The 143,252-nt window shown below is 48.2% G+C and overlaps 1 protein-coding gene across 7 annotated transcripts; it reads right to left on the bottom strand.

Annotated features, from left to right (window-relative positions):
- Positions 1-26,323: 26,323 nt before the first annotated feature.
- On the bottom strand, positions 26,324-84,717 carry LMCD1 (LIM and cysteine rich domains 1). Of its 7 annotated transcripts, none has more exons than XM_089919579.1 (7): positions 84,348-84,708; positions 55,451-55,539; positions 49,032-51,978; positions 48,599-48,854; positions 41,914-42,243; positions 28,639-28,854; positions 26,324-26,990 (listed from the first exon to the last, which is right to left on the bottom strand). In XM_089919579.1, exons 3-7 carry the CDS (start codon positions 49,091-49,093, stop codon positions 26,832-26,834), a joined length of 1,023 nt encoding a protein of 340 aa, XP_089775705.1. In that variant the 5' UTR covers positions 49,094-51,978; positions 55,451-55,539; positions 84,348-84,708; the 3' UTR covers positions 26,324-26,831. The 7 variants fall into 7 exon arrangements, with proteins under 7 accessions (XP_089775705.1, XP_089775706.1, XP_022420348.1 ...); XM_089919580.1 differs by having other exon boundaries at positions 49,032-49,198; XM_022564640.3 differs by lacking the exon at positions 49,032-51,978.
- Between the last annotated feature and the right edge of the window lie 58,535 nt (positions 84,718-143,252).

The following is a 143,252-nucleotide window of genomic DNA, read 5'->3' as shown; positions in this document are numbered from 1 at the left end:
AGTACAGGGCTCCCGAGCATCTGTCCCATTAAAGTTTCGCCTTGTTGGATTCATTCTCTTCAGGCTGTCTGGATATTTTTGGACCCTAATTCTTTTGAGGTTGGCAGCCCCTCTCAGCTCTGTGCTGTCCACACCATGGATGAGCACGCGGCTGTGCTCGCCTCGTGGCTGAGAAACACGATCTGTGGGGCTGGGCACGTGCGTCCCTGTCAGGCTCTGGTGAAGCCATCATTCAGCACCCTTTTGCTGGGTGGTCATTCAGCACCTTACAGGCCGGACATCAAGTAGCTCCCGTTTCTTCACCCACCCACGGGTGCTTGGGGAAGCCGGGCTGTGAACCAGGTAGTCTGTGTGTATGCATAACCCCCACCAAAGTGACTTGTCGTTGTGTTAAAGCAGGGAGGGGGTCGTCCTGTGCACGGTTAGCTGTGCTATTCCTGGTAGCCCTCGCCATCTGTCTGGAGGACCAGGTCTTCAGGTGGCCCTGGAACCCAGAGGGAGGCAAGCCCGACACAGCCGCCGCCTGTGTGGGTCCTGGGGCCTGAGGTCACCAGGAAGGGCTGGGTCGGGGGGTGACAGATGCAGGGAAAAGGGAGCCTCCTGCCTACAGGTCTGTTCACGTGTGGAACCTTTTCCAGGGGTTGGACTCAGTGGTTTTATAACTAGAGTGACTGTAGGTCTCACATTTCTCGGGTTTATTTTTTCTTGCTCCTTCCCTCCTTTTCCGCTTTCCCTGACTTCCTTTCCTTTTTCTCCTTTCTTTCAGTGCCCCCATCCCCAGCGCCCCCAGCACAGTTTGTCTCTGTACTCGCCATCACCCAAGATGCCTCTGTCCTCCAGGTTGCAGGCCATTGGGTGAGGCACATGTCAGTCACCAGCATCCATGCCCCGGTGAGAGGCGGGCCCAAGGTGTCACAGAATGCTACGGGAACGTGGGGTTTCTGGGTAATCCCAGTGTCTGAAGTTCTGTCCCGTGGTCTTCGTAAACCGTTGAACTCTCCCTGGAAGCATCACACTTTGGTGTCCAAATGACACCTTCCTAGATTGACTTCACACTTGAAGGAGAACAAAATTCATCTGTTAGACTCTGAGCTTGTTTTTTGGTTTGGAAAATGTGTCCCTGTAATAGGTGACCTTAAAGTCAGCCCAGGTCATTTTGGGATTCAGAATGCTGCTGAATTTGGGAACAAAGCCTGATAAACTATAGGTCACTATGATAAATTGGAACCAGGACCTCCTGGGTCGCTGGGAGCCTGGGAGAGCCAGGAACTCTTAGGACCTTCTGGAAAGAAAACAGATTCTCACATCAGTCTTGAGTTTGTATCATGGCTCTTCCTTTCACTGTCTGTGTGACCTTGAGTCTCTTAACCTCTCTGAGCCTCAGTATTCCACATCTGTAAAATGGGGGTAGTACTTTGCAGTATTAATTGTGAGGATTAATTGAGTTAGTGCAGTTTCTGGTATATAGCAGACATTGTATTTATAACTTCACTCTTATGCCTCTAATAATACTGTGAGCTCTTTCAGAAAATCTGACTCTTCTAAAAAGAAAAAAAAATGTTGGAGAACATGAATAATATAGATCCCATAGGGTGCTTGAATTACGGTTTCAAAGTGATTTCTGATTTGTGTTTTTTATGCAGGTAACTGTAAATTGGCCTTTCTTTGCTCTTAGGTTTTGTTAGAGTCTTTACAGAGGGGAAAGTACAACTGCCTCTCAAAAGAAAAATGCAGGCCTTGCCTTTGTTTGGGACAGCTGGACACCACGGAGCAGAGGTCTGGGAGTTTGTCCTGATGACAGCGACAGGTGGGCCAGGGCCTGCCCTGACCTGTGCTATGAGATTGGGGGAAATCAGGGCGCCCCCGGGGTGCTGAGCTAGAAGAGCTTTTGCATGGCTAGGACAAGAGGACAGATCAGTGCTGTGGAGTGCCACACAGGAGGGACTTGGGGTTTCGCCACTGACTTCTCCTGGGCTCCTCCTGTCTAGGGTTTGGGGTGGAGGAGTATCAAAGTGGGGACTTCCTCGTGCTCCTCTGACCTTCACCTCCCTCCCCCATTTTCAAGGCCAAGATCTGAGTTCCATGTTCTCCATCCCAGCCACTATCCCCACTTATCTCCTCCCAGGACTCAGCGCAGCCTGGCTGCCAGTTCGCTGGAGGTCAAACGGACCCTTGTCTGAGGGTCATTACTCTCCTGGAGTCACCTCCTTCCTTCCCCTTGCTCCTGGGTCCCGGCCGTGCACCATTTTATTAGCATTTCCCAACTCCGAATTCCATGACACGGTCAGCCCATGCCATTCCTCACTGGGCCAAGGCAGCAGATTTCATCCTATTTATAGGATGAGGCACTTCAGACCTGGCAGCCACAATGGACTTTGTTTTCTTTCCTCTTTTTTCTTTATTCTCTGAGGTTTTAAAAGTAACTATTCTCACAAGTGATATGCAAATATATTCTCACCAGAAAAGATTTTAAAGATAGAGAGATGTAGAAAGAAAACAGAGTGAAATATTCAGGTTACACTTCCTTCTATTCTGACTGTGCACAGTCTGTAAGTTTCCTTCCAGTCTTTCTTCTAGGCATTTATATACGTATCTGTGTAAGTACAAGCAAATATATGTGTGTATATGTAGTAAAGAGTTTCGCCTTGCCCCAGAGGAGGTCTGACCTTTACCCTCGGCTCCTGGGAGGCGACCTTTGCTTGCCTGGGTCAGCCAGACAGTAACAGTGTGATTTAGGGTGGGGCTGGCCATTCCAGAAAGACCAACAAGGTGAGTTAGGGTGGGTAGGTCAGTCTACCAGTTGACCTGAAGATTAGACCAACCATGGGGCAATCAATCAATTAATCAATCAGGTGTGCCTGTCTAATAGCACCACAATGAACATCCTTAACTCTGAGGCTAGGGTGAGCTTCCCTTGCTGGTGACACTCTGCATGTCGTCCCATGTCAACGTCGGGCGAATAAACTGTCCATGACCCTGTGCAAAGGGGGCAGTGGAAGCTCCACGTTTGGCATTTCTCATGGACTCTGCCTTACGCACTTCTTCTCTTGGCTGATTTCAGTCTGTATCTTTTCCTTGTAGTAAACCATACCTGTGAGTCTAAGAGCTTTCATGAGTTCTGTGGGTTCTAGCAAAGTATTGAACCTGAGGGTTTCGGGAACCACTCTGAGTTTGCAGCTGGTGTCAGAAGTGAAGGTGGTCTTGGGGACAGTGCCCTCTAACTTTATATTTGACTTACACTCATCGCAGTGTGTGAATTTACATGTATGTGTGTGTGTTGAAAATTGCATAATTGGGAATTCTCTTCATAGTTCTGGGACGTGAATCCTTTCATCTTTCATATGCTAGGAGACCTTCCTTAAGGCTCCTGTGTCTTACTTAGTGTGTAAAATGGGGTTAATAGCAGCACAGGCATCCATAGGGCTGCTCTGATGAGTAGATGAACATTTGTAAAGCTCTCAGGACAGTGACTGCCGTGGAGTTAGAGCTACATAAGTGACGATGATGATTTCCACATCAGATCATTGAAATCTAGCTTATTGCTTTTATCAACTGATGCAAGGATATCACTTCTGTTAGTTCCCTCTGGGCTTCCCACAAAGAGAGTAGTAGGTTGGGGGCTGGGCTGCTTTATGGGAAAGTAGTCTTTTTGCATGACAAGGTCCGGTGAATTAGCCAGCTGGTCTCGAACAAGTATTGATCAAACACCGATCATCTATTGAGCAAACATTAATTTGCCCACTCTATGTGCAGAGGCCCTGCCCTGATAACTGTGAGGTCCTAAGGACAGTGTATTAGGGGAAGAACGAGGAGAAGAGAATGACCCTCCATGGGAACTTTTACTAAGCGTCACACACTGTCAATCTCTGATTCCATTTTATCCTCATGACACCCTAGGAGGAAAATGTTATGACCCCCATTATCCAGTGAGAGTTTCAGATTAAGAAATGGGCCCATGTTGACACAGCCAGAATATGGCAGGGATAGAACTGAAGCCCAGGTATGTCTTGTGTCAAAGCCTGTTCACTTTGAGCTGTGTTTTGCTGCTAGATAAGCCATGGACCTGGCCCTGAAAGAGCTCATTGTTTCTTTGGAGGAGGGGTGGGAGAGGGGGGAGACATGAGACAGTTAAAGAATGCCCAAAGTTGGGGAAGCAAGGTCCCACTTCTAAAGTTGCCTTGTCACTCAGCATGTCATTGGACTGCTTCCCATTTACAGATGAGAAGACTGAGGCCCAAAGGGCTAAGCACCTTGCAGCTGAAACATTTCACAAGAACTTGCAGTTGAGTGTGCCCGCTGTGTCGTGTGGGGGTAATAATATTGTGAATGACCGTCTCTGTGACCGGGAAGGTCGTGCTCCTTCAGGCAGGAGGCTCTTGTTCAGCCCCAGGACCTCTCCCGCTGTCCCTGGAAGGCGGTCCGCATCTTGTTTGACTCCCAGCTCCTTTCTCCTCTGGTCTAGCTGCTCAAGCCCTCAGGACCCTGAAAGTAGATTCCTCTGGGCTCTTGGTAATGGAGCATTCCAAAATTGAACCAAAATTAAAAATAAAAGCCTTAATTAGGTTCCTTTGCAGCTTTATCTGCAGACAAATGAATGGCTGCCTTTGGAGGGTTTCCTTCATTTTTTCCAGGCATGATTCATTGTCAGATATACACATCCTCAAGATACAGTAGAAAACGAATGAGAATTTAACCTCTGCTGAGCAGAGTAGGAAAAACCCAAGTTGAAAGCAAGGATGGCCACAGGGCAGCCAGTGAGTGAGTTGGAACGCTTCTCTACATGACCTGAGTGTGGGCTTCGAAACAGGGGCTGAGCTCTGAACTGTTAAAATAAGGTCCTGAGTGAAATTGGCGTTTAGTTTTCTATGTTAACTTCAGTTCATGAGACACCCCATAGACTCTCCCCGCCCTGTGGAGGGGGCCTCCGTGGGCAGGCGGGGTACAAGCGCCATGGCCTTTGCAAGGATACCAACTGTTCCTCCCTCTGGCACAGCTGCTGCCGGCGGAGAGGTGTCCTGATCTCTCCTGGATTCTTCCTCTTTGGAATCACAGCTAGACCTGGGACAGATATTGTGATCACCCTCTCAGGCTCTTGTCCTGAGAACCACAGGATTGTTGGGATTTGGGGAATTATTCAGGAAACTCCCGCTCGGAGCAAAACAAATAATTTGCCCGTTCATCAAGCTTCTTTAAATTGGGTACCTGCTACATCCCCGTCCAAAGTGCTAGCAACTGGGAGCACAGCCAGGAACACAACAGATGCAGACCTCCCAGGCAGCTTGCGTTCTCTTTCATCATGACAAAGGGTTGCACAGCTACAGTCTCAGCAAGGATGCTGAGGCTGCAGGGATCGGTTACTCCTAGCTTCCAGATGAGGAAACAGGCTGGGGAGAAAGCAGAGTGACTTGCTGACAATCACAAACCAGTGTCGGAACCAGGTCCTCCAAGTCACAGCTTTTTCTAAACCCTGAACTTCTCAGCCAATAAACTGTGCAAGCTTCGGGGAAGTTTATTTAATGTTTCAAAACCTGAGTTTTCCCTCCGATAAGGGGGATGAGAGAATATGTTCTGCAGAGTTGCTGAGACGGGTTTAATGAGGTAGCTGGATATTAATAGATAGACGTGTATCTGTAGAAAGAGAGAAAATAGACAACGATATGCTTAAAGCCCTTGACATACTGCTGAGAACGTAAGAATAACCACCAATGGGCTTCCCTGGTGGCGCAGTGGTTGAGAGTCCGCCTGCCAATGCAGGGGACATGGGTTCGTGCCCCAGTCCGGGAAGATCCCACATGCCGCGGAGCGGCTGGGCCCGTGAGCCATGGCTGCTGAGCCTGCGCGTCCGGAGCCTGTGCTCTGCAATGGGAGAGGCCACAACAGTGAGAGGCCCGCGTACCGCAAAAAAAAAAAAAAAAAAAAAGAATAACCACCATTACAGTAATAATAGTTATTAAGTGCTTCCTATGTTTCAGTCAAGTTCCACTAGTATCTCCGTTTTACAGCTGAGAAAAACTAAGTGTAAGGAAATGGGGTCACTTGCCTAAAGTTAAACGGTTTATAAGGTGATAGAGCAAGAATTTAAGGTCTATAGTACAGGTATATTATATATGTATCTCCATCACCTCCTTCCCCTCTTATTTGTCCAGTGGAAAGAAAAGGCAGGGCTTCCCTGGTGGCGCAGTGGTGGAGAGTCCACCTGCCGATGCAGGGGACGTGGGTTCGTGCCCCAGTCCAGGAAGATCCCACATGCCGCGGAGCGGCTGGGCCTGTGAGCCATGGCCGCTGAGCCTGCGCATCCGGAGCCTGTGCTCCGCAACGGGAGCAACGGGAGAGGCCACAACAGTGAGAGGCCCGCGTACCGTAAAAAAAGAAAAAGAAAAGAAAAGGCAGTTATTTTGGAACCACCTGAGGAAAGGATACAAATTTTCCTCAAATAATTTTTAATACACATAGACTTTCCAGGGCTCGTGTAGGCTCCCGAAGGAAGACTGAGGCCTGTTTTCTTATCTGTTCCATGGGGACTATTGTAATTCTCTCAAGGTGGTTTTGAATATGAAGTGAAAATGCCTTGCCCCGGAAGTGCTGTCCACGCTTTGTATGTCTTTGCATGTCCAAATCCCAGGACCACGACGTTTTGTGTTCTAAGTGGGTAACGATGCCATTTGACACAGACAGAAATCATTCTTCTGAGTCTACAGCCCAAAAGATGATACCTTACTGGGGCAAAAGGACACCCAGCTGGCCACCCTGGGAAAGTTCAAGTAAACTATTTAAATTAAATAAAGTAGATCACCCGAGGTTATTGATGCCCCCGCTAGTCAAACGGAAGACCTGGCTTTTTTTTTTTTTTTTTTTTTTTTTTCGGTACGCGGGCCTCTCACTGTTGTAGCCTCTCCCGTTGCTGAGCACAGGCTCCAGACACGCAGGCTCAGCGGCCATGGCTCACGGGCCCAGCCGCTCCGCGGCACATGGGATCTTCCCGGACCGAGGCACGAACCCGTGTCCCCAGCATTGGCAGGCGGACTCTCAACCACTGCACCACCAGGAAGCCCATTTTAACCATTTTTAAGTGTACAATTCAGTGACATCTGTAAATGTACAACATTTACAGTGTTGTACAACTATCATGACTATCCATTTCCAGAACTTTTTCATCGTCTCAAACAAAATCCCTGTAACTGTTCCATACTAACTCCCTATTCCCCCTCCCCTCAGCCCCCGTTAACCTCTATTCTACTTTCTGTCTCTGTGAATTTGACTATTTTGGGTACCTCATATAAGTGAAGTCACATAATATTTGTCCTTCTGTGTCTGGCTTATTAGTGTAACGTTTTCAAGGTTCATCCATTCTGTTGCATGTTAGAGCAGGATTTGGTGTCTCTCCTCCCTGCACCTGCTAAAATTCATAAGCTGAAGTCCTGACCCTCAGTACCTCAGAATATAACGACATTTGGAGAGTGGGTCTTTACAGAGGTACTTAAGTTGAAATGAGGTCATGTGGATGGGCCCTGATCCAGTATGACTGGTGTCCTTACCAGAAGAAGGAATTTGGACACAGACGTGTACAGACGGAAGACCATATAAAGACACAGGGAGAAGAGGACCACCAAAAAGCCAAGGAGACCCTTTCCTCACAGCCCTCAGCAAGAACGGACTCTACCAGCACCTTGATCTTGGACTTCTAGCCTCTAGCACCGAAGAAAATAAATTTCTGTTGTTTAAGCCACCCAGTCTGTGGTACTTCGTTACGACAGCTCTAGCAAACAGCATGTAATAGAAAGTCCTTCCCTTTTATGACTGAAAAATACTCCATTTGTATGTAGACCACGTTTTGTTTATCCATGTATCTGTTGATAGACACTGGGTTATTTCCATCCATTGGCTGTTGTGAATAATGCCACTTTCAATATTGGTGTACAGGTGTCTCCTTGAGTCTCAGCGTTTGATTCTTTTGGGTATATGCCCAGGAGGAGAATAGCTGGATTGCATGGTAATTCTATGCTTAGCTGTTTGAGAAACTGGCAAACTCTTTTTCTGCAGTGGCTGTGCCATTATACATTCCTGCCAGCAAAGCACAAGTTTTCTAATTTCTCCGCATCCTTGCCAACACTTGTTATTTTCCTTTTTTTTTTTTAAGATATGTTTCTTTTAAAATTCTTTGTTCCATCAGAGATGTTAAAATCAACAAGGACTTCCACTCTGGGATGGCAGAGTAGGCTCCTAACAGGCTGATCCTCCCTCAGAGAACAACAATAAACTCTGAATAAAATACTTAACCATGGGCCTACCCGGTGGCGCAGTGGTTAAGAATCTGCCTGCCAATGCAGGGGACACAGGTTTGAACCCTGGTCCGGGAAGATCCCACATGCCACGGAGCAACTAAGCGCATGTGCCACAACTACTGAACCTGTGCTCTAGAGCCCTCAAGCCACAACTACTGAGGCCCACGTGCCTAGAGCCTGTGCTCCGCAACAAGAGAAGCCACCGCAATGAGAGGCCCGCGCAGTGCAACGAGGAGTGGACCCTCTTTGTGCAGCAACAAAGACCCAACGCAGCCAAAAATAAAATAAATAAAATAAATTTATTAAAAAAAAAAAAGAAGAAAGGTCAGCCAGAGGAAAGCTGACTGTTTAAAAACAAAACAAAACAAAACATAACCAGGACCTCAAGCCTCTGGAAAGTGCACAAAGTAAGTAGATTTTGGAGAAAATTTGAAAGAAGGGACCCAACATTGAGTAGTTTCCAGTTTTTATGGCTTTAGCTTGAAGGTAGGGTGCAGTCATGGTGAAATAAACAGTAGCTAAAACTCCAGTAGAAATCCTGCCATATCTCTGGGCTGGGAATCAGAGCTTGGTTCTGTGGGGCTACTGTGGCCACTGGAGAGTGACAGAGTCCTGGGCAGGAGAGAGCTGGAGGGGAGAACCCCTAAATTCTCCATATTCTCCAAAATGTCTCTGGCTGAACACTAAAAATACATGTGCAGGGCAGATGTAGGCAGCTTCCAGCTAAGGCTAAACAAGATCAACTGTGTTTTTATGTATTGGCAGTAAACAATTAGAAAATGAAATTTTTAGAAATTACAGTATCACCAACAATTTAGGAATAAATTTAACAAAAGATAGCCAAGACTTTTGTAATGGAAGACATCTGCAATAAGAGAATGAAGGAAGACCTGAATAGATGGAGTGGTATACCATATTCATGGATTGGGGTACTCAGTGTTGTTGAGATAATTTTTCCCAAATTGAGCAACACAGTCCCAATCAAAATCGCAGCAGGTACTTTGGTAGGAATTGATGAGCTGATTCTAAAGTTTATATGGAAATGCAAATGACCTAGAATCAACCAAAACAATTTTGGAAAAGAACAAAGTTGGGAAACTTCCTTTACCTGGTCTGAAGACTTACTGTATCAGAACAATCAAGACAGTGGTGTAGTATTGGTAAAGGGTAGACACATAGATCAGTGGAACAGAAGAGAGTCCAAAATAGACCTACATACATGTGATAACTGATTTTCAACAAAGGTGCCTAAGCATTTGGATTGGGAAAGAATGGTCTTTGCATTCTGTTGGCCAAAGCAGGTCCCAAGGCTAGTCCAGATTCAAGGAATAGGGAAATAGACTATATCTCTTGGTGGGAGGGCAGCACATTTGCATTGCAAGGAGTGTGGAGACAGGGAGACACAAAGGACTGGAATCCTTCATGATGAAGGATGGATGAAGATCCATCTTTAAGATTCATTGGGAGCACTCAGGAGATAACTCTGCCCATGCGAGTTTCAGGTCAAAGGCCACCTCCTCTGAGAAGCCTTCCCAGATGGCTCTACCTCAAGGTGACCCACAATTACCATTTATCACACTGCCCTGTTCAGCTCTTTCATATCTCTTTTATAATCTTGTTCATTTGTTTCTTTGTTTGTTCATTGTGTGTCTTCCACATTAGGGTATGATTATAGTTTAAGATGGCTTTGAAGAAAGTCAGAAGAATTGAGGCTGGAAAAGTAGCCAGAGGCTGGGCCATAGTGGGTTAGAATGCCCCAGTAAGGAGTTTAGATATGAAGTTGTAGAGAAACAGAGAATCAGAAGTTCACAGCAAGGGCATGACCTGATAAAATTGATATTTTCTAAAAGATTCTTGTGACAAGGGCAATGGTATAAAATTCTTCTTTGGGAGATGTCTGAAGGGAGGATTAGAGGGGGTGAAAACAGGGGCATCTGAGGCTGTGACAGTCTGAGTGAGGGTGGACAAAGGGTCAGTGGGAATGGGGAGGCGGGTCTCTGAACTCTGATAAGACCAGACCTTCTGATTTTTCAACAGAATGTGGACATTTAGATGTTTTCTGTGGAATCTCACAATTTTTCATTGTTGGCAGCTAAAAAATGCTTAAACTCTGTTGGTGGGGAGTGGGGCTGGGCTATGGCCTGAGTCCCATTGGACAGCCTCTCTGCCAAGCATAATATAGTCATGATTTCACAGGCGTAATTGTAGTTTAACTTGAACACCCGGAATCCAGGTCATTGCTCCGAACGGCTTGTGTGTGCAGCCCAAGATACGGCACTCAGGAGAGCAGGTCAGGAGGTGGGCGGGCGAGGAGCCAGAGGGGGCTGGGGGCCCTCAGGGGGGTGGAGGCCCAGCTCTTGGCCCTGACTGGAGGAACCTTGGATTCTAATACACGATGAATAGTCAAGGTACAGCTCTGCCACTTCTTCGCTTCAGTGTCTTTTTCTGCAAAATGGGAATAGTAATCTGTCCTCAGAGCTGGTTGGTGGAGAAAACAAGGACATGTAATTACATATGTGGTGATGCCCACGTGCCACACGCAGCTCTGTACCCCCTGCCTAAACAAATTCACTTAACAGTCACAGCGACTCTCTGAGGGCATTATTACCTATCCCTTTTCCCTATGAGGACGCACAGAGAAGCTAAGTAACTTGTCCAAGTCTACACAGCTAGAACGTGGCAGAACAGGGTTCAACCCAGGCTTCGAGACCCGTGCTCCCACCCACTGTGCTATCCTCCCAGATGGGGATGTTCCTGGCACTTAGTCCGCCCTTATTATTCATTTATTCAACTGGTATTTCTCATGCGCCCGCTGTGGGGTGGGCAGTGCGCTAGGCTCTGGAGGTAGAGCGGTGGGCTGGGTGGGCATGGCTTCTGCCCTCGTGTGACCTTTGTGGCATGTTTGCTGCGTGCCAGGCTCTGTGTTTGGGGGTAGGAGACTGCATGAAAATGTAGGTTTCATTACTATTTATGTAGGATGAGGCCAACAGATCAGGAGAGGATGGCCATTGAAAAGAGAGTTGGGGGACATCCCTGGTGGTCCAGTGATAAAGAATCCGCCTTCCAATGCAGGGGACGCGGGTTCAATCCCTGGTCGGGGAACTAAGATCCCACACCCCGCGGGGCAACTAAGCCTGCGTGCCACAGCTACTGAGCTTGCACACCTTAACTGTAGAGCCTGCGCGCCGCAAACTAACAGAGCCCACGCACCGTGGAAACCTGCGCGCCACAACTAGAGAGAAGCCTGCGCACTGCAACGAAAGATCCCACATGCCTCAACGAAGATCCCATGTGCCACAACTAAGACCCGATGCAGCCAAAAATAAATAAATAAGTAAGTAAACAGATAATAAATCTTAAAAAAAAAAATAGAAAATAGAGTTTGTTACTCATTCCCAAGAGGAGGGGGCACACCACGCCATGGGGGGCTAGGCAGGGAAGCGCCACATTCATGAGGAGGCGAAAGGAGAGAGGAGAAGGCGTGGGCAGGGTCCTTTACTGTGGTTTTCATGGGAAGGCACGGGAGGCAGGGTGAGTAAGCTCAGCTGCCGAGGGCTGGGTAGTTTGAATAATTTGGGAGGGCTCTGGGCTACAGGAGGGTTTTGTGAATAGCCAGCATCCTGAGTTGGACAAACAGGGTTTTCCTTTAGTTGGTGTAGAGGACTTTTTCCGTCCCAGGGAGGGATGTGGCGCAGAATGACCAGGGACGGGACTTCCCTGGTGGTCCAGTGGGTAAGACTCTGTGCTCCCGGGGCCTGGATTTGATCCCTGGCCAGGGAACTAGACCCTGAATGCATGCCGCAACTAAGAGTTCACATGCCGCAACTAAGAGTCTGCATGCCGCAACTAAGAAGTCTGCATGTTGCAACTAAAAGATCCCGCATGCTACAATGAAGATCCTGTGTGCCACAACTCAGACACGGAGCAGCCAAAATAAATTAAGAAAAAAAAAAAAAAAAGAATGACTGGGGATGGCCTCTCTGAAGAGCTGGCATCTGAGTCGATGCCCAGTGGCAAGATGTGTGTGACGATCTGGGGAAGAAGGAGCATCCCCTTACACAGCAAGTGCAAAGGTCCTGAGGCTGTTACATCTCAATGCCATGGAGAGGCCTGTGTGGCTGGAGCGTAGTGAGTAAGGGAGGGAGGGGTGGGAGATGAGATTGGGGAGGTTGGCGGGCACCAGATCATCCAGGCCATGACACGGGGACTGGACTTGATTCTATGGGAGACACCACAGGGCTGTGAGTAAGGAGGGACTTAGGCGTGTCAATCACCAGCTGTGGAGAATGGGTCATGGGGGGACAAGGGTACAGACCAGTTGGGAGGCAACCAAAGTCACCAGGTGAGAGGTGACAAGTGCCAGGTGCTACGCCGACGATGAGGGTGCCCCAGGACAGGCCCTCCGGACTGAGTGGAGAACAGAGCACCAGGGAGCAGACCCGTACAAACCGGGGACAGAGACATCCCCCCACCCCGTGCTGGCTTGGTGAGCTCGTCTTTCTCACTGGGCCATGGGGTTCCCAAAGTGCTCAACTTTCTCTTCAACATTGCTCCCCTGCCGAGAAACCAACAATGCTTCTTATAAAGTGGCCCCTTGCGGAGCCTTCTTGAGGCCTGGCAAAGCTGGGCTCTTCCCTGAGTGCCAGGGAAGAGCCCATGATGGAACGTCCTGGGCCCCGAGCTTCCCTCTCCACTGCCCTTGGAGTGAACTGTGAACAGAGTCCAGGAACCTGGGCTCGTGCCTTGATCTGGGCGGCTCAGCCGGGGTCGTGAGCCGTTTTTCTTGCCTCCTGTTAACACGTCCTCATTGGAGTACGAGGCTCAGAAGTGTTTGCCGGGCCAGCCGATATTTTAATGTGGATTCTGTGAGAATGGAGGTCATATTTGCCTCTCGGTTCATTGAACTGCAGTGAAACTGGCTAACACAGGGTTTCTGTGAGCCCCCGGGGACCGGGCCAATGTGGATGAAACTAATTGGGGTGGTGGGATTTTGTTTACTTTTAAATTGAGAGCAGAGGACCAAATTGAACTGCAGGCAGAATATATGGGCAGAATTACAATAAAACAAGAAAAATGAGTGTGTGTTTAGGATCAATTCCTCCTTTGCTTGCCAACCTCAATTAAATTCTCTGACCTTTGGTCAAAAAATTACAAGGAAGACAACAAAAATAGTGATAAACACATCCTTAATAATTGCTACTTGCTTCACCGGTTATTAGCACTGCTTTTACAGAGGAGGTGAAAAATCTCAGGACCAGGGACCAGGAAAACGGGCGTCCAGTCCCAGCTCTGCTATGTCCCAGTCGTGTGGTCCTGAGCAAGTCACAGTTGTCTTGGGGCTTCAGTTTCCTCATGTATAAAATCCCTACCACACAAGTTACCACCTCTCCTGCTTTGCCAGCTCTCCACCAAGTGACCCTCGGCTTGTTCCATAACCTGTCTGAGCCGGAGTTTTATCATTTGCAAAAAGGAGATGAGTCACCCCTACTGCGGTGTAGGTGGAACACGTGTGAGGGTCCCAGAAACAGTGTTTCTAGGCTGCGTTACAGCACAGTAACGCCCGCCTACTTGAACTGTCCTTACATTTTCCCCGGTGTAATCTTCCTCGGCTCCACGCTGGATATCTGGCAATGTTCAGTGACACAATCAAGGAAATAAACACAGTTGTTTTGAGCTTGCTTTTGCAAGAGCCACAGGGTGTGTCGGTTTGGGGGAAAACTGGGACTGAGCTAGCCCTTGCTAATTATGTGAGGCCAGGAGCTGTGATCGTGTTTCACGTTTAGGATCTGTTGTCTCCTGATTGAGTCCGAGGTCCGTCAGACAGAAGGGGCGACCCCCAGGGTAGCTCCAGGTCCTTTTTGAGGCTAGCTCGCCTCCTGACATCAGCATCGTGGGTGGGATGGGGCCCCAGTCCTCTACCTGCAAGACCCTGAAACTGGCCTGGGAACCGGCTGCTCCAGGGCCAAAATGCTTCTCCACCTGGTTGGCTGGCTAAGAAAATCGAACACGTGGAAAGTTCCCTCAGTTCCCCTCTCATCCATCACCACGTGGGTTGTCTGGACAGGGCTTGGGTGGTAGTTTTCGCTTGCAGCGTGTGACGAAAGGCTGAGCTTGACAGGACTTGAAGGGGAGTCATGAACCTGACCTTTACAACCTGGGCCCAAGTTGCCAGCCTCGTTTCAGGCCATTGGACGTTTCGGAGTCCTCTCCCCCAATGACACCCCTTTCCGCCCGTCTGATTTGAACCATGTGGTCAAATAAATGGTCTGTTTTGCCTTCTCTTCCCTCCCAACGTCCTTCCTTAAGGAACTTCCAGAAGGAGATGGGTCTGGCTTCTGTTCCTGTCTCTCAAGGATGAGCCTTAGGGCACGATCTGGTCTAGAGCTTCCCCCCCCCCCCACCGGTTCCTGGGAGCCCTGGGGTCTGAGGGGAGGCCTCAGCTGTTGCCGTCAGTTTGGTGCATAAGTGGATTGGGTGGGTCTCTGGCTGCCTGCCTGTAGCTCATGCTACAGCCCTGCTTTAATTTATTTCATATACGAGGAAGCTGTATAAATATCATTGACATGAAGAGTTCGAAAAATGTTTGCATGTGCCTGAGTTAGCCCATTAGGGGCTGCTGAAAGGATGTTCATCTCAAACCGGCTCAGGAGAAAGCCAGTATTTCTTCTGCGAATATCAGATAAGCAGGCTGTGCATGAACAGGGCTCTTTACGATTTACACACATCCTTCCTATCCGATCTCCCATTTGGTCCACAGCAATGCTGGGGCGTGGGCGTGATGGATGCTCAGCCCCATTTTGCAGGTGATACTGAGGTGAGAGAGCTCCTGTGACTTGCCGGGGAGCACGAAAGCCCAGGGCTGAGCCCAGGCTTTCTGCTTTCTGGGCCGGTTCCCTGTTGTCCCCTATCTAAGAACCCCCAAGAAAGAGGGCCCTGGCTAGAAAAGGTCTAGGTTAATGATGCTTGTGGGAATGCACCACCCCCAAATGAGCTGAAGGCCATGAAGAAGCAGCAGATGCAGGAAAAGCTGTGAAAACAGGGCGCAGAAGGACATTTGGATTCACAAAGTAAATTTCTATTTGTAAAGGTAGCTCCCTGTCTCATCATTTGAAGAGGAGGACTCTTAATAACTGTTATTAATGGAGAAAGCTTGGCCTTAAACCTGCCTAACAAACCCTCCTAAACAGCTCTAGTTCATTGGACTTGTCCCGGTTACCTTCCTGTAACTGCCCTGCCCCCATCCCCCAAAGCCCAAACCCCTTTGTTTTTTGTTTTTGCGGTTCGCGGGCCTCTCACCGCTGTGGCCTCTCCCGCTGCGGAGCACAGGCTCCGGACGCGCAGGCTCAGCGGCCATGGCTCACGGGCCCAGCCGCTCCGCGGCATGTGGGATCGTCCCGGACCGGGGCACGAACACGTGTCCCCTGCCTCGGCAGGCGGACTCCCAACCACTGCGTCACCAGGGAAGGCCCAAACCCCTTTGTTTTGTCTAAGATGCTCCATAAGCCTCATTCATCTGGCTGCCTTCTTGAGCCACAGTTTTATTTGTGAACTCTTGGGCACAGGTATGAAATTAAAAGATTTTGTCCTCCTATTAATCTTTCTTTCATCAGTTTGATTGGTGGGCCCCAGCCAGTGAACCTAAGATGGGTAGAGGGGAAACGAATTCTTCCCTGCCCTACCCTAGTCTGCCAGCAGGGCCCAGATACCAGGCCAGCAGAGAGATGGGTGCAGAGTGGTGTCCTCGTCATCAGGAACCTCAGAAAGTTCCTCTCTGTATGTAGCAGCTGGGATTCACTCCTCCAGTGGGTCATTTGGGGCTGGGGTAATAGTGTGAGTTGTGTTTCCTCTTCCTAAACCTTTTCCTGCAACACTGTAGCTAGAGTGTTTGCAGAAGGGAAGGAGAACCCAGATGTCTGGCCTCCAGATGTTACCGAATGCAAGTTCGTGTGCCTGACACACGTCGAGACCAAACCAACTGAAATGTCGGAGTTTGGAGCAGAGAAAGGTTTATTGCAGGGCCACGCAAGGGGTGGGGGGTGGCTCGTGCCCAGAAAAGCCCAAATCCCTGAAGGGTTTCAGCAAAGCACTTTTAAAGGCAAGGTAAGGGAGGAGCGTGGTTGGTTGTTGCAGACTTCTTGGTGTTGGAATCCTTTGTTCTTGCAGCTGTCTACCTAGGTCGTAGGTCAGGTCGTGATGTTCCTGTAAATTTCCAATAAGACAAATGTTATCCTCTGTTCTGCAACTTTTTACCTCTATATGAATGGAAAAGTGTAATAACCTTAAAGGTCAGAGCCTTGAGCATGGGTTATCCTATATATTTCAGGCCATTTTTTAAATATATATATATATAAAGGTTTTTCTATATATTTTATATATTTATATATATATATTTCTATATATTTCAACATTCTTAACTGAAGCAAAAGCAATAGAGCACAAAGGTTAAAGTAAAAGAAACAGATCTAATAGGGAGTCAAATTTGTTCTTCCCTATTACAAAGTTACCTGGGAGGGGGGATGACAACCCGTCTTCTACACCGCCGATAGGAAGTCCAGCGCTGCATGCATTTCTAATAGGGTCCCTGGAATAATCATTCAGGTCACTGCACGGTTGCCCGCAGACGACTTAGCCTTTTGAATAAAAGCCATCTAATTTTAAAGAATTAGAGAAAATATCTGTAGTTCTTCATTATAAATGGAACAGATAAGGTTCACCGTTGCTCTCTTTCTAAAGGCTATTCCTTTCCTCTTGGAAAGTTTCCTAGCATGGAGGATGTCATGTGGTGTCATAAAACCTTTGGAAGCGGGTTTGCCTTTGGGATAGAAAGAAGTTTCCTACAGTGAGCAGTGTCCCAACACCAGCGTGAGCTTCATCCCCAAGTCACTCTCCGTATGAAGCCGATGGCCGATTTTTAGGGCCATGTGTGCATTCTCCTGCAGGATTCTCTTGCCAGACGTTAGAAGGCAGTCACAATTTGGGCAGAATCTGGAAGATCTCACCCTAACTGGCAGATGGACAGCGTCTCAACCACCGAACCGAAACAGACACGTTTACCCATCAGAAGGCAGTTGACACTCTGAATATGGAAGAAGCAATAAGAGTTAGAAGAAAAGCCGGCCTCCAAGGCCATGGCGGGCTGCCAGGTGTTTTCTGACTTCACACCAGTTCAGTGGACGCGTCTCTGGAGCCACGAAAACTGCTGTTCGTCCTTCCAACATGAGGTGTTTTCGCTTTAGGATGTGGGTGTTTCATCTAGAACGTTTGGCATTTTCTTCCAGGTCCTTATTTTAACAATCTTTTGATTCTAAAAAATGCTTTCTTTAAAAAAATGTAAATATGTAGGTGCAATCATGGCCCATTTCCTCAGGCCCACATGCTCATTCGGAGCTTGTGAATTCAGCCTGTACTGAACTGATTCCTTTTAGAGAAGTTACACCGGTCATATATGGTGGGAAAACCACTTTGGCGGAAGTAGGGCGTTGTGGTGGGTGGTGGCGGGGAGACGTGCAACTTCTGAAAGTCGACGACAATTTTCAGTCTCTGGTTCCACGTGAATCCCGTCCGGTTAGCAAAGCCAGCCACGCGGTTTCTCCTAGATGGAAAAGCGCTGGTTGCCCTGACCTAGAACTCCGGCTTGTCACACTCTTGTCGCGCTGTGACAGAAGCCAAAGAACACCATGTCTTAGAGCAGTGCCCTTGGAGGAAGATTTCCTTACGTGAGTTGTTTCCAGTTGATGTGGTGTCACCTCATCTGTGGATTTCAGCTCACTGCACGTACCATTCACTCAAGTGACAACTTTGTAGGGGGCTGGAGGGCGAAACTCAACCACGGTGAACGTGCATCGTCCCTCCGAGATGAGTCCCCATTCTAGGAATGCCGTGTTTTCATTTCATGTGTACCTTGGAACCAAGGAAACAAGATAGTTAACCTCTACAGATTCACAGAGGACAACACTTTACATTCAAAACTCTGTGTGTGTGTGTATGTAGGGCAGGATGCTGAAATGTCTCTCTCCGCGGGTAGCTTGGTCATATTTGGGCATTCGCCAGGTCTCAGAGATGAGAAATAAGAAAAGGAAGTTTGCTGATGAACTTAAAATAAAAATACAAAATTGAAAACAACAGCAGAGAAAGCAAACCACTGTTTCCAAGAGTAGAGGAGATTCCAATTAAGCCATCTTCTTCCAAGGTCCGCTGTTGGGTAATAGAAGCCACAGCGATGATGAAAGCCAGTACTTACTGAGCACTTACTGTGTGCCAGGGGCTGTTCTAGGTCTTTTAACATGCATATGCCCACTTAATCCTCAGAACAGCCCTGTAAAGGAAATGATATTACTATCCCCATTTTATAAAGGAGAAACTTGGGAACAAAGCGAAATGACTTATCTAAGTGACACAGTGGAGTTGGGTTTAGACTTGAGGTACCTAGCTCCCAAGCCCGTGCCGTCAGTGGCTGTGCTTGCACTACCAGACGGGTAGGATCTATTTGGTGAGCAAGGGAGAAAGACCAGGCCCCCTACTGACCTATTTGCGAGGAGGCTGGGGAAACTTTGGGAAGGAACGGAAGCTGGGATTCTGCTGGGCTGCAGGCGTGTCTGAGTAGATGATGGTCTGTTACTGGTTGCTCTCCTCTGATAGATGTTGATGCCATGAGTGCAGAAACCATGTCTCCTTTGTTCACTATTGTATTTCCCAGGCCTAGCACAGTGCCTGGGGCATAGGAGGCCCTGGGTGAAAGCATGGTGCATGAGTGAATCAAAGAATGAACCAGTGAATGAGTTGCCTGTTGTTTGGAAGACAAACGTGGAGTCTGACATAAGTACAGTCTGGTCAAGGGCCACATCAGGTGCACGGTTGGTTGAGACTCTGAACATCTGGAGGAATCAGGAAGGGCTTCCTGGAAGAGGGAGCATTCCTGCTGAGCCTCGAAGTGGAGGCAGCTGAAGGGTGGCTTTTTGGGTGGGAACAAGCGCTGAAAGCTCAGTGTTTACAAGCTCTGGCCTAAGATGTCACAGACACCTCCCCTGCAGAGGGGACCGCACAGGCCACATATTGAACAAACACCTTCCTCCTTGGTCGGGGGCTCTGGCTGGAGCATATTCTTGTGTCCAGCTTTGGCACAGATGGTCTCTTTGCATTGGCCAAAGATGCCCGCCCACCCGCTGGCTGCTGCTTCCTCTCCCCTTATCAGCTGAAGATGAACTCCACAGAGCTCTCCTGTCAGACGATGCACAAACCATTCCCTTGTAGGGCAAAGGCTTGCAATTCCTTGCAACAATCTTGCATAATTTATATATTTGATTAAAACCCAGAACCTGTGCCAGCAGTCTGCGTAATCTAGCGTATTGGGATCATTAGCTGCTGTGTCACTCTTCTATTTTAAAACTTGCCGTATTTGAACTCATGGAAGTACATCCTTCACATTTATTAAACTTTTCCCATAAAGACCGTTTAGTCAGTCTCCATCAGCTTTCATGTCATTAAAAAAAAAGGTCCCAATAAAATCCTTTAGGGAATACCATTTTATGCAGACCTTTAAAAACATGTCTTTTCTTGCCCGTAATTAAAAAAAAATCAAGACAAATGAGAGTTTTAGTAGCATGATAATTAGTTCAAGATGAGCGTTGTGACTTGGCTTCTACCCTTGCTGTTTGCTGTGCTCCCCCGGGAGCCTGCATTCCCCAATCCCGGGATGGTCTTATACTTAGATTCCTTGGCTTGGCTCTCTTCCAACTTCTCGAACTGCTCCTTCTCTGTGCTTTGCTCCTGTAGTTTTATCCATCCTGCCTCTCTTTGCCCAGAAGGATTTCCTTTGCCACCTGCAGTTCTAACAGGGACTCTCTTTTCTACAAGGGGCCTGATTTACGTGATTTGGGGGTGGCTGTCTTTTCTTTTCTTTTTTTAATTACTTTAATTAATTTTTGGCTGCACTGGGTCTTCATTGCTGCACGTGGGCTTTTCTCTAGTTGCAGTGTGCGGGCTTTTCCTTGCGGTGGCTTCTCTTGTTTAGGAGCACGGGCTCTAGGTGCGTGGGCTTCAATAGTTGTGGCACATGGGCTCAGTAGTTGTGGCTCGCGGGCTCTAGAGTGCAGGCTCAGTAGCTGTGGTGCACGGGCTTAGCTGCTCCATGGCATGTGGGATCTTCCCGGACCAGGGCTCGAACCTGTGTCCCCTGCAATGGCAGGTGGATTCTTAACCACTGCACCACCAGGGAAGCCCCAAGGGGTGGCTGTCTTTTCAAATCCCTTCTCCTCCCCTCAGGGGTTGGCTGGTTGGCACGTGATCAAGGCACTGCCAATCAGGGTACCCCGGCTGTCTGGGCACAATCATTGGTCGAGGGATCGGCACATGACCCATGTTGGGCCAATCAAAGTCGTTCCCAGAAAGCCCCAGAAAGAGACACTCCCCTTTCTTTGGGCTCGCTGGCTCCGAGGGTGAATGTGACCTTTATTGGGTTCTGGGGGCCGCCATCTGCTACCATCTGGGCTGGTCTGCCTGAGGACGAAGCTGACATGGAGGAAAACAGAGGCGAGAGATGGAGAAAGGAAGCAGATTCTCAACGAGAACGTAGATTCTAGAATGTGGATTCCCTCCAGGTTTTTCTTTTCATTGTTGTTTAAACTGGTTTGCATTGGACTTCCTTCCCTTGCAACAAGAGAGACCTGGATAATATTTCTTCTGTCTGCAAGTCCAAATCCTTTCTGCTGTTTAAGAACCAAAGTTGTGGGACTTCCCTGGTGGTCCAGTGGTTGAGACTTCACCTTCCAATGCAGGGGGTGTGGGTTCGGGGAGCTAAGAACCCACATGCCTCGTGGCCGAAAAACCAAAACATAAAACAGAAGCAACATTGTAACACATTCAATAACGACTTTAAAAATGGTTCACAAAAAAAAATCTTAAAAAAAGCACCAAAGTTGTCCCAAACTAAGACCAAAGAAACACGATATGCTGACGCGTGCGGATTCTATTATCATAGGGCCGAGGGAGTCGGTCCAGGAGATCATTTTGCTTCAAACAAGTAGCGTCTGCATGAACACAGATCATGGTTGAGAAGGAGCAAGCACACTCCTCCCTTCAACATCATCATTGCCAGGCTCAGCTCGTCAAAGGCATGGGTGGTCGGCACACACGCCGTGGCGCCCTCTCCGCTTCCATGGAACTGCCTCATATTTGAAGCCAAACTTTTGGAGCCAAAGTCTGATAACCCAGTGAGTCAAGCCCTCATGTCACTATCGCCTGCGTCCTCCCCAGACAGATTTGTTGAAACATCCAGATGAAGCAGAGGGTGTAATGGCTTCAGAAATGTTTAATTCACTCGAGCTAAAATGTGAAACATCTTGGGTATTAGTCCCATCGTTTCTGGCTACAGTGAATAAAACCTCACTAAAGAGAAACTATATGGTGAAGAAATGTATTACACAAGTAATAAATGTATATCTAACGCAGCATAAAGAAGAAGGAAATTGTCTCATGTAACAAGAAAGCCAGAACTAAGTTCACGGGCTTGATGATGTACCCAAGGATCTAGACTCTGTTTAAGTCTCAGCTCCGTCACGCTCAGCTTATTAGCTTGGTTCACTTGTGTCTTCAAGGTTCTAAGATGTTCCAGCCTGACAGCACCCAGCTTAAGAAGACGAGGCTCCTTGAGAAATGGCTGAATCCAAAACTGGGGCAGGAGAAGTATAAGATGAACTGAGAGTTCCTTGTGGTGCCACAATGTAAAATTATGTTCAAAGGATGATGGGGACCTGTTAAAAGGACATAGCAGCCAGCTTGTAAAAGCTTTTCATTGGCCAAATTTGGGACCGTTTGAACATCAAAATAAATAATGATAATAACAGATTATAAATAATTTAATAAAATAGAAATCCATTACTCCAAACTGATATAAAATATGAATAAATACATAAATAGGGAGAAAACAGAGCTTTTCCTTATAGTAGAATGCTAAGTAATAAACATGGAAGGAATGATTGAATTAGAAAAAGCATCAACATTTGGCAACTGTCATAGTAATAATTCAGTCAAGAAACCTCAGTGGATTCTGATAACCTATGGGTGGAATTTTGATGAGGAACCAGGATGTTAACATAGTCTCAAAGCACCTTCCCACAAAATGCTCATTAAACACAAAGGGAAAAGGAGTAACTTGACAATGGAAAAATTCAGTATCATCAAGTGTTGAAAATTAATAGCAACACTAATGGAACAAATAAAAATCTTGTATTATCTGATAGGATGCATGAAAAGAAAGCAGCATCACTTCCATGGCCTTCCTGCCAAAAAAAGCATAACCTGAATCTAATTATAAGAGGATATCAAACAAAGCCAGTTTGAGGGACATTCTACTCATTATGTGGCTTTTAATCTTTTCAGATGAGATCATAACTGTCAAGGAAAGAACTAGAAACACTTCCCAATTGAAGAAAACTAAAGAGACAAGTGAACTAAATGCAGTGCATAATCCTGGAGTGGATCTTTTGTTTTTTATAAAAGACATTATTGGGACAACTGGTGAAATTGTTATAAAAGACCTCATTGGGACAACTGGTGACGGGGATCTGAGGGTTAGACTGGTAGAATGTTAATCCCTAATTTTGATGGTGGTTTCATGGTTAGGTAGGAGAATGTCCTTGTTTGTAGGAATTACACACTGAAATATTGGTGGGGTGATGGGGCATAGTGTCAGCAACACCCTCAAATGGTTCAAGAAGACAAGTTCTTTGTTGTGGCTTTTTTTCTAAGTTTGAAATAATATCAAAAGAAAAAGAAAGTAGGGCTGTTCCCTCCAGAGCAGCTCTTTTCATCCAGGAAGAGAATATTTCTAAGCAGCTCCCCAAAGGTGAAGCCCCGTTGGCCAGCCTTGAGTCACATGCTGTTCCTCCAGCTGCAGAAGAAGCTGGGAAAGTGAGTTTGTATCGCGGGAAGTGGGCTCTCCCCACAAAGAAGAAGGAAATGGGGCGGAGAATGGCCGCACATAGGCAGCCAACGGTGTCTGCCTCATTCTGAAGTTTTCATAGTTGATTTAGGCCCTTTTGGAATCCAGTGCCATTAGCAACAGTGAATCATCGAAGGGCCCTCGGCTGTTTATTCTTTGATTTTGTTGCTAGGCATTATTCTAAGGATTGGAGACTAAAGATGAGAGTATTTTCTCAAGAAGTGCACGGGGGAGCATTTCTCAAACTAACATTTATAGCACAGTAGAATCAGTGCAATTATCGCCGTAAGCCTGGGGTATTTTGAGAGCACAGATGAAGGGCAAGGGCACCTATAATACCCTTGTGGGGAGGGTGAGGCTGGAGAATGGGAGTGATGAGAATGGCAGCTGTGCTTCCTGCTGACATGGGGGATAAACCATGCAAGAATTAACGCTGTTACATTGTAGAGCATACGTCTTTCCAATTTTGGTGCAGCATCCCTCTCAGTTATGGCAGCCCCATGGAAGAGGCAGTAATAGGGCACCGTGTGGGGAACTCCAGGCAAAGGGAACAGCTGGGGCAGCGGGCAGAGGTGGGGAAGGCTGGGTCACATAGAGGAACCTGCGCGCTATGCATTTGGCTTCTGAAAAGGGAGCAGTAAGCGAGGTGGGTTGGGGCCAGGAAAATTAAGAAACTTGATTGCAAAGCTAAGAAGCTTTGACTTTCTCCCATGTGCGAACAGGGAGCCCCTGTTCTTTAGAGGAGAGTGCCCGGCGAGGATGTGTTTCTGAAGGGCCCACCTGAGTAGTGTGTGGACAGGGTGAGTTCGTGGCAGGGAGACTCACCAGGAGATCGTTGTCAGTCTGGGCCGAAAATGTTCAAGGTGAAATACAACGTTGGGGATGGAAGGAAGAGGTGATGGGAGAGAGGACTGCACTGAGTGACCATCAGAGGGGAAGGGGGGTGTCAGAGAGGATTCGGTGTTCCAAGTGCAAGGTTGGTGTCATTAGTAGACACCAGGGAGGCAGGAGCACGTTCTGGGTGGCATCCACTGGGGTCTGTGGGGAGACATTACTCCTGTCCACAGTGGTGTGGACAGAGGCACCAGGACAAAATCGATCAGGCATCACGCTGGGGTTTCAACAGAGGAGAGATCATGTATCCCGTAATCTCTCTGTCCCGCCATTACCAACCCCTGCTGAAAACTCTCGGAAGGCTCCCCGTTGCTCGTAGGACAGAAACAGGTCTTTTCTGTTGCCCACAAAGCTGGTGACCCTCTCGTGCCTCAGCATCCATCCTCCGTCTGTGGACCTGCCACACCCATCTTCTTTCAGTCCCATTCATGGTCACCACTGTATCTCCAACAGCAATAAGTAGATAGTGAATAAACTGGTGCTGCTTCAGCCACAGGGTCTTTGCACATGCCATCCATGCATCCATCTTTAACCATCTTCCTTTCCCTCTTTGGCTACTCGGCATCTACTGCCCTTTAGATCTCAGTTCAAGTGTCACTTTCCCAGGAGCACCTTTCCTGACATCCCTGATTAGGTCCCATCTCTTTCATTTGCTTTATAGAGACCTGATTCCCCACCCCACTACCTTCATACCATCCATAGAAGCAGTAATTTTACATCAACTTGTGGGAATATTTGCCCGAGGCCCATCTCCTGCACAGACTGTGAAGTCCAGGGGTATTGTTCTTTCTGTGAGCACTGTACCCCCTGTACTCAGCATGCAAATTGGAATTCTGTAGCGCTCAGTGAACACTTGTGAATGAATGAATGAGGGCATGAACAAGTGCCTATTCCATTGGCGCTTCAGGGAGGGCTGCTGAGAAGCAGGTTATGTTTCAGAAGCTCCTTCTAGGGCAGGTAGAATTTCTGTAGAAGGAATTGGTCTTCAAGGACCCAGCACAGACCAGGGCGGTGGTGGCAGGGGAGAGGGTCTTGATCAAAAGGAGTTTCTGAATGTTTAAGTGAAATAGGGAAATTGAAATCTAGAGAAAGAAAGGGTTTTAAGACCAGAAGGACAGTTAAGCCAAGTGTTGGAAAGACTCACATGTCAGGATGAGGACTTGGTTGTTAAGTTGAGGGGCAACAGGGATCCTGGAAGGATGGGTCCGAAAGCTCCTCTCTGAGAAGGTGGACATGGCAGAGAAACACGGGGGCTGGAGAGATGAGCTGGAAGCAGAAAAACACCTGCGAAGGATAGGGCAATAGCTTTCGTCCAGCTTGCAAACCACATGAATGGAGGTATTGTAGACGAGGTAGTGCGAGCAAAATTTGGGTGGTGAAATGAAAGAAACTGGGCAATAGATGGGCAGTTTAAGAAAGAGAGGCCAGGACTTCCCTGGCGGTCCAGCGGTTAGGACTCCGCACTTCCAATGCAGAGGGCGCGGGTTTGATCCCTGGTCGGGGAACTCACGGCGTGACTAAAAAAAAAAAAAAAAGGAAAGAGAGGCCATGGTAATGAGGCTGTGAGCTCCTAAGCCTCAGGTCTTTTTCACCTTTATATCCGCAGTAGAAAAAGAAAGGTCTTTCTTCTGAAATTGTGGGGAGGAAACGAATTTGGAGACTGTAAGTGCACAGAGAGGCCATAAAAGAGAGACAGTCTCACCCGAAGAGCTATTCTGTTCGGCTCATTCAGTGTTCCGTTGGCAACGTTTAAAAAAGGGAGCGATTTCTCTTAAAAGCCATATTTCTTCAGGTTGGCCTGCACTGGCCACCGTGTCCCATGTGGCGCCCATTGGTTGAGCTTAGGTGGCCCTGTTTGGTTGCTTTGAGTCCCCTGCCTGGTCTTACACCCAGAGGGGCTCACTCATCACCTGCCGGGACTTGGAGAACACCTGAGTTGCTGCTCCCCGGTTTTCAAGAGGCTGCTTTCAGGTGTCCCATGAAACACGACACGCTCGTTTCCATCAGTGCTCTGGGGGTACCCAGAACTGGGGGGATGGGAGTTCTGCCCCGAGGACCTTCAGTCCCCAAAGGAGTCTGATGAAACACAATTGATGAAGAGGCACACCTGCATTTCCATTGCCTTCTGCTAGCACCGGCACTCAGGATCTTGGCGCAAAACAGATGCTGTGAAATGACTGCCAGGTGTAAATAACGAGATCAGGGCATGTGCGAACTTCGTAAAACTTTTATTGATATATTTATCATGCCAACGTTTTTTTATTTAAGATTCAAATTCCATTTGAAAGGGAGGCAACAAACGAGCATCGGGATCCCAGGCTGCTCCTAGAGGAGCCCCCAGCTTCACGAGAAAGCACGCACATCCTCCAGCTGTGTGATTTGATCACTCAGAGTTGCATTCTGGGAAACTCCTCCTAGAGAGCCCGGGCAGGATGTGTTTCGTTGGTAGCTGGGAAACAACAACAGCAGCAAAAACAAAATAACTGCGTCCTAAGACTTCTCAGAACATCTCCGGCTTTGAAACTATTGACCCTCAAGGATCCCTCCCCACCCGATCTAGAATATGTGTGTGTATATATATATATATATCCACTGAAGAAAGATCACTGTTTTTGTTGCTTGCTGGCTGTCTCGCCAGACCCTTAGGATGGCCTTGGCACACTTGGCTGTGCTTCTCGGTGGGATCCCGTGGATTCCAGCCGTGGGTGCACAGCCCTTCAGGAGCGTTTGGACTTGCTGCACGCTGGGCACAGAAGCTGAGCCCTGGAGATGATGTACGCCCGGCCGCCCAGCTGCTGCTCGCAGCCCTCGCAGACAAAGTGCTCTCGGTGCCAGGCCAGGTCTTCCACGCACTGGTAGTCCTCTGAGAATATTATCTGGGGAGGGGAGCAGAAGAATCGTTCAGCTCAGGTTTTGTCCCTAGTAGACAGGGTGTGGGAGACAAGCCGTCAGATGGTGGTCCCTCGTCCCCCATGCTTGTTTTGACCTTTCAATGCCTCAGTGGAGAAATCTGACATAAATCTAAGACAGTAAGTACAGTATTTGGCGAAGGTCATGGTTGCATCTTAGCTTCCGGGATCAAAAAAAAAAAAAAATCCTCCGCTATTGACAGGTTTTACGTATCTGACATCTATGATGCTGTCTGGGCCAAATCCAAAGCCCAGTTGCTTGGGCTTGGAATAAAGTAACACTTCGGAACATCTGTACAATCTGGCGAGGAACCAGAGAGCAGAACAGCATACTGGTTAAATGTGCTTTCTGATTTGGGGGTCAAACAGGGACCAGGTACGTGTTTTCACTTAAATACCAGCTGCATGACTTTGGGCAAATTACTCAACCTCCCTGTGCCTCAGTTTCCACATCTGTAGGATGGGGATATAAATACTGCCCATCCCATGGGGTTTTATGAGGGCCGCGTGTGTTGCTACAGATGGAGTACTCGGAGTGGTAACAGAGACAAAGTCAATGCTTTGTGATTATCACTGACCTCTCTGAGCTGCACTTTTCTCGAATGTCAAATGGAGATAATGATCCTCTGGCCCTGAAAGACTGTTGTGAGATGTAACGGCACACCACACACAACGTCTGTAGCACGTTAGGATGAGGTGTTGTTACCGCGAGCACACTGTTGATCTCACAGAAATGAGGTGGGTGGGACCAGGCCTGCTGACAGCCCTTTTCCTTCTGTAACATCCTTGCCCACACAGTTATGAGGTAGGAGGATTACAGGGTCTTAACTTCACACGGAGACCAACACGTGAAAGGTGGGAGGAGGCAGGTATTGGCTTAAAGTGAGGAAGACATTTCTAACCCTCGTATGTGCCAAAGGTGAAGGTAGTGAGTTTCTCGTCACCAAAGGCATGCAGGCGGTAGTTATTATTGTAATAGCCATTATTGTCACTGTTCATACACCTTAGAGTTTCTCTAGTCTAAACCCATGTTGGAGAGCTGAACCCCTTTCACAGCATCTCCTAACTGTCCGATTGTGTTACGTTAACGCTACATGATTTTATTGTATCATCTTGTACTACATTACCCTAAGACTCACAGCAGCTTCCACTTCTTAGTTACTCGGGCCCCGTGCCAAGCATTTTCAGGCATGATCTCATTTATCCTCACAGCAATTCCATGGGATGGGCACTGTTACCCTCCCATTTGGTAAGTTATAAAACGGAAGCACAGGGGTTAGGGACGCACATGCCTCACAGATGCAGAGCCCAGTTTGAATGTGGGTCATCTACCTCCTGGCGGCAGCCCATAATGTTCTTCTGAGCCCTTAGTGCCAAGCCTTGTGCCAAGGATGAGACTTGACAGGTCCTCTGTGTCTGACCCATCCCAACAGGCCCGGGGGTGGGAACTAATTTCTGCCCCACTCTGCAGATGGGAAAACAGAGGCTGAGAGTGTGAAGGGGGATCTGAGCCTCAGTTTTCCTATCTGTGGATCACATCATCAAGAAGCTACACTCCCCTGGGCCTCTGGGTCCCCTCCTGCAGTCTGGGGGTGCCCATCCCACTGGTCCTCACCTCGTCGCAGCCGGAGCACCGGGGCCGCAGGCTCTCGCAGTAATGACGGCCACACCAGGGCGCCCCGTCCTTCCAGAAGTAGATGAGGTCCACCAGCGGCTCGGAGCACTTGTTGCACACGAAGCAGGCAGGATGCCACTGCTTGCTGTAGCCTGCCCTGTCCGAGTAGATCACAGGGCTGTCGGCGGGGGCCACCCCCTTGCAGAGCTCACAGACCTGGAAGGGTGGGGGAGGAGCCCCAGGACACAAGGTAGTCAGGAGTGCATGGTGACCTGGGTTCGAGTTTCAACTCCAGTCTCTTTACTTCCTGGGTGACCTTGAGCAGTTACTGTACCTCTCTGTTCCTCAGTTTTCTCATCTGCAAAGTGGGATAATAATAATACTGCCTACCTAGTAGGTAGCTGTGAGGACTCAATAAAGTATCGGTTTGGCCATGAAGTTCATTTGGCTTTTTCTGTAAGACCTTATGGACAAACCTGAATGAACTTTTTGGCCAACCCAATATTTGTTTAGCACGGTCATTCTCACGCTTTTTGTTCTCAAGACCCTTTAGACACTTAAAAATTTTTGAGAAGCCCAAGGAGTTTTTGTTCATGTGGGTAATAGCTATTGATATTTACCATACAAGAAATTAGAACTGAGGAAAAAAATTAAATAACTATTAACTCATTAAAAAATAGTAAACCAACAGCATGTTAACATAAATATTTGTAATTAAAAATAACTGTATTTTCCAAAACAGAAAAATTGAGTCAGAGTGTGGCATTGTTTACATTTTTGCAAATCTCTAATGACTGGCTCAGTAGAGGATTTCTCGAGTCTTACAACTGTTTTAGCTTTTTATCTTTTGCATCATGTGGTTTTCTTTGAAATATATGAAAACAATCTGACCTTACACTGATTAGAAATTGAAAAAGGGAGGCAGGCATTTTCAATAGCCTTTCTAGATAACTGTGGAGTATTTTTCTTTGCTATTACATCAAAATTAGACAAGTGTTAGTTTCTCAAAAGTTAGTTAATGTAGAGTATCAACCAACCTTTCATCCCGGTTACATTAAAACCCACCGGTCCACCTTGTACTTTGAATGGATCTTTTACCTATGGAGGATTAATTTTTAATAAACTTAAAATTTGAGAACAGTTTTCGACTTACAGAAAAATTGTCATCATAGCACAGAGAATTCTGTATACCCCGCACCTGCTTTCCTCTGTTCTTAGCACCTTACGTTAATATGGTGTACTTGTCACAATCAATTAACCAGTATTGATATGTTGTTATTAACCGAAGTCCAAACTTTATCCAGATGTGCTTAGAGTCTACCTACTGTCCTTTTCCTCTTGTAGGATTGGATCCAGGATCCCACATTACAGGTAGCGATCATGTCTCCTTAGGCTCCTCTGGGCTGTGACAGTTTCTCAGACTTGCCTTGTTTTTCATAACCGTGGAGGAGTACCAGTCAGATATTTGGTAGACTGTCCCTCAGTTGGGATTTGCCTGATGTTATTATCATGACTGCACTGGGAGGAAGACCACAGAGCTAAACGGCCGTTCTCATCACGTCCTATCCAGACGACATCCTCGATCTGTAAAATCCAATCATTTTGGAGTTCTCACCTCCTCAGAACTCTGATGACGAGGATGGTGCTGGCTGGCATCTCCCTGGGGCAGTTGTGCATCCAGCTCAGGTGTTTTCCCTCCCGACTGACACCCTTACGGAAACCCGAGAGAGTTACTTTCCCTTCTAGACTTATCTCCCTTTTAAGGAGACCTATATTTCCCCCCAGACATGGCCAAGCCCAGGTTCACAGAGATTCAGTGATTGCTGAGTAGCAATAGCTGACAAAAGGCAAAGCTGGGATTTGAACACAGGCCAAGCCTGACCCCAAAGCCAAGGTTCTTTCTGCTCCACCGTGCGGCCTTTACATCAGAGTCAGCAAACTACCTGCCTCTGCCTGTTCTTGTAGGAACCATCAGCGTCGAATGGGTTTTACATCTGAACTCTAATTTAGTGAAATGTTTTCTCCCAAAAGAGAATTCCATTTTTCTCATAGTAGAACGGGGTTTTGGACTGAATGGTGCCCCTCCCCCAGTTAACATGTTGAAGCCCTGGCCCCCAATGTGACTGTATTTGGAGATGGGGCCTTTAAGGAGTTAACTGAGGCTAAATGAGGTCATTAGGGTGGGGCCCTAATCAAATAGGACTGGTGTCCTTATAAGAAGAGAGACCAGAGATGGATGGCTGTCTCTTTCTCTTTCTGGGTGTACACAGAGGGGAAGCCATGTGAGGATACAGTGAGAAGGTGGCCCTCTGCAAGCTAGAAAGAGGGGTCTCACCAGAACCCAACCCTGCCAGCACCTTGATCTTGGACTTCTAGTCTCCAGAACTGGGAAAAAAATACATTTCTGTTGTTTAAGCCACCTGGCCTGCGATATTCTGTTATGGCAGCCTGAGCTAGCTAATACGGCCTGTATTGCAAAAACCTGTCTTAATTATACTACTGTATTTTGAATTTCAAAAGAAATTTGTGGATATTTATTTTCTCTCTTGTTACATAAAGTACCTACGTGATATCCTCAACTCCAGCTCTTGGTCCACAACACCTGAGAGATAGATCACCTGGCCCTCTACAGAAAATATTTACTGATCCCTGGCTTGAGACGAACACTCTGTCTTACTAAGCACAAATTTTGTGTCAGCCCAAATAGAGATATTTATTGTTTTGCTGTGTAAAGATGAACAGACATATATTCAGAGCCTAAACACTTAGAATTCTTTTTTTTTTTTTTGCGGTACGCGGGCCTCTCACAGTTGCGGCCTCTCCCGTTGCGGGGCACAGGCTCTGGACGCACAGGCTCAGCGGCCATGGCTCACGGGCCCAGCTGCTCTGCGGTACGTGGGATCTTCCCAGACCAGGGCACGAACCCGCGCCCCCTGCATCGGCAGGCGGACTCTCAACCACTGCGCCACCAGGGAAGCCAACACTTAGAATTCTTTACATACTTTAACTGCATACTTGATATACTCTTGTGTATGAAGAGGAAATAAAAATTAAAATGGTGGTAACTGGGGAAAGAAAACCAAATGACAGAATATGTCCACGTACTGAGTGTGGTCCCTAAGCACGGTCGTGGCTGAGCTCGTGTTCAGGTGAGGGGTGTGTTTGGCTAACTGCTCCTGGCTGCGTGATGATGATGTTCCTTAGAATGTGCTGGATTTTTGGTTTCAGTTATGCCCACAAGAATGACGGGTGTGAGTCCTTCACCAAAGTGAACCCTGTCCTTCTGTATGTGACTGAGCCCCAGCTCACCTGGAACTCATCAGAGGGTCTGAACCAAAAATAGGTGATGGGGAATTCCCTGGTGGTCCAGTGGTTAGGACTCCACGCTTCCACACCAGGGGGCACGGGTTCGATCCCTGGTGGGGGAACCAAGATACCGCAAGCCTCACAGTGTGGCAAAAAATTAAAAACAAACAAACGAAACAAACCAAAAATAGGTGATGGATCCGCGTTCATTGACTGTCACATCTCCAGAAGTGTAAACTGTCTGGTGAGGGCTGTTTGAGAAGCAAGTGAATTTTCTGTCTGTTGGTCTTTCTAAATTTCACAGAATGAAATTTCCGGCCCCTTTCCTCCCACACAGAAGGGGCTTACTGTCCATCCACCACACCTGGTCGAGTATCACCAGGATACATCAGCGGGGCGCCTGACTCCAAGTTTCCAGATGTGCCTAACACAGAAGTGGGGAAAGGGAGGGATATAAATGCACCTGATGTGTCTGGTGGGTACCAGCAGGCGCCCGCGACCCACAGAAGGAAATAGAGGGATGTGAGGTCAGGAAGCAGTTTGGGGGTGATCACGGGTGACTCTGAACTGTGGGTTGGGACTTCGCTTTGGAGATAATGGGAAGCCATTGCTGGTTCTGGAGTGCTGGGGTGTGGTTTGCACTGTGAGGGGATAACTCTGGGAGCACTGTCTGAATGGGCTTTGTCAGGAGCCTCTCTGAGGAGTGTCTCTTCCCTCCTTGTCCCCCAGCATCCCTGGCTGTGCACCCTGTTACCACCAGTAGCCAGTCCTTTTCTAAGCAAACAATGTCATTGACATTTTATGGAAACATGCTGCCAGAGTAATGAGTCCTGTCAACATGCATCAGGAAGCAATTTCTTCTTCTGGCCTCTGAGCTATTTTCCATGCCCCCTTCCCTGTGGTCTCAAAGGACAAGAGATCTGACAGTGTCTCGGCTCTGTCAGCTGGTGGCCCCTCAGCCACTAGGGACAGCCTGACAACCAAGAGTCCGACTGCCCAGCCTGCCTGGGGTCCTGTGATCCCGGTCCTGCCCTTCTCTGCACAAACTTGTTCTCCTGCCATCCTTGGAAGGGAGGTTTACAGTTTCTAAATTGCAGTGGGTGGTTGAGAGGGGGGCTAGCTGTGTGACCTTGGGCAGGTTACCCAACCTCTCTGCACCTTAGTTTTTTCACCTGCCAAATAATACTCGGAACATCACAGGTCTGTTGCATGGATTAAATGAGATAATAGAATGAATGAACTTGACAAGGGTTCAGTAATAATTAGCGAAAATCTCCTGTTATCCCTACGAAGCCCTCCTTATAGAAAGCTGAGGAGCTAAATCCATTTCCTAAGATGACAAAGACGTCGAAGGCAGCACCTGCTTCTGGTTTGGAGGCCTGGGTTCCTTTCAGTAGCACGATGAGCACGTAGATTGGCAAGAGGTCATTCCTCCCACCCATGAGCTCTGTGTTTTTCCATCTCTGTTCTTTCCCTCTGTGCAAGGCCAGAGAATCACATCATGTGAGTTTCATCTTCTGTCACTACCCCAGACTCAGCTACAATCAGTGCCCGCCTTGGTGGGCCTGCTTTTCTCCCTCTCCCATCCCACCCCCTCCAAGACAGCGTTCTCAGCCTCGAGTCTGCCCCAGCATCCCTAGAGGGCCGCTCAGAGTGCTGCATCTCCCCACCCCGAGTGTCTGATTAGCAGGTCTGGGAGGGGGCAGGGGAATTTTCAGACTCCCAGGGGATGCTGGTATGGTCAGGGGACCGCACTTCGAGACCCACCGTCATAGAGCGTTTGAACATGACCTTATATAAAAACTCAGCAAAAATGACATGAACCAATTAGGTTCCATGACAGCAAAAGCCAATGTGAATTCCTGGTATGCTTAAATTCTAGACCATTTTGAAGAAAGCCCAATGTGGTCATTCCCAGGTGACTCCCCCTCTAGAGGAGCCACTTTTGGTCGAGTAGAAGTCCTTTGGAACTAGGCTAAAAGGCACAGAGAAGACCATTGATCGTTAGCATGTCAGTGGGTTCTCATTCAGACTCCCGACTGTCTAAAACTAGAGCCTTCTCATGGGAATCTGTCCAGCCTTTGCCACGTAACCTAGTTTGCAGACTGTGGTCCCTCCGGGGGAAGGAGCTGTAGCACAGTCCTTTCGTAGGTAGAACACATGTGACGTTTCTCCTGGTGCCACTGAAGTTTGGTCTTGCCCTGTTCAAATGGTGAGAGATTCTTCATCACGAGCGTCTAAATGAAAGAGTTTGTATATTCTGTACTTTGGGCTTTTGTAAACACTTGCACTGAGAAAGCTGAGGAGCATTCTAGATTCAGCTGCCTGCAAAGCTCAGACCCTGCAGGGCTGGGGTTCCCTCCGCCGTGAGGTGTGGAAATGATGCCGGCAACTTCTTGGACCCTCCTCCAACCAATACCCGTATTCCCTTTCTTTGCATATGTAACTCGCTTCTGTAGAACAGAATGTGGTGGAAGGGATGCTGTAGATCCCTGAGGTAGGTCATAAAGGCAACACAGCTTCCACTGGCTCTTTCTTGGGAGTCCTGAGACCCGCATCCTAGGGCAGCCACACGGAGAAAACACAGAGATAGAGGGAGACGCCGGGGCCCCTGCTGGTCCAGCCCTAGCCGTATCTGTCTTCCAAGCATCAAGGCCAGATGTCAGGGACAGAGACAAGCTCTCCCGCTGAGCCCTGCCCAGGTTGCTGATCTGCGAGAAAACAGACGTCTTGGAACAGGAGTTCTAAGCCGCTGCATCGCAGGGTGGTTTGCTGTGCGGCCCCAGGTGACAGGAGCAGCACACGTGGGCACGCAGAGTTATTCAGGCTCCTGAAATGGAAGCAACCAAGACACAAAGTGTTTCAGGAAGCAGCAGATTCAGGACAGTGGCCCCGGGTTCCACGGCCAAAGAGCTGTCTCCAGGGATGAGCCGAGCTGGCCTTCAGGGACAGATCCGCAGGTACTGAGAGCCCTGTAAACCAGCCGTAATCCGTCTGCCGCGGTTGCCAGCAGTTCTGTTCCAATCATGCGGTTCTTTTCTGGAAGGCCTTTATCCAAAGGCCTCCCCAGTCTAAGCCCAGATTGCCTTGTGAAAAGCTCACCATTACAATACAGTAAATATTGACTCAGGGGCCTTGAATTCAGGCACTGGGTTCTTTCCAACACAAATGCTCAACAATTTATTTATAAACAGCATCTCTCCATTTCCTCTTATGGCGATTATTCACCATCTTTGCTTTGCAGCCTCGTCTATCGGCAGTTTTTTGTTTTTTTTTTTTCCTCTCTTCTGGCCCAGTGTCACGGCTGGCATCTTTAGCCTCTTGCGTTCTCTTGCCCCATACGGGCACCTTCCCGAGGTTCCTTACGGTGCAGAATAGGTGGGTGGCCGCAGGCGCTGTGGTTAGGGTCCCGGCCTTTGCACGAGGTCCCGCCGTAGCTTCATCTGGGGGGATCTCCGAGCCTCAGTTTCCGCATCTGTGACACAAGGTGGGCCCTGATCTTGGGAATTGCTCTGCACGTGGGGTCAGAGCTGTGGGCCCACCAGTGCTTTGTCTCCCGCATCTTCTAGGGGCAGGTCCTTGAGGAGGGGGCTCTCTCCCAAGCAAGGCAGAATGCAGGCGTTTCTAACCGCATCTCCCTCACTGGTTATCTGGTGAAGGGGGAGGATGGGGCCAGGAAGGCTTCCCAAGTGCGACACTTGGAAGAGAGATGTCAGCCTGGGGTGTTCCCGAATCCGGCTTTGACAAGTGCGTCCCTACAGCGGGATGTTGCTGAGTAGGGGCAGGGCTTATGTGTGGTCACCTCTGTTGCAGAGGCCTCGCAAGGTGTCTGGGCCACACGGGGGCTCTGGAAGCGGGAGCTGCCGTCCTTTGGAGTCTGTGCGGGGTTTGAGGTGAGGCAGGCCTGAGTTCCAGTTCTGGCTTCACGGCTCACCAGCTAGACAACTAGAGAGGGGGATGATATATCTTGCCGGGTAGTTCTTGGGATTGAATGAAACAACCGTGTGAAGCCTCTGGCGTGCTACGTGGCACAGTGTAGGTCGTCAACGAATGGCAGGTGACACCATCCTCAGAATTATCAGCGTCACCAAGTAACCTCCAGTAGCAAAATAAAATGGAACAAAGCCCAGGTCATTCATAAACGGTGAAAACCATTTTTTATGGTTCTTCTAGTTCCAGGGTCAGCAAAGTACATCCCTGGGGCCAGATCCAGCCTGCTGCCTGGTTTTGCAAATAAAGTTTTATTGGGACACAGCCCTGGTCATCTGTTGAGGTATTGTCTTTGGCTGCGTCAGTGCCACAAGGACAGAGGCCAGTGGTTATGACTGAGACCTCGTGGCTCGTAAAGCCTGAAATATTCACGATCTGCCCTTTACAGGAAAAGTTTGCCAACCCCTGTTTTAGTCAATGGACTCTTACGTAGCCCACTTTGCCGGGGCGGGGGGAGATAGTTGTGAAGGCTTATGAGGCAACACGGCAAAGTATTTATAGTATGAAAAGCAGGATAAGAGGAATTTTCTGTGGCAAATAAAATCTCCTTTAATGTCACTGAAATATCTCCCCTGTGAACAAGGTGGCAGGTAGATGCTGAGAAGCCTGGTAACCATGGCAATTTGGGGGGGGGCTTCCTTTGATCCTCTGTCCTCCAGCTCAGGCATGGCTTGCAGGCCTGGGGGCGCACGGTGGTTTCGAATTCGCAGAGGGGGGCTGGCAGGAAGGCCAGCCTGCCGGCCCACAAGCCAAACATCTGCTCGGACCAAGCTCTTGAAGTCCCTTGCCCACAGGTATGTCCCTTGTCGGGGCTGGAGTCGGGCTGAGCCGCCAGCGGCTGTTAAGTTTCCATCTGAGAGGCCCACCTCGTGGGAGGGAGGGGACCCACACCTCCGGTCCCTCCTTTGTGCATTCTTGTGGGGAAAGGGGGCAGGGGCGTTACGCTGTAATTTGGGACCAAATTAACACATCTTTACGACTTCCAGCAACGTCTTCACTTCTTTCAGTCTGTTCTCCTTTTAATCACTTTCTCTGGGGCCACGGCTTGGCCCATGAGGCAGGAGCTGGGGTCTCCCGGCAGGGATGAAAACTACGAAAGGGCGGAGATGACATTAAATGCTGTGTCCTGGCTTTCTTTCGTCTTTCTTCGGTTACAAGTTTGGGGTGTAGGGAAGGGCGGAAATTCCTGGGCAGGATGACCATGCCCAGGAAATTGGTATATTTAATTTCGGAGAAAATATCCAGTAAACTTTCTAAACGCAGGGAAATGGTCTGGTAGAGCTGTTCACCGTCCGAGCATTGAGGTCCAGTGTCCGTAGGATCCATCCAGGTGGGAGAGGTCGTGAGTGGGGGCCTGGAAAGCAGATATGGGGCCCCGCCGTGCTGCTGTGGAATGGTCTGGGCTGCTGGGGTGGGCAGCTCCACGGCCACGGAACACTTCGAAGCCCCCAAGACCCCTGAGAACCCATGGTGGGTGGGACTGGGGCGGGGCAGGCACGTCCTTCCCTTGTTCTTGGCTCGCAGACAAGAGGCCCTCAAGTTCTTCACCAGGCTGGGCTGGGAGTAACTCTGCACACTGCCACCCACCCCAGCAAACATAAATGCACGTGCCCTTGCTTTGTCCCCACCCTGCTGGGACCCCGCGGAAAGACCTGGGCTGGAACCTCACTGGCAAACCAGTTAACCTCTCTGTGCCTCAGGCTCCACGTCTGTGAAATGGGCATAACGACCCCAAGCTGTCTTGCCGGTCGTTCGGAGGATTCAAAGAGATGAACGAGCCTGCTGTGAGGTAACAATTCCCCACCACCCTCGCCGCTCCACGCACACACAGAGGGCCAAATCAGGGAAAGAGGCTAAATATTGGGGTGTTTTTACTTGGCCTCACTGATTTAAAGGGCCTGCTTTGGGAGTGACAGCGGTTGGTTAGTATCTGGGATTTTTGTGCCGTGGCGTTTCCTCATGAAGAGGGATGACTCTCAGGGCACTTGCCATGCCACTGCCTCTCCTGAGCTCAGGGTCAGGATGACACTTGCAGGGACCTGCCCTGAGGTCGGCATGGGCGGCCGCAGCTTTGGGGTTCATTCCCAGACGTGCCACGGCTGATTTCAGGTTGCCCGTCCTGTCACGGGGCCCGTGGGAAGGCCTGGCGGAGGGCCTTACTCAGATCCGAGTAAGTGAAGAGTCCCGGCCATGAGGATGGGTCGGCTCAGAGGGCGCTGCTCCCGTCACCCAGCTGGCCCACCGCCCTCCGGCTTCACCCAGCGCTCAGCCCGTGGGTGGGGATTCCACACAGGCGACTTGGAAAAGCCTTTTGGCGATAATGCTCCTCTGGTCTGGACAGTCTGGTGGAGGGGCCTGGGGTTGGGGGGAGGACTTGGCAGCCAGGGTCTCCGAGGAAGGGCCACGACTGTAACAGGCCGCCCAGCAGCAGGACAGAGCCGAGCGAGCTCCTGGGAGAACCGCCGTGGGGTGTAGGCTACCGGCAGCTCAGAGAAAGCAGGGCTCGTGGCCTCCGGCTGCCAAGTGTAGAGTGTAGTACGCTCTAGGAGGGGCATTCGGGGCGGGTATAGAGCAGGGGGCTACGCTCTGTGCCTGTGCTTCCACCACTCCTCGTGGAGAGTTCAAGGAATTCAGGAGTGCTGTGCAGTGTTCTCAAAGCCGGACACCCTAAGCCAGGGGGCCACATAAATCTAGAAAATGCCCCCGTTAGCATCTCTTGGACCCTCCCTGTATACCAGATCGGCAGTATCATTTTGGCTGAGCTTAAATGTAAGGTCATTTTTAACCCTCTTTAGCAGTGGATCTCAAAGTGTGGCCCCCAGCGTTGGCATCAACCTGGAGACTCGTTAGGAATTCAGATTCTCAGCCTCCACCTGCACCAACAAGTCTGGGGTGGGACCCAGGCCTCTGGATTTTAGCCGGCTTCCAGCTGACTCTAGTCTGAGAACCACTGCTGTGGCCTCCTAAAGGCTCTGAGAAGTCCAGCCCTAAAGAAACCCATTTTGTTTTGTTTAGTCTGATGTCCCCTTTACATGGCCACATGGCCCGTTTATAGCTTCATGGCCATGAGCTTTCTAGGAATAAGCTTTGGGAAACAGGAAAGAGGGGTTTGGGGGCTGAGTTGGTTCGAATCCTATAGCCTCCCTTGGGCGGTTGGGAGCTTTACATCAGATACCCTCCTGCTTAGCTCTGTCCTCGGTCCAGAGAAAGCCCGCTAAATGGTAGCCGCTAACAACAGTAATAACGTCACCATTAGGATGATAAAGTGTGATATGTTACCATCGTAGCTCCAGTGTGATACATTTCACATGTCCTTCTTTTTGCCGCCTTTTCTTTCATAAATCACTGTTTGATTTGGGGTGTCAGTCCTATGCTTCCTCCCTGTACCTGGGTTCTCAAGTTGAATGCCCTGACTGCTTCTAGCAAAGTTTGTGGCCCTCGTCAGGGGAGCAAAAGTCAGGCTTCGTGCCTGATGCTTGTCTGTGGTAACTGTCCTACCTGCCCTTTTATGAGAACAAGAGGAGCCCAGCACACAGGACAGCCAGCGCCCATGTCCCTTTGATATGCCGCCCCCTGGGGTAGAGCAGAGCAGTTCAGGCAGCGAGCCCACAGTCAGGCCCAATGGCAGGGCTGCCGGGGACAAGCCATCTATGGCCTGGCAGGCTACTTAGCTACCTTAATAGAATCTGCTCCCCGGCTTCAAGGAGATAAACAGGGAGTTAAATACAGATAACAAGTAGGGTTTTATAACTCAGCATCACGCAGTAGAAAGAGTATGATGATCCAGCTTCTGCCCTTTAGAAACGATGGAGCCTCTGACAAGCCACCATTCTTCTGTGAATCTCTGACTGCTCACCTGTAAAATGGGGCTGGTGAAATCCACCTACCAGGTAACAGTTCGAATTAATCCAAGACCTGGAAGTACTGAGCATAGCACGTGGCACACAGCAGGTGCTTAAGGCATGTGAACTTGAAATCTCATCGTCCTTTCAGGCAAAATGGCCACCCAAGTGGTCCCCATCTTTTGAGGATCAGTTTAGTTCGAACATGGGACTTCCCTGGTGGTCCAGTGGTTGAGAATCCGTCTTGCAATGCAGGGGACGCCGGTTTGATCCCTGGTTGGGGAACTAAAAGCCCACATGCTGCGGGGTAACTAAGCCTGTGCGCCACAACTACTGAGCCTGCGCACCACAACTAGAAAGCCCGCGTGCCGCAACTACAGAGCCCACGCGCCACAACTAAAGAGAAGCCTGCACGCCACAACGAAGGATCCTGCGTGCTGCAACTGAGACCGGACGCAGACAAAAACGAAAACAAAATTTAGCTTGAACATTCATTCATTCATTCTCTTGTTCAGTCATTCATGGATCGCATATTTATCAAGCACCTATTCTCTATATTATATTGATGACTGCTGCTGCAGATACAGAGATGGACAAGACAGGACCTCAGCACTTAGAGGGGGTGATGGACGTGAGTCTACTAATGACATAATTTGTTACCTAATTAAGATTGGGGTTAGGGTCAGGAAGGAAAAGTCTGTCTTCCCAGCCAGCCCGACCCACCAATATCGGCTTCCTTCGCATTCCCTATTTACTGCCTGGTCTTGTTTAAATGCTTCCGAAGTGTCACAGCCATTTCCTAAAGTTGACTGTTGCCAAGGCCCTGGGATCTCAGGCCGCGTCTGCCCCACTTCCACACTGTCCAAACCCGTGGGCTGAGTCCAGGATAAAATACGTTCTCAGATCAGCATTTCTCTCTTGGGAATGGCAACTGGGAAACGTCACAGACTTAAAGACGTTGCGTTCCAGCCTGGAATTACGCAGTACTAATGTGTTAAAGATCGATGGCTGCTGGAGGGTGGATAGAAGGCAGGGCTGGGGACGAGGCTAGTTTATGAAACATGGTAACTGGATCTAATGTTTTCAGAAGTTCCTGGCATGTGAATTCTTCCTGAGAAATGGGTCTTTTCAAGACCATCACCAATTTGTGCTAGTGAAAATCAATTTCATTCTTTTGTCTTTTTGTCTCCTTGTTCTTTGCGTTGGATGGCAATCCCAAATGAATGGGCCCGGGGGCGGGGGTGGGAGATGCAGGACGCAGGTTTTGAATAACAAGTGTGAGTCACTACAGAGAAGAAAGACCCGGCCCCTTCTGGACGTACTGACAGCATCGTTCGGGCTGGCATTTCCCTCGGGTGTCTGGCTCTCGTGGGTGACGGCTAGCCTGTTCCCAGCAAGGCAGGTGGTTTGCTTGAGGACCCTATATATTGGGACTTTTATCTCCAAATGTCACATAGAAGCATGAAGCCTCTTGGCTGATAGGGGTTGGGGGCCCATGAAAGTTAGCAAACAGCCCCACGTGGCCCGAATCTCAAGCCCGCCACCTCTCCCTACGGCCCTTGGAGTAAAGTCCTAAATCTATAGCATCCCAATACGGGGACAGTGTCCTCTGCTTGTTAGATTTCCTGGGGCTCGGCGGACAGTACAGGCCAATCAATGCTTGAGTGATGGATGGACGGAGGGCGTGCCCTTCCGGAAGCGTGCCCCTGCCGACCTCGCCAGCCTTGGGCCCCCCTGCACCCTGGTACCACACTTCCAGCCACCTGGGACTTCATTCAGTCCTCTGTGCTGTGCTGTCTGAGACTTTCACCTTTTTTTGCACATGATCACCTCTTTAAGGCAACACAGGTCTTCCCCGAAGAGCCCGAAGGCCTGGGGCACTCTTAATTATTCTTCCAAGGCCAGCGTGGGCCTCACCTCTCCCCCAAGCCTACCCTCACCCCCAAGCAAGGACAGATGCCCTTTCTCCGCACTGCAACGGTTTGCTTGTCTGTGACCTCTCCTGGACCATGACCACGAATGAAGGCAGGAATGAGGGAACAGAGCCTGGGGCTGGGGACCTGACCCTGCAGCCCTGGCCTGGGCGGTTTCAGCCAGACCCGATGGATGGATGGATGGATGGATGGGAGAGACTTACGTGTTCCTTGGACGGGTCGCTGATGCTGCCGTTGGTAGTTGGGGCGGCCGTCTCTGCGCCCTCGGGCTTCTCCTGCTGCTTCCCCTCCTCCTTGGGCAAGCCGCCCTGCCCGGGAAGGGCCACTTCGCCCACACCCAGGGCCTCGCTCTTATACTGCTTCACAAACTCCTCCATCACCTTCACCTCGTTCTCCAAAAGTCCGCGGCAGCGAGAGGGGTCCTGGTCGTAGATAGGGAGCTGACGCAAGAGCTGACGCCGGCGGTAGTAGGCGCCCTCGGTGCCCGTCACTGGCTGCTTCTCCTTGGGGATGAGCTCCATGTACTGCAGGCCCTGGGGAAGAGGAGACCCAGCACCGTGATTCCCAAGCACCGGGCAGAGATCTGAGCCCTGGCAAGACCTGGGCTGCTTCAGGTCTCTGCAGAACCCAAGGATTATTCTCAAGGAAGAAACGGGGTGAATTTGGGGAACACTGGAAAGAGACCTAAATAAGCTTCCACTCTCCCCTGAGTCACATTCACAGATTCACATTCTTGATGAGAATCGGGTAATTTCAGTAGACGTTCCTTTTAGATTTGCTAGCTTTGCAACAAGGATTTTTGTTTCCTTCAAAACTGAATATTTTTACCTCATTTACCTCATGGCAATGCTTCTCATAAAAAAAAAAAAGTCGATCTAGTTTAAAATCGCTTTTCTTGGCAAAGTATAATTAAATCACTATAGGCAGAAGGTATTTCATAGTTTATTAATTTAAAAATATGCAAAGGCACCTTCTAATAGTAGAATCGACAAGGTCTCAGGTCAATCACATTTCCACACCAACAGGGCTGGCACAGATGGTAGACCATCTGAATATTAATATGTCCATGGATGACTGTCCAATGGCCTTCTGTTGGCTTGCTTGCTTGCTTTTTTGAAATGAGCAGAAATCTTACACTTGGGTGGGTCCCAGGGACGGGGAGATTAGGGGAAGGTAAAGGTCGAGGCCACACAGCATGAGGAGGTGTGAAGGGCCAGTTGTTTGTCCTGGACTATGGTTCTCCTCCACTGTGCCTGACCCTAACCCTGACCCGTACCTGACTCGCCCACCAGACGGCCTCATTCCCACGCCCCCATGGTTGCTGCCGTATTTACCGTCTTAGAATCTGCCTGCCCCATATCTCATCTTTGAGGCTGGACTCACCCTGGAGTTGTGTTAACCAACATGGAAAATGCGATTCATAATGGACAGTCCCAGCTGCGGCCTGTCTGTAGGGAACAGGGTATGAGAACCTGGGGGTGGGGGGTGCTACTCCAGAGCCTGGTTTGCTGAATTTCATAATAAATGAATTCCGGATAAGAGCTTTTTTAGAACAGGGAGAGGCAGGTGTGGGAATGCAGTTGAGGGGGGCTGTGAGGGCCCCACCCTCGGCGGCTCAGCCCTGGATCCCGGGGGACCCGGCTGAGACCTCCCGGCCCTGCGGGCTCACGCATACCCTCTCCGTCCCTGTTCCTCTGCACAGCCCCTCATACTCTCAGGGCACCTTCTAGACACAGGAAATGGCCTGGGTGGTGCACAGAATTCTGGGGTGCCGGGAAATTTGGGTTTCTAGCTCCGGCCCTGCTGCTGCTCTCTGTGTAAGATCAAGAAAGCACCCAGCCTCTCTGGGCCTCTGTTTCCTGATCTGCAAAGTTCAGGGTAGAAAGCATGATCGTTAGGGTCTGGGCCATTGTGAGAAGTCAGTGGCCACCTCACTTGATCTTCCTCACAAGTAAGAGGAGAGCAGTGTCACTCAGCCGAGTCCGCAGCCCCGAAAAGGGTCCAAAGTAGGCTGGCTGGCCAAAGAGTCCCAGGCCCTTCACCCAACACTCAGAAGAACCAGAAGCCCCGGGGGGTCCCCCAGCTGACGACACGTCTGGCAGGGGCTGATTCCTGCTGTGTCTTGGGAAGACCGTGGCTTTTCTCTTGATCAGTGTGAAACTGCAGGTGGCCTCCGACGAGAACAGGCCAGACGGGTAGATCTGAAGACCCTTGTCTCAAACTTTGCGGTGCATAGGACTCACTTGGCGACCTTGTGGGAGAGCTTCCCAGGCCCGCTCTGTTTTAGGAGCCTGCAGGGGCCTGGAAGTGAGTGCTTGTATAGGTCCTCCTGGGGGAGTCTGAAGTAGGACATCCGAGGGCAGTGGGTGGGGGAAGGGATGGGACCAACAGAGGACGGGAAGCAGCAGCCCAACAGCCAAGAGGCTGGGGTGGGGCACAGGGCCCTGAGGAGATGGATGAGGGTACGGTAGGGCACAGGACCCTGGGGAGATGCAGCAGGGGCGGGGCAGGGGAAATACCCCCGCCAGCCCTTCCTATTCCTTGCCTGGGGCCTGCCCGGCTCCTAGAATCTCAGGAAGGATTTTGCAGCAGTGGAAACAAGAGCTTTGCTCATGCTGGCAGAATGGGCATCCAGACCTGGCCAGTATCTCACTTACTCCGAGTGCTGAAGCAGCCCCGGTCGCATGGAGGATTCGGCTGATGGGAGAGCAGCCTCTTCTAGGAAGGCTGCTTTCTTCCCCCAGTGGAGTGGTACGAGGAACGGTAGGGACAGCTAACACCTACGTGCTGCTCGCTGCGTTCCAGACCTTCTTCTAAGTGTCTGAACTATGTTAACCCATTTAATTCTCACAACACCCCTAGGAGAAAGGTACTAATATTATCCCTTGGGAAACTGAGGCACAGAGAAGTTAAGTAACCTCCCGAAGGTCACACAGCTAGTATGCGGTAGAGACAGCTTTGAACTCAGCAGCTTGGGTCTTGACTTCTTCTATACCGACTATCTACAAGTTGGATGATTTGCAAAGAGAAAAGAAATGTCCCCCAATCTCTGGGGGAGTTTCCTTTTGTCATCATTTCAGGGTGAGGGGGCTGTGGAAGCATTGCCTGGTGCCAGGAGGCTGTAGTCCCTGGATCTGTGTGTGGCTCTGGTCTTCGAGGGCCTAAACCCCTCCCTGCCCGACTTTATAAGCCAGCCCTGTGGTCGAGGTTGCGCCTGCACTCACACTGTCCTCAAAGCCCCAGCTGGGTACCGGCTCTCTGCCTTTGCTCTGGCAAGGCCCCAGCATCTGGCTACCACGGGCATGTGTTTCGTGATGGCTGGCCTTGCCTGGCTGGCCTGAGGCCCCTCCCACACTCCCGAGCCACACGCTGATGGCAGACATTGCTAATCAACCTCGATGAGGGTCTCAGAACCCACCTCAAGGCAGCCCTCAGGCAATCACGATCAGTTGGCATGGACTCGGGAAGGGGAAGATGGGGAGGGAGGCCGGGTCAGAGTGAGCTGCCGGTGGTGCTCAGAGCCTGCAAGAGAAGCTCTCAGGTGTTTCTCCACGAAGCCGACTACGGTCATGTTCCCAAAACCTTTAGCAAGATGCCTTTTCTAGGATCAGTTGGAAAGATTGATTGGTTTAGGTTTTAAGTTTTTCGTGAGAAACGCTCTGAATCATTTGGTGCTTTGCTGTCTGGCACAGCCATACTGGGTGAAGAGGTTCCTGGAACCAGGCTTTTTCAGGAGAGAAATCAAAAGAGCAGAGAGAAAAGTGGAGGAGAAGGATGCTTTTTTTCCCAGGGTTGGGCAGTGGGACACACACAGACTCTGGAATCAGAAAACCCAGTCCTGATTCTGCGCTTCCTGATTCTTCTCCAGCTGTCAGACAAAGAGAGCAAATGGGCTTCACGTTACGCGTTAATCCTGGTCAATCATGGCAGCCTGGAGTGCTGTGTTGAGTAGGATTCTGAGGCCCAATGAGGGCTCAGTGGGAGACAGTGCGCTGACTGCCACGGGTAAGGGAGCAGAGGATGGGGTACGAGTGAATGCCAGCCCTGCATGTGCTCCTCAACAGCTTCTGTTTGCCCTCCTGTAGAATGGGGGCAGTAATGCATCCAGTGCACAGGGAGTGGTGAGGTGTTGATATCCTTCATATACAAATACTCCATGGATGCTGGTTCCCTTCATCTTCTCCGTCTTGCCTCCCCACAAATTCCCGGCTAGCTTTCAAAGACCCATTCACCTCCCTGAGCCTCGGTTTCTTCTTCTGTAGATGAGGGTAATAATAGTACAACCCTAACAGTGTTGGAAAATCAGATGCGATCGTGCATGTGTGGCTCTTAGCGTAGTGCCTGGCTCATAGTAAGTACTGAATACGTACTAGCAATTAGGTTTATTGTGACTTTAGTCTTTGAAGACTTTAGTCTTTGAAGCATTTCTCTGGCTTTTATTCTGGTTGGGAAGGGTGACAGCAAGATTCAGTTCCATTTCCAAAATATAATCAGTCCCGATCACTTGGTAATTAAAAAAAAAGTCGGAAGGGTGAGTGGGAAGAAAGTCGTCCAATCTCAGAAATGTGATTTGCTCGGGCAGGCCAGACGCAGGGCAGACAGAGCGGCCTTTATCCCATGTGGTTTTATGAGCCGGCATTAATCACGGCCCGACGATGCCTTCCTCTGATTAGACTGGGGCTGAAGCGTTTGGGGTTTTCACCAGTCAGTTCCTGACGCCCACAGCTGGCTCTTTTATGAGCTGCTTGCTTTAGTTTCCACTCACATCTTGGAGACCCACTGATGGCTCACCCAGGCCCGGGTGCTGGAGGGCAGACCTGCGTTCGGAACCGCCTGGCACTGCTGCTATTCCGTGCCGCCCTCCGTGGCCCCCGACCTGCCCCTGCCTACCCACTGGAGCTGTCAAAGTCCAGTTCAGCATTCTGTGTTTCCTCACATGTAAACTAACCCTCACCTCACAGGGTGGCTGAGCTCATGCAGGCTGAAGTGTTCTTTTAAAATATGCTTCTCAAAAAGCAAAGCTTTAAAAAAATACACAAAAAAACTTTGCCTCTCTTCGCTTTATCTAGAAGGGATTTTTTTCCCCCTCTTAAGCTCCAGCTTAGCACTGTGCTGCTCGAACCTTCTATGGTGAAGGATCAAGATTTGTTTGGTGTTTTTTCCACGGATTGCAGGATGATTTGTGGGCTCAGTGCATGTGATGAGAATGTAGCTCAGGCCACATGAGATTTCCACGTGAGGCTGACCACGCAGGAGCTCTGCTCAGCCATCACGCACTTGGATGTCAAGTGCCACAAAAATTTCCCAACATTTATTCTCAATCTCTGTGCTTCCGATTGGGGACCAGTCACAAGGATTTTGTGTAGCAGTGCCAGTCCCCAGACCACACGTGGAATGTCCTTGGCTGGGAGGCGACGTGGCACAAATACGCCTCAAGCCTGCTGCTTGCCCTGTGCAGTGTAAGGCGAGGAATGAGATGGTACACAGGACAGGCATGCGCGTGCTCTCGTGGGCCTTGCTTCACTCCAGTGTAGGGGAGAGGTGATGACGAAGCACAGACACGCATGAGACAATGACAGCTCGAAATAAGAGCTTCTAAAGAAACCATGGAGAACTGGGAGAGAGAAGAAATGTAGTAGAGGGATGGGTGACATCTTCCACAGATTGGGTAGTGAGGGACGGCCTGTCTGAGATAGGACTGGCAGAAGTAGCCAGCCATGAAGAGAACCGGGAAAGGATGTTTCAAGGAGAGGGAACACCATGTGCAAAGTCCCCGAGGAGGGCAAGAGCCTAGGGAGCCCAGGCCTGCCGTAGAGTGGTCCAGGGCAGGAAGGTGGAAGGTCATTGCCATGCAAGGTACTCAGTGAGGGGGCGTAGCAGGAGCTGTGGGGGGAGCCCGCAGGGACAGGGACACACGGGTCTCAAAAGGCTCTCCTTTTCTCCCAGGAGAGATGGAATTCAACGTCAGGCTTGCATCTCTAACACTGTAGGGTTTTTTTAATCTCACTAACCTGTAGAAATCATCTGGGTCCTTGCTACTCCAGGTGTGCTCTGGGAGCTTGGCGGGACTGCAGATCCTCAGAACGGCCCTAAGCCTACTCGTTGTGTTTCTGCATGCTCTCCAGATGGCTTTTATGCTTGTGGAAATTTGAGGGGCACTGGTCCACTGCTCTGGGTCTTGAAGGGGGCCCACATGGGGTATTACCTGGGGCTTCGTTTAAATACTCGTGACTGATAATTCTGATCCTGCAATCTGGAGCTTCCGATTTAATGGTCTGGGTTGAGGCCTGTGCATGGGGACTTTTCTTGGGTCCTTTTAGTGGGCAGCCACGGGGTGACCTTGTGCAAGTCACCTGCTCTCTCTGGGCCTTGTCCTTCTCTGGGTGCCTCTTCCCTAGGGTTGTGTAAAGCCAATTTACTTCTCTCTTTTAAGCCCAGGAGTTAGGGAGAAGAGACAAGTGTTCCTGTGCTCTCCCCGAGACTTGCAAAGGGCACATCCCAGGCCACTTTGAGGGAAAATGAGGAACTTACGGATGAACATGAGCACTCTGAGAGTTCTGAACAATGAACCATCCTCTGTTCAGAAGTGGGGAACCTAAAGGGAACCATGAGCAGCCCTGTACTAGAGCTGAAAGGGCCCCTTAGAATTCACGTGAACACCTCTACCCATTTCATGGATGAGGAAAACTGAGGCCCAGACAGTTTTCACTTCAAGATCACGGAGTGGGGCAGGAGCAGGTTCGAAACCAAAGCTATTTTCCTACCATTTTTGCAAACTGGCCCACTTCTTACCTTTGAATGTCTTTGACATTCAGGAACCTATGGCATGGCTCCTATTTACAAGGAAGGGTAGGGAAACAACCACTTGGTTGCAGGAAGCTCTCTTACCAGTTTCTGGGTGACTCCAGGGGGAGCCCACTCATAGGTGATGGTGTCAAAAGTGGGATCTTTCCCGGTGGCAATGGGGTTGGTCATGATCATTCGGTTCCTCTTGTAAATCCGGATGCCGTCCCCGCCTTTCACTCGGGCCGTGAGGGTGGAATACTTGGAGTCCATCAGCAAGCGGCCAATTTTCCGATCGTCTTCCAGGTCCGAGCTCAGGCAGTGGTCCTCCTGACTGCATTTGCATGACTTGCACATTTTCCTGGGGGGTGGGATGGGGACAAGTGAGATCAACCTCCAGAAAAGAGAGGCAGAATCTCCCGCTGGAGCACCTACGCTTTGGAAAGCAAGCTCAAAGTTTAACTTTAGTAACTTGAAAAGGTTAGCAGCAGACAAATGGTAACCGGAGCCCAAAAGGCCTTTGACGTCAGAAACTCACGTCTTCCTATCTATCTGTGGGGAATGTGGGTATGACTTTTGTGGGTAAAAAGAGCAGCACATTTTTCCTCTTGGTCACTGGGGTGGCAAAGGCTGGTTCATCACTGGAGATGTTCTACAGCAGGAGTCTTCACAGCCTGTGGGCTAAACGCGGCCCACAACTTGCTTCTGTAAATAAAGTTTTATTGGAACACAGCTGTGCCCATTCATTTACATATTGTCTTTGGGCGGCAACAGCAGATAAGTAATTGCAGCAGAGATCACGTGGCCCATGGAACCTAAAATATCTACTCTCTGGCCCTTTATTAAAAAAAAGTCTACTGATCCCTGCTCTAAAGAATTATTGAAATTGTCTCCCAAGATTCATGAGCCTCAGAGCTTCAGCAACTTGTAAACTCTTTAGCACTCATCCTGAAGTTAAAATACAGCTGGAAATTTTCTTCAGGAAACTGGTGGACAGGACCTGGGGGGAAGGGAATGAGTTTAGGAAACCCCTCGGGCTGGAGAGATTGATGTCCCTTGCCAAGGCTTTGTCCTGGGGCTGGGAAAAGAAAAAGCGTCCCGGGGAAGCTTCACAGTGACTTGAGGCCTGACACTTCCCTCTGACAATTAAAAACAAAAGCAGTTGGCTGCTTTGTGTCCTGCTGTTAAGGTTTAGATATCCAGAGGGTTCCCAGTGTGAGAGGAAAACCGCTCCCCTCCCTTCCTGGCCGTGTCCCCTTAGGCGTGCTGTGTCTCAGATGCTGGAACACACGCGATTTAGAGCTTGTTAGGTCAAGTGAGCTACATGAAGACCTACCGCGGGATGGGGCAGGCCTAAGCCAGAGACATGTCAGGGCAGTTGCGTGGGTGCTTCACAGCCAGGCCTGCCTGGAGGAACCCTTCTTTTCTAAACTCAGGAGCCTGATGCATTTAATCATTTAGTACAAATTTTGACTGTGGGGCTACCAGACGCATGCCTTGATGGTCTACATCAGTGTTTCCCAGCCAAGGTCAGATCTGTCCCCAGGGGGCATTTGACAATGTCTGGAGACACTTTTTTTAAAAAAACTTTTTATTGGAGCATAGTTGATTTACAATGTTGTGTTAGTTTCTGCTGTAGAGCAAAGTGTATCAATTATACATATACATATTCCACTCTTTTTTTTTTTTTAAGATTCTTTTCCCATATAGGCCATTACAGAGTATTGAGTAGAGCTCCCTGTGCTATACAGCAGGTTCTTATTAGTTATCTATTTTATATATAGTAGTGTGTATATGTCAATCCCAGCCACCCGATTTATCCCTCCACCCCCCATACCCTGATAGCCATAAGATTGTTTTCTACATCCATGACTCTACTTGTGTTTTGTAAGTAAGTTCATTTGTACCCTTTTTTTAGATTCCACATATAAGCAATATCATATAATATTTGTCTTTCTGTGTCTGACTTACTTCACTCAGTATGACAATCTCTAGGTCCATGCATGTTGCTGCAAATGGCATTATTTTGTTCTTTTTTTTTTTTTTTTTTGCGGTACGCGGGCCTCTCACTGCCGTGGCCTCTCCCGTTGCGGAGCACAGGCTCCGGACCCGCAGGCTCAGCGGCCATGGCCCACAGGCCCAGCTGCTCCACGGCATGTGGGATCCTCCCGGACCGAGGCACGAACCCGTGTCCCCTGCATTGGCAGGCGGACCCTCAACCACTGCGCCACCAGGGAAGCCCTATTTTGTTCTTTTTTAAGACTGAGTATGGAGACACCTTTGATAGTCCCAATGGGGTGCTATGACGTCTATAGTGTGGAGGCCAAGGATGCTGCTAAACATCCTACAATGCACAGGACAGCTCCCTCCACAGCAAAGAATTATCCAGTCCCAAATGTCAGTAGTGCTGAGGTTGAGAAATCCTAGTCTAATATGAAAAGAAGGAGGCCCCATCACAACCTTCAAGGAGACTGCAGTTGGGGTGGGAGAGGGAGAGAAAATCAGGTGGAAACCATGACATAAGGTAGAATCAGGTTGGGCCACGTGGGAGTTGCAGATGCTCTGGGTGGGGGGGCGGTTCTGCTCCCTGGACCAGTTCCCCCAGGAGGTCAGGATGTGGCCCAGGGAAAGGGCTCAGCGGTGATGGAGGTCAGCAGGCTACAGAAGGTTAAACGCATTTCTTCAGTGCAAGGCTGCTTCTTGTTTTTAACGCACGGGTGTGCAGTGTGACATTAAGGGGAAGAGAAGGCAGCATTTCCAGCGTTATTTGAGGAGAAGCTTCCAGTCCAAGTTCACATTCAGTGGGCTGCCATTTGAGACATGTTAAAATCGCAGATCTCAATGATAATTCCAGAGAAATTATCTCTCAAGATGAATAGGACCCTAAAAACGGTACAGGGCAAATGCAAGAAGGCTTTTCTTTTCGTGCTCATGAGAACGGGTTGCTTGTTTTATGGAACTGGGGCATTTTATTCATGACCCAATAATATTCTGTATGAGCCAGTCATGGAGGAAACTGATTCTTTAAGAAGACAGGTGAGGGCACTTTTGGTTTATGGGGCGGGGTGAGGGAGGCAGCAGCAGAGCAGGAAGCGGAGAGAGGAAGACGAGGAAGGAAGTGAAGGAAAGCCCAGTGTCCCACCGGGTCCTCTGACGTCCCCAAACCTTCCACACGTGGAAGTGGGGGAGGAAGCTGCCCTTTGCTCTGTTGGTCCATGTAGACGCTCAGGATGCTGTGCGAGGCGTTGGGAACGCAGAACGCTTTGAAATGCAAAATGCTGACAAATAGATGTTCTTTGAGATTGTGTCCACATTATTTTTCCTTTCTTCATGCTCTTCATGTCACCAGACGCGTTTCTGAGGCGGACACCCCCTTGGTCCCACCTCACTCTTTCCAGGCACCCAGATTGCAGGGGACACAGACACATCTGGAAAGATCCTCAGTGGTGTCACAACGGCCATTTCTGCAATCTGTCATAGGCAACCTGGAATTATGGAAATGGCATGGCCTTGGGCTCTAATCCCAGCCTGAACACTAGCCCACCACAGACCCCTGGCAAGTTTCTTATCTGTAAAATGGGAGGGTTGGTCTATATCAGGGGTTGGCAAACTACAGCCCACTGGCAGAATCCAGTCCATCACCTCTTTTTATATGGCCTATGAACTCTTTTGGGACACATGAAAATGATGAGAAATTTGAATTTCAGTGTCCCTAAATAAAGATTTATTACAACACAGTCACATTCATTCATTTACGTACTGTCTATGGATGATTTCCTGCTACAAGGGCCAAGCTGAATAGGTGTGACAGAGGCCATGTGGCTTGTGAAGCCGAAAACGATTACTATCTGGCTCTTTATTTATTTTTATTTTTTGCGGTACGCGGGCCTCTCACTGCTGTGGCCTCTCCCGTTGCAGAGCACAGGCTCCGGACGCGCAGGCTCAGCGGCCATGGCTCATGGGCCCAGCCGCTCCGCGGCATGTGGGATCTTCCCAGACCGGGGCACGAACCCGTGTCCCCTGCATCGGCAGGCGGACTCTCAGCCACTGCGCCACCAGGGAAGCCCTATCTGGCTCTTTAAAGAAAGTTTGCTGACCCTTGATCTAGTTGATGAGTTTTCAAGCTTTGCTGCACGCCCAAATCACCTGGGGAGCTGTGTTAACTTGGGGATGCCCCGCTCGGCCCCCGCCAGTTAGATACATGCGTCTGGAGTGCGATCTGGGTCCGGGCACTCGCGACCCTGTTCCAGAGGGGATTCTCATGCACCCCAAAGCGCGAGAGGCATGAGTATGTCCCTTTCAGGAACTTAGGCACCTCAGGCTGACTTTCTATAGGTTGTCACTCCAAAAGCACAGGAAGCCCAGCTATTGTATTACTGCACAGCCACCTATGAAGATCCTGACCCTGGTGAGAGGAGCAGAATTAACATCAAAGGGGTGCCGCGATGAGGAGATTGGGGGAATCTATCCAGAGACACCCCCAAAGGGTGTAAAATTTTGTAATTTGCAGAGCCAGTGGTCTCCCTTCCATTTTTCACAGTATGTCCCCTGCTTCCCTCAGATCAGGTTTTTTCCCTCTACCCACTGAAATTGGTGTGCCTTTAAAAAATAAAGCTATTAGAATGATGGTGATGATGACCAGTCTCTGCATGCGAGGAAGAAGCCTTGCCCTGGGCTCTCTCTGAAAAGCTTGGCCTTCTGGAGGCCCGCTTCCCTCTGCCGTGTATGGCAGCTCAGCATCCTATGAGGTTGGCCCCTGCGGGCAGGGACTCCGGCGTGGCCATTTGGAAAGCGGGATGCTGAAGGCTGCTGGGGGGACCTCCCCTTCCATTTCCATGATATGTTTGTTCTGAAAGTCTGCTTTTGTCTTCACTCTGTACCCTCCTCTCTAAGTAATTCTACTTATTCTGTGCTGCGAATATGAAGACCATTCTAATTCTACCAACCGTGTGAATCCGTAATTGGATTCCAGACAGTTTGCCTGAAACTATGGAATTGTAAAGCTGGAAGGGGATCCTTGGGCCCACCAGCTCCAACCTTCCCATTTTTCAGATGGGAAATCTGAGGCTTAGAGAAGGGAAGTGTCTTATTCAAGCAGAGTCAGCACATGAATTCTGTCCTGTGATTACTAGTTAGGAAACTTTCCCATGAAACCAGACTGGCTGCCACTCTGACCCTTTAAATATCTTTCAAACTATTGAGAACATGAGAACTGAAGCAGAAAAACGGTTTGACACGGTTTCCCTGCTAAGGCTCTGCGACCTCACTGATCTACGAAGCATCAAATTTAGGTCCCTATTAAGGTTGTTCCAAGGTGACACTGGATGGGCAGGACCTAAAAGCTGCAGTCTGTGTTTCTCAAGGACAAGTTCGCTTGACGTTCAAAGAACTTGTAGGATGCTGAGGAAATGGGATGAAAACAATGCTGAGAGGCTTCTGCTCCTAGCCGAGAGGAACAGTGTCCAGAATTGCCCTGCTGCCATAAACAACTAGGAAACCAGACAAAATATATCAAACACCCATTTTCAGATGCCAGACAGCAGCGCGGGACTGTGGTCCTTGAGAGAATGGAAACATTACTGCACTGACGCCATGTGTGCATTTAGGGAACATTATCCCTCAGCTCCAAGAACTCTTGAGGGAGGCATCCTCGCTTGTCTTCAGAGAGCTGATGAGGGGCCAGCCTTGTTCTCTGACACCCTGGTGGCAGATTCAGGACCAACGGGGTGAAATGATAGGGAGGCAGCCTCTTTTCAAGGCCAGAAAGAGCTCAAGTGGCCAAAGTAGATGCGTGGGGAGCTCTTCGTCCTGGAAGGACATCCTAGCTGTGGGAGGAATTTGTGCAGGGGACGGGTGTTGGGATTGGATGACCTTGACGGTCCCTGGCTCCTCCGAAGTGGGGACTGCCTGGGAATAGCGTCAAGGAACAACCTTGTGCCTGGACCCCAGTACTGCATGCAGAATGGTTGACAGTGTGGGATGGGGCTTCATACAGACCTGAGTCCGAATTCTGCCCTCTGGTCGCCGTTCCCCCATTACCCACCCTCAGTTTCCTCATCTGTAAAGTGGACATACTAGTACCTCCTGCTTAGGGTTATTTTAGCATTTAAGTAGAAAAGACTTAGCTCAGCTCAATAAGTATTTTTGGTAACTGCTATCTCACAGTGGAAATCAACTTCTCTGAGACAAACATCTCCCCAATTTTGTTTTTCCACTGAGTGCCCAAGGCAACCCTCTGGCAGTGGAGACAAAAAGCTCCTTTCTAGCTCTCGTGCCCTACAGGGCTTAGCCTCTCTCTCCCAGGGCTGCAGGGACGGTCCCCCAGGCTGTGCCCTGCACACCTCCAGGGCATACGATCCACACAGACGCTGATGTGAATAGTGCCCGGGGATTGTGCAGAGCGGCAGCCCTGCCTCTTGTTTTCAGAGTCCTCAATGAAAAAAAAAAAGAACAGCGCTGTGAGTCCAAGTCCAGCTGGATCTCACAGCCCTCCTGCCTTGGATGTGAATACCAGGTCCTGGCTTTTAAGTACTGTGGACACAGTGATTTTTATTTCTGTCCCAGGGGCACTCTTTGGTCAGAACCCCAGGGGGATGATGGCGCAGGAGGGGGAGATGAAGCCCATACACCAAATCCCAGGACAGACAGGTCTACCCAGCGTGGACCAGGCACCAGCTAACAACTGTCCACCGCTTCCCAGAGCATCCTCACCGGGCTGAGCTTGGCAGCCTCCACCTGGAAATGGTTTATAAAGCCCTGAACTCCTTCTTCATCTTGGCCCCTCAAGGGCTTTTCTGTCATTTCTGAATTAAGCCAAGCAAGAAGGCATTCACCCTGGAGCCAGTCCACCAGCAACACATGCATTCTAAACGGTCCCATCAGAGAATGACCAGGGTTCCCAGAGAGGACAGCCAAGAAATGAAGGCAGGCAGAGCCTCTCCTGACAAACTGCGTTACCTCCATGAATGCGGCTCGAAGCCCGAACACGTCCCCTTGCATCTCAGACAAGGCACACCTCTTGCTGACTGCTGCTGGCCCAGGGACATCTGGAAAAGGAGACAGAAAAGAGGGTGTTTTCCTTCCAAACGTCTTGGACCGGGGATGCTTGACCTCTAAAGACTTGGCATGCCAGCAAAGCGATTGTGTGGGGTTCAAAGGTCTCGAGATGAATAAGCCATCACTTCACTGTTTACCAGGAATGGAGGAGACCAGTCAGGAAAGTGGCCATGGGTTAGGCGAGTGTGGAAGGGTGGAACTTTCCCAGCAGAAATGCCCTGGGGCTCATCTGCGCCTTCCCCAACCCTCACCCGCTCCCCTGATCCACTTGTCACTGGAATGGAATCTTCCAGTGAGTGCCTCCTGTCTCTCATTTATTTGTGATTTATTGATAGGGTGTGATTAAACCAAAGCTACAGGCACAAACAAAGGTTCATGCTGCCAAATGTTTACAGCTCAAAGCATAGCTGAAATATTTTGCTAAATCACGGAAAATCAGGAGCATTTGAAATCTGGTCGTCTTTTGGGAGGAGCGCAACGCATGAGACAGGTTTTATTGTTCGTTACCAGCCACAGGTAAGGCTGCTGCTCGCTGAGGTATTTAGACCCGGCTGGCTCTCAAATGGGGTCTTCAAACCCGCGGCATCACCAGAAGCCTGCAGGAAACGCCCCACCCATGAGGGTCTCAGCCCTTTCGAATTAGAATCTGCACTTTAACACAATTCCCAGGAGATTCATAGGACATGAAACTTGGAGAAGTGGTGGGTTAGCATATGGATCTGCCAGCTGAGAAACTGACCTGACTCTCCACTGGGGGTGGGCGCTGACTTGGGATGGGAACCACATGTACTAGGATTTTATCAGAAGCAGTGTTCCATCAACTTGTGGGATAAAGGGATAAGCTTCTCATTCAACAAACTATTGATTCATTTAACCATTTATTTAGCATCTGCTATGTGCCAGGCACAGGGATACATGGTAAGACTCGTGGTGCCCTAGAGGAATACACAGTCTAGGGGGAGATGGAGAAACACATACTTATCCCCTTTCCTGGGAAGGGATTAGTTTGAGGCAAGGACAGCTGCCTGTTGTGTAGTAGAAAGACATGGACTTTGGAGCCTGAGAGACCTGGATTCCACACCCAGCTTCGTGACTTAACAGCCGTGTGGCCTTGGACAAACTAAGCCTCAGTTACCTTACCCGTCAAATGGGTACAGAGATAACGCATGTAATGTGCCCAGCCACCTTAGCCACTACAAATGGTAGCTGCTATTATCTTGCACACAGACTTTAGGAGCATAGAGGAAGGTGTTAACCCGAATGGGAATTCCAGAGAGGCGTCTCAGAGGCGGTGACTCAGGATTGGGGCTGTGCATGGTGAGTGGGCAGAAAAGGAGGAGAAGGAGGTCCTAGCAGAAGGAGGAGGTATGCAAGGGCAGAAGGGTACAAAAGGGCTGGATGGGTAGGGTGTCACGATCTGAGCATGCTCTGTGGGGCATGACACCTCTACTCTCTCTGCTTGTAAGTGGGGAGAAGACAAGTCGTGAGGCCGTCCTCATTGCTAGTGTCAGAATTCAAAGAAGGACATAGGAAGAAACAGTTATCCTTCACAATATTTCTCTTCTCCCGCCCAAGTCTTCCCGAGATAATACCCAGCTCCACACCTCTTGCGTGGTGACTGTTGTTTATACCACGTCCTCAGACACTTCACTGTTCTGTCTAATACACCTTCACAGCCTTGGGAGTTAAGAGCCATGTGGCACGTATTTGAAGGGATGCATGTTTATATTTGTGCCTATTCAGTGCTAGAGTCATGTTAAAATGGAAAACGAAGACAATGCTCACCACCGTCTCGTTGTCTGAGCTGGGGAACTTTCATTCGTGGGTGGAACTTTGCTCCCTAAAGCTGTTGGCATAGAAAACCTTGCCTGTTGTTCCTGACACGTTGGATTCTACTAGGTGAAATACAACGATCCCATAACACTTCATGTTTAAATGATTTGAAGTTTTGCGGGGAGGTGTATGATGTATGAATCAGGCTTCATCGCTGGATGGTTTTAGGTTTACCCGGAGGCAGCAAAGCCTGAAACAGAAGAGCTACGCGGGAGAATTTCCTAAGTGGCAAATCACCCCGCCCACTGGAGCACTGTTCTAGCGACTGTCGGATTTAACAGCCAGCCTACAAGGGGATTAGTCCTGATGCTTGGCCGGGAGAGCTGAACTGCTGGCTCAGGGTTTGGTTTAGATGCAAGGCGGCCCAGTACAGCCGAGCTCGGGCCCGTGGGTCGGGGGGCTGGCTCTATGGTGTCAACTCTGACATTTATTAGCTGTGCAGCTAGAGGCGAGTCGTTTCCCTGCCCAGCCCAAGGTGGTCCTCTGGGAAATGAGAAAACTGGCCTGGATCGTGGTGGCCCATATCCTGTTGCATGGAATCCTCGTTCTGTGGGCTCTTACAAAGTGGCTTATGGCGGAGGTGGGAAGGATTATATGATCAAATAAAAATGGTGGACGCTGGATGGACCGGGGCGTCCAGCGCCTTTCAAGAGCTAGCTTATGACAGAGGCAAGAGAGATAGGAGAAGGCAGCTGTTTCAAGTCAAGAGGTCTGGGCTTCGGGGTCAGAGGTGTGCATTTTCGTCCCAGTTCTGTCCCTTTCTTCTGTTGGACTTGGGCCAGTGAGTGATTCGTGGAGTCTGTTTCTTCATCTGTGTCATGGGGCCAGTAAGAACCACCCTGCCCCCTGGAGTCACTGAGAGGGTTCAATGGGCTGCCGCACGGAAAGGGCTTAGCATGCACTTATTATGCACCGAGTGTTTGCTGTTGTCAGTATACCTCATATAAACATACTCTGAATCAGATGTTCTCAAAAAAATTTTTTTCCCAGCTTCAGAGTTCTAGGTGACTTCAGAGGAACTACTTTTCTAACTGTACACCCCATATACTTTCTTATTGTCTACTTTGTTTCATGATTATAAATGTTGCCTCTCTCACTGGATGCAGGAAGCAGGGTTGGGCTGAGTCTCTATCCTGCTAGTGGGACAGTTTCCATGACAACAGAAGTCCGTGGGTGAGAAAACTAAATGGCCTTGCGAGGAAGAAACCGATTTGGGCCATCAGGGCACACTTGCTGCCGGTCTCCTGGCTGACGGTTTAACACAGTAAACAGACATTTGTCCGCTACGTGCCATTCACCAAGGAGGCAGACAGACCCAGCTCTCCCTGACACAGAAAATGACCATCCTGTTTATCGACGAAGGGAAAACGTCAATCAGAACAGGTGTTTCAAATGAGATATTCCGGTTTGTAAACAGTGGGTTTCTCTGATGTGGATGCCGTCTCAGATGAAAGATGGCAAAGTGGCTCACAGTAGCTGAGAAGACAAGCGCTTGAAAGGAGCCACCACTTAAAAAAATGGGTTCTTGGAATACAGCATCCATTCTGTCCTTTTTCCCAAGGGGAGGATAAAGTGTTTGGACAACTTTCTTTGGCTCGGGGTAGTAGGATGTGTGGTTCATCTAATGCTGTGGAACTGAATGGTGTCGGGGACTTAAAAGGACTTGGATGAGACCAGAAGCCTCTGGGATACAAAGGGTGGGGAGTGGCGGGGTCTCCTCCCTCCTCGAGCATTTACCTTCAGTGAACCCCAAGGGAAGTCTGAAAGGGGAACAGTGCCACCGAGAGCAATGGGAGGCTGAAATGAAGGGGAGCAGAGAAGGGCAAGGGTGAGATGGAGTTTCAGGACGAGCATGAGACTCGGAATTAGAAAACGGGATTCTCCTCCAAGCCCAGCTTCTCTCTCTCCTCGTGTAACTCAGTTTTCTCCTCTGGAAATGAGTTTTCTCTGCCCTTTTTGCCTCATTAGGGCTGTTGTAAGCATCATGTAAGAGAAAGGTTGTTTGTAAAGTGAGGTAAGTATTTACCATTGTTTAAAAAAAAAAAAAGTCCAAAACTCGGATGGAAGGCAGAAAGGTGGGTGGCACATCCTTCAATGTCATATGGTGGCAATATGACATTTTCTCCACCCCACCCCATCCCTGCAGGGATTATCTAGAGAAATTTACTTCTTGCTATCCTTAGACTCGGTGAAGTTCCATGTTAACATGTAGATTTTTGTCCAGTAGAGATACCAATACGAATAGTTTCTGTCCTTTTGAAAAAGACGACCCCAAGGGTTATGGTGGATGGTCCTGTAGGACATTAACTAGTTATGTACCTAAGCTATCAATCTTGTCATTACCTAGGAACCCCTAACTCTTCAAATGCTTTTTGAACTGCTCTAAATAGCTTACTGGTTCCTTCATTATATAATGAGTTGAATATAATCTTTGCTAAGTTTCCTTTTATAGTTGCACAAGAATCATGCTTTTACCTCTTGAAAACTGTATCTTAACACCATCACATGCCCTCCTGACTACCCATGGGTTTGATTTTTGAGCTGGGGCGTTCTGAACTGACACTAAATTCTCTTCCAAGCCAAGTATTCTGACTTGTCTTTTACAGGTAAACTCTATAAGCATACCTGTGTTACTGGTCAATGTGCTTTGTTACTTAAAAACGTCCCTTTCCCCCCCGAGTCCCAGGAGAGAAGGTGTAGAGACCTCTTCCTTAACAGTGATGACACCCCTGTGAGGTATAGTCATTATTCCCAGTCAACAGGTGACGTAGGCCCGTGAGTCTGAGAGAGGAGAAGCACCTTGCCTCTTCAGAATGGTCTGGACTGGAGCCCCTCTGGGGAAGGGCGGTCTCCTTAGTCTGTCCTTATTTGTATTATAACTTTAAGCAAAACTGTTTTGTCTTTCCTAATGGTCATGATTGTAGCTAACATTGCTTGAGTACATCTTATGTGCGGGGCGTACACCAAGCATTTTCATAATATTTAATTTAAGCTTCTGGATGAAGCCACCAGAGAGGCACTTTTAGTAACCTCATTTTCAGGCGAGGAAACAGGCCCAGAGAGGTTATGCCTCCGCTTCGAGATCCAATAGCCAGTAAGTGATGGAGCCAGGAAGTGAAACCACGCAGATGTTACTTCCTTGCTATGCTCTCATCGACTGTCCTGTGGCACCTTCCACCACAGGTACAGCACTTTAGAGTTTACAACGTGTATTCACATCCCTTATCTCACTTGGTTTTCACAACAACCCTAGGATGTCAGTATCTTGCATTTGCCTCAGGAGGAAAACAAGCTCACAGAACTGATAAGGTACAGTGCTCAGGACATGATTCACACTCATGTCTTTGGAATCTAGGTCCTGTGACTCATTACCGCACTGGGCGTATCCAGACCCCAGACAGCCTCCCACGAGCTTAGCCTTGACTCGGGGCCTCGGGCCACTTGGGTCCAAGGGGGTGGGCAGCGTTTCTGGAGGGATGGGAGGTCCTGGAAGGGTTAGGGGCAAGGGCAGTAGGACAAGGTCATGCTCACCTTGGTTTCAGGATTTCTACCAATTAACCCTGTTCTGCTAAATAAAGTGTAGATGTTCAAGGCAACAGACAGGCTTCAGTGGGAGAGGTGGCAGCCAGAGGAGAAGGAGAATCAGAACCACGGGCAGTGCCTATGGGAGAGAAATCCAGGCCCTGGCTTCACCTAGTTTATCTGCCCTGCACTGGAACCCTGAAATGACTGCTGGTCACGAATGCATAGGACCAGGCCAGGGAGCTGGCACTCACTGAAACTCTGACTGAAGTTTACATTTTAACTTAACCCATGCACTATAGGCAATGTTAAGGAACCTTTTCTAGATATTTTGGGGCCCGTACACTGACTTCTGTAATAACTCACATAGATATACAATTACAAATGCAATCCATGCCAGGAAGGAGAAGGATTTGACCCAGTCTGTGTGCGCGCGCGTGTGTGTGCGCGCGTGTGTGTGCGTGAAGCAGCGCTTCGCAAGTTAATCAGACACCCTGATTAGCATACAGATCACCTGGCACCTGGCTAGTGTGCAGATTCTAGTCTAGCAAGTCCGGGGGGAGCCTGATATTCCATAGTACTCCCGGCCTCCCAGAGGAAGCTAATGCTGCTGGTCTGGGGACCACACTTTGAGTAGCCAGGGACTCCATCAGTGGTTCCCAGACTTGTCTGCCCATTAGAATCGCCTGGGGATCTTTTCGCACTTCCAAAGCCTAGGCTGAATCCCAGAGCAGTTTAGCTGCAATCTCTGGGGATGGACCACGGGCTGTAGGCATTTTTGGAAGTTCCCCAGGGGATTTTAAAGTGAAGACAAGTTTGGGAACATCCAGGCCTCACCACTGGGCCCTCAGCTGTCCAGCGTGGACTTGAAGGCTCTCAGATCCTTGGCTTAATGTCTCCCCCTCCCATACTCCACTCGCAGACCACCACCCCCTCCAATGTGAGTTTTTACAGGCCGCCTGAATTTTATTGTTGTCCTTTCATTTTGGTCCCATCTGCCCTGGCACAGGCCTGCCTCCCAGGCTTCCTTGCCAAATGCAGTAACTTTCTTAACAGCCACGCAGAAAGGAAACCACACCCTTCCTCTTCCTTTAAATTTCACTGGCTGCCTGAAGCCCTCGGGGGCTCTCACGGATCCTGAGACCCTCTACCAGGCCTGAGGTCAGGGGTGGTCCTCCCCCTGCCCACCCGGGGCCAAAGCACGGGCTGAGGGGTCGTGCCAGACGGAGGAGCCCAACCTGGCTATGGCTTCAGGTCTTGGCCAAGAGAACCCTGTTTCCCCAAATAGGAGAGGAAAGACTGGGATGTGTAGCCCAGACCCTGGCGGGTTCTGTCTTTTATTCCCTCTGCCTTAAGAGGACTGGCTCAGAACATGGTAGCCACAGACAAGAGTGTGCACAACCAAATGCCGGCAGTCTCTCTCCTTTTCCAAATTTCCATCCTGCGCCATCTGACCCACGCTCTCTATGATGACGTGTAAGTCACCACGGAGACGGGTTTGGATAAAGTGCCCCCTAAAACCACAGCGAGTCCCAGAAGCAGAAGCAACATCCTCGTCTACATTAGAGGTCATATCTGGGGGCAGAGTGTGTGTGTGTGTGTGTGTGTGTGTGTGTGTGTGTGTATGTGTGTCCAAATCTACTGTTTCTCCCCACGTTTGCTGCTTGGGAACTTCTCTTCCTCTGTCTGGACAAGCACGGATGTGAAGAAATCTCTCCAATTAGGAAAAGAGACTCTCTTTTCCTAAATTGTGCAATGAGGATAAAAATGCATAGACTAAACAAATTCAGATGAGCCCTACTGATCTAGTGCTTAGAATTCTGTGCATGGAAAACTTCTTTTTTCTTTCTGGTTTTAAAGACCAATCCTATTTAAAGTGACAGAAAAGGAAAACATTGGGTGGGCGACGAACTGATTGCAGAAGTGGCTGAGTTGCCAGTATTTTAGGGTAAAGACTCAATTATTTTTCCTATTACATGTGTGTGTTGAAATTTATCCCATGGACTGGCTGTGGTTGGAAGAGTTAGTCTGATGGATTTAGCTCAGGGTGTTAGGAGTGTCTGGTGTCCCAGAGAAAGTTGTTAACAAATGCCCAACAAGAGTACTTTTCACTCCTGTGAGAAATGGTGTTTCATCTGGGTTTTGTTTTGTCCATCAAGATAGTTTGTACAGGTTCAGCTCTAGGAGAATTTGGGTTTGGGGTAAAATATACCATGTTCTCCTTTGCTATCCTTTTTTTTTTTTTTTTAAGTTGAATATAGTTCCCTGTGCTATACAGTAGGACCTTGTTGTTTATCACTTTATATACAGAAGTTTGTACCTGCTAATCCGAAACTCCTAATTTATCTCCCCCACCCCCTTCCCCTTTGGTAATCCCAAGTTTGTTTTCTATATCTGTGACTCTATTTCTGTTTTGTAAATAAGTTCATTTGCATCATTCTTTTTTAGATTCTACACGTAAGTGATATCATATGATTTGTCTTTCTCTGTCTGACTTCCTTCACTTTGTATTATATTCTCTAGGTCCATTCATGTTGCTGCACATGGCATTATTTCATTCTTTTTTATGGCTGAGTAGTATTCCATTGTATATATGTACCACATCTTCTTTATACATTCTTCTGTCGGTGGACACCTAGGTTGCTTCCGTGTCTTGGCTATTGTAAATAGTTCTGCTATAAACATTGGGCTGCATTAATTTTTTGAATTAGAGTTTTCTCTGGATATGTCCCCAGGAACTGTCCCCTTTCTCTCAATACATCCATGTTTAACAGGTAAAATTAAGTTAAAATCAGGGTGGCCAGGAAGGAGCATTGAATTCACGAATGCTCTAGAGCACGTGAAAGGTGAACAGGAAGCATGGTGGGCCCAGACCCTTTGTGGGGTGAGGAGCCTGCTGCTTCTGTATCTCCCACATCAGCTGTCCCTGAAGTGGGCCCCAATCATCTACTCAGGCTCCTCGATGAGCATGTCCCAGGAAAGTTCTAGAAACCACCATCCAGTTCCTCTTCTTGCTTCCTTGATTTTCCTAGACTAGGTCCCCTCCCCCCTCCCCCCTTAAGTTCCTGACCGCCATATACAACCATTTACAGAATATTTCTGATAGTTGTAATCACTTATTTGGTTCTGTTCCCCTCCGGGGGAGGAAATGATCGGAGATCCCCATGGTTCGCATCATGTGTGAACAAAAAGGGTTAATCTGGCTATGAAAACCAAGTAGGAAAACAAATCCATATGTGGACAGGGAGATATAAAATGAAAGCCTTCTCTGTTTAAGACCCTGCTTTAGCCTCCCCTCCCCCAACCCTTGTCAGACAAGCCTCACTGATTTGAGGCTGGTTCCAGAAAAGCACGAATGCCCAGACCCCCTGCCTTTGGGGTGGCTGGTTCTAAAACCGCACTCCACCCCCAGAGCTGACCCCACGCTCAACCGGCTGCCTCCTGGAAGTTTCCCCCCGATGAAAAACGAATTATTGCCGTCGTGATTGCCTCAGCTATCTGGCCTGCTTGGCTGAGTCTATTAGTAATGTCTGCCTTGTACCACATCATCACTTGGCAGGACGGTGCGGACACCGAATGCTCAGGCAGCCACGATAGGGGATTATCTACCCCTTTTTTCTTTGCCTTCTTTTTGTCTGCCTTTTCGATAACTTGACTCTTCTGTGTTTTTAGCACTTTCATCAAAAAATAATCCAAGAGGCGACAAGACTCAAATCAGGACATTTTTCAAGGGTTGGCAGCTCATGGAAAGGCCTGACAGGAAGGCTGTTTGGACCGAATCGCTGTAGCAATTCTGTGAACCAATTGAAGTGGCAGGGCTCCTCTCTCAGCTGGCACCGCCAGAGCCCTTGCAAGGGAGCAGCCTTGAAATATTCGCAGAGTATCTTTTATTACCTTTCACAGGTGATGGGGCTGGGGTCACTTCGAAAAAGAGCAGTACTGAGGGGGGGCAAAAAAGTCCCATGTCCTAAATTCAGCCGCTGACGGCTGGGGGCTGGATCTGTGTGACAGCTATGGAAAATCTAGGGAGTTGTCAGCCCCGGCCCAGGACTCTGACTCCTTTGTTTAACATTCTATTGGCAGGGCGGAAAGCAAACCAGCCTCTTGGGCTGCCAGCTTCTCGCTGATAGCTGATGTTTACGTGTCGTTGTATCCAAAGCGGGTCCACAAATCTTCTGTGTGGGGGACCCTGCTGGACTCAGGTGATAGGATTTTTAGGACTGAACTCTTATTTCCCTTTGACTCTAGCTCCCTTTCAACCAACTGCAGACGCTGCCCAGGGTACCGTGCCTAGCGCATCGCCAAGCACAGACAGATCAAACCAGCCCGGGGGCAAAACCCTTCTCTCCCGTTTTTGAGGATCGCCCGTTTCTAGAAAAGCCCGCCCATGATCTGAACATGTCGCTGGCTGCTTACTTAGTCAATGTGAGGAGAGGTCCTCCTGCCTCTCGCCCCGCCCAACCCCCCAGACTTTTTAATGGACCCTTTGAGACACTCAGCTTCCCAGAGCATGCGCACTGTTTCTTCAGCTGTGAAAGGGATTTCCACAGGGCAGGAGCTGACCTGGCATTTCTTGCCTAACTTAAGTGTTTCCAGAGGCTCCGACACAATCTTTTTTTTCCTTGGAGTTGTCTTTTTTCTTTCTTAGATAGGCCCTGCCAGCTTTGGGGGAGATGGAAGTAAAGCCCCTTGCTCAGAGCCAGAAGTTATCCAGTCCTCCTGGGAATCTTATTTACAGGTTTACGAAGTAGCTCGGGGGAGTTGAGATAAAAGAAAATAAAGTCCTTGCAGGGAGTCTTTACCGCCCCCCGCCCCTTTCCCAAATGAGAGCAAGCTTGGTGCCCCCAGGTTACCCTCGGAAGTGAAAATCTCACTGGCTGCGTGGTTCTTAGGTTTGGACCCTTAGTAGACTCTTCCTCAAGTGTAAAACTGTAAGCTTGAGGCTGGCAATATTTACTCATTATATCTCTCCAGTTTTCCTACGACTCTCCTGATTTTAGAGGCCTGATGTCTCAAGAACAGCTTCCTGTAAGGATGTAATTTGGGGTGTGTGGTTGTGTGCATCTGAATTCTGAGCTTGCAGCATCACTGAGCTTTCCAAGGATAACACACTGTTATTGGGGTTAATTTTGGAAACGGGGGCGGGGCACTTAGCAAACCAAATTGGAGAATTTTTTATCTTGCCTATCTGAATCTTAAAATCTTAAAAGGAAATGTGCGTGTAAACGTACAACTCTGTTATTAAATGTCTGAAGGCTTTGCTTATATAAATGATTCCTGCTGGGAATCTCACGGTTAACGTATAGGACAAGGGAAGCATTGAGACACACGTTTCCTTCGGCCAACACTGGTGCCTTGATGGAAAAAAGCACTTGTGTTTTTGGGCGGTGTTTTTCATGAGACATTTTCTTGGTTTAAATCAAGTATCCTTCTTATAAGTGACTTCTCTCTTCTCTCTTTATTGCTATTAAAACTAACATTAAATACGCTTTCAAATATTTCATCCTTTCCTTGATTTTCCCCCTACATAAAGCACTAGTTGTCCATACTCTATAGAGTTGAATTCAGCGTTTATAGAAACCTCACACGAGAAAATCACTGATTCTTAGAAAGGGAAACACCTTAGAGAGGGTTTAGGCCAAGTTTTTCACTTTTATGAAGCAGAAATTAGCAGATGGTCATTCACTTTGCCACTTTTCAAGGTCCCACCTTTGAAGGTCATGGAACACAATGAATATGTAAAATCAGAGATACTGAAGCCAAGTTCCTTTCCAGAAAATTATCTCTGGAGTAAATTTAGAATTATTCATTTAACCATATGCCCTAGAAAAGATGCCAAATTCCTCTATACCTCTAAGCCAGCCCATATGCAGTTCCCTCTGCTTGGACCATCTTCCTCATCTCTCTCCCTTCACCTAACACACTCCTGTTTGTCCTTTAGCTACCCCTATCACAGGGTCTTAGAAAAGGCTGTATCTTGTACTTCTCTGTGGTACCCATCATGATTGTAATTATTTAATCATGGATATAACTCTTTAATGTCATTCTTTCCTGCTGGGCCGTAAGTTCTATGGGGGCAGGGTCCCTGTGTGTCTAGTTCATTTCTCTATCACCAGTGCCTTTGGCAGTGCCTTGGCACATAGTAGCTCCTCAATAAACATGGGTTTCAGTAGCTTCCTCGGCAACGCTTGCTTTCAGTTTTGCCTTCGAGCAATGCTTCTAGGTGCCGTAGTAAAAGCTAACACATAATAGAGATCTCCCATTTGAGGCGGCTGTCTGCAGGACAAGTTGGAAGAAGGTCCACCCTGGTTTCCTGTGGTTTCCAGAATTCTAGCCTCCCCTGGTCACCCAACCTGCCTGGGCAGCCATTCTCCGCTCCCCTCACTTGCTCCCCTCCCTCCTCCAAGGTTCCAGCACTGGCTCTGGTCTCCCCTTGGTTCTCAGGATGCTTCTCTCTTATGCATCAATCTGCTCAAACGGCTTCAACTCTTCCCTCTGGCTCTTGGCATCATTTCCAGGAGTGTGTTCAGCTCCTGCAAACTCTCTGTGGATCGACTGATGGAACTGCCAACTCACCTCCTTTGCCACCCAAACCCACTGGTTCTCCCACGTTTATGGAATCCCTGCTCATCCAGTCACCTGGACCTGCGGTCTGAACCCTAGTCAACTGCTGGAAGAAATGCTCTTCTTACCGGGCGGAGGCTGGCTTTTCCTCCTTGAGAGGCCCATTTCTAGTTTGTGTCACCCCTTCTGTAGTGGACCCCAAAGGTAGGAGATGTTGCCCTGATGGGAGGACCAGTTTCTGAACCTTCTGGAAGGGGACTCACTAGAAGGAGAGAGAGTCAGACTTCTCTAGAGAAACTCAGAATGGAGCAAACGCAGGCTCGTCCATGAAACAGAACATATACAAGCACGGGGAACTTGTGAAAACTCAGGCCAATCGGGAGAGTCATCAAGTTCTGCAGACTTTCCTTGGCATTTCTAGGCTTGGCCCGTTGCTTCGCAACAGCCCTTCATCTGCTCCTGCCCTTGACGTGATGCGCCGGCGGAGTGCTGACGGAGCACCATACACGTTGGAGTTGAACCTGAACTCCGGCTGCTTTCTTCACTGCCTGTGTGACCACGGTGAGCAGTTCCTGCTCTCTGAACCTTGAGTTTTTAAATGCATCATCTTTAAAACGGATAATTCCTACCAGCTTCATGGGGTTGTTGTGAGAATCCAGTGTGGTAATTTATATAAGAGATACTGAAAATTGGAAAGTGCTGTAGAGATCAGGTATTATGAAGTATTAGGTGTTTATGAAGCCCTATTTCCTTCTTCCTAAATCCTATCCTCAGTATACCATCTGTGTGATTGTTTACTTATAATTTTTCTTCAAACAGATCACTTTTGAAAAACCTATTTCTTAAAAAAAACCTTTATCCCTAAAATGTATAAAAATAGGAATTAAGCCACAGACCTAGAAAACAAATTTATGGTTACCAAAGGGGAAGGGCGGGGGGGAGGGATAAATTAGGAGTTTGGGATTAACAGATATATACTATTGTATATAAAAGAGGTAAATGACAAGGACCTACTGTACAGCACAGAAAACTATATTCAATATCTTGTAATAACCTATAATAGAAAAGAATCTGAAAAAGAATATATATATACACACACGTGTGTGTGTGTATAACTGAATCACTTTGCTGTACACCTGAAACTAATACATTACAAATCAACTATGCTTCAATAAGAAGTTGTTTGTTTTGAAAGAATAGGAGGTAGCCATAAAAAATACAATAAATATGAAACAACAACATTAAATTCTAGCTAATACTCTTGCCGTTGTAAAGCTCTGAACCTGAGGACCACTCTCCATCTGTTCAAAGTGACACTGGGCAAGTGATCCAGGCGTTAAAGCCATTTTAGCACCAGGTGCAGAGTTCCTCCTGGACATAATCCAAAGGATGAAAGAACTGAAAAGGGAGACAAATTCTGACTAATGTGATTCAACATTGTTAATGCATGTCTGGCTACCAACTCAATTCATCTGTGACCAACAAGTTCATGGTCCATAGTCCTGGAACCCTGTAAACATGTTCGGTATAGATGAGAAATGGTTTAGAGGGAAGACGGGGACCTGACATTTAATTCATGTTCATCACATTAGCTGTGTCACTGTGGCAATTTACTTCATCCCTCTGAACCTTAGTTTACTCATCTGTAAAACAGGACTTGCATAAAGATTAGGAAGAAACTATGTAGCACGATGCCTGGCACGTAGCCTGTGCTTGATAAGTGCAGTTGATATGCCAAGTGCGAGGGCAAGGCTTCTGTTTTTGCCCCACATACCAAGAGCAGAACTGGTTCAAGTTTCTGGTGATTTGGTTCCGAGGAGTATGGAATGACTAATAAAAGTGAGGAGAAAATGTGGGGCCATTTTTCTACTCACAGAGTAAAAAAGAGAATTAAAGTGATTAACTGGACCATTCAGATTTTCAAAAGATGGGAAGAAATAGCAGCCAACAAAGCAATTTCACCCAGCGGAGCTCTGAATAGGCTTATCTACTCTTTCCAAAAGGCGTTCATGGTCAGCACAGTGTCAAAGGCTGGGCTAAAACTGTAAAGTACCGAGAGGTGTTGATATTAAGCATTTTTAAAGAAGGGAATGCCGACTCTGAGCCTTCAGGATGAGAAGAAATATGATGGGTCCAGGGCCCTTCTCAGAATTTCTTGCACTTCAAAGAGCATGTGCTTGGCAGTGATTCTGCCACTTTCCTGAGTTTGTTAACGTGGCTGATGGAAGGCAAAACTCTTAAAATCCACACAGATGGAACTTTTCCACTGGCTCTATTTTGGTATAAATATTCATTAAGGACTAGAAACTTAAAGTAGATATCGGCCTGAGCTATGAGTGGTTTGGACTAAATTTCAGCCAGTTTTCAGTCGTCCCTCTGGATCTTATCTCTCAGGAGGGCCAACCCTTCTGAGATGCGGCTGCCGTTGCTTAGAGGTCCCAGCCAACTTCCTCCCCAGATCAGAGAAATCACTGGAGTTTGGTCTCAAGAGACTTCCAGCCAGAAACAGGGGGCCTCAAGGTTCAGATGAAGGTTTCAGTTTGTTGTCTGAAGGAAGGAAACAAATGAAAGCTTGGCTCATCTGCCATCTTAAAGTCCATCCTTTTATAGATGAGTTTGAAGGAGGATAATAAAACTTGGGACCAGACTTCAAAAGTTCCGAGTCTGCTTTGGAACGGTGCCTTCCCCATCCCCCTCAGGAAGGTTTTAGATTAAGCAACGTGTATGGGTCTGTGGAAGAGGTTAATAGTCTCACCTACTCTATTCCATGTCTGTCTGTGTCCTCCGACCCCATCTTCTCTCTCCCCCTTTCTGTCCTCTCAGGATTCCTTGTCTCTGTCAGGAAGGAGAACCAACCTGCTCTCACTTCTTTTGATACCTTTCCTTCTCTCTCCTGTATCCTGATTCCATCCCATTTCCTTTTCTGTCCATAATATTACTGAGCCCTTACTGTATGCCAGCCTTTCCGAGGTGACACAAAGGAGAATTAAGACACGATCCCTGCCCTCAAGGAGCTTACTAATGGAGGATGTAGGGACAAAAAAGATGTTACGGGACAGGAGTTAGGCGGGTGGGACAGTGATAACATGTGTTCCAGGACCATTTGGGAAACTAAACGTCCATTCAGTAGGAGAGCAAAATCCATGCTGGGAGTTCAGAGGAGAGAGAACTTTGTCTGCACTGCAGGCTTCATGGAGGAAGGGCACTGGGGAATGGATGGGACTTTGGCCCATGGAGAAGAAGTCCTTTTAGTATGCGAGTGAGGAAGAACAAGTGTTTTCAGGGAAAAATGGACAGATCAGGTTGGGTAAACAGAATGCTGTAGTGATGGATAAGGCTGAACAGGGCCCCATCACGCAGAAACTTTAATGCCAGACTAAAGTCACTGGAGAGATTCTAAAGAGTCCTAGTGGCAGCTCCCTGGAACAAAGCTGTCTGTTACAGTGGTACCTCCCCGGGGCTGAAGCAAGAACTCAGCCCTCAACCTCTTTGTGCCCAAATCCTTCTGCTTGAATATGCAGCCCTTTCCAGTTATTTGTCAGATATTGTCTTGATTATTTTCTAACAGTGCTTCAAGGTAAAATTTACATGCAGTAAAAATTCAGAAATCCCACGTATTCACTTGAGTACTTTATATGTATATCCCCTGGGACCACCATCCAGATAAAGAACACTTCCTGTGCTCCAGAAAGTTCCCTCATGCCCCTTTCTAGTCAATAACAACCTCTTCTTAGCCACTGTTCTGACTTCCGTCACTGTAGATGGGTTGGGCCTGTTTTTGAATCTCACACAAATGGAATTAGACAGTAGGTCGTCTTTTGAGTGTGAGTTCTTCTGTCCAACTTATTTAAGATTATCCATGTTGATGCATATATTAGTAGTTTTTTAATACTAAGTAGTTTTCTGTTGTGTAGATGTAAAATAATTTATTTATTCATTCTCCTGTTGATGAAAGTTTGAATTATTTCCGGAGTTTGGCTATTATGAATAAAACTTCTCCAACTACTCTTGTCCAAGTTTTTTGGTAGACATCTGTGCTCCTTTCTCATGGATGTAGACCCTGCTGGGTCACAGGGCAGGTGTATGTTCAATCTTATTAGAGGTTACCGAACAGTTTTCCAAAGTGGGTGTGTCATGTACATTCTCCCTGGCAATGTATGTGAGTTCAGCTGCTCCACGCCCTTATAACACTCGCTCTTAAATTTATTTTATTTATTTATCTTTGGCTGCGTTGGGTCTTTGTTGCTGTGCACGGGTCTTCTCTAGTTGTGGCGAGCGGGGGCTACTCTTCATTGCGGTGCACGGGCTTCTCATTGCGGTGGCTTCTCTTGTTGAGGAGCATGGGCTCTAGGCGTGTATGCGTCAGTAGTTGTGGCATGCGGGCTCAGTAGTCGTGGCGCACGGGTTTAGTTGCTCCGTGGCATGTGGGATCTTCCTGGACTAGGGCTGGAACCCGTGTCCCCTGCACTGGCAGGTGGATTCTTAACCACTGCGCCAGCAGGGAAGTCCCTCAACACTTGCTCTTGTCAGTGTTTAATTTCATCATTCTGTAGGGTGTATAATGCTATCTCATTGTGCCTTTAATCTGTGTTTCTCTGATGAGTCATGAGGTTGAGCACCTTTTCCTACACTTATTAGCCATTTAGACATCTTTTTTTGTGACATGCCTATTGAAGTCTTCACCTATTAAGAAAAATGGATTGCTTTTTCAAAACTATTGATTTATAGAGGTTATTTATCTATTTTGGGTTACAATCCTTTGTCAGATATATGTACTATGAATATTTTCTCTCTCTGGGTTGTCTTTCGGTTCTTAGTGGTATCTTTTAATGAAATCGAGTTAATTTTGATGACCAGCTTTCGTATTTATTTACTAAGCATTCTCTCCAGATGCAAGAGTCATAAGGATATAAAACTTAGACTATTTTCTTACTGTTCTAGCGTTCCATAGAGTAATAAGCTACGACAACGTTGCAAATCATCTTTAAAAGCTTTTCAGAAAGATATTACCCTATTTACCAAGGTTTTCTTCTTTTCCTTCATAGCTGCCTCTGATTTCCTATTACCCACCCCCAACCCTTACTTTTGATCAATCAGGTACTTTGCATGTGGAACAGTGCTGATTTTTCATGAGTGTTTATGATATGGGTTTGGAGTTCTTCCCTTAGTGATTTAAAATTTCCTATTTCCTTTCACTTGACATGTCTTTCCACTTAAAAAAAAAAAACTCTCTTCCAAGGAACAGGATAGTTTGGTGGCACAGAAGTGGCCTTCCCTATTGGGTGAGGATGGAAGTACCTACCTGGAGGAGGTGACACACGTCCCAAAACTGATGCCAAAACAAAAAGTGGGGGCTGTCTGTGGGCCATGTCACTCAGTTAAAAGCATATTCTAGGCCTCCCAGCAGGTAGGAAGTAAGCCAAGAAATAGATGCTCTGACCTCAGTCTTGACCAATGTGTAGGACTTGGTCGGTGAACCAGAACCAGAATGTTAGCAAAACGTGGCCATTGCATCCTTGAACTAAGGAACTGAGAAAACAGAGAGAACCAATGGGGAGTGGTGGGAAGTTGCAGAGAGACAGAGATTTTAGCTCAACATAAGAAAGAGCTGTCTAATAATTAAAGGGGTTCAAAAAACCAGATCTCTTGACGAAGTTTCAGTGCTTGCCAGTGGTTCTTACAGCATCTGGCGCTCTGGTTCATCTCCCATTTAAGGTTTTGGATAGGCTACTTGGACAAAATAGTTTTGGTTTTTTTTGTTGTTTTTTTGCGGTACACGGGCCTCTCACTGTTGTGGCCTCTACTGTTGCGGAGCACAGGCTCAGGACGCGCAGGCTCAGTGGCCATGGCTCACGGGCCCAGCCACTCCACGGCCTGTGGGATCTTCCCGGACCGGGGCACGAACCCGCGTCCCCTGCATCGGCAGGCGGATTCTCAACCACTGTGCCACCAGGGAAGCCCAGACAAAATAGTTTTTAAGTCTTTCTGAACCTAAGATGCTAAGACACCCTGAATTCTAATCCTAGCTCTTCTACTAATTACCTCTGTGACCTTGAGCACATGACCTAACCTGCTGGATCTCTCTCCTTCTTTGTTAACAGGGAAGTTGACCCAGGGAACCTGTAAGGCCCGTTCTGCCTCTTAAAAATTAATTCTAATTGCTGAAATATACAGTATAACAATTATTCAAATAAGGATATGATGATTTCCTTTGTGATGGTCTCAGCCCTGGGCTGGGTCCAAAGAAAGGTACAGGGTGGTGACAAGAGCCGTTCTAATTAGCGTGAATCTTAGTGTAAGGTGTTTTCTCCACAGGCTGTTTGGGCCTGTTGGCTGTGAATGAGGACAGACTCGAGGAAACACAACTTTTCCATCAAACCTCACCTCTTTGTCAGATCCCTGCAAACACAGGGATGATCCCCAGAATTTCATTTTCCAGATAACTGGCAGGGAATCATCTGGGATTTTATCCCCCCTCTGTTTAACGTACCACAAGCAACTGAAAAAAATCAACTGACAACACTCATCCCAGTGGCGTTTTGATATCCAAACCATATGGTTTTCATTTTGAGGCATCACCTGCTCAAAAACATGGCAAGAAGAGACCCACAGTCTCAGACCAAGTCAGAAATCTGAAGAACGGAGCAAAAGGAATTGTTTTGATGCAAGAGTCTGGATCTCGTTACTCAAGTCTCCATATTTCGAAAGGCTGATTTTCCTCCTCGCAGTTTATCAAGGAATCCTCTGTAGGATTTCTTTTCCTCTAATTACCATTTAAATGACTTGAGAATTGGAAGGTGAATAAAACATGGGGTGGAAACACCATCCTACGGTCCTCTGAATTGTATTTTCACATTCTGCTCACAAGGACCGCGTGCTGAATTTTGCAGAGGGTGTGTGTGTGTGTGTGTGTGTGTGTGTGTGTGTGTCTGTCTGTGTCTCTGTGTGTTCCTTTCTTTCCATATATGTTGCATATCCTCAGTTAACTTTTTTTTCCTTTGATCACAACACAAATCTACATCTTCCTGCAAAAATTCGAACTGACTGGGGGTGAGCCTGCTGGAACTCCTTTGCGGAGCTTAGGACTCTCAAGCGTGCCAGCTGGCCGGCTCTGCTATCCTATCACCCCCAAGGGTTTTGGTTGAGAGGCGAGAGGAACAAGTTCTCATACGAGAAAGTTACAAGACATGCCTGATGGATGGATGGATACGTAGGAATGTATTTCTCCATAGTTCAAGCTGGGTGATATTCCCCAAATTAGAAATCAGATCAGATGGAGAATATGCGTCTCAGACTTGGAACGCATAAAACTGTCCTGTGACCCGATCCCATTACTCATTCATCCTTGTCTTTCAACACGCAGCTCAGATGCCGTGCCCTCGGTAAGCTTTCCCTGACCTCCCCAGGTGAGGTTAAGTACTTCCTCTTCTGATCTCCCTCACTCCCTCGATTGTACCTCTGATCAAGGCCTTTGGCACTGCTTTGGTTCTCTGATGGCCAGACTGGCTGTTCTGTCTCTCAAACCATCAGCCTCTGGGATTTCTTTCCTTTTCACTTCTCTGCTTCCCAGCTCAGTCCCTGGCTTATAATAATTACATAGAATACGTGTTTGCGCAGAATAAATTCTTAAAGTCAGCCAAATCAGAGGTGGGTAATAAGTGTCATCAAAATAATGTTTTCATTCTCTTTACCATTTCACTCTTATTGGCTGTTTCAATAGTGATGATAATTCTTGTGTAACCCACATTCATAAGTTGTCAAATACTGTGTTAAGAACTTAATAGATTATTGTTGTGACGACAATTTTTAGGCCCACTTTATAGATGAAGAAACTGAGGCTTAGAGGTAATGTGATTTATCCAAATAGGAAACACGTGGCAGAGCTGGGATTTGAACCCAGTTTGTCCATTCTAAGGACCTCAGATCTCAATCCACTATGATTGTGTGTGTACATGTGTGTTTATATATGCATACGTGTGTATATTTGCACACGCATGTGTGTAGAATACTGTTAAAGCTTTATGTCGACAGAAGTCTTAATCTATTTGAGCCCCTTTGTCTGATATGGAAGTGTCCCTTCTCAGAACCATGTTTTAAATGCACAAATTAAAATATGTAGGATTACAAAGGAAATGAATATTACTGAAATAATACCAATATATAAAAACAAATCTGTAATTTAGTAACATACGGGCCTTTCTTAAATTAATTAACAAGACCAGCCGTGGATTTAATTACTGTTATTTCAGAATAAGGACAAGCATGAGCGGTATGCCCGGCATTTCTCTTGGCTGTAATAGGATTATGAAAACATCAGATATCCATCGGTATGAAGGGAACGGGGTCTATTTCCAGTTATCATTTTCTCACTTAAATGTCATATACAAAAACAAAACAAAAAAAGGCATAGGGGATGCTGAACTGCCAGGGCTTTTGTCTTCATTTATAATGGAAGGAAACGCTACATTTCAGTTAGAGGTTGGGTATATAAGGATGCAACAGTTTTCTTAATTTACGTCCCTCAATTCTATCCACGGATCCCCGGCTAAAAACCTCTCCTCTATCTACTAACAAGATTAAAAACAAAATCTCCCTCCCAGGCTTCCTCTAAAATAAGCCTCAAATGCTGACCCCTCCCCCCATCAGAGCCAGCCCCCTTAACAAGGACACTGGTGGCCACAGGGCCAAAGCTGGGGTGGGGAGCACAGGTGTGCCTTGGCAGGTGGGTGGCTCTCTTCCAGGATGAGGGCAGGGCTGGGCTCCACGTTCCCTCCACCTCTTCCAGTCAGAGGATTAGCCAGGTCAGTCCCTTGGTGGGCAGCCTCGTGAATCAGTACGTGGAAATGCCTCTTAGTCATATAGCCCTAATAGACGCTACCTGCTTAAGGCAGGTTTCTTATGGGGCATTAGTCAGCTCAGAGCTCTCACCCCATGCTCCTGCCCTTTGGTGCCTCTGACACCAGCACCAGGAAGGAGAGAGCCTGGGGTGTTGAGCTGCCTGAGAACATGGGCTGAGCACAGACAACCGGTCTACCGCCAGTGGCGAGGGGGCTGACGGGGCCGCTGCTTACCGGTGGTACGTGAGAGCTGCCAGTAGCCCCCTTGCCTCAGACTTCTCTTCACTCAGTGCTCTGTTTAAAATGCAACAGCTGGGGGCAGAATTGTCATACTTATTTCACTGTTACACTGTAGAGATGACTGAGGTTGGGAGTGGCTCAGATGTGTGCAGTGCTGAAATCTGAGGGTAGACAGCAAAAGAGGAGGAAGAGGGGTGTGTGTGTGTGTGTGTGTGTGTGTGAGATGGGGGAGGTCAAGGAACACACAGAGTGAAAGAACACTGCCATTATTTGGTTCTTCTCTTACCGTAATGTAAAACACATTGCAGTGGACTCAAGTTAACATGGCAGGAACCAAAACTTTCTTATTCATTGCCCTGTACTGAGTGCTCAGCACATAATAGGTACGAAATAAATATCTGTTAAATGAAGACATGGGTGACCGTTACCCTGTCTTATAAGCAAGACATCCGAGGCCTTGGCGAGGGTAAGTGCCTGGGTCAGATCACCCAGCTGGGGCCAACGAGTGGCCTCAGCAAAGGGGAGGGCTGCTGTTTGCAAGTGTGGCAACCACACACCCAAGGCAAATTGTTGCCATTGTCATGATCCTTGCAGATGACGTGACCAGAGTCTATTTATGGCCAAGGTCTAAGTGTAGCTACAAAGAGAAGGTCCTGCAGTCTGATACCTTAGAAGCCACCTGTGACGTCAGTAAGCTGAACTTGGTCTCCCACGTTCTAGCACTTAACTACCTATGGGATTTCTGCACTGGGCTGATGAGAGGGCATACCAATAGCAGGAGGCAGTATTATTTTCAGAACGTACTACGCATCCAGGCACTCTACCTGCTTTATCTCATTAGACTCCTGCTTAAATATAGCACTGTTATTAATTCTCTTTCTCACATGAGGAACTAGAGGTCCAGAGAGGACAAGCAACTTGGTTGCAGACCTAGGAAATGTCAGAACTACGTGTCACATCTAGATCTCCATGCTTGCAAAGGCTGCATGTTTAGCCACTTCTCCAAATGGCCTCTGAACCATGTGGCCAAAGCTACGTTCACAGCCAAAATGTTCACCTGACCTTCTGAGCTTTGAAGGTATGAGGGGGACACGAAATCAGGGTACCATGGCCATGGAAGTGACGGAAGAGAGAAGATACCCTTTTCTCCTTCATTCTTAAAAGATGCTGTGAGTCAGTGCATCTCTGCTGTGTCACATGTAAATTTTGGATGTGACATTTTCCCCCCATGTCCCATCTGCCACATGAAGGGATTGACCAAGCAGATCACTAGATCTGTCTCAGCTCTTTTATATAATGATTCCTTCACATTTTCTCCAAAGATTAATTTTAAGGACCCCATGTTTTAAAATAGGAGGAGGAAAAAAAAATCAGTCCATACACATATCATGTGGATTTGAAACAGCCGCCATGGGCTGGACCGTGGCACTAACTTTGTCCTTCAAAAGAGTGACTTGCCAAATACAGCCTTTGGTTTCTTCTCCCTCGGCAATCTTATTTCCTTTTAAAGCATGTCCTGGTGGGGGCTTGGGCTGTTTTGCTTGGTCCTGATTCCCGTGTTATTGGGTAGACCGTGAGTCAGGCTGACCAGGCACGCAGAGATACACATTCCAGAGGCCAAGCTTATCCCCAGGATAGAATTTCCTGGAAGCTCTGGAACTTGGATCTCTAGGATTTTTTTTTGTCAAGTATCATTGCTTCTTCAGTAATTTCTGGATAATATTGTATGATTCTTTAGATTGTCTCTCTACCAGCTTTCTCTCTAGACAGCTCTATCAGACTTCTAGAAACCCAGGAAGGGAGAAATCTAGAAAGTCCTTCTTCTCTACCTGGGAAATAGCTTTGACTTGGCGTGGGTGATGGTATACACCTGGTCGTGGCCGAGAAATAGCAGAGAGGCACAGATGCCTGGTAACCTTTGGCAAATGCTGGGCCATTCCTGAATCACACTATCAGTGTGTAGGAAGACCTTGATCTCTGTGTGAAGCCTGTAGTAATAATCCTAGTCCTTCACCAGATTTCTGCTTCTGATGAAAGCCTCTGGTTTCCTCCTGTAGTGGAAAGAGCTTCAGTTTTGGAATCAGAGAAGACCGGGTATGAGTTCTTAACTTGTCATCATGTGATCTTAGGCAAGTCATTTGAACTCTTAGCGTTCATTCACTCATGTGTAAAAAGGATATTAATATTTTTGCACAGTGGTCCTAAAGGCGAAGAGAGATAGGATGCGAGAAGACATCAAGCATCCTGAGTGTACTCAAAAGACATCTTTCCTTCCTTTCTTGTGCCTTTCCCCAAACTTGTCCATCCTAACAGAGGACAGATGAGTCTTCCTGCAGATCCTTAGGGGACAAGAGCCCAAATGGATGATGAAAGTAAGACCAGCACATCCTTTCTGAGAAAACATGTAAACACTTCTCATATAAAAGAGCAGACAGTGAGCAACTGGATTTCCACATCAAATATTTAGGCTTGATACGAAGTACAAGTTTCTGCCACTAAGAGAGTCTTGGCCCACATAGGAGACCTGACTCCTTGTTTCACTCTTTCTAGAAAAGCTATCTAGACAGCATTTCTGGAGCATCTGCTGATCTGTGCCATGGATATGTGCTCAGCTCCCAGAATGGGTTCAGGATAGCCCCAATGTTGCGTTAAGGAAATGGTTCGATCTTGAGGGTCTCCTGTACAAGTAGCTGGTGGCCCTGTATCTGGTGGAGTCATGGCAGCTGCCAGCCAAATCCTCTTCCTATCAAATGAAAGGGAAGAGGGGGATACTTCCAAACAAAGCCACTTAGAGAGCAGCAGCTGTCTCTTCTTTCTGGAGGTCCCGAAAAGCTGTTCCCCAATTCTGCTTTCAGTGGAACTGAGTTTTAGTCCTGTTTTCCCATAATCATGTGCTATTTGGGAGACACTGTGGTATCCAGGAGAGGCCAGTGGACTGCAGGGGGAACGAAGTCCAGTTCTCATTCAAGGTCGGCCACTTCCTAGGGAAAATGACCTATCCAAAGTCACCGGTAAGTGCTTGCGGTTACTATAATGACTCGACCCCCGCCCCAGCCAGGAAACTTTTCTTATGATACATATTTAAATGGTGTCGGATGAACACTGGGGAGATAAGAACTCCCAGGGTCTGTGCTTATCAGGACAGATTTCCACTTTATTATACAGACACTATTTTGAATGTGCAAGTTGGAAGGAAAGATTCTCCTTGCCGCAGTCAAATGGAATACCTCTTGTGGAGCCCAGTTGACCCTAGTGGGGGGGGTGGTTACAGGAGGAACTATTCCCTGAGTTCTCTGCTCCTGACTTACCCTCACCGTAAGTAGCAGGAGCGGAGGTGGGAAAGGAAGATGCACATGTGAGTCTGTGCACCTGTCCCTCCTTCTTGGTCCCCAGGCCTTTGCTGAATCTAGCCCATTCTTTTTCTCCCTCGTCACCTTTAGTCAGTTAACATGGAGAGAAGATCAAACTACGGGAAGATCCGTAAGGGATACCACGGGATCCAGAGGGGAATACCAAAGTCATTTTTCCCCTGTCCTGCCTGTAGAACTGTTGGTAAGCCCTGGGCCGGGAGAAGGCCTTGGAGCTGAGATGGCTTAGAATAAAGCCAAGAGATGATCTGCGAGGTACCTTTCCCTGCCTTCCACCATCTCAGGGGGTGGATGCATTGGTGAAAGTCAACTGTCAACTGCAACCCCGTATATTCGGACGTGTCTGCACAACATGACAAGTATCTGCAACTTACAAGCAGTGGCTTCAGCATCTGTTTGGGGAGATCTTTAAGAAGGACTTGGATAATTTCTTTCTTTCTTTCTTTCTTTCTTTCTTTCTTTCTTTCTTTCTTTCTTTCTTTCCTTCCTTCTTTCTTTCCTTCTTTCTCTCTCTCTCTCTCTCTCTCTCTTTCTTTCTCTCTCTCATTCTTTCTCTCTCTCTCTTTCTTTCTTTCTCTTTCTTTTTTTTTTTTTTTTTTTTATATGGCTCTCTTTGGGCCAAGTTGCTTATACACCTATGGGCATGTATCCAATGGCTTGGCTATTAAAGTCTTTAAGTGACAGCTTAATATATTTCTAAGATGGAGGAAGCCAAGGACAATTCTCGAGGAGCCGTGTTGATGTTGGATCGGCTTGCCCAGGCAGTGTGCCAGCAGTTTTGCACGCGGCAGGAACTGGAGGTGAAAGCAGGAAGGGCTGAATTATGGAGGGGAGGGCAGAGCTGGAGGACAGGAAAGCCAGGAGGGACGTGATGTGGAGAAGCGTGGAGGGGGACGCCCAGCTGAACCTGGCAATGCACTAGGACGAACCATTCTTTCATGCTCCTCTGACATGGTGCTGAGGGGTGAGAAATAGAACCCTCCGGAGCCGGTCCACTCACAGTCAGCAGTGAACATGCTCTCTGATCTTTTTGTTCTAGTCCTTTCCAAACTCCTGCAAATGGCTCTTTGGCAGCCAAGGGGTCTGTATTCTTACAGAGCCTAATGGGCCCTGGCCCACCTTCTTAGCAATCTCAGAGAAGGGGCTTGACCTGTCTGGGTCTCAGTTTCCTAATCTATAAAGTGAAAAGAGCTCTGTGTCTGCTTCCAGGCCTACCATTCCAGCACTCCAGAGTGAAATGCTCAGTGACTGATGATCTCTGTTGTGTAAGCAGATTTTGTATCTGTTGGGCTAGAATGAAGACAAGGTCATTGGTCATTGCTGTAGGTTATCAAGGCTGAGCAGCTGGCTTTCGCTCAGCCGAATGAAAATTAGTTACTCCTCAGATGGGCCAGTCAGCTGAAGAAAAAAGAGCACGTCCTTCATTCCCCAAAAGACTCCTTTCAGCAATCACACACCCACTGAAATACACAACCACCACTGACAATAACAATGGCTAAATCTATTTGCGCTCATGTGCTGAGCCCTTTGTACACATCAGCTCATTTCATGATCACGGACCCCTTGGGAGGGAGATGCTTTTAGTGTCTCCCCATTTTCAGATGAGGACGCAGACTCAGAAGCTTACCCAAGAGCACACAGCTAGTAAGTGGTGGAGCTGGGATTTGAACCCAGATCTGGTTACAAGAATACTAACCGCTTAATAAACAAGAGAAGAACACATCCACAGTGGTGGTTGATTCCACCAAGAGAAATGGCATTTGGCCTTCCAGGCTTTTTGTTACCAGGGCATGGTGGCTAGTTTCTGATTCTCAGGGAAACTCTCCATGCTAGGAAACCTCTTTCCCAGTTGAAAAACAAATCATGACTCAAGAGCCGCCAACGGGAGCATTCGACTCAGCACAGATGAGAGGGCGTAGGGAACTATTTCTACGCCCTGCCACGAACTATGGATGTGACCCGCGGCCAGTCCCCCTGTCTGCCCGGAATTGGATAGATGGTCTCAAAGCCTACTCCAGGTTTGGGATTTTATGTTCTGTCTCTTGAAGATTTTTTTTCTGACTTTCCAGCTGCTAGGGATTCCCTGCAGCACCCATCCCTTTGGGGGCAGGGCAGTGGAGTCAGCTTGTAGCCCATTTGAAGTCATTTCTCATTTTGTAAATAGGTCCCTTGAAGCTCTCAGGGGCTATGAAATTGTTTCGGAATGCCTAAGTGTGATTATGCCTCCTGAAGCCAAATGTTAGCAAACCCCCCACTGTTGCAGATTTTGAAAGCAAATTATGCAATAAAAGTTGTACAGCATGCTGTTGACGTGACCCAGTGTTTAATCACCGCTGTACAGCTCAGGAAGTACAAGCTTATACAAAAGCAAGCGGAGCTTTCCCCCCATTCCCTTCCCTTTTCTTGACTTTCTGAGTTGATGACATGGGTTAATCAACCAAGTGGTCATCCTCCTCTGTCACAGTCCCAAAGGGTAAAAAATACCCACCCTTTCATCTCTACCCACCACATTCTTCCGCTAAGCCTGTAATTGGATCTAAACGGAAAATAAACGCTTTGCAGGCCAAGGAAGTTGGCACTAGAGGGTGACAGGTCGGAGACTGTGTTCCACCTCTAATCCGGATAATCACACGCTCCCATGCAAAGGAAAGTAAAAGCAAGCCTTCCTCCGAGTGGTGGCCGGGGCTTGTGCTGAGGAGGGGTGTTCCGTGTATCCTGTTTCCCTTCACCCACTAACCGTCCACTAGCTTGTAGTAAAACCACCGCGAACCATCTGATTTTCCAGTGGACAGTGAGACGCTGCCCCTTTAGCTCTGAACTCTTTTACCTTGGCTGAATTTGGGGAGGGAGTTCAGACACACAAATATCCCGGTTGCCGCCACAAGTTAGAAAACAGTAACGCACGAATTGTACTGTCCGAGAACACCATGGTCTTAGCCCGTTCACTTGTAGTTGATTGAGTCCTGCTGTGCGTGGCGTGCTGCATCAGGACAGAGATGAGCGAGAAAGGTTTGTCCTCCAGGAGTTTACAAAGGTGGGTAGAGAAGTGAGAGCAGTGTGTGCCTGACTCACTGGTGGTAGAAATTAGCGGGTACCTTACCAAGGTCTAACATGCGGTGAGAATTCCAAAGGAGGAGAAATGACTGGATTCTGCACATAGTCTGGCAAATGCAATGGGGGCAGGTACATTCCAGAGAGATGCCCTGATGAAGTCTGCCCTGGTGTACACATTCAGAAGGGTCTGATGCACTGCTCTGTATGCGAGTCTGGGGCAGGCCAGCCATGCAGTGGCGTAGCTGTAAATCAGATGCGTGAATCCTGCACCTCTAAGTGGTTGGCTTGCATCTTGATTCTGACATAGGTTTTTTTTTTTTTTCCCCCTTCTCATTCTACTCCTGCACCCCCCCTCCATCCCCCTCCCCCCACGCCTCTGGTAATGGCAAATGTCTAAAGAGGAATTTGCCCTGTAAGACCAAGTTCTCTTTGGGAGATGACCCTACAGGGTACCATCACTGTTACTGCTTCTGTGAGGGAGGTGGGACCTATCATCCCCCCATGGGAAACAAGGGAACTGAGGCTTAGAAAAGGGACTCGGTCATTGTGATGCAGCTAAAAGGTGGCAGGGCTGGGGTTTCGATGCCAAAGGTTTTCCTTAGGCTCTGCTGCCTGCTGGGAGCAACTCTCTGTGACGCTGGGCCTCAGTTTCTCCACTGGTCTAGGCTGTCTCTCGGCTTCCTTCCAGCTCACAGGTCCTCTAAGCCTCCGGCCTGTGCCCCCTCCCAACTGCCTGCAGGTATGTAACTGGCGGTGGTTGGAGCTAGGGCACAGCCGCAGGCCCCTCAGGCAGTAATTCACCCGTGACCTTCTGGGCTCCCGGCCAGCCCTTCTTGAAAGGGAAACGTGCAGACCCTGGGGACAGAAATTAGTTCCCGTGTGCTGGAATTGCTGCCACTGCCAATATCACCAACTAAAGAAACTGGTTTCTGTGTGTGTGTGTGTGTGTGTGTGTGTGTGTGTCTGAAAAACACAAAACGCTAGGATGACAGCAAAAAGGGAGATTCCTTGTGAGTATATATAACCCCCTCCCCAAACCTTCACCTCAATCACAGGAGGGGGAAGGAAGGGTCTTTCCCCCCCACTACAGACCAGAGAATTACCATTTCAGAAAAAGTTTTACCTTATTTAAATTTTAATTAGCATCATCAGAGAACTAAGATCCTTGGCAAAAACTTTACACGACGGCCTTTAAGAGTAAAATTTGGGGGGGTGTGCCTGTTAGCTCAAACATGTATTCCCAGCTTTTCTATTTTCTGTTAAGTCTCGGAATTTAATGAATTTCCTTCTCCTTACTTCTAGGTAAGCCGCCTCAAACACAGAGGAGAGGGAAACGGGGAAAGAAAGAATCTGGGTAAGTACAGACAGATCGCAGCTCACCTTCTGAACTCCTGGGTTGAGGTCCATGGCCACCTTTGCCATCCTCTTCTGGGGTGGACAAACAGCGCCTGGCTTCTCAGGCAGAGGCGCGAGGGCGCGCAGCGGGGACAGTGGTGGCTGAATGGCCAGGATCGCTGGCCCAGGGCGAGCTCTGCTCGCAGCCCGGCGCGGCGGGGCCCTTTAATTGGAGAGCGGGACTCCCTCTAAAACCTCGCCAGCCAATCGGCGCGGGCGCTCGCGCTTGGCCAGCCAATCCCAGCGCGCGGCTCCCCCCTCCCTTCGGTTGGTCTGGGCCCGGCCGGGAGGCTGCAGCTGAGTGAGCGCTGCCCTTACGTCAGTGGGGCCGCGGCCCCTGCCTGCCCGGGCGGCGCACATCTGTCCCTGAGCGGCAGGAATCCGTCCCCACGCCCTTCTCCTTTAAAGGACAATGGGCAGAGGGTGGGGCGGGCCGCCGGCCCCGCGATCCATTCAGGTCAAAAGGGAGAGTGATCAAACAGGAAGGCTCGGGTATTTTTAGTGAGCTGGGTCCAAAAATAAATGCTGAGCTGTGTTCCCCTGCCCACCCTTTCTGCCTTGTGGTAGAGGGGTGGGCAGGTGGTATGCAGCAGCTTTGACTAAGCTGGCTAGCTTTTCCCAAACCTGGGCAAGTTTCCCAATCATCGGAGAGGAGGTGAGATTGCAGTGGGTGTGTTTTAAACTTAACGTTTGTAAAGTATTATTCTGCCTTTTATAACTTGCTGTCGTGTCAGTCCTCCCCGTTCAGGGAGGAAGAGAACACTGTCCTGATTTTATAAGTGGCAGCGTGTACATCTTCACTCCTGTAGTCACATTTTCTCATTGTTGTCTAGTAATCATCTCAGGTATTGCTATTGCTACCACGATAATGATGACGATCGCCACTCCCATTTAACAGATGAGGGAATAGGATCAGAGAGGGTCACTGGGACAAAGGCGAACTCTTCAGCAAGGCTTTAACCTCAGAGAGGGAGCCTGAGAGCTCATCTGGGGAGAAGGAACACAGGATAACAATAGCCATAAACTAGGAAATTCATATTTTTTCAGATTAATTGAGTCATGCGGGTGTGGACAAGCAAGATTCCATCTGTGGATTTCTCACATCCTTGGGAGGAAGTCTCTTGCAACATCTAACATCACAAGTCCTAGAAGACAAAATCGGCCAGGTCTCACTGTGTCATGCTGTCTGCCTATAATCCACAGCTATTAAGCCAGTTCCACAGACCTGGGTTCCCAGAGCCATTTTCCCAGCCTAGATGGAGGATTAAACACAGCCCTTTTTCACCTTTTTCCCAGGCAAGAGAGTACTCTGTCGTGAGGTTTTCGTCCTGTAACCCACATTGGCAGTGCCCCCCTGCTGGAAACCAGGGCTCAAGTGGGCTAAAATAAAACCCGGCTGCAAGAATGCAGGGTGGTTTCAAAGTACGTCATGTGGGACTGATGTGAGGGGACAGGGAAGCTGCAGGTCACTTTCTAGGGCTTTTTCTCTTATTGGAGATGCTTTCCTTCTTAAAGCCTCCTCCAGTTTGGTTCTTAACACATCATCCTCAGCAATCCCGAATCTTGACCCGTGATCCCAAGTTGTGGTTCTTTTTTCACATTCCTGGAAAGGGCTTTCTATCTGTGACTCCTTTTTTCCGAGACGCGGGATGATCTTTTTCTCCTTTCATGGATTTCCGCTCTGATTAGTGTTTGTCTCGCTTGCTCCCACCTGTAGCCCCGACACCTAGCCCATGATTGATGCTCAGAACACATCTGGGGAATGAATGGAGGTTGCGTTCTGGCTTTGAACCAGCAGTGAGCTGGCAAGGTGGGACTGGGAGAGATGGCTCAGTGCCACCCCTAGTCTGGTTTGTCCAAATTTCCTAGGTGGGCTGCATGATTAAACCAGGGTGTAAATTAACCGTGACTGACGGACGGAAGCCTGGACTGGGAGAGGTTTCCACGTGAATAGCGCTTTCAGTAGCAAATCCTAGAAACAATGGTGTTGAACTGGGATGTCCTGCCAGAAGCCTTTAGACTTCAGAGCTGTGGGAACAGAAGCCAGGAGAATAACAAAGGCAGGCTTTATCCCTTGCAAACTAGGCAGAAGCCTACCCAGTGAAGTCATTTCCCACTCTCTTCCCAGCCACCCTCCCTGCCCCATTTTGAGAAATTATTGTTCCATGGAATAATTTGACTTTTATGAACTGTAACACTGTTTAGCTCCAAAAAAGACAGTCTTCCCCTCTTCTTATTTTTACCCTTGGCTACAGTTTCAATTAAGGAAGCAGGTATTGTGGCTCTTTCTCAGAATATGAGTATCAGAAGCTACTGCTTGGGGGCCTCCCTGGTGGCGCAGTGGTTATGAATCCGCCTGCCAATGCAGGGGACACGGGTCCAAGCCCTGGTCCGGGAAGATCCCACGTGCCACGGAGCACCTGAACCCTTGTGTCACAACTGCTGAGCCTGTGCTCTGCAGCCCGCGAGCCACAACACTGAAGCCCGCGCGCCTAGAGCCCGTGCTCCACAAGAGAGGCCACCGCAGTGAGAGGCATGTACACCGCAGCGAAGAGTGGCCCCTGCTCGCCACAACTAGAGAAAGCCTGCACGCAGCAACGAAGACCCAACACAGCCAAAGATAAATTAATTAATTAAAAAAAGAAAAGAAAACGAAGCTACTGCTTGGATGGCCTTGTCTCTCCTTTCTGGAAAAGAACCTGTCGCAGGCAGAAAGCTGCTCCCTGCTTCCTGTAGTGCTTAGTCTGTTCTCAGTTGAAGATGCTGACTCTGACTCTTTAAATCCTACTCTCAAGCCAAATGTTCCAGGGGACCTATAGTCAGAGTTTTGACTGGACACCTGGACAGAGTCTTATAGTCCGGACTGTTCTGGAAAATGGAGGCAATAGGGCCCATTATATCTCAGCCTCACTCCATCTCTGGGGTCCTTTTGCTTCTCTTTGGGAGAAAATGGGGTATCTTTTCCAGATTGGAACAGCAAAGAGATCTGATTTCCCCAAGGTTCATTGCTTGGTGGTGCTGGGGCTTATCAGAAGCTTCATTCATCCATCAAGTAGTTTTGGGGGCACCTGCCTTAAGCCAAGCCCTGTTTTAAGTGCTGGGGACACCCAGGTAAATAAAAGAATCCTTCCGCTTCAAGAATGTCTTGGTCTGGTAAATTTCACTGGGGCTTTTTGATTCACAAAACTCTTATCTTACTTGACCTTCAAGACAACGGTGGGATAATTCTAATTATTCCATAATAATTCTAATTATATCTCTGGGAGAAAATGGAGATTTGGGACAGTCACGGGCTCCATCCAAGGTCATACTCCAGCAGGTGGCAGAGGTGAAATTCAAACTCAGGTCTTTTAGCTCCAGACTGTGTCCTCTGAGTTATCACGCTGCCTCCTATAGTGACTTTCAAGGATTGATTACAGGACAAGACTCAGCATTCAGAGCAAGGTGATGGTGTCGTTATCCTTGTCATTGGGTTTGTCCTAAGTGGGACTTTTTGACTCTGAGTTTCATGCTCTTTTCACTGTTCATTCATGCATTCAACAAACATTGAGCTGAGAAATCTAATGGGTGAGGCCCTGAGCTGTAGATATGACATAGACTGAATAAGACCGGAAAGGTTCCTGCCCTCATACAGCTTCTATTCCGGTTGGGGGAGACCGGCATGGAACAGGTGAACAGATCATTAGATGAGGGAACTAAGAATGGCAATGAGGGCCTCAGAGGAAATAAATGGAGGAGTGAGTCACTGGATGTGTGGTCCCTTGAGATCAGGTGGTCCAGGAAGGCCTGACTGAGGAGGTGATGTGTGAGATGAAACCTAAAGAGGGAGTTCGAGTCAACATGGCGATGAGCAGAGTTGCCACAGAAAGAACATTCCAGAAGGATGGAGTCATGAGTGCTAGGACCCTAAGGTGGGCATGGGCTTGATGTGTCTGAGGGATCATAGGGTCATTACAGTTGGAGAGTAATGAGGGACAAGGAGAATTTGTGAGGAGACCTTGTGGGAACTGGATCACCTTGGATGCTGATAAGGAGTTTTAAATTTTAAAAAAAATTAATTTTATTTATTCATTTTTGGCTGCACTGGGTCTTCGTTGCTGCATGCGGGCTTCCTCTAGTTGCAGCGAGCGGGGGCTACTCTTCGTTGTGGTGCACGGGCTTCTCATTGCGGTGGCTTCTCTTGTTGTGGAGCACGGGCTCTAGGCGCGAGGGCTTCAGTAGTTGTGGCACGAGGGCTCAGTAGTTGTGGCTTGCAGGCTCTAGAGTGCAGGCTCAGTAGTTGAGGCGCACGGGCTTAGTTGCTCCGTGGCATGTGAGATCCTCCTGGACCAGGGCTTGAACCTGAGTTCCCTGTGTTGGCAGGTGGATTCTTAACCACTGCACCAGCAGCGAAGTCCCAAGGAATTTAAATTTTTTTCTGAGGACAGTAGGAAACTATAGATCAGCGCTTTCCTACTGAGATATAATATGAGCCTCATATATCATTAAAATTTTTCTAATAGCCGCATTAAAAAAGAGTTATAAAAAGGTAAACTATATTTAACCCCATATATCTGAAATGGTGTCATATCCACTTGTGAATGATGTAAAACATTATTGAGATGTTTTATATTCTTTTTTTGTGCTACATCTTTGAAACCTGGTGTGTGTTTTATACTTACAGGGCATCTCAGCTAAGGTCAGCTACTTTGCAAACGCTTAATAGCCGTGCGTGGCCAATGGCTACCATACTGGACAGGGTGTTATAGAGCTTTAAGTAGGGGAGTGGCAGTATCTGATTTGCTAGTTAACTCACAGCAAGGACACCCAGGAGTTTCTAATAGAAACCCAGTTGGTAACTAACAACCTCTGATTATCAGAGTGTGAGGCTGAGGGGCTGGGAACCCATAACTGAGTTTCTGGCCTCCTATGTGTGTTTCAAGCATTGAGCTGGGAGGGAAAAGTGATTTCCTCAAAGTAAGAGAGCTAGAAAGAGGCCAAGCAAAACCTGGAACCCAAATCTTTTAGTTCCATGCCAATTTAGAAAATCCCCAATCATCATGGCTCACAAAGATGATGTTTTTACTGTTATAATGTAGCAAATGTGGCTTAGTTGTTTTAATATGCAAACATGCATGGTAGCTTCTATTTGGTTATGATTTTCGTTAACATATTGTTTTCATTAAAAACACCCAACACTTAAGAGTAGGTAGATATCAATAATCCGTGAACCACATAGTATATTTTAATGTGTATATTAATTGATATAAATATACCATGAACTACATCATATATTTTAATGTGTATCAGCTTGGACCATCATTTGTACCATATATATGTGAATTGTTCACGACTTGAAGTTTTTGGTTTCTTTCCTGCCATGCTTACAGTAACTTTAATTTTAGAATAACTATGTAATTTTCTCCAGATTTTTGGATGGACTGACTCCTAGATCAAGAAAGGCTTTGCCTGTAAGGCCAAAGCATCTGGATGAAAACAAAACATGATTCTTGGACCCAGCTATCCTCCTGCCTTAGAGCCTGTCTTTGACAGGGACAGTGAAACGCACAAGAAGATCTGTCCATTGCAAAGGAGCACTGGGTCACGAGTCCAGAGCCCCGCATTTGATTCTAGCTCTGCTGAAAGCGGTGTAGCTGCTGTCATCCACAAGGCCACTTGCAACTCAAATGTGTCATTAGTTACTGGGAGCACGTGATCAACTTCCTCTGAACATCAGATATGTATTGCACCTGATGGCGCGATGGAGCCATTCCCTTCTTTGCCAGGTTAACGAGGGAGTGGAAGGAGCACGAGATTGAGACCCAGAAAATCTCCGTGTGTGTTTCAGCTTCATCACGGGCGTGAGCTCAGTGATTTGGGCAATATATTTAAGAGTGTCTGAGTCCTTGAAAAAAATGAGGATCACAGTATTTATTCCTCTTGCCGTACAAGGCATATCCATACGTTCATCTATAACTATCGGTACTATCAGAATTCTAAGATGCTGTCCAATGACCCAGGCCCTTATATAGTCCCTTCCCCGTGAGCGTGGGTGGTACCTCTTAACTTGCTTCTAACGAACAGAATGTGGCAAAGGTGATGATGTTGAGTCTTATGGCCAAAGTGAAGGGATTTTGCAGATGTAATTAAGGTCCCTAATAGGGAGACTATCCTGGGTGGGCCTGACCTAATCAGGTGAGCTGTTCACAGGAGGAGCCAGAAGTCAGAGACGGAGGAAATCTCTACCTCCGTCCTGCTGGCCTTAAAGAAATGCGCTGCCACGAGTTCCACGTCTGTAAGGAGGTGAATTCTGCCAACAGCCACGCGGCAGGATGATAAACGAGTACCGTTCTAAGTTGCTAAGTTCGTGGTGTATTGAAAACCAACATACTATCGTCCTCTTCACTCTTGGATCTGGTTAAAAGATTTACTTCTCGGGGCTTCCCTGGTGGCGCAGTGGTTGAGAGTCCGCCTGCCGATGCAGGGGACGGGGGTTTGTGCCCCGGACCGGGAAGATCCCATATGCCAGGAGCGGCTGGGCCCGTGAGCCATGGCCGCTGAGCCTGCGCGTCCGGAGCCTGTGCTGCACAACGGGAGAGGCCACAACAGTGAGAGGCCTGCGTACCGCAAAAAAAAAAAAAAAAAAAAAAGATTTACTTCTCTGCTACTTCCTGGGGAGAAGACGTTTGGTACCTATTTTTAAAAGAAATACATCTGCTCCCCTCAATTCTTTTTTTTTTTTTTTTGTGGTACGCGGCCCTCTCACTGTCGTGGCCTCTCCCATTGCGGAGCACAGGCTCCGGACGCGCAGGTTCAGCAGCCATGGCTCACGGGCCCAGCTGCTCCGCGGCATGTGGGATCTTCCCAGACCGGGGCCCGAACCCGTGTCCCCTGCATCGGCAGGCGGACTCTCAACCACTGCGCCACCAGGGACGCCCCCCTCAATTCTTAACGTTTCCTGGGGCAGTAAGTTACATGAGTTGAGTGTGGCCTTTGGAAAGCAGCATTTACTCTTACCAACGAGAACTTTCTAGTTATGGTCCTGGCGGACTGAACCTTTTCCACCGGTGTAGTATTTACTGCTACCTTCCGTCTATCCATCCTCGCTGTGTGTGCGGGCGTGTGTGTGTGTGCGTGTGTGTGCGCATGCGTACGTTTGTGTGCTCGCACGTATATTGTGTGCGTGCGCGCGCATGCGTTTATGTGCGCACGTGCGTTTGCGTGCGCACGCGCGCATGTGTCTGCGTGGTAGGAAGGAAGTGAACAGGTGCTCGGTGTTTTTTCTGTGCCCGTCAGCGTTTTACGTGGTTAAGCCTTAAGACCACCCCAGGTGGTAGCTATTGTTAATCCTATTTACAAATGAGAAAATGAAGCTCTGCTGTGTTATGTGAGCTGCTCAAGCCTCAGAGCTAGTTGGGATCCACACCCAACACGGATCACTCAGGAGATGCCTGGCTTCGGGGTAAGGGCTCAGCCTGGACTATGGCGTAGAGATAGGACTCCTGACAGCTGGGGATCATCTTGGATGTTCCCTGTGACCCCTCCAGAGCCCCTTTTCCTGTCGCCTCCAGCTCTGGGCCTGGGAGGCCGACCCGCGTTCTTCATGCACAGCTCAGCCAGCGCAGGAGGCCCCGGTGCGAGATTAGAGGTGGGTGTCTTAAATCTCCCCGCTTCTTCCCTATTGGCCTGGGTTTTGGAGGTGGTCGTGTTACTCCACCTGCAACCACAGCTCCTGTCAGCCTGGGGACAGCTCTCTCCCTCTGCCCCTTCAGGCTGGGCGTGGTCCCTGCCTCCTGTGGTCGCTGGCCCCCGGATGCTTGCTTCTCCCAAGTGGGTTCATGGAACGGTGCTATTTTCTCCCTCGTTGATTTGCCCTTTCGTTAAACCCCCTTCAGTTACCCCTTCGAGTGTTTCCAGCTAGCCCCCTGACCCAGAAGCTAAAGTGGGCTTTAGAGAGGACCCCTTCCCTAGGTTGTGGAGATACGGGCTGCCCTGTGGTCTCCCACATTGTCTTTTTGGCTCTCTTGGCATGTGAGTTAGTTAAAAGAATCTGAGGATTAGCGATTAATTAGAATAGGAAAACCAGATAGAGATGCTAGGAAAGGCAAGACAGAAACTTGGCAGCCTTCTCTTGGGCAGATCTGCCGGCTGCTTTTGAGTCTCGAGGAGAAGACTGACTGTGGAGTGCCTTCGGCTAGTGATGGTGACTTGAGGTCTCTCACTCCCTTGTGCCTCGGTCCCCTGGTTTCTGAAAATGGCTTGAGGAGTGAATGCGGGGCTGTGTGCAGCAGCTGGGTCTGGGCCCCGATGGCCCTTCCAAACGTGAAGCATTCCCGTGCCAGGCCCCAGCTAACAGGGTGCTCGTCTTGAGTATTTGAGGATGAGGCTTGCGCGTGAGACACTGGGGAACCTGGAGCAGTTTGCTGAGTTGGACCCTCTTCCTAAACTGGAATCACTGGAGTTTGCTGACCTGCATGGAGTTTACAACCAAGCGGTAGGTAGCAAAATATTGATGCTTGTGTGTGGCCTGGCACACTGGCCCAGGGTGTTGATATGACTCACTAAGGAGAAAGGCGGTTGAATGGGATTAAGGGGCAAACGTGCAGCTCTGAGTTCCTAGCCTGAGAATGATTGTGATCTTGGGGGTAGGGGGGTCCTGGGAGGGGTGGACGAGCTTGCAGGGGGTGGGGTGGAGGATTTACAGTGGCCTATCCAAGGGGGAATTCCCAGCTTCGAGGGATGTGCTCAGGATAATTGGTCCAAGTGCCCTTTCTGAGCTCCCATCAGCACAACTCCGCCAGACTCTGTCCCTGAGCGATTTCACTGCATCCTCCTAACACCTTCCTGAGGTGGTGGTCTTGTCCCCCTTTTACAGTAGAGCAAACTGAGCCCTGGGGACGTTACATAATTTTCCTGAGGTCACATAGCTGGTGGCAGAGCCTGAAATTGGACCCACATGTGTCAAACTCCAAAGATGGTATGAATAAAAACTACAAAACAACAGCTAAAGCAACAGCAACCATTTCTTGGGCTGTTCTCCATGTGTCAGGCTAAGTTCATCACATTTAATTCCTACAGTGTAGGGTCTGAATCCCTAGCGTAGACATAAAAAGCATTTCGGCCCTCTGTGCCCACAACACACACTTAAAACCTGTGGTCCAGTTGTAGGTAACCCTCAACAAGCTAATTATCGCAACTGTTTAGAATAAAATCTATTTGAGAATAACTTTAACACCCCAGATAATGGGGAAAATCAGGCCTGTTCGACCCATCGTGAAATCTCTAATGAGTGAGAGGTCGGGGGGAGCCTTGTAGTACCCCGGTTTCCCAGGAGAACTTAAGGAACAGAGAGGAGATAAAAATCAGTATAGTTAAAGTAGTCATTAACATCCTTTCTCATCATCGTGTTTTCCATTCTGTCTGCCATGTTGGCATTTTAATTTTCCAAAGCCTTGTGAACCTGTGTTACCAGGTAACATCTCCTCATGGGATGTTGAAATCGTCCTGTACTCTGGAAAAAAATGGTGACGGTGCTTTTATATGTTGCCTTTGAGGGCAAAGTTGACACATGTGTGTTTTGTTCAGATTGAAATGCCTGACGTCCTGTCTCTGAACCTGCATTATTGGCAGTTTGGAACCAGTTTTGTAGCTTGGGCTGTAGGCCAAAATTAGACTGAATTGTGAAGGAGGTGATTTCTGGTTTGATCCATTTCGTGTTTCTTGTCTTTCCTCAGTGATTATAAATTAACTTGTCTGAGCAGCCCATTCTGACCTGCTCCCTGTGTCTTATTCTACGCTGCAGACTTATCATTCCTTTTCTGCCCTTCACAACCTACCTGTCCTCTGTACGATGCTCTCAGGGCTCTGCTCAGTCTTCCCCTCCCTGGGTTCAGCATGTACTTTGGAGAAAAGAGGGATGGTTTTGAAATCAGGCATATCTGAGTTTGAACCAATTATTAGCGATGCAGCGTGGGCAAATGAACTTCTCTCTTAGATTGTTCTAGCTGTAAGATGGAAATGATGAGCCCCACTTCAAGAGGGTGGTACCCAGCTTTAGTAAGGGAATGTACCCAATCCATTGCAAACAGTACAGTAATACCCGTAGTTTCCTTCTTCTCCCAAGATTCCTGTCCCTTCTAACATCCACCCAATTCTTCCTTGTTTATCACAAATAGGTTCAGAATAATGGTTCCCCATGATTGCTTCCTCTGTCCTGAGAGAGATGAAACTATTGCTATGGACCGGTTCTGCACAGATTGTTTTACTTGCGTGCCTGCGGCAGATGGTGGTCGGGTGCACGCAAGGGTGACATTGTCAGATGCTTAGTGAGCATTTCCCCAGAGCCAACAGAGGGACTGGGAGTTGGACAGGACCTCCAGGGTACCCCGTCCCCACTTCTGTGGCACCCACGAGGATGTTTCCTGCTGTGTGCTTGAATGCTTTCCGTGTCCAAGAGCTCATTCTCTGACCAGAGAGTTCCAGCAGTTTTGGACAGCGCTCACTGTTACGAGGGGCTTGGTTACCTTGGGCCGACATCTGCCTTCCAGGATGTCACCCATCTGTTCTTTCCAGCCTTTGGAATCTCTTTGGAGGGCTCCCCTTTTCTCACGTGATGACGGTTGATCTATTAGAAAACTGTGGTCCTGTGTTCAGTTCTTCTCCTTCTCCCCTCCAGATTTTAGGTACCACTTTATCCTGCCTAAGTTACATCCCACCCTTCTATTCCACTTTGTCGGCGGTCACCCTTGCCTCCTATCTAGGTGGGCTGTGGTGCAGCCTCTAGAGGGGTAGGCGCACCAGCTTTGATATTAGACAGATTCGGGTCAAATCCCTGCTTGGGCACCTACTGGGAGCCTCAGTTTACCTATCTGTAAAATGGAAACAATAATACCAATCTTATAGTACTGCCACGCAGGTTAAATGTGCTGATGTCTAGAAAGCATGCTGTCTAGCGCCCTGCATGGAGAAGGTGTTTGATACCTGGTGGCTGTGTAATTATTATTTAATTATTATGCAGTTACTGTTTGCTTAGTTTCAGGTAGGTAGTCATCATGCTTCATTCACTTAAAATCTTCCCAGGGCCCCTTAAGGTTTTGCTCAGCCTGGATGTGGGGGGTCCTTTCCTCCATCACAGCAGGAAAATGGCCTTAAGTAAGTGTTTCAGTTATTTCGTTACAATCACAGATTCTCAGGAGGATAGGATAGTCAAAGTACCATCCAGTGGTCATTTTCAGTCTGTTAGTCTGAGGCAGGTTATCATTTAAAAACAATTTGCATGTTCTCTGGCTGACTGTGTATGTCCTGAGAGGCCCTCTGGGAATGCAGCACAACGTCCAGACGTCTGTGGGCAGAATTCCAGAGCTTCTGAAAGATGAGCGTGTCCTGTGGCCGATGAACAAGGTATGAAGACACCAAATCCCCCCGATGGAGTCCAGCAAGACCTTGCCCCTGAGCTGCCTTTCTGGAAAGACTGGATGAGTTCACCCAGAAGAAGGGGTGGGCGATTTCAGGGAAGATTCTTCGTTTTCAGAAATTAGGCACTGAAAGATCTGGGGCCTGCTTCCTCTTGATTCTCCCAGTTGTTCTCACAGCCCAAGACAACATCGTTTGGCCATGATGTCATCTGACACAGATAGACACGCCGAGGCTAGACGCTGTCAAGCAGATCCTGGGTTAAGATGGAGTGGGGGAGGGATGTGCAGTTTGAGGGCCACATGAGTGTGGAGTGAGTAATGTTTTCCAGTAGGGTATTATCACCCGTCCCATCACTGATAGTGGGGAGGAAGAATTGGACTCCTTGAGATACTGAAAACCAACTATTTTATATCCCCCCCAAGATCCTACTTGTCCAAGTTAAAATCCTGTATTTAGTCGTCTTGTGTTTTATCATGCTAGGAAGTATTTTCAGATCATCCGTTGAGTATAGATGATTAATTTCAGTCATTCATCTATTCATTCATTCATTCAGTCACTCAGCGGGTCATTCAGTCTTTTGGTCTGCGGTTCATTTGGTCACGTGGTCTCATTCCATTGGTCCATTGATTTTGCAGTCTTTCAGTCATTCGACAAACAACCATTGCACATCTCTTTCTGTACCGAAAGCTCTGCTGGGTGTGGGGCATGCAGCAGTGATTAAAAAAATTCGCAGGATCTACTCTCCTGGGGAAGACAGATGTTAAACAAGCAATTACAGCAAAAGGTGATGAATGGGGATCATTGCGATAGGAAAAACATGGGCCCTGAGGGGAAAGATGGTCAGTTTGGCTGGATATTACAGTTCTCTATTACCTAAAACATCAGATTTCCGTGGCTTAACTTCCAGGGTGTCTAAATAAATGACTCCAGACAGTCCTCCATTAGAAGGAATTAGAGCTCACATTTATGAAACTCTTGGTATGTGGCCAGGTACTGAGCGAAGTCCTTTACAAAGATGGTCATACTTAATCCTCCCAATAACTCTGAGTTAGGGACTCTAACTATCCCCATTTCACAGATGAGGAAGCTGAGGCTCAAAGAGGATTAGCAACTTGTCTGTAGTTGCACAGAGTGAAGTGACAGAGCCAGGATTGAACCTTGTTCTGTCTGCTCCCAGAGCTCATGGTGATAACCATAGATGCTTTTTTCCTCCCTGTGCCCAGGAACTGGGAAACCTGTAACAAAGGCACAGAGAACTCAAAGCAAAGAGAGCCTCTGGACCTTCCTAGCTTACCTCCAAAGAGCCAGGTGGTCTGCAATGAGGCTGGCAGCCCACGGGAACAAGAGCAAGAACTTGGGGTGACCAGGTCAGAGAGCATCTTGGCGTGAGCTGTGTTCCTGCCTCCCAGAAGGCATGAGAACGCTTTGAGGGAAGCTACATGTAAGAGTAGAAAGACCTTAGGCAGTGCACCCCAGAAATAACTCAGTGTTATGCTCATACGTGCATTTTAAGTGTAGCTAGAGTAATACAAACTGAGTTAAGAACCTACTGCCCACATGACATCTTTATTTGGTTGTAAAGCACTCCGTTACACGCACTCGCTTTCCTTTTCGCTGATCAGAAAAAGAGAGTGAGTCAGTCATTTTTGCATAAATAGGTCCTATATTTCAAAAGAAAATAGTTTTCTTAGAGAACATAGCCTTCTTTCTATTTTTTCTCTCTCCTTATGTCCCCTCGTCCAATTCAGTAATAAATATCCCCTGCCCAGATGTTAGATGACTGTGAGCTAATTTGGAAATCTTCATGCTTAATTTAGAAGTGATTCATCTACACATTGAGCAGTACCTAAGTTTGGCCAGGGATGGCGACAGTTGTAGCAGTGTGGTGATTCAGGCTCGCCAGTGAGTGGTCAGCCTTCTATCACTCGAGATGGGACTGAACTGCTATGATGACTCAGCTTGAGTCTGTACAATTGTGACTATGATGGTGAGCGTGCCCAGCAGCTTCTCTTGGTGTCCCCCACGTGGTCTGAGCTGACTCTGTGCTCACAGGGGCATATTCTCAATGGAGGCATGAGTGAGTCATGATTCCTCGTGTCTCCCTGTCCTTTCTGTTCGGTGTCTGCAGTTACCACAGGCTTAGTTCATCCATCATCCCTTCCCCAAAGGGATTCTTTTACCCGACGTCTCATTATCATGAAAGATGGCTCCATCATTAGAGAGGGATAAATTTGGAGCCTGAGATTAACAGATACACACTACTGTACATGAAAGAGATAAACGACAAGGACCTACCGTATAGCACAGGGAACTATATGTAATATCTTGTAATAACCTATAATGCAAAAGAATCAGAAAACGAATATATTCTTTTATATATATATTCAGTTATTATATATATAACCGAATCACTAATACATATAGATATAAACATGTGTATATATAAACTGAATCACTTTGCTGTACACCTGAAACTAACACAGCATTTTAAATGAACTATACTTCAATGAAAAAAAGACGGCTCCTTCTTTTCCAGATTCACAAACAGTGAGACTTAGAATCCAACTAGTCTGCCTAAATCCCATATAATTATAATGGTACTGTCTCTTCTTGACAACGAGTACTGCAGCACTGCAGCTATCACCAGCACTCCTCTTAGTGCCAGCAGGTGATATTTTGTAACACTGTGTTACAGCCGCTGGTTGTGTTACAGCCACTGGTTGAGTTCTTTATATGCTGTGTCTAATTTCATCTTTGTACCGATCACATATGGTAGGTGCTATTTGGATGCCTCTTTTGCTGAAGAAGCAAAACCAAGGCTCAAATAAGCAAAGTTACCCACCTGAGGTCTCATTGCGAGTAAATGGAATTATCTGAGCCCAACTTGTTTGACACTGTCCTTTAAGCACCACAGCAGTGCCTTCTACCTTCATGGTCTGTCTCACCACCTCATGTCAAATCACCTCTGTGCTGTTATTTGTGTAATAGCGGTGGCCTGGCACTCACCACACTCAGGAACAAGGCTGCAGAAGCAGCAGAGTCATTTCCAGAGTGCGTTGCTTTCAATACACTGAGACTTCGACTGCAGTCTGCATCACCCATCAAAGTAAATCCCGCGAAGGAAAGCAGAAGCCTGGATTAGCGTGGACGCCGCAGGAAGAGCTTGGCAAGTTCCCAGTGTCCTCTCTGTCACCGATACTTTTCTTATCTATCTGCAGGCAAGAGAGCCTTTCTCTAAGAACTTCCTTTTTGCCTCATGACTTTTTCCCCCTCATCACACTATAATTTTGTTTCCTGTACAGAGGACCTTAGTTCCTTCTTTCTAGGAATCGTCTAAGGGCATCCAGAAGGTTTTGTGTAAACTTTATTTCCCGGGGTTGGTCAACTCTGACCTCTGCCCGGGAGGACCTGGTGTGTTTGGACATTGGAAAGTATTCTGTGGTTTCAATTTCAAGGGACCTCCAGGGACGGATGAGTCCCAAGGGCAAGAGTGGCTTCTGTCCTGGGGACCCCACCCAGGCCCTCTGGTCACCCACTCCTTCCAGGCCAGGCTTAGGTTCCTTAGACCCCAGAATTTCCTGCTTGAAAGACTCTGATGCCACTTCCAGAGCAGAGCGGTCCTCTTCTCTGGGACCATTCTCCTCCGAGGATGGACCTTGGCACAGTTTACCAGTAGGCCTGATGGCGAACCAAGAGGTGGCTCTTCACGGCACGTGAATGATGTTTGAGAATCTGCGTATGTGTAAGCAAGATCCCTTAGAGTGTGGGACAGCTCTCGGGGTGGATAAAGAAGGTGGAAACAGAAGTCACAGGAAAATCCAAGAGCTTGGAATTCAAACCTAGCCTTCCAGGTAGTTTTAAAGACATTTGTCACGGCAGGAAGATGGACCGTATTTTTATTGAGCAGCGTGTCAGCTTGATTTATAAATTCTATATATTTGGACATACCGTATATAGGCCTCTGCCTGTACCCTTTTCTCCTGGGTTCCTCAAGTATTAGGGATAGGCCTTCAGCTACCACTAGGGCGACTGGTTTGTCCTGGTTTATCTGGGACTAAGGGGTTTCCCGGGCTGCAGGATTGACCCTGCTAATGGAGAAAGACCCAGGCAAATTAGAACAAGGTGAGTTGATACCTTGAGACCACCCACAATCTGTAATATACTGATTGCTGTTGATTTGTATAACTACACAAAACTCCTTTTTGGGGCAAGGAAAAGCTATTTACATTTTCATCATAATAGCACACTAGAAATTCCATTTAATGAGAGATCTGTTTCTCAGAGTCAGGAGAAAATTAAAGGTCATTTTACCACGGGCAAGCCTCCCGTCTCCAGAGCAGGATGCTGCCATTAGCTGTGGCCTTTGCAGAATTCCCACAAAATCAGCAGCGAGCGTTTATTGACCACTAAAAGAAGATGCGTCATAAAAAGGAAATCAAAAAAGTTTTCTATATCTTGGGCGGTCTTATTTTCTCCCAGAACATGGAGACTGGGCTGGTGCCCCTGGCGTTATCCCTATCCCAGTTCTGACCTTGCTGTCCAAAGTGACTCCGTTCCAGACGGAGTCTACAGGTAACCAAGGGCTGTGGATGTTTTGGGGCATTTGGACCCTGAAGGAAGACTAGGTGGGAGCATCTTTAACCAGGCAACATTGGGAGGTAGGCAACGTTTGTCTCTCCTCATGTTGCTGTTTATCTACTTTTCCTGAGTTCTTGGGAAGAAGACATTGATTCATCCATCAGATGAGGCCAAGAGTAGTAGCTTTCCAAGCAAAAGGGACTGCGAGAGCCAAGGCCCTTTGGCAGGGACACGCTTACCTGAAAATCTAAAAGCAGACAGAGGGGTGCGCTGGGAGAGGGGGAATATGGAACAGGATGGGGTCTGAGAGGTGGGTAGGGGCCAGATCACACGGGACCGCAGAGCCACGGTAAAGAGTTTGGATTTTAGCAAAAGGGCAGTGATCCTCCCGCAGATACCCGCACCCTCGTGCCTAGAATCTGTAAATGTCATCTGATAGGACAAAAACAGACTTTGCAGGTGTGATGAAGTTAACGATCTTTCGGTGGGGAGATTAATCCAGGATTATCTGGGTGGGCCCTGAGTGCCACCACATGTATCCCTGTGAAGAAAGAGCCAGAGGGAACATTGTCACAGAAGAAGAGAAGGCAGTGTGACCGGGGAGGGGGAGATTGGGGTGATGCGGCCACAAGCTGAGGAAAGCCAGCAGCCCCGAAAAGCTGGAAGAGGCAAGGAACAGATTGTCTTCTAGAGCCTCCAGAGGGAGCGTGGCCCTGCCAACACACTAATTTCAACCCAATGATACTGATTTGGACTTGTGTTCCCCAGAACTGTGGGACAGGGCATTTTTATCATAAGCCACCATGTTTATGGTAATTTGTTACAGCAGCCCAAGGAAATGGATACAGGCAATTCTTAACTTTAGGCTGGGATGTGACGTGATGGGATTTGCATCTTTCAGGGACCACCTTGAGTGCTTAGTGGAGCAGAGAGCAGAGGCAGGCCGAAGTGGGAGCGGAGAGACCAGCTGCGAAGTTCTTGGCAGGCACACGTGAGCTGTGACGCAGCAGTGGACATGGAGAGAAGTGGAGCTTTCGGGGTTCTCTCTGGAGGTAGGTCGAACGACAAGACTTGCTGACAGATGGTCATGGGGAGAAGCAGGCTCTGAAAAGTCTCCTCCCTGACTGGGTCTGAATGTAGATGTGCTTTTTCTTCTGGGGAAAGCTTATAATTTTAAAAAGAAGCACGAGGAGAACACAGTGATGGGCTTTTAGACTCTTTAATAGCCCATGTGTGGAGAAAGGCGCTGAGTGGGTTGTGGGCTTGGGGAATTGCCCCACAGTCCATGGCGTCATGCTGCTGAGCTGGCCTGCTCTGTTTATAAGCTATCACCAGTCCTTTTCCAGAAGTAGATGGGCTACAGATCAACTGATGATACCTTTCTTGCCATCTCAAAGGAGATTTTTGTGTTGCTCCTGGGTGCAGGAGGTATCTGAAAGATGTGGTTTGAATGCCACAGTGATGATGTCCTTAGGACATTTCAAAGCTCTCCTGTCCTGGTTTTCGGTCTTCAGCATGTATCTGATTCACCTGGGGAGTTTGTACATCAAGCAGATTCAAAAATTATAGCTTCAGAGGTTCTGATCCTAGTCTGTGGCACCGTCTAAGGCAGGGCTTCTCAGGCTTTAAAGATTCTGATTCAGCAGATGTGGGTACAGCCTGAGATTCTGCATCTCTGACGAGTTCCCAGGTGATGCTGTTGTTGCTGGTCTCTGGACCACACTTGAAGTAGCATGATATAGGGATCATTTTCAGATTGTTAAGCCCTGTGTGCCAAGGATGAGCCTAACCCTTAATTTGGGTGCGACGCTACACGTATCAGAAACAAAAGTAGCCGGACACACTGCCAAGCCCTCCCCGTGTGAGGGCCCGGCTGTGATGGGGATGCAGCAGATCCTTTTCTTCTCTAAACCAGGGACACTCGGCATTCTCTCCTGCTTAGCTCATAGATGCCTCCTTGCCAGACCCAACAGGGACCAGCTTCCCAGACTGGGTTACGAGGCTGAGGTCTACCAGGCTCACCCCTTCCGGGAGAACCGTGGGCCAGACGACTTCCTCGTCCCAGCGGTGTCCATCTTGCTTGGGGCCTCCTGAGGGCTGCTCGCCATCATCAGCTTGCTGTTTCTAGGACACAGTCCTGGCCACACTCCTTCCCCAATTCAAACCCTGCCCTGGCCCGGATTTGGCCAGGATCAGGCTCACTGGTCTCCCCACCAAGCTCCACTCCCATCTGCAGCCTCTACAACTCACCCATATATTAGTTCCTCATTTCGTATGGTCACTTTCTCTTCTCTCTAGGCCTGAGGAGTCACAATTTAACTCAGAAACCATCCTTCATATCCCATAGAAGGATATCTGTAGTCATGAGAGGGACAGGATTTGGGCATAAAGAGACAGTACAAACTGGTGGTTAAGAGTGCAGATTTATCTCAGTATACATCCCAGCTTGGTTGTACCTCAACTGTGTGACCTCGGGCAAGTGTTGAGACCTCAGTTATCCCATCAATAAAATGGGGAAAGTAAGACCTTTTTCTCAGGGTTGTTGAAAAGAGTCACTGAGCCATTGCACATTTAAAATTAAAAGGCTTTATTTTGCAAGGGGCACATTTTAAGGGGGGAGATGAGCCGTTCAGATTAGCCGCCGCTATTTGTCCTTCTCTTCTCTCTTCTCTGCTACCCTTGCCGTCTTCTCCCCTTTTCTCCTGGCTCTTAGGCTCTTGGGGGCTTCACTGAGGTGCAGTCCTCGGCATTTCCTCCAGGTGAAATTCCACAGAGGTGGGAAGAATTGATTGTATTTCAGAGGCTGTTTTTGAAAACTGCCCGTAGGCATGGTTTGGGGCTGTCCACTGGGCTGGGCTAAACACAGCCCTTTAAAAGGAAATGAAGGGAAATGCTCACGATTCCGGCTGTTAGTCCAAACTTGGAGCTCACAGGAATCTCTAGGTCCAAACATTTCCCCTGTAAAGCTTTGTTTACCTTGGAGACCAACATCAACACAATTAGGTTTCAATATCAGCTACGTGGAGGTCAAGGGCAGCGGAAGCCTTTTATAAATCTGGTGTCCGGGGCCACAGTTAACACCTTCCTTTCTAGATGGGAAGGAGGAGACATTTCAGGGTTGCCCATCAGATTAAATAGTCAGGAGCCGACATAAGTTCCAGACGTGGTCAGCCCTAGACATTTAGAGGTGACTCTTTGAATCTGTGCAGATAAGGTCCCAGGAGGAGCCCTGGCTGGGGCCCTGCCTCCTCCACGGCCCTGCAGATGAGACATCGTGGTCCATGGGTCACCTTAGGAGACGAAATAGAGGCTTTGGCTGGCGTTCATTCACCTGTATTCGTCAGCAGATGTTCCCCAAGTACCTAGCGCGTGTCAGTCACAGGTGGAGGCGCCACAGCCGTGCAGGAAAGGCAGAAATCCTTGGCTTCCTGGAGCCCACATTCTACTTAGGGTAGTTGTTTGAGTCTAAGAAAATACCTGCTTGCTTCAGCCTGAATTCAGAGACATAAAGGATTCCAGGACCTGGGGCCTGGCTGGGGGAGGCACCTTAAAGATTATCTGGTCTGTTGGTTCATCATCTTTCTTAGGGTCTCTTGGGCTGCACCCCACAGGCATACAAGCCCTCTACTTGATCAGCTTTAAGACCGGAAGAGCGAGCCCGGAGTCAGCAACAGAGACATCCATGGTTTAATGAATGGGGGAGATTGTATGTCTGAAGCAGGGTCCTGGGGCAACACCCCACTGTGTGAGCGGGACAGAGGGCAGGACATGGCGGCAGTCTTTGCTCTGGGGTGGGGGAGGGGAAGGTTACCAGTTACAGGGGAATTGATGTCTGGTTGGCTCATCAGTTACCAAGGAAACCAGCAGAGGGGCACGCCCCTCACCGCCCCTTTGATAAGCGATCATGGTGGCTAACGTTAGACCAGTCATTATATGGTGCCTGGGACAAGTATTTGGGAAGGTCGGTCAGGTGAGTAGGGTGTAGGTGAAGCAGGCCCTGGTCCAGCAGGGGATGTACAGGGAGCAAGAGAACAGCTATCTTGGGTCACACGCTTCTTCGAGAATATTGTAGAAGCTGTGAACCTGCATTCCAGTTCTGCAAACTTCTGCCTTTAGTTTCAGAGGGTTTGATTTCATCCCCTCTGCCTCTAGCTTCCAGCTTCTGATCTGGTTCTACCAGAACATTCCGCATTCCTCAGCATCCTTGCTAAGAGGGGCTTATCACAAGGTATGGATTTTTTTTTAAGAGACGGGAACTTGCTACCTCTCCAGGCAGCCCATTCCATTCTAGAACTCTGCGGACCGCAGAACAGTTTCTTCTTCGACCCTGTTCCCTGCCTCTAAGCCCTGAGACTGGGATCTGGTAGAAATACGTCTGCCACACTATTCACTGGTGTCCTGATTTTTTTCTTGAAGGGGCAGAAAGAAATGCCTGCTTCAGCTACACTCCGGGGCTTGCGGCTTGTTGTGGGCTTGGCTGCCATCCTTTTCCCTGAAAGGGAAAGACTCCAGTAACATTTCTCCTCCTGGTCTCTCGGTAAAGATACTGGCCTAAGATGGGTCTCCTTCATCTCCTCCACCCCTCTGTTTGCCTTCTTAGCTGAAAATATGACTGGATTTGCAAGTTAGCCACAGGAAACAGGGACATGTTTTTAAGGCTGGCGACTTGCTTTTTGAGCCTGCCAGTATGTATAAAGCTTAAATGACTTCTCTGTCCCTTGTGTTACGTGGGAGGAAAAACTCTTTACCTGCAGCTGCTGGAAGAGCGGTGTCAACAAGCACCCCGACACACACACACCCCTTTCCTGCTGAAAGCCAGCTTTCTTTTAACCCGAAGTCCAGGCCGGGTGAAATCCTTCAAAGGGCAGGGCCAGAGGCTCGACTGTGAGAGTTCTCTCTGCAGGGAAAGCTCGGGCACATCACGAGCTTTGAAGAGGTTGCTATCCAAAACAATGTCAGCTGACGATTTTGGAAGTAACCGGGTCTTGTCATCTACTGGACAAGAGCTGGGTGATATTTAAAAGCACCAGGCCCATGAGAGCAGAAAGGTTGTAATGATTCACAGGATCGGTGGAGCCCTGAGGCAGAGGGAGTCAGAGTGAAAGGAATTTTATTTTCTTTAGCTCACTTGAAGCCGTCTTCCAGCCACATGTGGATTATGGGCGTGTGCCAACCACCAGCCCGCAGCTGGTGCCTGGGAGCCGGAGCCTCACAGCATCCCGGCCAGAAGGAGTCACTGTTGTCGTTGTCACTGGTCCTCAGCTTCACAGGATTAAATTAATAACGACTCTAAGTTCATGACACGTGAAAACTTACATATTTTAATAATGCAGTGACCACTCATGGCCTGGCCTTCAAGTGCAGACACTAACTACATCTCAGTATATTGGGGTCCCTCCCCCATCTCATCCCTGCCACCCGCTCCGAGGTGGCCATTGTCCTGACCCGCATTCCCACCAGCCTCTGGCTTTTCCTCTTGATACAATTGTATCTCATGTGTGTACATTCATACTACATGTGTATATTTCTTTTTAGTTTTTTTAACTTTGTATCAAGGGACTCATAATTAGAGGGCTGTGGCGGAGATCATCTGTGTTGTGCCCTTCTCGTGGTATATCTGTAGAGATGGCCTTAGAAGATCCCACTGGGGAATAGCCCACAGTTGATGCAGTCACTGTTATGCTCCGGGGTTTTGGATGGTTGGCAGACTTTTGCTCTTGTCAACACTGTGGCCTTTGAACATTCTTCTGTGTCTCAGTTTTCCAAAGCGGTTGCACCAATTTACACACTTACCAGCAACTTGTAAGAGAGCCTTCAGATTACATCCAGTTCAGTGTTTGGAATTGTCACATTTAAATGTGTTTTCCAGGCTAATAGACATAAAAAAGTTGGTCTCCTGTTGTGGTACTGATTTGCATTTCTCGATCGCTAATGACGCGGAAGATCAATTTATTTATTTTTGGCCGTATGTTTCCTTTCCTGTGAACTGTCTGTTTCTTTTCCCTGCTTTTTCTATTGCGTTGGTTGTGTTTTACTTACTGATTTTTGGGGGGTTTTGTTAGTAATCCAAACGGAAGAATTAGTATCTGCACTTCATCAGTGGAGAAACCGAGTGTCCTAGAGGTGAAGTGACTTGCTTGAGGTCACGTAGCGATCCATGGAGGACCTGTCTGACCCAGCGTATAGCCAGGATCTCAGGGCCACACTGTCTTCCTACTACAAAGTCCACGGGCCTGGAATGCGAGGTCTGGCTCCAGCCCCTGTGGCCCCACCCGTGGGCTGGAGGTCGTTGGATGGGTCCCTCCATCTTTGGGCTTCAGTTTCTCCTCGGAACCACGACGGCTTTTCTTCCAGCAAAGCTTCGGGACCTACCTCCAGCTTCTTTGATTCTTCTGCTTGTAGTACCTGTGTGGCGGATGTGTTGGGAGGGACCGTCCCCCGCCAGCCCACACTCCAGCTTGTCTGGTCCACAGCGTGGGGGTGGGTCGTCTTGGAAAATTGTGTCTGGATTGGCAGCACCGAGGAATTTCCTTGCTTTGGGGTTTGGGGGTCCCGGGGTGAACAAAGATAGTGCTACCGTCTTTCTTACTCTTCCTTGATTTTATTTGCTGTCACTGTGTTTCCAGGAAGCCACTGACTACACCTAGTAGAGGGAAGATTAAGGCTAATCATCAGGATAGCTTCCGCTTCTCTTGTGCATCCAAGAGATAACTTATTAAGCACCGAAAATGGCACCGACAATGGACCAGGCACACTGGGCGCGTAGTATATTTAGGGTGACAGAGACTTGAATTGAATACCTTTTGCTAGTTGTGGGAACCTAGACCAAGTTCTCCCATATTTTGGGTGGCTTCCGTAGTTTGGCTATGGTGAATAATGCTGCCATGAACAATGGTGAGTACTTTTTATAAACAAGAAAATCGGGAGGTAAAATGAGATACGATATGCTCTGGCACATAAGAACTCAGTAAATAGTAGTGGTGATGAAGGTGGATCTTACCAAGGGGAGGAAGTATCAGTGAGAAAGTTCCAGAACACTGCCTGAGGGACGAGCTGGAGTCCTGGAAGTCACCCAGGTACACGCACACTTGAAATCACACAGATTGAGAGAAATGCATCCCCACCTAGTCAGAACTTTTTATTTAGGGGTAGACACTGGAGAGAGAGACTAATGGTAGCAGTAAACATTTGTACATGTGCCAGACCCTGTTCTGTGTGCTTTAATATATCAGCTCATTTAACGCTCACAAGAACCTGATGAGACAGGAGACAAATCCCATTTTACAGATGAGGAAACTGAGGCACAGAGAGTTTACTTAACTTGTCCCGGGTCACAAATTATAGTCAGTGTTTGGGCCAGGGTGGAATCCAGGCCGAGTGGCACCATGGTATCATTACAAAACGTAGGAAGCCAAATCCCTGTCCTCGGAATGTCGCATGTCCTAGGACATTTCAACGTAGTGCGATTGAAAGCACCTGGATGGATTCACACTGAGTGTTGATGATGTTTGCCTCTGGGGAGAGACACTGGGTTGAAAGAGAATTTATCTTGCTTTTTATCTCGTTCCCCCGTGTACTGTTAGGATTTTTATTTATTTTTACATTGAATATTTTTACACTGCTAATAAAAAAAATCACCACATGGGCAGATATGAAACAAGGAAGTATGACAGAGGTGACAACAGAGATGTGGACCCATGCTGTGGGAGCCTGGAGGGGGTGGTGTCATATTCTAGAGGAGGCGGTGATGGGGGGTTTTGCAGGATGAGTAGGAGTGCACTGGATGGAGATGAGCAGAGATTATTCCAGGAAGGACCACTTGAGTAGAAGCAAGTATCGTTGCCCTCAAAGTAAGAAGAACATTGGCCTAGGGTGTGGGACATAGGACATACCCAGTTAATACTGGATCGCCAGTCCAGCGCCCCAGGATATAGGCTGTTTGTGTCTCTCTCCTGGATTCTACTCATTATTATTCTGTGAGCTAGGATTTTGGGTAGCTGTTGACAAAGAACCAAGCTGTGCATTTCTCACGTTCAAATCTGGCCATGCAGGGAGAACGTGAGGTTACCCCTCATTTGGCAAAATGAGCTCACGTAGTCAGGAGTCAGTCTCCTCCCATCTCACAGGTTCCCTTCCAGGCAGGGTCCCCCTGTCAGTCTCCCCCTGTACCATCCCCTCCTGCAGCTGCCGGCACTGGCAGGGGAGGAGGGGTGCTCTTCCGGGAGCTTCCCCACAAGCCTCGGACTCCCTCTGAGTGGCCCAGACTGAGCTGCCAGCAGGTCCTGAACCAATCCTTGTAGCCGGGACCATGGAATATGCCAACTGGTGAGACCTGGTTACATCAGGCGCCCTTGGGACTGACAGTGGAGTTCTCCCCTCCTGAAACCCGGGAACCCGAGTGGGAGATGGTAGTTCCCCTCCAGGAAAATGAGGGTGATGCTCCCGGAAGAGAGGAGAGATGGTAGGCAGGCAAGGCCAAACCAAACCGAAAAGGCAGCTTTTGAGAGAGAAAAATGGTTCCATCTACTATGGTATGAGCTCAGGTATGGAGCCTCTGATGTGTCCATGTGGAAAACCCTATGTGTCTCTTTCCAAGCTCATGGAGACTGGGCTTAACGAGGGGAAAACTATCTTAGAACATGGCTCTTTCTGTTTCTTCCAGTTTATCTCTTATCTCCATTTTTGGCTATTTTCAGGCTGGGGAACTGTGACCCTTTGGAATACATTTTTAATATTGTTTCTCATCCAAGAAGTGCCTTGCTTTTATAGCCACTCGTTCAGACCTGCTGCTCTCATTGTTTTCATTCTTGCTGTTTCCAAAGGTGAGTTCCAAAGGCTGGGTCAGGGCATTTGCGTGAGGGGGTAGAGTTCATTCCCAAAATATTTTTGAAGCTTCAAGGTTGCCATAGATGCAGAAGTTAGCAAGGTCACATGTCTCTAAGAGGTCTGGGGTGTGTCTTGTGGCTTTGAGAAATCTACATTCTTCAGACAGTTCTTTTCCTGACTCGTAAGCACTTCTCAACAGGCCAGATTCGGTGGCAATGCACAGACATCCACAACCTAAGGAAAGGGCACCTGATTAGGGATTCAGACTCTGGAATCAGTCTTGTGTTCAAATCCTGACTCTGCCGCTTACTAGCTGTGTGGTCTTAGGCGAGTTGCTTAAACCTCTCTGGGCGTTACTTTTTTCATCTGTAAAATGAGGGTGACACTAGCCTTGAGAACGCTAGACGAGACAGTTCGTGTAGAACCTAGCCCAGGGAGAGAAGAGGCCCAGTCTTTGGCCTCAGGAAGTTAATAGTAAAATGACAATTAATACGGTAGACAAGCGCCTATAGTGTATTACGGCAAGAATGCCAATGGTGGCTTCTAGCTCAGCCTGGATTCCAGCCCTGGCTGTCCACTGAACGGCTATGTGACCTTACCTCCCTGAGATTTAGCCTTCTCGTCTGTAAAATGGGGGTGAGGATACCACCTTGCAGAGTGAAGACGGGAATGAAAGCAGTTTATGAAAACCACTTGGCGCGGTGCGTGGCACAAAGCGCGTGCTCAGCCGGCAGTGCTACCCTTAACCTCCCTTTCTTTCTGAGAAGCTGGGTCAGCTCGCGTCGCTGTGCTGGGGGTCGGGGGTGGGGGGGGCGTCGGCTGGTGTTGTCACGGCGCGAACCAGCTGAATTCACTGGGGTAGAGAAGAGAGAGTATTCACAGCCTGCCTCAGACACTGGCAACCCAGTGTGGAAAACCGCCAAGTCCCCGCCTCTGGGTATCCAGGGAGTACTTGTTAAACTATTTCCCCTTTTGACAGAGTTTGACTTACGGGACAGATGCCGCTGCTGTGCGCATAGCACGCATCATTCGCCCTGTGGGGAAGTGTGTGCCAATGACCGGGAGGAACCTCTGCTTTTCCCACGTGGCCAGTGGTTGTCCTGTGGCAGCTAGCATGTTATACGTGCTGCCTCTCTCACCATCTCAGTTCCCAGGCAGCTCTGAGAGCCCGTGTGGCATTTTACTGCTGTGACCCCAACTAAGAGGACACTTCAGGAACAATTAATTGCGGTCTAAGAATCTGGGTGGGAGTACTTGGCTTCCAGAGTGAATAATTCTCTCAATACAAACAGTGCCCGGCCGCCTCCCACCTAGAGGATGCTGCTTCTCAGCCGGGCACTGCTGCAACAGGGCGTCCTAAGCAAGAGCCAGGTGACAGGGAAGCCTGGTCAGAAGCAGGAATAAATGAAGATGGGTTTGCCTGGAGCTGAGAGACTTACAAATTCCTTTTGGGGCCCCTCAGCAGTGGGACATAGTGAGCATATAAAATGATGCTTGTTGCTGGTCACCTTCTTCTCTCTCTAACCTGCTGTCTCTTTTTCCATTCAAACTCATTCCTGTCTTTCCTTCCAGTCTTGTTTCCCACTCTGCCTTCTGTATCTGCCTTATGTATCTCATCGTCTGACCCAGTAGTGTCTTGCAGGGCAGCCCTCTCACAGTCTGCTTGAGAGAAGTGGAGAGCTGCCATCGACCAAACGGGTCCTCTTAAAATTTATTCCCTACTGTCTCCTTTCAAGGGCCTGAAAGTCCTACTCTGCTGTAAGCCACTGGGATTTCAGGAGGCTCATGTCGTAGGTGAAATACATCAACCAGGTGACGAGCACCAAAATCCACTGATGTGCAATGTACTGGTCAGCTATTGCTGGATAAGAAATAAACCCAGACTCTTAGAACAAGAAGTATTTTGCTCATTGGCCTGTGCATTGGCTTAGGTTGTGCTGGGTTGGCTGTGCTCCACATGGCTTCATTCTGGCATCAGGCTGAGGGGGTCACGTGTCCCTGGGGGAACCCATCTCATGGGGATGGCAGAGGTGTCAGAGGGTGAGCTCAACTGCACAGGCACATTTCAAGCCCCTAATTGTATCACGTCTGCTGACGTCTTGTTGGCCAAAGCAAGTCACATGACGAAGCCCAAAGAAAAGGGAAAGGGTTGTATAACGTGCCTTTGGTGGAGGAACGGCATGGCTTCGTCGCAAATGGCGCCAAGTGCAGGGAGGGGTGAAGACCTGGGGCTGATAATTCAATCTGTGACAACCATTGACACCTGAGTATGAGTTAGGTGGCTTGTTTCCAGGGGGAGTAGTGATGGGAAGGCCTGGCAGACAGGGCTCGTACAATTACGTGAGGGAAGGTGAGAAGAACATAAAGCCCAGTTATCCTCTAGATGTGGCAGGGATTTGGAACCTGAAGACGACCTGAGGGCACTGGATAACTAAGAGCCATGGTTCTCAAACTTCATTTATCAGGATCAGCTGGAGAGCTTGTTAACGCAGACTGCAGCACTCCCGGAACTTCTGGTAGTAGAGGATTTGTCCTTTCAGCGCACTTCCGGGTAATGCTGCTGCTGTTGATGCAGGAACTACACCGTGAGGACCACTTCCCAAGGGACCTGGTTATGACGGAAGGCGAGTGATACTCATTAGAGATGGCCATTGCTCTCCCCTTTGATTTCATGCCAGTCCTATTCCAGCACCTTCCTCCTTCATTCCCGTTCATCTCCCTCTTGATTCTGTGCCCCCTTTTCTTCCCAGAGAGCCCCTCAGTCCTTCTCCCTAACACCTTGACATGTGTTCCCCTTCTCTTTGCCGCTAGAGGATGCTGGGACCCAGGGTGCCTGTGTGGCTGGAGTGTGCCCACCACACACACTAGTCACTGCCTGGCAGCTGAGTCGCGACCTCCTGGAGGGAAACACTCCATGTTTTCGATGCAGATCACTAGTCAGTGTGAAGACAGCGTCCCAGGAAGGTCCCTTGGTTCTAGTTACGATGGTTTTTTGTTTTTTTTTTTGCATCTGGGCTCTGCCATGTATTTGTACTTTCTCTTCAAAAATATGTTTGGTGCCCGGTGTCAGCCATCTCAAGGTACTGACCGTAATGACTTCTGAGGGATGACGACGATCCCCATGGGACTGTAACAAGTGTGTCGTGAAATTTACCCGGGAGTTGGGGAAGTGGTTGGACCTAAAACCCAACTCATGCTCAGCAGCAACCCAGTGCCAGTGCTGACCAGCACCGTCATTGAACTCCCAGTGAGCCCAGGTCCAACTCCTGGGCTGGAGTGCACGGTGACCAAGATGATGGGTGCCCCGGCATGTCCTTAAGCTCCTCCCTAAGCAAGTCAGTGATCTGAAGATGCTTATAGCCGGTTCCCAGGGAGACAGAGAGATGAAAGAGGGGGCAGCTTCTACACTGGGGCCCACCAGCGGCTCCCTTATGGCGAAGCAGCCCTGTATAATTGGGGCCCATGTTGTGTACAACAAAACATTTTCTTTCTTCTTTTTCCTGTAGACCTCAGGGTCTCAGTCGGCTATGTTCTTGGCCACAACGTACATCCTCCTTTGGGACTTTCTTGCCCCCAGCCCTGGCTGGGGGGTGTAACAAGTCTCTCTTCTCCCTTCTGCTCCAGAACAGAAGCATAGGGACATTTTTCTTAGTTTAACGCTAACTACCAGAGGACATCACAACCATATTGGCTACTGGTTTACAAGCTTTGTCTCTGAAGTAGTAAATAAAAGCATCATATTCTTCGTTTGCTTGATTGCAGGCTCTGTAAATTCTAATTGCTTCTGATTTGGCCTGAATGCAGAAGGCACCTTTAGTGAAGGCACCTTTGTTTCTGTAAATGACTGAATGACTTTAATCTCCTTTGTATTAGTTTTCTATTGGCGTGAAACCATCTACCACAAATTTAGTGACTTAGAACAAGACAAATGTTAATTACCTCAAAGCTTCTGTGGGTTTGGAGTCCAGGCACAGCTTAGCTGGGTCCCCCACTCGGTCTTATCAACCAGCACCCCAGGTGCCAGCCAGGGCTGCGGTCTCATAAGAGGCTCAGCTGAGGAAGGAATCACCTCTGAGCTCCCTTGGCCGGCCACTTTGGTTGTAGGACTGAGGTCCCCATTTCCTCTCTGGCTTTTTTCTGGGGACCCCTCTCAGCTCCTGGAGGGCCCCTTGCCACATGACTCTCCCCTGTCTGTTTCACAGCATTGCAGCCAACAACAGAGAGGGAGCTTCAATCACGCTGGTCGGCTGAGGTGGACACTTCCTCTTTTTAAAAATTAATTAATTTATTTATTTTTGGCTGCGTTGGGTCTTCGTTGCTGCGCGCGGGCTCTCTCTAGTTCTGTCGAGCGGGGGCTGCTCTTCGTTGCGGTGCACGGGCTTCTCATTGTGGTGGCTTCTCTTGTTGTGGAGCACGGGCTGTAGGCGTGTGGGCTTCAGTAGTTGTGACACGCGGGCTCTAGAGCGCAGACTCAGCAGCTGTGGCGCACGGGCTTAGTTGCTCCGCGGCATGTGGGATCTTCCTGGACCAGGGCTCGAACCCGTGTCCCCTGCATTGGCAGGCGGATTCTTAACCACTGTGCCACCAGGGAAACCCTGAGGTGGAGCCTTACATGACGCTGTGTGATCGTAAGAGTGGGAGCCCATCACCCTTGCATATTTCATTTTCGTCATGTATTGTTAGTTCATTCAACAAATATTGATCACACACCTCCTGGGCACTGTTCCAGGCACTGGGGAGACAGTTGTGAACTTGACAAAGTCTCTGCTCTCATGCAGTTTGCATTCCAGCTAGCGGAGAGAACCAGTAAACAATTAAACAAGAAATGCATAAGCAAGTGACTAGAACATGCCAGAGGAGTGCTTTAAGTGGGGGTGATCAAGCAAGGTGCTCTGAGGAAGTGGTGTTTGAGTTGAGCCTTGAATGATGACAAGAAACCAGCCATATCACCACTTGGAGAAAAAAATTAAGGTAGGGAAAGAGCAAGTGCAAAGGCCCTGTGTTGTGGTTCCAAGGAACTTGTCCTGTTTGAGGAACTGAAAGCCCATTGGCTGGAGCTGGTGGGAGATGAGGTTGAGAGTATTGGCTGCGGGCTGATCTTGTGGGGTCTTAAGGGCCATGGCAAAAGTTTGGATTTGATTCTTGTATGATGGGCAGCCACTGGAGGGCTTCAGTAGGGATGCTATGTAACGTAATTTATACTTTATGAAGCTCACTGTGGTTGCTTTAAAGGGAGCAGAGTTCAGGGCAGCAGGCATGGGGGACTGTAGGCCTGTTAGGACTCTTCCTCAGTTTTCCAGGCAGTGAGACCTTCAGCTTGGGCTAAGGTCACAGCAGTGGACCTGGGGAGAAACGATGGGAATTGGAATATATTTGGACTTGCCTCATTTACCTTTGAAACACATGAGTCGAACATGCTCTGGTTTTTCAGTCGGTAGAGAAATCAGTCCTCGAATTGAAAATGATCAATTTCTTTAGCTTTGTGAATGTTTGAAAAAAAATTTTAATTTTTTTAATTTTTATTTTATATTATAGTTGATTTACAATGTTGTGTTAGTTTCAGGTGTGCATTATCTACTTTATATATAGTAGTGTGTATGTGTTAATCCCAAGCTCCTAATTTAGCCCTCCCTCCACCTTTCCCCTTTGTTTGAAAATTTCTATAATAAAAAGTTAAGGACGGACTTCCCTGGTGGTCCAGTGGTTAAGACTCCATGCTCCCAATGCAGGGGGCCTGGGTTTGATCCCTGACTAGATCCCGCACACCACAACTAAAGATCCTGCAAGTGGCAGCGAAGATCCCGCATGCTGCAGCTAAGACCCGGCGCAGCCAAATAAATTAAGTAAGTAAGTAAGTTTAGGAGGTGATGGAGATCGTTCCCACGCACTACCTCCGGCTGCCCGCTCAGAGGCTCCAGCCATCCGCTCTCACCAGCATGAGGGCTTGCTCCAAAGTGGAGCCTCAAGAAATAACTAGAACTTCACTGACTGAAGAGTTCCACATGCTAGGCCCTTGTGCAGACTGACTTCTGCCCCCGTGGTGTGGCTGTGGGACATCCATGAATATTTCCTCTCTGCTTCAAGGAGGAAAAAAGAAAGGGCCGCTAAGTTCCCAGGGCAAAGGGTTGGAACAGATTTTGTGCTGCATCTTGAAGCCAATGCTTCCTGTTAACATAGAAGCATAGTCGCCATCATGGCTAAGGGGACAGATTCTGGAGTTAGAGTATCTGGGTTGAATCCCTGTTCTGCTACATCACTCTGAACAAGTTGCTTAGCTTCCCTCTGCCTCGGTTATCTCATCTGTAAAGTGGGACAATAATAAAACCAACCTCATTGAATTTAATGAACCCACACTTGTGAAGCACCGTTGCAGAATAAAAGTAAATGCTATAAAGGTGTTTGCTACATTAAAAACAATAAGTCAGATGTTGTACTTGTCTTGAAGACCCTCAGGATGTATAAGGAGCCAGTTAAAAACGCAAGTTGATTCCTCTTCCTTTACTTTAAATGTTAGCACATTTATTATGGGGGAAAAATGTGAGATTTGGTGTCAGGTGGAATGGATTTAATCCCCAACTCTTCCATTTACTGGCTGTGTGACCTTGGGTAAGTCACTTAAATTCTCCAGAAGCATTGTTTTCTTTACTGGTAAAACAGAAAGCATAATTCGAGTGGGGTGCTGGTAAATGGTTGATGATGAGCTCTCTGAAAATAAAGAGCCCTTATTTGTAGTTTGCTGATTTCTTTGGAGTAGATACACCCACCATCGCTGACTTCAAGCTATCTATGTGAGGGCACTAAGCACAGAGTTGGGAAGAACTGTACACAGTCTGCTCCTGGAGCAGCGTGTTGGCTCCTGTGTCTCCTAAGGAAAGCAGTGTCTGCCATTTACCGAACGCTTAACACGGATACACTTATAAGCTGACGTTAAGTGCAAGAGAATATTTCACTTTAACTTCAAAGCAACCTTATGAGGAAGGTATCACTACGATCTTTATTCTACAATAGATGCCATCGAGGCACAGATGGGTAATTTACCCAAGGTCACACCTCCGGCAGGGATGCCAGTCACTCAGTTCAGCGTCTGACCCCTGGGAGACACTCAAGAAGAGACAGACATTGATGTTATTGTTTCTGTGACGGAAGGAGAGATCCTCCTTAATATGCACTCATTTCTACAATGCTCCAGTGGTTTTCATTAAGTCACCCCCAATTGTCATACTTCTAAAGGAACTAAAAATTTTCGTTCTTTCCGTTAAAGATGAGAGTATGAGGTTCAAAGAATTGCTCTCTTAATTATTTAGATAAAAGCTGAAGATTCGACTTTGCTACATACTTGGCAGAAGGGTTAGGGATGGAGAGAAGATGTGGATGTTTATTGAGTACCTCCTACCTGCTAGGTGCTTCCTGTGCATTTAGTTGTCCCAGAGGTAGAAAGAATTATCCTTGCTGTGCTTCCCATTCAACAGATGAGGGTACTAAGGCTCAGAGAAACGCAGCGAGCTGTGCAGTTTTTACATTATGATAAGTAGCTCTGCTGGGATTTGAACCCAAGAACATGGGCAAAACTTGCTTCTTTTCATCGTAGCATACTGCTCATGCTTGGGCTCCCCTGTTGTGCGAACTTCAACACAACTGCTGAAGGCTGTTTTCTAGGACTCAGATTGGAACTCTTGGAAATAAATAGAGTCTGGCCAGCTACAGAGCATCTTCTGGCAGCTGGCCCATCCCTCTTCCCTCTGACTGCCATCAGTAAGAGCAGTAGCTCAGCCAGTGTCACCATCAGTGGCTAGAAAAATACAGGGGCCCCGCTGTGGCCCTCTGGTACTGTTTATATTGAAACTTCTCAGTCCATGCCCCTGGGATGCCCCGAGCTCTGGCTTATTGTTGAGGGAAAATATTAGCAAGTGCGCCATTTCTGGTCACCATCTGTAACCCATTCCCAAAACAGGCGGTCCGTTTTAGCTTAGGACCAAGTTAACTTCGAGACTGCAGAGAGACAGCCCTACTTGTCCCTACTCACGTTCATCTATTTGCTTTAGGTCCCGAGCCACTGTCCAGAGCAAGCCTGAATTTAACTTCTTATCTTCATGGCCAGAGGGCTAAGTGGATGAGATTACATGAGAAAGTACCATTGGAAACACGGACAAAAATATTACTACTGTGGTATCTGGGATTTCCTGACCCAACAAATTGAATGGAAAGGGTTGTTTTTTTCCAGCTTAAGAGGGAAAGCAAGCCCGTGTATTTTTCAAGCGCTACAAGGAACCCTAGAATATCCACATGGAGAGGGTCTCCACTTCCCGTATTTATTCATTCCTTCACTCATCAAATGTCATTTGAGCATCTTCCATGTTTCAGAAGTTGTTGGGTGTCCAGGTTAAAAGGTGAATTTGGCATGATTCTCATTAACATGGTCTAGTTGGGGAGGCAGCTTCAGAAAACAATCCTGTAAATACATCTAAAATTGCAACTGTGAAAAATAGTATGTAAGGGAAGTATATGGTCCAGTGAAAACACTTAATAAAGGTCTATTTGCCAAACGATGGGGGCCATGGGAGGCTTCCCCAAGGAAGTGACATTTGAGTAGCAAGGGGGAGCATGATGGCTGAAGTAGAGAGAGAAGCCCAGGTAGAAGGAACAGCGTATGTGAGGCCTGAAGGTTGAAGACAACAGGCTTGTCTAAGAGTGGAAAGAAGGGCAGAGTGGCTGGACCAGTGAGATTAAGTAGGAGGGATGGATAAGCTGAGACTGGGGAGGGGGAAGGAGCCAGGTCATGGAGGGACTTGTCTCCAGGTTAAGGATTTTGCTCTATCTCCTGAGAATAAGGGGGAGGCATTGTAGGTTTCCAAGCACCATGGGGACGTGATTGATGCTGTCCTTATAGGATGGTGTGGAAGAAGGGACAGGTGGGTGGAGCGTGGGGCTGGGGAGTTCAGATACATCTTTTCAACAGCCAAGGGGAGAGAATGATGGTGACCTGACCTGAGATGGTGGCATTGCAGATGAAGGGGGACATTGAAGACATTCCATCCCAGGGAGATTTAGGAAGCGTGTTGACAGGACTTGAAAGTTTTTTTTTGTCAGGGGGTTGGGGGGAGGGGAAAAGAGGTAGCAGAGATAAATTCCAGGTTTATAGTTTATGTCGCTAGGTGGATGTTAGGCTCTTCTACTGACATGGGAACATGGAAGCTTTTTTCCAGGTTTGTGGAGTTCATTAGTCAGTTTAGGCTAAGTTATGCTGAGGTGACAAATGACCCCCAAATCTTAGTGGCTTACAAAAAGCGGACTTGCTTGTCCTATTTGGCCACAGTGGTCAGCTGCATTTCTGTTTCACATCCTCTTCGCTCTGGGACCCAGAGTGACAGGAGGCAGGCTATTCATAGGACCGAGGGAAAAGCGGGGAAACCATGAGCTGGTCCTTAAAGCTTTTGAGATGACACACCTCACGTCTTAGTTTTCATAGGACAAAGCAGGTCACATACCCATGCATGAGTGTATAATCCTCTTATATAGGATTATATAAGGGGTGGACAACAGGTATTTTGAACACTGTTAAAAATCTGCAATAGGGAAATTTTAAATTTTATCTTTATTGTCTGTAAAATGTGGATGACGATAACATTAACGTCATAGGGTCACTGTGATGATTGAATGAGTTAATGCAGGGAGAGTGCTTAGGGAATGCGTTCAGCATACCCCGTGGCTCAGAAAGGAGAAAGAATCTGCCTAGGAGTCCTGTTTTTATACACATCCACTCCACCTAACTCGCAGCTGTGTGGTGAAAGTAAAATTCCACCTGACACACGTTTACTGAGCACATACTAAGTGCCAGGCACTGTGCTGAGCTGACATTCAGACAGGAAGACTTCTTTTTGAAGGAATTGGTGGCATAATAGGGCAAAAGGGTGTGCCAACAAGTGCAGAACCCAAGGATTGTGTAACAGTGCTAAGTCAGAGTGGTCAGCTCTGGACTTGCATTTTCTTTCCTTTGGCTGAGGAAGCAAGTCTGAAATCCCCAAGGTGTCTCAGAAGTGGTGATTCTTGTCCTGGGTCTTGAAGCCTTGAATGGTTCATCAGATAGGCAACGTGGGAAGGGCATGCCAGGAAGAGGGTGTGGCATGTGCACTGACAGAGCCAGAGCTGGCTGGTACGTTTGTAAACTTTACACGGTGAGTGAATGGAGCATTAGCACGCACGTCTCCACAGCCTGGGACTCACCAGGAATGCTGGGTCGTCGAGGTGTGCCTAATGACCTGTTTTCAACCTCTCAGCCCCTTTTTTGTTCCATGGATATCTGAGCTGAGGGCAGAATGAGGAGAAAGAGTTAACTTCAATTGGAGAGCGGTTTCTGCATCAAGAGGGGAGAGGGACAGTTGACAGTTACCTTAGGGAAAGGGATTTTGAGAAAATATTTTAGAAGGAACCGTTAAAGGACATCGGCCAAATGATGCACAGTCTAATCCCCTTCTTCAGTCTTCTCTCCACAGACCGGCAGTAAAATTACGCTTTATGCTCTGAATGCTCTAGGGCGTGGATTTGTGTGTCTCTGTATTTGTGTGTATGTGTGTGTAAGCATGTGTATGTGTGGGAGAAGGTGATATGTTGAACTTGACTGTAGTGCAGTGGTGAGCTGGCCGTGAAAGTCCAGGTACGTTTGGGTCCCAGATAAGCAGCTTGGCATGGTTAGCATGTACTGTAAAATGTAGGCACTGTCAGGATATGAAAATACAGAAGCAGGCAGGGCCAGTTGTAAATGGTCTTGAATATCAAGCTAAGATCTTGAACTCTAGCACTCAAAATTGAAACCGACTTACAGGTACACGGGATTAATGTTGTACGGGGGACTAGAGAAAGAACTACAGTCCCTTGGTCAAGATGTGTCCTCACACGCTCTCAGGAGTCTGCCAAGACTGGTGTGATTGTGGAGTGAGAGAAGAAGGGGGAGAATTCAGTTCAGTTTTAAGATAAACAGTATTGCTTAACAGAAACCCAAACCTACCATATCTCTATGCAGTGTTGCCATGGAAAGAGCTATTTTCATCAGATGTGCGAGCAGAAGCCACATAAAACAGAGGAATGGGCAGAATGGAGGCTTGAAATATCCCTGGGCTGCCCTAACTTAGGAGCGTTTTTAGAGAAGGCAGTTCCTTCATGTTTATATGACAGGAATGAGAAAAATGAAAGGTCTCGACCTATTCCTTCCATTTTCCTATTGAATGAGAAAACATGCCTTAAATCCACGGAACAGATCTTCCAAATAAATGACGACTTGCTGAATGAAGAATGGTTTCCGGATGGCATGTCAGCGATCTCACATCCATCACCACGTTCCCCTCCCAACAGCAGTACCATCTTGGGATGATGTAGCGTATCTCGTTGCTTCCCTGTCAAGTGTACGCATTGCAGATGTTAATCCGTGGTGGTTGACTTTTTCAGGGGCATATTATGCTCCAGTGAAAACTGAAAGACTGTAATGAGGACATACAGATCTTTCCAAGAAAAATATGTTTTAAAAAAGAAGCACATTCATAACGTTGGAGAAAAAGAGAGTGGAGTCAGAACTTGGAATGAGATGCTGGAGCCACCTTAGGTGTCTGAAAAAATGACTGGTGCCCAGGTGAGTGGTGAAGTTAGGGGCTGGGACAGGAATTTTCAGAGTCTTGGGTCTCTGGGGATTGAAGGCTCCTGTCGAATGCACCAAAAACCAGGGAAGCAAATAATATTTTGTTAGCATGTCTGGCTCCTCTGTGGCCCTGTAGTCAGGATCTTAAAGTTGACACAACCCTTGAGGCTGGAGAACAGAAGCGTTTGCCATCTGAGGCAGCAAAAGCCTAGGGCATTAGGTCTTGTGTTTTCTGGGCAGTTTTGGTGGGTGGGGGGCAACAGACCTCTGCTTGAGAAGTGGATGTGAAGATGCATCCATTTCAGAGAGAGATGAGAGGCCCAGATACCAGCCAGACGTTATTTCCTGCTCGTTCTGTGCGATCACCCTAATAAACATGGGTTTGGAGGGCAGAGTGCACAGACTAGACGTTTGACTGAAAACAATTCTGTTTGACGTGGGGAATGCAGGGCAAGCTTACTTTCTCATGGCTGGCAGCCTTTCTTCTTAAAGTTTTGCTACAGACATGAGCTGTATGGGTTTGCCTTCTCTGGAGAGCTGAAGGTCAAGGAGTACAGAAACCACTAGAATGCCTGGGTCGTGTTGGAATGGCACCCAGTTTAATTCGAAAAACGTTTACTGAGCACCTACTGTGTTTGAGGCAAAATGCAAGACTTGAGAATACAAAGAGAAACTGCATGTCCTTCCCTCCTTGAAGAATTCACAGCCTGTCGGTACACACACGGACAGATAGCTGTGGTTAATGCTAGAATCCCAAAACAGTGGCATGAGGTGCTAGGGCTGGACCTTTCATCTTCTGTGTACTTGACCCCCCGGTTCAGCCCTCCCAGAAATTCTGTTAGTTGATGCTATTCTGACCACCATTGTTCAGATGAGGAAACTGAGGCCCAGAAAAATGAACCCTTTTCCTGAGTACCCATAGCTAGTAAAGCATGGGAGCCAAGATTCATGAGGTTGTCCAAGGACGTGAGAGTGGGCAGGACGTGCCCACCCCGTAGGGAACAGCATAGGCGAGGGTGAAAAGGCAGAGGGGACAAGGCGCAATGAGTCAGCCATGGCCTCTGTCTGGGCTAAGTGTCAGGGGGACAGGGCCAGAGATCATTCATTCATCTTCTCAACAAATATTTTGAGTGCCAGTCGCTGGTTGGGATACTGGCCACGTAATGATGACCAAGACTGGACAGGGCTCTGCCCGTATGGGACCATCCTTAAGCCAGGACATACACAAGTCTGTGAACATGCCAGTAGACCACATACATATCAGCTGCTGAGATGCTGGGGATTCACGTAGCACCATGGGAAATTGGTCCTGTGGTCAGGCCTCCACGACAACGTGACATTTAAGTTGAGATCTAAAGACCAAGTATGAGCCAGCCATGCCGAGATCACGGGGAAGGGCATCTGGGGAGGAGGTCAGCAAGGGCAAAGGGCTCTCGGTGGGAAAATTGGGGCAAAGAATGTGTCCCAACCAAACCTACATTGCCGTGTGTTCTTACGTTTGTCACGTGATGACCGTGATGCTTGATGCCTCTTACAGGCTCATGCAGGACGGCCTCATTTTGGAAATTCTCCTGAAATTAGTGCACTGATTGTGGGTTCTGAGTTGCATAAAACCCACTGACATGTTAACCTGTTCAGTCCAACTCCTTTTCCAAGACAGGCAGCTTGGACTATTCCTTAGGCCGTGCACTGTTCAGATGTGCCTGCTGGGTTTGTTCTGCCCTGGCCCTGTCCCCACCCTTTCCCCTCTGAACAAATCTACCAGCGATTCAATTGCCACATTTTGACCAAATGGCATCAATTACACTTCCCCCTCTGTTTTCCCTGGGGCCATGAAAAACAAGCTTCATTAATAATCTCCCAAGTGTTCCCTTTCTAAACCTAGGCTAAATGAGGTTTTTACCACTGAGATCATTTGAAGACTGTCAGTTTCTATTAATTAAACATGAACTTCTTTTCCCAACCACCTACCCGGCTCTTGGTTTGGAATGATTCTTGGAAGTAATTTTTGTTGTTCAGCTTGGAGAGGAGACTATTGAAATGCGCAGACGGGTCACTTGTTTCCTACCTGCCAGAGAAAACTTAGGTGGAAGCTGTGAGGACCGTTGGAAAATGCCAAAGAGAGCCAGTCACGTGACCCAGATCTGATGGACATGTGACTGGAGCTGACCGGTCAGCCCCCTCTGGCCACAGGGTTTGGGTCAGGGTTGACGCATGGCCTGAGCCAGGCCATTGAGTGTCAGATCAGGGACTTGGGCTGGAAGATTGGGGAAGACGGTCCCCTTTCTCTTGGGGTTGTTGAACGGGGGGTACTTGGGCCTGAAGCTGCATGTGGTGAAAAGCAGAGTCCAGAGACGAGGTGAGACAGCTTCCTTAAAATATTATTTGAATACCTGGAGCCAGCGATGTCTTGAAGCCAGTACAGTCTCAGACTTCTCAATTATGAGGACCAATACATATAATTAATGTTCTCTGAGACTTCTTTGGATTGGGTTCCTGTTGCTTTCAACTCACAGGGTTGTGTTGAAGACGCGTCTGCAGCTGCTCTGTTGCTCCCCCTCTGGTAACCATGTCGATTTGCTTGTTCCTTGCCCTCATTCAGGAGACATTTATGGAGCTCCTGCTGTATGCCAGGGGCATGGCCACTGCAGCAGACTGTGACCCTTATCCATTTCTCACCCACCCCCACCTTTCCTGGCTGGCAGGGTCCCTAATAATTCACTCTTGCCCTTCTCCATAGAGCTGCGTGCTGGGCATGGTGACACTTTCTCCATTCCCTGTGATGGATGTAGTCCAAGCAAATCTTTCTATTTTTTTTTTTTTAACCAACTTTTGCCGAATTATAAGGGGCACGTGACCAATTTCTGGTCAGTGAAATATGAAGGGAAATCATCTGGGGAGGGGGCACTTTGCGGAGTAACAGTAGGGCAAGAAAAGTCCCTTTTCTTCTGATGAATATTATTTCCATGTCAGACAGTAAGAGCTATAGTGAGACAGTGGCAGAGCAAAAATAGGGGGGTGCAAATCTGCCACGGAATGACATCACCGCGCTACTGAATTAACTCTGGGTCCTCTGAACTTCCCGATAGGTGAAATAATAAGTGGCCTTATTGTTGAAGACGTTGGATTGGGTTTTCTGTTGCTCACAATCAAGAGGATTCTAGGGGCTTCCCTGGTGGCGCAGTGGTTGGGAGTCCGCCTGCCGATGCAGGGGACGCGGGTTCGTGCCCCGGTCCGGGAAGACCCCACATGCCGCAGAGCGGCTGGGCCCGTGAGCCATGGCCGCTGAGCCTGCGCGTCCGGAGCCTGTGCTCCGCAACGGGAGAAGCCACAGCAGTGAGAGGCCCGTGTACCGCAAAAAAAAAAAAAGGATTCTAACAGGTGCAGATGCTCCATAAACAGTGATGCACGAATTGACAGCAGTGTGCCCAACCAGGAGGGCCCATGGAGAGTGAGGGCGCCATGTTCTTTTTTTAAAAAAAGTTCTATTGAAATATAGTTGATTTACAGTGTTGTGTTAGTTTCAGGTCTCTAGCCAACTAACTCAGTTATACGTGTATATGTGTATATATCCTTTTTTTGTATGTTTGTTTGTTTTTTGCGGTACGCGGGCCTCTCACCGCTGCGGCCTCTCCCGTTGCGGAGCACAGGCTCTGGACGCGCAGGCTCAGTGGCCGTGGCTCACGGGCCCAGCCGCTCCGCAGCATGTGGGATCTTCCCGGACCGGGGCACGAGCTTGCGTCCCCTGCCTCGGCGGGCGGACTCTCAACCACTGCGCCACCAGGGAAGCCCTGTATATATCCTTTTTAAAAGTCCTTTCTATTACAGGTTATCACAAGATTGAGTATCGTTCCCGGCACTATACAGTAGGTCCTTATTGGTTATCTATTCCATATATAGTTGTGTGTGTATTTTAATGCCAAACTCCCAGTTTATCCCTGCCCCGCTTTCCCCTTTGGTAACCGTAAGTTTGTTTTGTATGTCTGTGAGTGTATTTCTGTTTTGTAAATAATTTCACTTGTATCATTTTTGTTTAGATTCCACGTATAAGTGATACCATATGATATTTGTCCTTGGCTTACTTCACATAGAATGATCATCTCTAGGTCCATCCGTGTTGCTGCAAATGGAATTATTTCGTTCTTTTTTATGGCTAATATTTCATTGTATGTTTATATACCACATCTTCTTAATCCATTCCTCTGTCAATGGACACTTAGGTTGTCTCCATGTCTTGGCTGTTGTCAGTAGTGCTGCTGTGAACATAGGGGTGCGTGTATCTTTTTGAATTATAGTTTTCTCCAGATATATGCTCAGGAGTGGGATTGCTGGGTCATATGGTAGTTCTATTTTTAGTTTTTTAAGGACCCTCCGTACTGCTCTCCATAGTGGCTGTATCAATTTACATTCACACCAGCAGTGTAGGAGGGTTCCTTTTAGTCCACACCCTCTCCAGCGTTTATTGTTTGCAGACTTTTTGATGATGGCCATTCTGACCAGTGTGAGGTAATATCTCGTTGTAATTTAGATTTACATTTCCCTAATGATTAGTGATGTTGAGCATCTTTACATGTGCCTGTTTGCCATCTGTATGTCTTTTCTGGAGAAATGTCTATTTAGGTCTTCTGGAGGGCACCATGTTCTACGTCTGGGTTTTCACTATGTGATCTTGGACACTTGGGAGACTGGGCCCAGGGGACTGACTTCCTGGTGATAACCAGATTTGCTTGAGACCCATAAGCAAGAATTGCAGAGTCAGTTTATCAGTTTGCATTTGAAATGTAGCTCCTGTTTGGACATTCTCTCTCTACAGACAAACCTACATGGGAAGCCAATGATAACAAGAGAGTAGCTGGCTGAGCTTGGAGTTGGAACCACAACTAGGAGACTTAGTTCTCTGTTTCGTGATTTTACTGGCTCTTATCACCCAGCCCCCAAGACCAAGGCCTCTGTTGCCACCGTCCATCCACCCGGTCTGCAGTTCCCCATTCTCGCCTCCCTCTCTGTTTCCTCCAGGCTTGCCATCCTCTCTGCCTAGGACACAGTTTCCATAGCCAGCCTCACTCACCTGGCGGCCTTCTGTTTGTCCTTCAAATAGCAGTTTGGTGTCACCTCCTCCAGGAAGCCTTCCTTGACTGTACCCTCCCTCCTCGTAGTCTGTATCAGGTCCCCTCCCAGATTGCTATAGTCCCTTTGTGTTAACCTAAGTGTTTCATTTCTGCCGTTGAGTTGTAATTGATTTGTGTCTCCCACTGAACTTGGTTCCCCCTATATCCCTCGTTCCTAGGGCTTTGCTTGGGAAAAAGGTGATCAGTACATGTTTGTTGAATAAGCAATGAATGAGTGAATAATTGTGAAGATATTCCCAGAGCCAGCTCCATCCCCAGTCTTACTTTGTGGGTACTGGCAGTGGCCTCTGATGACTGTTTTTTGGTGGGTTAGTCCTTCTGTAGTTACTTAAATTCCCTTAGCTGGTTAATTTCAGCTACTCCCAGTCAGTCTGGGAGTCCTGCTTTGGATTCAAACAGACCTGTGCCCTCCTCTATCACTTACTTGTGATCTTGGGAGATGTTCTTAATGCTTGAGAACTTTAGTTTCACCATCTGTAAAATGGGGCTGATGGCAATACTCTATCTCATAAGTTATGGTGAAAATTAAATTTAAAAAAGCGTATGAAATGTTTTCCACAGCATCTGAATTACACTAAGTGCTCAATTTACATTCTCTGTTATTATTATGAAGCTTTGTTTCCTTCCTTCAAACCGGGGCTGGAGAGGGAGTGTTCCTCCTAGGATTATTGACGGCTGACATTCTCTGCCCTTTATCACAGAGGAAGAGAGAACTCGGGGGCTTCCACCTAGCGTTTCCAACTATTATGTTTGTCCATAAATAGTTAAAAAAAAAACAAAACACACCAGAATGTAAGAATGTTTGAGTCCAGCCCAAGAATGTATGTTATGTTCTTTAAAAAGGAAATGTCAACAGAGTGTTGGGTGACAACCAGTCTCATGCAGATCCTTCCAACAACACGAAGAGGGCATTACATGGAAAATAGTTCTAAAGGGCCTTCTCTGAGGGAAGTTAGTTCTGAGTTTCCCTCTAATTCAGAGGGCAAGGGGGCCAGATCATGAGACGGAGCAAAACTTTTGGAATGAGCATCGTAACAGCCGAAGGGACCCAGCCACTCCCTCTGGAGCACTGTGGTGGGGGGGGGGCCTTAGAGAGGGAGCCTGGCCTGGTGGGGGCGCTTGGGTGACAGGAGACACATCAGACTGAACAGTCCAAACTCTCCCACCTCCTTGCACAGGCTGACATCTCCAAATCTCAGTTTTCCCGTCTGTAAAATGGGCATAAGGATAGGTAGCTACCTAAGGAGAGATGTTAGGAGTGAGTGTCCGAGACACACAGTGCCTGGTGCAGAGGAGGTTGCCAGTCAGTGTCGGTAGGTTTACTCCTTTTATTACTACTGTTACTTCTGTCGCTACTGTTACTTCTTTCATTACTACTACTACGATGACTTCTTCTATTACTACCACTATTCCTTTTACTACTAATCTATCACCACTACTACTACAACCTCTGATGCTATGACTGCTACTGTTACTGTGATGATTTCTTCCATTAGTACTACTTCCTTTATCACTACTGTTTATCTTTTTCTTTTCCTCCTCCTTCATCTGTTACTGCCATAACTTCTACTACCACTTCTATTACCACTGCGTATTTTTACTAATTATACTACTGCTTCTCTCAGTAGTACTTCTAGTACTATTGTGTTTACTGTTCCCTCTTCTGTTACTGCAGCTACTGCTTCTACTACGATGTACTTTAAAAAATTGATGAATAGTTGATTTACAGTGTTGTGTTACTACTGTGTACTTTTACTATTACTACTAGTGATACTTGTACTACTTCTATTACTATTACCACAATAGCTCATCACTTAAGTCAGTCCTTTCATTTTATAAATGGGGACACATAGACTGAGAGAGAGGAAGGAACCTGCCCGAGATGCGAATTTGCTAGGGGCAGAAATGGGACGGAAACCAGGCCTCCTGACACACAGGGCTGTGTTCCTTTCATCCCTCCGTGGGTCAGCACTGCTGGACCCTGTGCTACATGGAGATTCACAGTCATGGAAACCGAAGGTAGTTAACTAATTAGAGATGAGACTCAAGGGAACACTTACTGGCTCTGTGACTGTCGGGGAGTCAGTTAACCCTTCTATGCCTCACTTTTCTCACCTGCGAAATGGGGATTATAAAGCGTCTATGTCGTGGGGCCGTTGTCGGGGTCGAGTGAGTCACTATAAGTCTGAAGTGCATATACCAGGGCCTAGCGCCCTCCTAACCATCGGGAAACTCATGTATCCTTGTCCTCCAGTCCCAGCCCTCTGCCCGCCATCTCTCTCTTCAGCTCTCTCCCTCCTCTGCAAAAGTAGCGGATAACTCAGCCATTGCCTGGGCAGGTGTCAGAGTGGAGAAGCAGCTGACGTAGTGCCTTCCTGTGGGCACCGCTGGCTGACAGGTCCAGCCATCTGTCTGTCTCTCCCTCCCTGTCTCCTTCCTTTTCCCCTCTCCCTCTCCCCACTTCCCTCCTTCTCTCTCCTTTAACCCCCCCCTTAGTCTCCTGCTTCTTTGCAGGAGTCCTGGTGTGTCTGGGGCTGGGGTGCGGTTTGGGGATGGCATCTTTCCTTTGAATAAGCACCACTGGGGGTCCTGAGACCTCTGCCTCAGCAGAGACCAAAAGCATTGGTGCTGGACGCTGCTGGGTGTCAATCCTCCGTCTGACCCTTGCCCGCTCTGTGCCCTTGGGAAAGTGACTTCCCCACTCTGAGCCGCGGTGTCCACCTCTGTAAAGACCTGAACAGATGAAAAGCTCGTAGTATAGTGCCTGGCGCATCTTAGGTGCTGAGTTGGAGAAAGTCCCGCTTCACGTTGTGTGCGTGTGTGCGTGCACGTATGTGAGAGAGAGGGGAAGAGAGAGACCCTGACACAGCAGACTTTCCCTACCCGTTTACCTGTTCTACCTTGCGATGCTGGGAGAGGAGATGTGGCACGTGGGCGGGCTGGGGTTTCTGGAGCAGCTTCTCGTGCCCTGAAGGAGCAGGGAGCAGGGTCAGAGCCCTTCTCCTGGCCTCCTCTAGCTCGCTTTCTCTGGAGGCAGACCAGAGAGGCGCCAAGAGCGTCGGGGTGGAGGCAGCAGTGGCCTTTGGGTGCCGGCCTGACTCCGCGTCTGGCCTTGGGTGACCATGGACACGGTGAGAAGGGGACCCAGCACCAGGAGCTCATTGTGGCCAAGTATCACGAAACAAGCATCAGAAAACAAGAAAGTGAAGCCCAGGGGGGCCAGTGACTCAAGACCAGTAGTAAGAGTAATGATGACAAGCTGCCGCTTAGGGGCACACACTCTGGAGCCCGCCTGCCTGGGCGCGGGCCCTGCCGGCTTCCTTCCCGGCCGTGGGCTTTCTCTGAACCTCAGTTTCCTGATCTGTGACAATGGCACCTAATCCCCTGGGTCGTGATGAGCGTTAAATGTGTGTACACGGGTGAAGCGCGTGGAATAGTGCCTGGCGCTTGGTTAGTGCCCTGTAGCGGCTAGCGGTTACAGTTGTTATTTATTGGCATTATTATCTCACCAAACCTCACGGAATTCCTTTCATTCAACTTGTCTGACTTGGCCTCGCCACGCACACTGTTCCATTTGACACAGGGTGGGGTTTTCTGGCAGCAGGCTCGGACATGTTTATGAGTGCACATGACCTTTCTTTGGGGCCAACACCAGGGAAAGGAGGGGCAGGAAGTGGGAATGGGCAGAGGGAAAGCTGAACAACTCTGGAGGTCCCCCAAGCCGCCTCGACTCTCTGGGGGCTCAGGAGGTGTCCCCTGTGATGGAGAAAGGGCCAGGCCTTTACACCCCACCTCTCTCAGTCATGGGCTGCTCCCAGGAGGCTGGAGCTTGGGGGGACAGTGCTCTGCAGCTGAGGCAGACCCCCAAGAGCCAGGAGCCAGAGAAAGCAAATTCCTCCCCGAGGTGGATCTGGGCAGCACAGCTGTGGGTCCGCGGGGCCATGTGCTGCTTGGATTTGTAGGTTTCCATGATCTACTGATCACCTAATATGGGGCTCCTCCTGAGTTCTTCCAAGGCAGACCCAGAGCAGAGAGCATCGCAGCTGGAAGAGGTCCCGCAGCCTTCTCATCAGCTCCCCTTTATTTTCCGATGGGGCCTCCGAGGTGGGGGGATGGGACTTGCCTAAACCAAGTTCCCTGAGCTGGGATTAGAAGCCAGTGGAGCTGAAGACCTGGATTTTAAACTTAATTTGATTTTAAATAATACATATTTCATAGCCACATGTGGCGAGTGGCTGCTGTATCAGACAGTGCCCGTAGCCCTAGCAGAAGGCATCCTGTTAATCTCACGAGAGAGCCCTTAATGTCATTACCAGACAGGCTGCGAAGAAGGCAGACACATGAGGGTTTTGAGAACTCTCTTCCCTTCCCGCACTGAGACCAGTTCTCTGCCCCTCTTCTCAGCCTCTCTTAATATCCTTTGTTTGATTTCAGTCCACTGGAAGGGCTTTGTTTGCAGATCATGAAGATTGCCTACTCTGCTTTGCTCATCTCTGCTTCTGCTGCTTGCAGACATCTAATTTTCTTACCTGCGGGCTAGTGATCTCTTCTATTCCGTTCATAAGGCATCCATGCAACCTTACCCCTCAGGTGCCCTGATTTACACGGGGACCTGGCAATTCAGCTCCTCAGGGGTCCACACTTGGGTTTCTGCCGTGCCTTCCCCCACCTCATTCCTGTGATTACGCATCTTCATTCTCCCTCTACATAATCTCCTCTTTCCGCCTGGCTGCGCTGGCTGCCTCTTCAGCCATCCGCAGGGATGATGCCCGGTGCCTTGCGGCAGCGGTGATTTTGCTATATGTACCAGTAATGATCAGAAAGTGGCAACCTGCTCTTCATTATTAGAAAGTGTCTTGGAGCCTTAAGTCTCTGGTTCTGCTCATGAAGATGAAGATGTAATTCTAGGTAACAGGTGGCCTGCAACCCACCCGTTGGAATTCCATCAAGGTTGGGTAAGTTTCTGGGCAATGCTTCTTAGCTAATTTAGATTCTGAGACCTTTTTTTCCTCCTTCCCTCCCTCCCTCCCTTCCCCTCTTCCCCCTTCCCCCTTCCCCCCCCTCTCTGTTTCTCTTTCTCTCTCTTTCTAAACTATTACTGACTGTGAAAAGGCTACCATGTACCTTATAAATAAAACCAGTAAGATAAAGGCACTCATTACTTCATAAATTGTAAGGGTCTCGCTTACCTTCCTACAAATCCCCACTTTCTGGATTCCCATTCAAAGGTGAATTTCTTTACCTGTAATTAATTTAAAGGAATAGCTTTCATTGTTCTGTAAATTAAAGATTCTTGATCTGATTATTAGTAACCATAGCTGCTGCCTTTAACGAGTATTCATAAAGGATTCCACGTCAGAATAAACACTTCTTCTTCCTTTTAATCCTCAAGACCACCCTGTGAGTAGGTATTAACATTATGCCCGTTTTACAGATGAAAAGGGAAAAATTGAGGAAACGACTCGTTTCAAGCCACACAGTAGGAAAATCAGGGTTTAAACCCAGGTTTGACTGCAAAGCTCACGCACTTGACTCCTGGCCACCCAGTAACCTGTCACGTAGTGAGGGGAGAGCTGGAAACCTCTGCAGGAGGGCTCCTAGTAGATCGCTGTTGTTTTTGACTGTCGGGCAGTCTCTCCCACCCTTTTTTTGGTAACGCATCTTGTCTTAGGCCAGGTTCCCTGAAAGCAAACCCTGAGAGGGGATTTGGGTACAAATGAGTTGTTAAGAAAGTGTTCCCAGGAGACCCTGGAAGGAAGTGGGGAAGTAGAAAGTACCAAGCAAGTAAGGTCCCAGCCTCGCCTGATCCTGTGGGTGCTCTGGGGTGTAAATTGCACCTGACTTGAGGTAAGAGAGCTGGGTTTTCCTACCCCTTCCACCCCAGCTAAGGGTCGTCGTGGGAGAGGAAAATTCCCAGGCACTCTCAGCTTCCTGAGCCTACAGGTGACTCCAACAATCCAAGGACTGTCCTTTGAAGAAGGTTGCAGGTGGGAGGTGGAAGCAGCCATGCGGGGCAAGGGGAAAAGAGAAATGGCCGAAGGGACTCAGGGAATCTGGGTGGAGCAGACGGTGGATGTGGCCACTACACCCTCAACTCTCCATAAGGAAATGTCCCTTTTGCATTCCTGTTGGACCAGTCAGTCAAGATCAGGGTTTCTCAACCTTGACACTACTGGTATTTGGGGAGGGGGGTTCTTTGTTGTAGGGGGCTGTCCTGTGCATTGTAGGTTATTTAGCAGATCCCTAGGGTGACAACCCATGGATGCCTCGGAATGTCTCCAGACAGTGTCAGATGTCTCGGGGGGGACGGGGGTGGGGGTGGGTGTGCAAAATCCACCGGTCAGGATGGTCTGCCATCCCCTGGCTGGAGGATGCACATTGGACCCAGACTCTCCCTCCCAGGAGTTTTGCTGGATGAAACAAGAGCATATGTGTTTGGGGTTGATTAATCAAGAATGCCGTGTCCTGAAGAGACTGGGCCTGGCTTCTTTCTTGCTACCTAGATGCTCATAGATGCCCTGGTTTCTGGCTTTTTGAGGGCTCTTTCTTTCCTGCCAGTTTTTCTCTGACTTTATGAGTCACCCCACATCCTTTAATATATTTCTTCTCTGATGAAGTTAACCTGAATCAGCTTCTGTAGCTTCTGATGAAAGACTCTTAATGGATGCAGTGATGAATCGGTTAAATTTTATGACATGATAACACTAAACCAAGAAATAGAAAGTGTCTGTAGACTCAAAATGGAGTAGAAAACTCTGCTAGACCAAGATCACTTCTCCTTGTTTCTAAACCTCCACTTTTACCTCTTTCAAACCTTCGCATAGATTTGTTTCACAGTTTCCTGTCATTCCAGCGTTTCTTGGGTTCCTTAACTGGAAGAGTCAACAATCCCCTTGAGGAGAGGCTCTTTCTTTACTTCACTGGGCGTTGGCTACAGAACAATCTATCGCTTCAGGAGAGATCATCTTCCTAGGAGACATAGACCTGGAATTTTCTCCCAGGATTTGTCTCTTCCATGCCTCAGATAAAGTTCGTCCTCTCCCAAAAAGAGGGTGTTCTTTGTTTTTTGCATGGGACCTAGGAACCTGCATTTTAAACAGTCGCCTCGGTTAATCCTGGTTCAGGGGATTAGGAGACCACATTTTGAAAAACACTGCTCCGGACAGCTCTTTGAGGACAGATGACAGCTTTTTTTTTTAAATATAAAATGTTTTTTATTAAAAAAGGTTTTTTAAATTTGTTATACAAATTTTAAAAGTTACTTTACATTTAGTTAGTACAAAATATTGGCCATATTCCTCGTGCTTTACAATACATCCTTGAGTGGCTCTTTCACCTAATAGTTTGTACCTCCTACTCTCCCACCCCTGTATTGCCCCTCCCCCCTCCCCACTAGTATCCATAGTTTGTTCTCTATAACAGATGACAGCTTTTAAATGATCTTCTTGGGCTAGAGCTTTGGCCTCAGTCTCATACATGGGATTAACTGGGATGGTTGACAAGTCCAGGACTTGAATCCGAATCTTCAGGTATATCAGGAGAAAATGCAGGACGTGTGGCTGAGCTGCAGTTGATGTAAAAAAAATAAAAAGGAAAAGAAATCACTTTGTGCTTTTATTCAGTGGTAGGTACTGAGAAAGCTAAGGCAGCTTGAGGCCTCCTTAAGAGAAATATTGTTTCTAAAGTGAGGGAAGTGATAACCCCATACTTAATACCGTCTGTAGACCATACAGACACTATCTTTAGTTCTAGATGCCACACATTATATGGATACACTGGAGTGGGAAGTGAAGCTAACATTTATCATTAAGCACCTACTGTATGCCAACTACACATTTTTCTCATTTATTAGCCTATTTTGTCTCCACGCATGCCGCCAGTGATCCTGTGATATGTAGATTATACCCATTTTACAGGTAGGCATAATTGAGTCTGCCAGAAAGGGGAAGTAACTTGCCCACTGATTTCCTCCTTCTGTATAGAATACCTTGGCATCTCTCTTGCCATCAGTACCTCTAGCCTGGGACGGCTACATGCTACAAGATACTCACTATAACTATAGTAAGTTGTCAAGATGCCCCATCGCCAGCCACGTTGTATTGGAAGATAGTCCTTCGTAGCCTGGGAACCAAGCCACACGGCTTCCAAGTTCAACATTTCTTCCTGGAACTCTTCCAGCACAGCGTTGGGATGACTTACTGTTTGCTTTGGGTCTCTGGTATGTGCCTGGTGTAATATTTACCAGTCGGCTCTGTGGACACAGCAGGTCGTGAGACTGTCTGTGTTTGCTCCACTGGGCTTCCTGGCTGGGCCTGTTTCCATGGTAACGGCCTTTCCTCTCAGCAGCCTTGAGGGGAGGTATAAAAGAGCACACTGTTAGGCGTTGCTCTCTGGGGACTAATGGGGTCGCAGTTTTCTCTTGGATCCTTAACAGGGAAAGTGGGTTAGGTCCTGCTCTTAAGCATCCGGCTGTATTTTCCTGTGCCCTGAAAACTATCTTCTCAGCTTTGTGTTCTACATCAGCCAGGGAGGTTTGATGATGTGATTGGGTGATGAGAAAGGATTTCCCTCCGGAGGACCGTAATTGGATCGTGTGTCTTTTCACAGTGCAGTCATCTGAAGTTCACCTGCCAGGGATTTTCTCTTCTCCTGAATAGCTCTCCCAAGTTTCCCTTCTCTGCTTTCTTCAGATCTAAGCATTCCTGATTTAGGAAACTGTAATGGCCCCCAGAGAGCCCTCCCAGACCACAGCTTTCCCCCTCCGGTCTACACCCACGCACGGTGTTTCTAAACCCTCAGTGTATTGAATCGCTCCTCTGCTGCAAACCTCTGGTGGCTCCCTTTTGCTACTAGATGAGCCCCGACCCCTTTATGATGGCATTGGATGCCCTCATGCTCGAATGAGCCCAGCGCTGTCCAGGGGAGCTACAAGGCAAGCTGCCTTTGCCATCTCGAATTTTCTAGTAGCCACATTAAAATAGTAAAAATAAGCAGGCAAAATTAATTTTCGTAATACATTTTATTAATTTAACTCAGTACATCCCAAATAGTATAATTCAACAGGCAAACAATATAAAAATATTAATGAGGTCTTTTGCTTTCTCTGTTTCCACTGAATCTTCAAAATCTGCTCTGGATTTTACATGCAGCACATCTCAATTTGGACCAGTCACATTTCAGGTTCTCAGCAACTACTGGCACCAAGTCCAGTGCCCCTGCCTCCTCCGCCAGTCTCCTTGTGGTCCACCTTCCCAATTTCCTCACATTTCCCAGGCCCCCAGGCCCCCCCAGGCTTTTGCCATCCTGTGAACTTGTCGTGCCCTTGGCCTTCTGTGCCTTTGCGCCTGCCCTTTCCTGTTGATAAGCATCCCCCTCTGTACCTGAACTTCTATTCATCTTTTAAACCCAGATCCCATGGTTTCTAATGTCATTCCCTGCAAGCCTCTTCTCTCCTCCCTGTTGTCTTTTTTCCCCTCCACTTTGAGCGTTTCTCAAATGTAGCCCTGGGTGTGTTGTATCGTGATTACTCACTTAGAGGTCTTCACTGTGGGAACCAGTCCTGAAGGGACAAAGGCGTGCCTTGGCCACTTCTGTGGCTCCCAGGAAATGTTCATAGCATTTGAGATTTTGCAGCTCCTCTTCTTGTACGTGCAGGATCCCGCTCCGCTCCAAACTCTTGTCGTCCCTCGACTTGTGATGTGTGAGTGGCAAAGCGTGAAGCTCACTGAGCATTCCAGGCCTCTTACATGCCGTTTCTCTCTTTCGATCTGAATTCTCATCTACTTCCTGTATACCACTCAGATGAATGTTACCCCACCTGAACAGCACGGGGAAGATAAGTAGGTTGATTTAAAAAACGTACGCAGATCCCCCCTCGTTTCCCCAAATAAAGTGCAACATATACACATATGTCAAAAGTTAAAAAAATAAAGTCCTGCTGTTTGGGATCCTCCAATCTACCTTTACCCCCTGCCAGCTATACCGCTTAGCTGTTGTAAAATCAAGGAGAGGGGTTGTATTACAAAAATGGAGTCAGTGAATTAAAGAAGTGCTTGAGTCTACCTTCTGAGCCTCGTGCCCGGTGACTCACTGTGCTGGTGACAATGCGTCATGTCCCTGGGATGGATGTCATTGTACAGGTGAAAGAGCCCAGATTTAAACTCGGACAGACCTGGATTCCGTCCTAGTTGAGGCACGTCCTAGCTGTGTGAACTTGGGTCGGTAAGAGCCTCTCAGGCCCTCAGTGTTCTCACCTGTAACGTGGGCTAGTAGTGGTCCTGCCCCTCAGGATGTTCAGCGGCTTCACTGAGACCCTGTGTATCTGAGATGCAGATGCCGAACCCTAGAGGTGTGGTATCTCCTTTGGCATCATTAGGAAAATCAGTCGTCCTTGACCTCGAGTGATCTGGGTATAGCTTTCCGTAGCTTTAAGACTTTTCTGGGACTTAGTTCAGGAATTTTTTTAGGATTGAGATTCCCTGGCTTCGTTAGCCCTGTTTCTAGCAGATTTTGCGTTTGGTGACCCCTAGTGGTTGGATGAGGTAGTTGTCAAAACTGAGTGCGAACCCTCAGATTTGTTCTTGTCTCCCCGCTGTTTTCCCCAACCGCCCCTCCATCCCTTTGTCTGCCACCTTCCTTTGTTCCTCCATCTCTGTGGAGTCAGGCAGCATCTTTCCTGCAACATTCCTCAGCAGTCAAACCGAACTGGTCCGTCCCCTCCCCTCTTCTCCAGGAGGGCACTGCCAGGAGGACCGGAGCTAAGGTTTCGATGCCGGGAGACGGAGCGTCCCCTCTGCCTGGAGCCCTGCGATCATCCTGTCTGCCGGGCAAGGTCGTCCTTCGTACATCGCCACTCACAGCCCCCAGCTGCGTGCGTCACCCCTGCTCTGCCCCGGCCACGCCAGGCACTTGCTCCTCTGGGGTTTCCAGACATTTCTTATTTCTCTTTATTTTAGCTCTTCATTCGTCTTCTCATTTAGTTGAAACTATTTACTGAAAATCCAGTATCTACCAGGCCCTCATTACATGGAACTGTATTCACATGCCAGTGTCTGCCATTAAACAGCGAGACGCCCCTCCCCCCGCTTTCTTTCTCTTTTATGTTGGCGCCAGCATACAATGGGCACACAGCATGTTCTAGATTACAATTAATTTTTTAATACTCTTGTTCAGTTTTAGACCCAAGAGTCATGAATACAGTGAATGTCAGTTCCCTTGGCACCTGAGATGGGTCATATTTTCGTCCAGTTGGAACTGGCCTTCAGATTATCCCCCAGCTGATATGTATTTCACCAGTAATCAGAATGGACACAAATCTATGGCTTGTTCAACTTAAGACGACATAGCAAAGTAAGTAACTGGATAATTGGAGGGAAAGGAAAATGTATTTTCGGGGAGTGTAAAGCCCAGGGGAATAGGAGGTTATAGTAGGTGCTTGGACCACTTCACTTCCCTACTTAAAAAAAAAAAAGTTAGGCTCCCCTATGCTAAATGTAGTGATTTCCAGGTTTTTTTGGACTATGCCCCAGCTGTGAAAAACCCTGAAAACCCCCAGTGCATGGATGCTACTTAGACATTTATGTGCCCTGCTTCAGGAATGTGTTATTTTTATTGAAGAGCATACAGAAAGAGAACTTGAAAAATAATGAGAAAAAGTGAACATAAGTAGGTGTCTACTGCTTGTCTCTGTCTCCATCCCCCTGGGCATCCAGAGCCTTCTGTCACCTGGGCCCTTCACTCGGACGCAGACTGTCTTCTGGAGTCTCCATCTGGTTGACTCACACCCCCTGTCCCATCTCCCTGCCCTGGTTCATGCCATCCCACCCTCCCGAACCCTCCTTCCCCTCTCCTCCTTGCCCAGTCAAAATCTACCACCTTTGAAGGTCTGGCTCTAGATCCTTCCATCTCAGAAAATCTCTGGGAAACGGAGACCCGAGAGAGTAGGTTACTGTTCAGGTTGGAGTGGGGGGGGATGGGGTGGACCCAGGTATCCCAACTGCTTCTTCACTCATTCACGCGACAGGTATTTACCTAAGACTTGCACCGTGCCCGGCACAGAACCTGGCTCCATTCTGGTCTAGGGAATTCTCAGAGGTTGGCGAGCCGGGCTTCATTGCCCTTGAAGTATTTAGAGGCTGAAAAGATATTTGAATAAAGTATGAAGTCAGTTGGATTTCATGGCATGGTCTGACTGGGTAAGCTTTGTCTCTGAAACCAAAGGAGTCTTGATTTAAATTTTGCCTAGACAGCTGACTTTCTGTATGATTTTAGTCAAGACTTACCTTTCTGAGCCTCAGTTTCTTCCTCTGTAAATTAGGGCCCAAACGATAAACTTTCTATATGGTTTTAGGCGAGACTTACATTTCTGAGCCTCAGTTTCTTCATCTGTTAATTGGGGCATCTAGTGTCTACCTCATAGGACCAGTGTGAGGATTAAAGGAGGTGGTGAAAGTGGGATGACAGACTTGCCCCTGTTTGCCTGGGGCTTTCCTGATTTTAGCCCTGAAAGTCCTGCATCCTAGAAACCCAGTCAGTCCAGGAAATGGTTGGTCACCTTAAATGTGGGAAGGCTGTCTGGAGAGGCCCTATCACATAGGAGGTGCCCCATAACAGCTGTTTCTATCTCCTGCTTCTCTGTTTAGGCTTCTGTTTTCTTGCACCCTTGATTCTTCTTTCTTCCCTCTGTCTTCTTGTAGGATGTTTGACTTGATCCTGGCTAAGAGGGTAACTCGTCAGTGCTGAAGGTTTGTCTTTTCCTGGGAATTTTGCATTTTACTAGGTGACTTTTTATTTAAGTCTAAAGGAATGAATTTATAATGACAGAATTTTAGACACAGCAAGGGGACTGTGGAAAACCTCTGAGACAGAGACTTAGCCTTCCATTAATTCTGTGAGGTTTATTGCATGCTTGCTATGTGCAAGGCTCTGGGCTGGGACCAGGGATCCTGCAGGGAACAAATAGAGCCAGCCCACCTTCCTGCGGTCAGACTGGTGAATGCCAGTTTCTGACCCCCTTGTGTGCATGGAGCCCTGGCAGTTCATCATGAACTCTTTTTCATTTTTTTAAAAATTAATTAATTATTTTAGGCTGCACCAGGTCTTAGTTGTGGCGTGCGTGTGGGATCTAGTTCCCTGACCAGGGCTCGAACCCAGGCCCCCTGCATTGGGAGCTTGGATTCTTACCCACTGGACCACCAGGGAAGTCCCTATCATGAATTCTTAACAAAAGCCCTGGAATTATTCATCCTTAAATGGAGTATCTCTGAGGGGTGTTAAATGGAGTATCACCAAAGTGGAGTACCTCTGAGTGGTGTTAAAAATGCCCTTTTCTCAAGATGCTTTTCAGAACTAAAAGCACATAGGGAACATGATGAAGGGACTAAAAGGCATGCCCAGAATTTACTAGGGTTGCCAGACCATGACACACATGTCCCCCAGGCCACCTGGGAGACTTCAGAAACCTTCTGGGGACGTTGTGTCCCACTCGTTGTGCAGAGGGGGCGAGCCGTGGCCTCGGTCAGCATTCCTGCTGGGTGCCTCGAGGAGGCCTCCGTCCCCATCTGATGCGTGATGGTTAGAAGCGTACCAGGGCACCGCTGGAGAATCTCCACGACTCGCTGAAGAGGCCGAGCTGCAGGCACACATCGGCCTGACCACTGAGCAAACTTTGGTTTGGTTTTGGCCGCAGAGGTTGGAAAAGGAATGGTCAGTGAACATTCCCCTTGGGCAGATGGCCCTCCCTCTTTGGGGATGGAACTTTGTCAGTAATTGTAAATGGTCTAAAACGTGAGGACCTAAGTATAAATCTAGAGGGGTGTGTGTGTGTGTGTGCATGCGTGCAGCTACGGGGAATTCCGTCCTGGCTCCACCAATGCATAACACGAATCTTGGGTGAGATACTTAGGACCTGGATTTCTCCATCCGTAAGTTGGGGATAACTTGTGGCTTTGTTTTGAAGACCGAACTATCTTATTTCATGATTGGACAACTGACATTTCAGTATCTCATAATTCGAGTGCATCTTCCAAGCAAGTGTTGTCTTAGCGTGTTAGGGCTGCTGCAACAAATTGAGTGGCTTAAACCACAGAAATGTATTCTCTCCCTGTTCAGGAGGGTAAAGTCCTAGATCAAGGTGTTGGCAGGCCTTCCTCCCTCTGGAGGCTGGAGGGCGGATCCGTTCCAGGTGGCTCTCCCAGCTCCTGATAGCTCCTGGACTTGTAGCAGCGTTCAGTCCAATCTTCACATGGCGTTCTCCCTGTGTACACGTCTGTCTCCTCACACGGTGGTCTTTTGCTGTGGACGCCGGTCATATTGGATCAGGGGCCCCCCGGACTTCATTGTGACCTCATGTTAACTGATTCCATCTGCAGTGACCCTGTTGCCAAATAAGGTCACCTTCTGAGGTCCAGGGGGCACACGATTCCACCCCTAACAAGCCTTACTGTTATAATTGGCAGTATTTTTCCCTTTAAATTAATGATTCATCTTGTCGTTGATGGCACGTTAGAATCAGTGAAATATACTGAATTAACATACATGAGCATTTAGTACAACACCTGCCATATGGCAGACACTTGACTAATGATAGTGATTCTACGGTCACAACAGTGAATACGTTCTTTGTCCTTTAGTTTTATTATCTGTAAAATTGGGACAAGGGTATCTGCTTGGCAGAATTCTTATCACGCTTAAATGAGGCATTATGTACGCCTGTGCCCACGTGTGTTCCTGTATTTAACTGACACGTAGCCCGTGTCCTTGCCTTTCATTTTTTTTTACTGTGTCTACTGCTAGGGTCAGATTCAGGGTTTGAATCCTGGCTTCCTTACCCACTGGTTGTGACCTTGGGAAAGTTGCTTGGCCCCTTGGTGCCTTAGTTTCCTTATTTTCCCACCACTAAGATGGGGATTTTCAGAGTCCCTGTGTCATGTGTTGTGAAGATTGGCTGAGACAATGTGTACAGGGCTTGTCGAGGAGCGTGGCACAGAGTAAGTGCTTCACACACGCTGGGTCACCAGTAATTATCACTGTTATTATTCGTATTTTACTATCGTATCGTCTCCAAATCCCTGTGCTCTTCTCAGTGCCTAAAAGTGTTATATGTAAGCAGCATAGAAGGCAAATGGTGGAGGAAAATATTATTAAGGACGAGGCATTCAGGGATGGCTTCCTGGAGGAGGAGAGACTCCAGCTGCTGTTTCCTGGAGAAACCGGAAGGACGTGGCTGGCCTCCTCTCTGCTATTAGGGTCCCTGGTGCCCAATTGCTGCGGCAGGAAGGGGCCCTGGTTGGTCTAACACTTAACTTTATTCCGCTCCCTGGGACTCAGGACCCCCCTGTGCCATTGCCAGGGCCTCCGTCTCCCTCTCTGCCCCGGACCTCGGTTCATATTGGTCCCACTCAGCTCTCCTGCCTGTGTTTGTTTAGTCACAGGCCAGAATTTTTCCTCCTGCAGCCAGCTCTGTCTGGGAAACAGACAGCTCGTGGCAGCGGCAGGGACCACAGGGGCAGCAAAAGCTGCTCAGCAAGCAGGTCACATTTTCACTTGCTGGCCAAGCATCTGGGCCAGCCATAGCTGCGTCAGCGTCCTTCTTAACCCGCTCCCGTCCCGAGCCGGGGTCCTGCTCAGCGGCCCCTCCCTCCTCCTCTTTCCTTCCTCCATCTCCACCTTTACTCCCTTTCTCGCCTCTCTCCCCCTTCCTTCCTTCCTTCCTCCCTCCCATCCCCACTTGGGCACATGCTGATTTGGCCAGCTCTTTTTGGCAATAAGCGTCCACTTATTGGAGGCAGGTGTGGGCTCTAGGTGTCCCCTCGCCACCTCGCCTCTGGGTGGTGTATCCTCTCCCCGCTGAGCTGTGCCACACATGCACCTGTTACTGAGCAGGTGGCCACGGGAACAGCCCCACACTGTCCTTGTGGGCTCAGGAACTGGCAGCCTGTGGTGCTTTTGTCTTATTTTGTATTTTTTAAATTCAATTTTTATTTTATATTGGGGTATAGTTGATGTACAATGTTGTGTTAGTTTCAGGTGTATAGCAAAGTGGTTCAGTTATACATATACATATATCCATTCTTTGTCAGATTCTTTATCCATATAGGTCATTACAGAGTATTGAGTTCCCTGTGCTGTACAGTAGGTCCTTGTTAATTATCTTTTTTTTTTTTTTTTTTTTTTGCGGTACGCGGGCCTCTCACTGCTGTGGCCTCTCCCGTTGCGGAGCACAGGCTCCGGATGCGCAGGCTCAACGGCCATGGCTCAGCGGCCATGGCTCACGGGCCCAGCCGCTCTGCGGCACGTGGGATCTTCCCGGACCGGCGCACGAACCTGTGTCCCCTGCATCGGCGGGCGGACTCTCAACCACTGCACCACCAGGGAAGCCCAATTATCTATTTTATATATAGTAGTGTGTGTATGTTAATCCCAACCTCCTGATTTACCGCCCACCCCCCTTCCCGTTTGGTAACCATAAGTTGTTTTCGAAGTCTGTGAGTCTGTTTCTGTTTTGTAAATAAGTTCATGGCCAAAAAGCACATGAAAAGATGCTCAGCATCAATAATTATTAGAAATGCAAATCAAAACTACAGTGAGGTTCCGCCTCACACCAGTCAGAATTGCCATCATCAGAAAGTCTGCAAACAGTAAATGTTGGAGGCGGTGTGGAGAAAAGGGAACCCCCTGCACCGCTGGTGGGAATGTAAATTGGTGCAGCCACTATGGAGAGTAGTTTGGAGATTCCTCAAAACTGAACGTAGAGCTGCCATATGACCCAGCAATCCCTCTCCTGGCATATATCTGGAGAAAACCATAATTCGAAAAGACACATGCACCCCAGTGTTCATTGCAGCACTGTGTACAATAGCCAGGTCATGGAAGCAACCTAGATGCCCATCGACAGACGAACGGATAAAGAAGAAGTGGTACATATGTACAGTGGAATATCACTCAGCTATAAAAAGGAATGAAACTGTCACCCGCAGCAACATGGATGGACCTAGGGATGATCGTTCTAAGTGAAATAAGTCAGAGAAGAACAAATGTCACATGATCTCACTTCTATGTAGAATCTAAAAAGATGATACAAATGAACTTATTTACAAAACAGAAACAGACCCATGGTGCTTTTAGAAGCTTCAACAAGCCCTTTGTCTGAAAGGATTAGTGAGACAGCAGCTAAGCTTTCTAATCAGATCAGGCGACAGGCAAGAAAGCCAGAAGACAAAGGTGGGAGAGGAGACAGGACCCCTGGGATTCCAGACATGAGACGCCGTTCGGCTTGGCGGATGCTTGTCCTGTGCTGACCAGCATGGAGTGTCTGTATCGTCGTATTTCCAGCCTCAC

This window comes from Delphinapterus leucas, chromosome 10 (assembly GCF_059928025.1).
Source record: "Delphinapterus leucas isolate spDelLeu-1000000601 "Yukka" chromosome 10, BTC_Dleu_Yukka2, whole genome shotgun sequence".
In the NCBI taxonomy this organism is placed as follows: domain Eukaryota; kingdom Metazoa; phylum Chordata; class Mammalia; order Artiodactyla; family Monodontidae; genus Delphinapterus; species Delphinapterus leucas.
This window is presented reverse-complemented; position numbering and strand designations above follow the sequence as displayed.

What these genes read in the sequence shown, in the direction of transcription:
- LMCD1 (XM_022564640.3), bottom strand. Translation starts at nt 84,389, where the DNA reads ATGGCAAAGGTGGCCATGGACCTCAACCCAGGAGTTCAGAAG. An exon ending in CTGGAGTCACCCAGAAACTG is followed by an intron (nt 42,244 to 48,598) that starts GTAAGAGAGCTT and finishes CCTCTTCCCCAG; the next exon opens with GGCCTGCAGTACATGGAGCT. An exon ending in GCGACCCGTCCAAGGAACAC is followed by an intron (nt 28,855 to 41,913) that starts GTAAGTCTCTCC and finishes CCACCCTTCCAG; the next exon opens with GTCTGTGAGCTCTGCAAGGG.